The sequence below is a fragment of the Anomalospiza imberbis genome, chromosome 29, assembly GCF_031753505.1.
Source record: "Anomalospiza imberbis isolate Cuckoo-Finch-1a 21T00152 chromosome 29, ASM3175350v1, whole genome shotgun sequence".
Classification (NCBI taxonomy): Eukaryota; Metazoa; Chordata; class Aves; order Passeriformes; family Viduidae; genus Anomalospiza; species Anomalospiza imberbis.
The window spans coordinates 2300515-2430964 of record NC_089709.1 but is presented as its reverse complement, the minus strand read 5'-3'; the positions used below and the strand labels follow the sequence as shown (position 1 = coordinate 2430964).

At 60.3% G+C, this 130450-nt stretch overlaps 15 protein-coding genes across 25 annotated transcripts in view; 7 read left to right on the top strand and 8 right to left on the bottom strand.

Annotated features, from left to right (window-relative positions):
• The window catches only part of ADAM15 (ADAM metallopeptidase domain 15), a 7371-nt gene extending 1886 nt beyond the window's left edge, over positions 1 to 5485 (bottom strand). For 7 of the 8 annotated variants that reach the window (XM_068174697.1, XM_068174701.1, XM_068174700.1 and 4 more), the window contains exons 1-19: positions 5393 to 5469; positions 4468 to 4586; positions 3845 to 3921; positions 3482 to 3560; positions 3299 to 3375; positions 3044 to 3206; positions 2911 to 2973; positions 2762 to 2830; positions 2494 to 2663; positions 2335 to 2419; positions 2119 to 2267; positions 1862 to 2039; positions 1626 to 1718; positions 1330 to 1525; positions 1152 to 1260; positions 929 to 1079; positions 783 to 860; positions 589 to 700; positions 357 to 495 (exon numbers count right to left, since the gene is read on the bottom strand). In XM_068174697.1, coding sequence (XP_068030798.1) covers positions 357 to 495; positions 589 to 700; positions 783 to 860; positions 929 to 1079; positions 1152 to 1260; positions 1330 to 1525; positions 1626 to 1718; positions 1862 to 2039; positions 2119 to 2267; positions 2335 to 2419; positions 2494 to 2663; positions 2762 to 2830; positions 2911 to 2973; positions 3044 to 3206; positions 3299 to 3375; positions 3482 to 3560; positions 3845 to 3921; positions 4468 to 4586; positions 5393 to 5465 — 2180 coding nt within the window. In that variant the 5' untranslated portion in view covers positions 5466 to 5469. Of the gene's footprint in view, positions 1 to 356; positions 496 to 588; positions 701 to 782; positions 861 to 928; positions 1080 to 1151; positions 1261 to 1329; positions 1526 to 1625; positions 1719 to 1861; positions 2040 to 2118; positions 2268 to 2334; positions 2420 to 2493; positions 2664 to 2761; positions 2831 to 2910; positions 2974 to 3043; positions 3207 to 3298; positions 3376 to 3481; positions 3561 to 3844; positions 3922 to 4467; positions 4587 to 5392 lie in introns of all 8 variants that reach the window. The other variant, XM_068174698.1, reaches the window with a different exon arrangement.
• Positions 5486 to 9784: 4299 nt separating this feature from the next.
• DCST2 (DC-STAMP domain containing 2) lies at positions 9785 to 17959 on the top strand. The gene is made up of 15 exons (XM_068174777.1): positions 9785 to 10103; positions 12457 to 12627; positions 12747 to 12848; positions 12944 to 13141; positions 13242 to 13307; positions 13801 to 14014; positions 14089 to 14246; positions 14328 to 14492; positions 14573 to 14740; positions 14835 to 14935; positions 15020 to 15150; positions 15257 to 15372; positions 15448 to 15541; positions 15617 to 15805; positions 17656 to 17959. Exons 1-15 carry the CDS (start codon positions 9785 to 9787, stop codon positions 17957 to 17959), a joined length of 2496 nt encoding a protein of 831 aa, XP_068030878.1.
• On the top strand, positions 17885 to 22696 carry DCST1 (DC-STAMP domain containing 1). The gene is made up of 15 exons (XM_068175200.1): positions 17885 to 18015; positions 19446 to 19520; positions 19620 to 19748; positions 19829 to 19968; positions 20067 to 20244; positions 20389 to 20532; positions 20641 to 20762; positions 20841 to 20995; positions 21171 to 21270; positions 21365 to 21460; positions 21536 to 21662; positions 21778 to 21894; positions 21988 to 22130; positions 22214 to 22327; positions 22416 to 22696. Exons 1-15 carry the CDS (start codon positions 18000 to 18002, stop codon positions 22665 to 22667), a joined length of 1908 nt encoding a protein of 635 aa, XP_068031301.1. The 5' UTR covers positions 17885 to 17999; the 3' UTR covers positions 22668 to 22696.
• A 3481-nt stretch (positions 22697 to 26177) lies between these two features.
• On the bottom strand, positions 26178 to 36211 carry PEAR1 (platelet endothelial aggregation receptor 1). The gene is made up of 21 exons (XM_068174790.1): positions 35985 to 36211; positions 35792 to 35896; positions 35233 to 35333; positions 35038 to 35130; positions 33280 to 33526; positions 33082 to 33196; positions 32870 to 33006; positions 32160 to 32372; positions 31362 to 31536; positions 29972 to 30092; positions 29729 to 29892; positions 29537 to 29639; positions 29315 to 29461; positions 29104 to 29232; positions 28067 to 28195; positions 27774 to 27989; positions 27589 to 27698; positions 27384 to 27495; positions 27165 to 27224; positions 26598 to 26786; positions 26178 to 26356 (listed from the first exon to the last, which is right to left on the bottom strand). The coding sequence occupies exons 1-21, from the start codon at positions 36194 to 36196 to the stop codon at positions 26205 to 26207; spliced, it is 3030 nt and encodes a 1009-aa protein (XP_068030891.1). The 5' UTR covers positions 36197 to 36211; the 3' UTR covers positions 26178 to 26204.
• A 4773-nt stretch (positions 36212 to 40984) lies between these two features.
• On the bottom strand, positions 40985 to 50594 carry NTRK1 (neurotrophic receptor tyrosine kinase 1). The gene is made up of 17 exons (XM_068174784.1): positions 50369 to 50594; positions 48649 to 48723; positions 48408 to 48479; positions 47856 to 47924; positions 47419 to 47573; positions 47162 to 47313; positions 46881 to 47007; positions 46471 to 46800; positions 46237 to 46254; positions 46030 to 46088; positions 45666 to 45768; positions 45168 to 45314; positions 44946 to 45076; positions 44705 to 44877; positions 42328 to 42568; positions 41783 to 41941; positions 40985 to 41696 (listed from the first exon to the last, which is right to left on the bottom strand). Exons 1-17 carry the CDS (start codon positions 50554 to 50556, stop codon positions 41511 to 41513), a joined length of 2385 nt encoding a protein of 794 aa, XP_068030885.1. The 5' UTR covers positions 50557 to 50594; the 3' UTR covers positions 40985 to 41510.
• Positions 50595 to 52018: 1424 nt separating this feature from the next.
• Positions 52019 to 62184, bottom strand: INSRR (insulin receptor related receptor). The gene is made up of 21 exons (XM_068174910.1): positions 61210 to 62184; positions 59933 to 60245; positions 59705 to 59847; positions 59409 to 59553; positions 59111 to 59325; positions 58915 to 59041; positions 58564 to 58802; positions 58314 to 58481; positions 58018 to 58207; positions 57852 to 57893; positions 57478 to 57743; positions 57215 to 57351; positions 56720 to 56885; positions 55388 to 55496; positions 55207 to 55277; positions 54446 to 54675; positions 54257 to 54367; positions 53997 to 54156; positions 52824 to 52953; positions 52620 to 52754; positions 52019 to 52503 (listed from the first exon to the last, which is right to left on the bottom strand). The coding sequence occupies exons 1-21, from the start codon at positions 62018 to 62020 to the stop codon at positions 52233 to 52235; spliced, it is 4179 nt and encodes a 1392-aa protein (XP_068031011.1). The 5' UTR covers positions 62021 to 62184; the 3' UTR covers positions 52019 to 52232.
• A 1937-nt stretch (positions 62185 to 64121) lies between these two features.
• On the bottom strand, positions 64122 to 72230 carry LOC137463780 (death-associated protein kinase 2-like). 4 transcript variants are annotated; one of them, XM_068175182.1, is made up of 13 exons: positions 72164 to 72217; positions 68845 to 68909; positions 68284 to 68387; positions 66945 to 67166; positions 66722 to 66860; positions 66438 to 66567; positions 66248 to 66296; positions 66096 to 66122; positions 65840 to 65992; positions 65003 to 65048; positions 64829 to 64918; positions 64624 to 64707; positions 64122 to 64344 (listed from the first exon to the last, which is right to left on the bottom strand). In XM_068175182.1, the coding sequence occupies exons 2-13, from the start codon at positions 68905 to 68907 to the stop codon at positions 64264 to 64266; spliced, it is 1188 nt and encodes a 395-aa protein (XP_068031283.1). In that variant the 5' UTR covers positions 68908 to 68909; positions 72164 to 72217; the 3' UTR covers positions 64122 to 64263. The 4 variants fall into 4 exon arrangements, with proteins under 4 accessions (XP_068031283.1, XP_068031281.1, XP_068031280.1 ...); XM_068175180.1 differs by lacking the exon at positions 64122 to 64344 and having other exon boundaries at positions 64537 to 64707; positions 65854 to 65967; positions 72164 to 72230; XM_068175179.1 differs by lacking the exons at positions 64122 to 64344; positions 66096 to 66122 and having other exon boundaries at positions 64537 to 64707; positions 72164 to 72222.
• Positions 72231 to 76098: 3868 nt separating this feature from the next.
• SH2D2A (SH2 domain containing 2A) lies at positions 76099 to 79930 on the top strand. Its single transcript, XM_068175101.1, has 8 exons — positions 76099 to 76242; positions 76399 to 76574; positions 76704 to 76793; positions 76878 to 77049; positions 77263 to 77406; positions 77538 to 78071; positions 78526 to 78652; positions 78686 to 79930. Exons 1-7 carry the CDS (start codon positions 76099 to 76101, stop codon positions 78637 to 78639), a joined length of 1374 nt encoding a protein of 457 aa, XP_068031202.1. The 3' UTR covers positions 78640 to 78652; positions 78686 to 79930.
• PRCC (proline rich mitotic checkpoint control factor) lies at positions 79527 to 89727 on the bottom strand. Its single transcript, XM_068175099.1, has 7 exons — positions 89004 to 89727; positions 86949 to 86996; positions 85238 to 85816; positions 82915 to 83010; positions 81846 to 81989; positions 81471 to 81536; positions 79527 to 81026 (listed from the first exon to the last, which is right to left on the bottom strand). Exons 1-7 carry the CDS (start codon positions 89451 to 89453, stop codon positions 80940 to 80942), a joined length of 1470 nt encoding a protein of 489 aa, XP_068031200.1. The 5' UTR covers positions 89454 to 89727; the 3' UTR covers positions 79527 to 80939.
• Positions 89728 to 95519: 5792 nt separating this feature from the next.
• Positions 95520 to 101957, top strand: HDGF (heparin binding growth factor). The gene is made up of 6 exons (XM_068174783.1): positions 95520 to 95737; positions 100722 to 100798; positions 100889 to 101027; positions 101117 to 101293; positions 101369 to 101547; positions 101659 to 101957. Exons 1-6 carry the CDS (start codon positions 95651 to 95653, stop codon positions 101663 to 101665), a joined length of 666 nt encoding a protein of 221 aa, XP_068030884.1. The 5' UTR covers positions 95520 to 95650; the 3' UTR covers positions 101666 to 101957.
• Positions 101958 to 103299: 1342 nt separating this feature from the next.
• MRPL24 (mitochondrial ribosomal protein L24) lies at positions 103300 to 105017 on the top strand. The gene is made up of 6 exons (XM_068174714.1): positions 103300 to 103318; positions 103984 to 104174; positions 104254 to 104349; positions 104435 to 104538; positions 104610 to 104740; positions 104820 to 105017. Exons 2-6 carry the CDS (start codon positions 103995 to 103997, stop codon positions 104954 to 104956), a joined length of 648 nt encoding a protein of 215 aa, XP_068030815.1. The 5' UTR covers positions 103300 to 103318; positions 103984 to 103994; the 3' UTR covers positions 104957 to 105017.
• Positions 105018 to 105072: 55 nt separating this feature from the next.
• Positions 105073 to 109265, bottom strand: METTL25B (methyltransferase like 25B). Its single transcript, XM_068174712.1, has 7 exons — positions 109134 to 109265; positions 108811 to 108935; positions 106895 to 107182; positions 106758 to 106820; positions 105980 to 106683; positions 105390 to 105577; positions 105073 to 105287 (listed from the first exon to the last, which is right to left on the bottom strand). The coding sequence occupies exons 1-7, from the start codon at positions 109177 to 109179 to the stop codon at positions 105088 to 105090; spliced, it is 1614 nt and encodes a 537-aa protein (XP_068030813.1). The 5' UTR covers positions 109180 to 109265; the 3' UTR covers positions 105073 to 105087.
• Positions 109266 to 109367: 102 nt separating this feature from the next.
• ISG20L2 (interferon stimulated exonuclease gene 20 like 2) lies at positions 109368 to 113347 on the top strand. Its single transcript, XM_068174713.1, has 3 exons — positions 109368 to 110194; positions 112386 to 112586; positions 113208 to 113347. The coding sequence occupies exons 1-3, from the start codon at positions 109511 to 109513 to the stop codon at positions 113319 to 113321; spliced, it is 999 nt and encodes a 332-aa protein (XP_068030814.1). The 5' UTR covers positions 109368 to 109510; the 3' UTR covers positions 113322 to 113347.
• A 5454-nt stretch (positions 113348 to 118801) lies between these two features.
• CRABP2 (cellular retinoic acid binding protein 2) lies at positions 118802 to 124200 on the top strand. The gene is made up of 4 exons (XM_068174849.1): positions 118802 to 119013; positions 120789 to 120967; positions 123210 to 123326; positions 123451 to 124200. Exons 1-4 carry the CDS (start codon positions 118944 to 118946, stop codon positions 123499 to 123501), a joined length of 417 nt encoding a protein of 138 aa, XP_068030950.1. The 5' UTR covers positions 118802 to 118943; the 3' UTR covers positions 123502 to 124200.
• Positions 124201 to 128776: 4576 nt separating this feature from the next.
• The window catches only part of LOC137463549 (dnaJ homolog subfamily A member 1-like), a 4664-nt gene continuing 2990 nt past the window's right edge, over positions 128777 to 130450 (bottom strand). The window contains exons 5-8 of the mRNA XM_068174787.1: positions 130238 to 130450; positions 129929 to 130159; positions 129743 to 129843; positions 128777 to 129629 (exon numbers count right to left, since the gene is read on the bottom strand). The exon at positions 130238 to 130450 is cut by the window's right edge and continues 15 nt beyond it. Coding sequence (XP_068030888.1) covers positions 129402 to 129629; positions 129743 to 129843; positions 129929 to 130159; positions 130238 to 130450 — 773 coding nt within the window. The 3' untranslated portion in view covers positions 128777 to 129401. The remainder of the gene's footprint in view (positions 129630 to 129742; positions 129844 to 129928; positions 130160 to 130237) is intronic.

Below are 130450 nucleotides of genomic sequence, written 5' to 3'. Positions count from 1 at the left end.
GAGGTGCGCGTGCCACCTGTGTGTCGCAGCACGCGTGAGCAGAGTTGAGCAGGCCACTGATGTGCCGCGGCAGACGCATGCAGAGGTGTCGCGTGCCACCTGCGTGCCTTGGCACACACATGCCGAGGCGAGTGTGCCATCCGCACGGCACGCATGCAGAGGATTGTGTGCCGCCTGCGTGTCACAACACACATGTACAAGTGAGCGTGTCACGGCACACGCATGCAGAGGTGAGCGTGGCAGCCGTGTGCCACCCGTGTGCCTCGGCACGCGCATGCAGAGGCGAGCGTGCCAACACCCACGTGCCCCCCACATACCCCCGATGTGCCCCCCGCGTGCCCCCCTGTCCCCAGTACCTGTACTGGCAGGAGGTGCCTTTCCCAAGCTGGCAGAGGTGCTTGTGCAGGCCGGCACGGCGGGCACGGCACAGCCCCAGTGCCAGCGCCAGCCCCAGCAGCGCGCTCAGCAGCAGGGCCGTGGGCAGGGCGCTTCCCCCTGTGGGAGAGCAGCACGTCAGCCCCCGCCGTGCCCGTCTCCCCCCCGGCAGCCGCACAAAGCCCCATTCTCCGCGCTCGCCTTGTCCCTCACCTCGCTCAAGGCCGGCAGGGCCGCTGTCCTGGCTGCCCCCCACTCCGGGGCTGTCACAGCTTGGGGGGGCCCAGCCCCGCTCACAGTGGCAGTGCCCGTGGTTGTTGCACACCTGGGTGGGTGACACCGGTTCAGCTCAGCTCCTGAAGGGCAGGTCCCCACTGCTAGCGGCCACTCCCCAGCCCCGCACTCACCCCGTGCCCATGGCATTTGCTCTGGCACTGCTGGTCACCCAGCACGGAGACGTTCTGGCACCGGTGCTGGAGGCACATCTGTGGGGGATAGGGTGTCAGTACTGGGAGACTCTCCCCAGTCCCTTCCCTCTTGCCCCATTGCTCACCTTCCCGGGGCCACAGGTGGTGCCAGGCAGCACCATGGCTGCATCAGTCACATCCTCATCCCCAGGCAGGGTGGTCCCCTGGCAGAACCCTTCTGGGCTGTCCCCACGGGAGCTGCCACGCTGGCACTGCAGCATTCCACAGCTGGTGTCCCTGCAGGGACAGAGGGGTCAGGGCAGGGGGCATGGCAGGGGGGACATGGAGAAGGAGGAGGACCTCACTCACTGCTGGGTGCAAGTCACATAGGAGCCATTGGGGAGCTGCCCGCAGTGCCCACGTTCATCCCCTCTTGTGTTCAGGGCGGCCATGCAGGAGCTGGAGACAGGACTGGCACCTGCGGTGGGGGCAGAGACCCTCAGCACCCCTACTTAGCTGCCAGCACCCCACCCTGGCCCTGCTCTACCTGGCCCCAGCAGCTGCTGGCACTGCCCCTCGTAGGTGGCACAGGCCCCGCTGTAGCAGCGTGCCCGCCCGCCGGCACAGGGCTGCCCATCCTGCAGGAATGTGTCAGGGGGGCAGCGCGGTGAGACCCCGTCACAGAACTCGGGCAGGTCGCACTCGCCCAGCAGCTCCCGACACACGTGGCCAGCACGGCGCAGCTGTGGGGGCACATGGTCAGATAAACGGGGTGAGTGGGGGCCTGGCCCACCACCAGGAGTGGCTGGTGTGCCCATGGCATGGGTGCCCATCCCCACACACCTGGCAGTCCTCACAGCAGGCGTCCTCAGTGGCACACACGGCCCCTGGCATCAGCTGGCAGGAGCTGCTGTTGCAGCAAGGATCTGTGCACTCCTGCGGTGGGGGGGCTGCAGTCAGCAGGTGCCACCAGCACCCAGGACTGGAAACCACCCTGCCAGCCCCAGACACCCCTGAGCAGAGCCACGGAGAAATAGGGTGGCTTCAGGGCTTCAGGCCTACCCCAGAGCCCCCCGTACCACACTGAGGCCGCAGTCGCATTCCTCGCCCAGCTCTACGAAGTGGTTCCCGCAGGTGGGGCTCCCAGTCAGGAGCTGGGGCTCGGGGACGTTGGAGAGGCACCAGCCCTGGCCCTGCTGCAGGCTGCGCTCCAGGTCCTGCTGGCTGCAGTTGCTGAAGCTCAAGCCAGGTGTCAACCTGCAGAGGCAGGAAGGGGCCCGTGAGGTGAGGAAGGGGCTTGGCCCCAGCTCCCCGAAGGGCTGCCCGCTGCCCTCACCCTGTGGGCGGTGCCATGATGCAGCCGCGGTCGTGCCGGAGGTCGCCGCAGTCGCAGAGGCGCCCGGCGCTGTCGTGGCGCATGCCCAGGTTGTGCCCCAGCTGATGGGCCACAGTGGAGGCCACGACGAGGACACTGACAGAGTGGTCCTGTGGGACAGGAGGGTCAGAGAGGGCAGGTGGTGGGAGGACGGGGTGGGGGGACAGAGGTACTGACCATGCAGACCCCCCCGGAGCGTGTGGGAGAACACATGGAGGCTTGAGTCGACATCCCCACTGAGACATCATCAAAGTGGGCACCCCTGGGGAGAGAGCACAGGGGGTTGGGGGACTGCTGTGGCCTCGTCCCCCTGTCCCCACCCTGTCCCCCACTCACGTCAGGAGCTGGGCATTGTCGTGGGGCAGCCGGGGCAACAGCTCCTCTCGGCGCCAGCGCAGGAACCGCTCCAGCACGGCCCGGGCGCTGCTGCCCACCGCGATCTTATCACCCTCGCTCCAGACCTCCACTGCCAGCAGGGCCACCCGCACTCCCAGCGGGCGGAAGAACTGGGGGGGCACAGAGGGGTCAGAGCCCCCGCAGCACTGCAGCGGCAAGGGCACAGCCGGGCACCGGGCTGGGATGGACAGACACGACGGTGACTCACCACATCCACCTGGTTGGCAAGTTCCAGGGTCCGGGTGTGAACACGCTGAAGGTTGGGGTAATTCTGGAACTGGGGAAACAGGGAGAGGAGTCAGAGAGGTGGCTGTGGGAAGGGCAGCCCCTGTTGTGGGGACACTGCCCAGCACTCACCGCAGCGTGGTCCACCACCATCACCAGCTCCACAAAGCGCTGCTCTGCCGCTGCCCGCTTGTCCTGGGGACAGAGAGGGGTCAGAGTGCTGATACCCGGACACTCTGTGGGACAAGAGCCCTGTGTGACCTACCCTCTGTGGCCAGGGCGGCTCTGTTGCCTCTGGCCCAGGGTGGGGGCCCTGCCTGCAGCTCTGTGGGTCCAACCGAAGGTGGGATGCCATGTGCTGCCCTGGGGGGCTGCTGGTGTCCGGCTCCAGCGTGTAGCTCCTGGTGTCTGACAGCCAGAGGCGGCCGCTGGGGAAGGACAGAGGAGCTAGGATATAGAGCCCATCCCATCATCAGCACAGCTGGAGTGGCCTCACGGACCACTGGGCTTGGGGGCTCACCTGAGTCCAGCGCAGGCACAGAGGTTGGCCCAGGAACCGGGGAAGCCCTGCACTGTCCCCTGGTAGCAGCAATGCTCCTGCAGCAGAGAAGGGGGCTCAGGATCCAGCCCCAGGCTGGGGTCCCCCTGGGGAACAGGGACAGCTTGAGGACACCACAGGTGACAGCCATGCTGGAGGCCATACCTGCTGTTTGGGCTCCTGGATCACCTGTGTGCCGTCGGGCAGGTAATAGAGCAGCGCCCCAGTGCCCTGCACCAGCTCCCTGCCAGAGACTCGTGTCACCCACAGCAGGAACCCCCAGCTCACCCTGCCCTGAGCACGCTCCGGCAGGAAGGGAGGACTCAGCACCTCCCACCCTGCTGGGGGTGCACCCTGGGGCCCCCACCCAACCTGTGCCATGGATGGAGACAGGGAATAAGGGACCCCCGCTCTAAGTGCACCATGGATAGAGGCAGAGCCTCAGGGTCCTCGGAGGACCCCCACCCTTGCACGGGTCCGGGAGCCCCATCCCACACCCTGCTGTTGCCCCCAGAACCACAGACTCACCAGTTTTGCTCTAGCTCCAGCAGCAGCCGCATCCCCTCCAGCTCCAGCAGGACTGTCAGACGGGCGGGGAACCCCCCCTGGCACAGGCCGCGGTTAAGGGGGTACCCCCTGCCCCAAGCTGCCCCATCCCCACGCACCCTCAGAGGCAGCGCCCGGGCCCGGTGCGTGCCCAGAGGGAGATGTCGGAAGGGATGCCCTACCCACCCTGCAGGAAGCGTCCCTCCCTCCTGGGCTCATTGTGTCGGGGAAAGGGAGGTTGGACCGAGCGGGGCCCCCACCCCATTCCCCCCGCTCTTCCTGCCCGGTGCAGCGCTGCGGAAACATTGGAGAGAGTCCCTACGGCCGCGGGGTGGGCTGGGCCCTTCCGCCCCACCCGGGAGGGGCGCGGGGTGGGTACCCCGACCCAGAAAGGTCCCTCCCAGCATCAGGAGGGGAAGGAGGATTTGCTGAGGGGCCCCCTCCCCACTGCTTCTGGGACACCGGGAGTTCTGGGTGCTGGGAACACCGGGGATGTGGCGCCAGGACACGGCATGTCCTGCACTGCAAAGAGGGCAGGGGGAGGTGGCAGGGTGCAGGCACTGTCACAAGTGTGGGGGACCCCAGGGACGTGGGCGGGGGCTCACCTGGGTGGCTTCTGCCAAGCGCAGTGTCCGGTTATCCCACAGGACCCACGGGGTCACAGACCAGGAGTGTCCTAATTCCTCACTGTGCTGCTGCTGCGAGCTGTCACCTGCACAGGGCCCTCACCACTGTGTCACCCCCTACAGCCCAGACCCCCACGGTCACCCACCACAGCCCAGACCCTCCCAGTCACCCATCACACCCTGGACCCCCAGCCTGCACCCTGGACCCTCCTGGTCACCCATCAAAGCCTGGTCACCCGAGGCATTACAGCCCCCTGCCGTCACCTGCTGCAGCCCCCCAGGACAGGTGGGAAGCAGTGCCAGGGACCCCCACATTCACCTCACAGCAGCCACGGCACGGCTCCCAGCAGAGCCTGTGGGGAACCCCCCTGTTTGGGGGCTGCAGGAGGACGGGATGGGCTCCTCGGCCAAGCCTTGCATCACCTCGGCCGGCTGCCCAGTACAACCAGCACAGAGACTGGGCAGGGCTGGGAGCCCGCCTCGGCTGACTCAGACCCCCCCTCCCGCCAGCTTTTGGGGAACCCCTGCCTGCTCAGGGCGCGGGGATGCTGGGGGGGGTGGTTTGGAGGGAGCACCCAAACCCTGCTCTGCACGGCCCCACCAGCCCGGGGAGCGCCGGGGACAGAACTGCGGTACCGGGGGAACACCGCGCATCCCGGGGAGGGGGCACCGCGCATCCCGGGGAAGGGGCACCGCACGTCCCGGGAGGCGCACCGAGCGTACCGGGAGGACACACCGGACATCCTGAGGAGGTGGCAACGAGCTTCCAGATGGGCTACGACTCCCGATCCCATCCCGGTCCTCCCGGGCCGCTCCCTGGGTATCCCCGCGATGCCCAGACCGGGGGCGAGCCGCGCTCCCCACCGACCTCCCACCTCACTCGGGATCCCAGTTCCCCGCTCACCTGCAGCGCTGCCGGTGCCAGCGGCGAGCAGCAGCCCCGCGGCGAGCAGCAGCCGCGGCCCCATCGCCCCCATGGCCCCTCCGGGTCGCGCTGCCCCGCCGCGGCCGCCCTCGCCGGCTCCCGTCGCGCATGGCCCCGGCACCGGCACCGGCACCGACCCCGCCCGGCCCGGCCCGGGGGCGGAACTTCCCTGCCAGCCCCGTGGCCCCGTTCCGCTCCTCCGGCACCGCCCAGGCCGGGGCGGAGCGGGGGTGGTTCCCTGTGCGCCGGGAGGGGCTGGTGGTGGCTGCTGGGGAGCCCGTGGTGCTGCTGGGGTGGGACCCCTCCCCATCCCGAGACCCCTGCCCTCATCATGCCGTAGAGCGGAAACCCCCACCTTCACCTCCCAGGAGAGCAGAGGCACCCACCTTCACCACCTCATGCTCTGGAGACCCCTCCTTCATCATCCTGTACACTGAAGACCCCCACCTTCACCACCCCGGATGGCAGAGCCCCCTGCCGCCTTCCCCCAGGGCGGGAGAGACCCCTGAGACACATCACAGCAGAGACACCCCACCGTCACCAGCCCGTGCTTCACACACCCCTGCCTTTATCTCCTCGTGCAACGGAGACCCCCACCTTCATCATCCCAGGCAGCGGAGACCCCCACCCTCCTAACCCAGACACCACACAGCTTCACCTCCACATTTTTAAAACCAGATATAAGTAAGGAGACTAAGAGAAAGATTGTGTCAAGTCTTTTCTTTTTTTTTTTTTTTTCTTTTCTTCTTTGTGACTGGTCCTTGTTAAGGGAGGTTGCTTCCTTGAAAGCTCTCTTCCCCCTCTTTTTCCACACAGAAACCTTTGACTTTATTATGAAACACTACCCTCCACGAAAAGGACTATTTAAAGCAAAGAAACATATGGTAGTTCCCTTCCTCTATTTATCAGATTTCACCTGTTCCCACACAGAAGACCCCCCACTTCCATCCTTCCTATACCCTCTTTCAACCCTCTGGCAGATGCACCCCACAGACCCCACTTCATGCCATGCACGGGGGCTGCAGCCTGCATTGCTGCTCTCCTGGAGGAGGCTGGGGTCTGCAGGACCACGGGCAAGACACAAGCTCCCACCCCCTTCCGAGACACCACAGGAGTCCTGCTCCATCCCATTCTCCATTTCTGGGTGCAGGAAGATGATCCAAGCAAGGCTTTATGGCCATCCCATCTGGTCACCAAAATGTTCTCCTGAAATGAGTTCCTTCCCCCGGTGTGCGAGAGGCCAATCCCACCCAGAGCCAAGGGATTTGATTGATCTTCAGTTCTGTGCCAGGGGTCAATCCCCAATGAAACCCCCAACGAGCGAACTGTTCACTATTTCTATGTGGAAGAGGTTTACAGTGACTTCTGTGAGCAGAGAGAAGTTTGATGAGAGGATCCATGTTTACCCGGAAAGAATTTTCTACCAAGGTCGTTGACATAGAAACCAAGAAAGAAAGAAGGATAAATAAGAGAAACCTGCAACTGCCTATTGCAATGAGCACTTTGTTTGTCTCTTGTGACCAATGAGTAAAGTGTAAACTTATGAGTTCTGTAAGAATGTATAAAAAGCATGCATGCTGGAATAAAACCAGTTTGAAGCCTTCTGAAAATGGAGAGTGTTGATTTGTATTGTCTCTGTCTCAACAATGACATTTCTACTCTTTTGTAAACAAGTGTTAAACATTCACGGTCTGCAAGTAACATAGTTCCTCATTAATTAGTATTAGTATTTTCTTTTCTATTGGTTAAATGATTCTGTCTCTTCTCATGCTAATTAGGGTGCATGCCCAGTGTTCTCCTTTTGGGTCAGTGGGTTTCTTGACTCAGTGGTCGTGATCTTCCCTTGCTGCAGTTAGCCACTTTGCCCTTTTGGCTGGTGGCTGGCCTTGTTTGCTCCCCTCCATCTCGTGGCTGTGTGGCCAAATGTCCCTGCTCCATGTCTTCAGTGTCCCATGGGCTCTGGTCCCCACCGATTTATTGGCTGAAGTTTCGTCTCTCTACAACTGCTGAGACTTATTAAAGCTCCAGTTACTGACACGTAATTACACAAAATTTCTCTGTTTGGAAGGTGAACATCAGGGTGAGCAGCACCCATGTTGAGCTTTTACTGGGTCTGGGGTCTTCAAAAAGACACGAGCAGTTGTGGGTTGTTTATTGCATGAATACATCAGTCTGGAAGGCAAGAGTTCAGGGTGTTAAAATCCTTGTTAAAAGCTTTTCTAGCATAGAGTCCCAAGCTGGAGCAGCAGCTGCAAGGCTGCTCTCTGGTATAGAGTCCCAGGTTCCGTGCAGGATCAGCAGCAGCAGCAGTTGTTCCCTGGTGTAGAATCTGATGCCCAGGACCACAGCCTTCCTTTCTTCTTCCTTCCTCTTGTGTTGATGCTGTGGTGGTCGATGATGATGATGGTGATCCTTGTACCCCACTACGGGCCTTTTTATTTGTAAAACATACAATTAGCTAAAAGCACGATTCTGAAACATTCTACACCAATCTGAACTTGATTCTGATGTGCGAAGGTAGGATGAAAGTGATACAAAAGTAGTTTCAGTCCTTACCTAAAAAACTACACATATATTAATATCTACTTATGCAAATATACTGTCTGTTTTCTTACTTTAAATTTACCTGAATAAGTTTATCTATTTGTGTGTTCTATCTATTTAGGCATGTCATTTTATCCATTTTATGTGAGTAATTCCAATTGTTCTAGTGGCCAGGTTCTGCTATGTTTTGTTATGTCTAGGACTAAGTTGCTGAACTTTTAACTAGGCCTTAGGGCCTTTGTTAGTTAATACAGTTTCTTAAGCCACTTAAAATACATTTCTACTTACTTAAAACCTAAAACTTAAACTTACTTAAAACTATAACTTACTTCTAATTTATCTATAACTTACTTCTATTTATTTAAAACTTAAACCTACACTTCTACTTCATATCGATGTGGCTTAATATATCTTAATTTCTCTGAAGGCTTTAATTCAACCTGAGAGGAATAGCAGATTTGTGTTTACAAACAAGCTGTGGGTCTAATGGTAGATAAAACCAGCACTGAGAGATAAAAGGAATAATGGCAAGGATTCCACTGATTGATGAATGGAAAAAGATATTTGCTTTTACAAATAAACTGTAGGCTGACAAATGAAATTGGATATTGAAAGATGAAAGAAACAATGGGGGGAAAGCCTAAAATCCATAAGAATTAAAAATTAAAAAGGAGGGTTGTACATTAGAGGGGAATCTTTGGTAGCAGAAGTTTTTGGGAAGTCTGTTCCTCTCAAGTACCTCAGCCAATGGAGAAAGAGAGAAGGGAAATGCAGCCAGGAAATTAGGATAAAAAGGAGGCTGCATCCACCAAAAATTTGAGAGACCCCAGGGGAATGCCCCATGGCCTCTCCTTTTATTTTAATAAAGGAAAAAGGAATCCTCTGTCTCCTTTTTGGACATAAACCTCTGGTGTTTGTGGATTAATTTTCCTGACAAACCCCTGCATTTATTCCCCTCTCTGAGGAACTCAGAGAAGCTTGCATTCCAGCCCACCCACTGCAGCAGAGCGCAACTTGTGAAAAATGCATAGTTTATGATTGGCTTTTTTGCAAATATTACAATGAATATTATATGTGTAAAGTTAGAAAGCTGTGCTGTATTAACTCTCTTAAATAGTGTGTTAAATATAGTTTTAGGTTACAACACAATGTTAAAATAGAAACTCTGCAATGTAGGATTTTTTTTACTAGCTCATGTAATAGAAATGGATAAGATAATCAAGAAATAGAAATGGATAAGATAATCAAGAAACTCTTCGCACAGAGATGGCAGTGATGGGGGCCCATAAAGAATTACTGCCTCCTTACAGGAAAAGACAAACCTTCTTCCACCTTCTCTCCGTCTTTATGGAACCACCAGGATTAAGGGGAAGAAATTGACAAAACCCAGAAAAGTTCTTAATTTGCAAGGAATTTATGCATCATGTATGAGATATATGAATATGCAACAGGCTGTTGCTTTTAAGGGTTATCCCTTTGTTCACAAAACATGCTTATCGGGCTTAAGTGCCCGAGAGCATCCGGACGTCCATAATTGTTTGCTTTTTATTGTCTTGTGATTGTCCTAACTCTAAATTTTTATTACTCTAATTGTATTACTATTTTAATAACTATTTCATTATTATTAAACTTTTAAAATTTCAAAAACCAAGCGATTGGCCTTTTTCACTCAACTGAAACTGCCGAGCCGGTTCCGAAGGCAACGGAAACTGTCGCGCGGGGCCTGAGCACGGCGGGACCCCCGCGAGCGGCACGGTGGAAACGGCTCACTGGCTCTGCTGTTATCCCACGGAGACACAGCTTGGAGGGAGCAGCAGGAGCCTCGGCATGAGGCTGGTCTCGGGTTTGGGCAGAGCCCTGCAGGCCCTGCGGGCCCGGCGCAAGAACCGGGCCCAGCGGCCTGCAGCCGAGCGCGGGCCGGAGGATCCCAGCAAGGCCCAGGAGCTGGCCCGCAGCCTCGGTGGCCTCACCCTGGGCCTGCTTCTGGCCAGCATTTATGGGGCTCTGGTGCTGCTGGTGCAGGGCCACAGTGTCTGGTACTGCCTGAGCGTCACCGTCTTCCTGGGCGCGGGGCTGGGCCTGGGCATGGCCTTCTCCATGAAGACGCGGATGATCGTGCTGCTGGCACTGCCGCACTTCTTCACCAGTGAGCAGCCATGGGAGCTGGGGGTGCCGCGGGATGCCAGCTCCTGGCCGAGCACCAGGGCTGTGTTAGAACCCTAGACAGTAAAAATTGGAAACTTTCTGTGTTAAAAAAACACAGACCCTCAAGAGAACCTAAGGCCGTAAAAAAAGCTTCCAAAATTAATTAATAACGTGTTAATAATAAGATTATAAATTTTATATAGCAGATTAGTTATAGATAATATATCAATAATATTATAAATTATATACAACAGATTAATAATATTGTTAATTATATATAGCAGATTAGTTATATATAACAGATTAATAATATTGTTAATTATATATAGCAGATTAATGCTATATAACAGATTAATAATATTGTTAATTAGATATAGCAGATTAGTTCTATATAACAGATTAATAATATTGTTAATTAGATATAGCAGATTAGTTCTATATAACAGATTAATAATATTGTTAATTATATATAGCAGAGTAGTTCTATATAACAGATTAGATTATAAATTATATATAATTGATTAGTTCAATATAACAGATTAATAATAATATTATGAGTGTGTAGTTTAAGTAGAAGTGGGTAATATCACCTAGCAGAAAACGTAGAGTTTAAAGTTTTAAAATATAATAATATATATAAAACTAAGATAGAAATTTTAAGACAGTACCTAATCCTTCTTCTTTACCTTCTTCTTCATAAGTTTAAGTAGTATTTTATAATTATACAAAAAAGTCCACATTGCAAAACACAAGTGATTAGTTATTGAGTTAAAAATAAAAATAATTTTAGTGTCATTTCTTAATTAGATTATTTTTCCTTAAGACCTTGTAAAAATATATACAAAACCATTTTGTAACTTATTAGTAAAATACTGTAGAACTCACAGTTTATAAAACTGTCATATAGATAAAAAAATATCAAACATCTAAATCCAGACATGAAATGCCATCTTGAGCACTTTCAATCCCAGCCCTAACAGAAACAAAGAAGAAGTTAAATAACCAACTGTAGTGGTGCCCCCGTGTGAGGGTCAAATTCATGACCTTCAGATTATGAGACTGATTCTTTCCTGACAGATGATGAGACTGATTCCTCCCTGTCAGATTATGAGACTGATTCTTTCCTGTCAGATTATGAGACTGACTCTTGCCTGTCAGATTATGAGACTGATTCCTCCCTGTCAGATTATGAGACTGATTCTTTCCTGTCAGATTATGAGACTGACTCTTGCCTGTCAGATGATGAGACTGATTATTTCTTGTCATATTATGAGACTGATTCCTCCCTGTCAGATGATGAGACTGATTCTTTCCTGTCAGATTATGAGACTGATTCCTCCCTGTTAGATTATGAGACTGACTCTTTCCTGTCAGATTGTGAGACTGATTATTTCTTGTCAGATTATGAGACTGATTCCTCCTTGTCAGATTATGAGACTGATTCTTTCCTGTCAGATTATGAGACTGATTCCTCCCTGTTAGATTATGAGACTGACTCTTTCCTGTCAGATTGTGAGACTGATTATTTCTTGTCAGATTATGAGACTGATTCCTCCTTGTCAGATTATGAGACTGATTCTTTCCTGACAGATTATGAGACTGATTCCTCCCTGTCAGATTATGAGACTGATTCTTTCCTGTCAGATTGTGAGACTGATTATTTCTTGTCAGATTATGAGACTGATTCCTCCCTGTCAGATTATGAGACTGATTCTTTCCTGTCAGATTATGAGACTGACTCTTTCCTGTCAGATTATGAGACCTGATTATTTCTTGTCATATTATGAGACTGATTCCTCCCTGTCAGATTATGAGACTGATTCTTTCCTGTCAGATTATGAGACTGATTCCTCCCTGTCAGATTATGAGACTGATTCTTTCCTGTCAGATTATGAGACTGATTCCTCCCTGTCAGATTATGAGACTGATTCTTTCCTGTCAGATTATGAGATTGACTCTTTCCTGTCAGATTATGAGACCTGATTATTTCTTGTCATATTATGAGACTGATTCCTCCCTGTCAGATTATGAGACTGATTCTTTCCTGTCAGATTTTGAGACTGACTCTTTCCTGTCAGATTGTGAGACTGATTATTTCTTGTCAGATTACGAGACTGATTCCTCCCTGTCAGTGTACGAGACTGATTCTTTCCTGTCAGATTATGAGACTGATTCCTCCCTGTCAGATTATGAGACTGATTCTTTCCTGTCAGATTATGAGACTGATTCTTTCCTGACAGATTGTAAGACTGATTCTTTCCTGTCAGATTGTGAGACTGATTCTTTCCTGTCAGATTATGAGACTGATTCCTCCCTGTTAGATTATGAGACTGATTCTTGCCCTTTCTTCGCAGGGGAGGGGAAGATACTGATCATGATGCTGGCGCTGTGCCTGACCGTGCAAGGCCCTGGCACCAATCTCCTGCACAACGTCTCCCAGGTCGCCAAGGCGCTGTCATGTGGGGCTGAACTGGCCCAAAACCAGACGGCTGAGCGGCTGCAACGTGCCAAGGAGCCACTGCTGAGTGAGCAGGGGGCTGGGGGAAGGTGGAGGGATGGGAGGCGCCCTTCCTGGGGGAGCCACAGTCAGCCTCAGGCTACCCTCACTCTTTGGGGTATGCTCAGGTGTCCCCTCTCTCTGCAGACATGCAGAAGAAAATCAAGGAGATTGGCCAGAATGCCAAGGTGCTGGGTGACCGTGTCCGTAAGTTCGTCCGCTCCATCATAGACTCCACCAGACACGTTGGTGAGCGTTGGACCTCCGGGGGTGTCCCCAGCCCCATCACCCCTTACCCTCCCTTCAGACCACCCCTTTCTCCAATGCCCACTCCCTGCCCACAGCCCGGGCCCTGCGCAATGTTTGGCTGTGGCTGTCGAGGGCTGGTAACATCTGCAACCGTGAGCTGGGGGACCCCCAGAGCAGCTGCTTTCGCTACATGGACAAGACCAAGGACAGGTGTGAGCGCGCCCTCCCCCTCCTCTTCCACATCTGCTACGTCGTCCTCAGCTTCAAGGCCCTCTGCGGCATGATCAGTGCTCGTGAGTCCCTGTCCCTCTGCCACAGGGGGCTAATGGGGTGATGGGGCAGATCTGTCCCCATCATGGGGGCCCAGCCCTACAGAGATCCCCCTCACTGCAGTTGCTGTCATGTTCTGCACCATCCCTAAATACATCCAGACCTTCATCCGGACCAACGTCGCAGCCCGTGAGTATCCCAGTGCCATGTGGGGGTCGGGGGTTGTCATTGTTTTGCCTGAGGGACATCTGTGGAAGTGATACAAAGCTTTTAGCCACTCTCCCTAAATAAATGAAAAAAAGACTATTCTAAAAGCAGTAAACTAACTAAAATTTTATTTCTTTGCATTATTAGTAAGAAAAGTGATAATAAGAAAAGTATTCTAAAAGTTTTGTTCTAATTCTTATTATTACTCTTTCTTTAAGTTACTATTAATAAATTTTTCTTTATACCCTTTTAAAGTTTTAAACCTACTTTACCTTTCTCCTAATCCTACCTCACAACAAGAAATAATTAGTAATTAGCCAACACCAAACCCACCACACTCTTTAGTACATTAACCAAAAAATCTCAAAATTAACAAAATCTCAAATTAACAAACCCAAACCACTACACGGGTCGTTCTCTGTGCCCCTCTTCTGGTTCTGGCTGCAATGCACAGAACCTCTCGTCACCTCTGCAGCCCTCACAGATGCCCTGAACCGTGTCCGCGCCGAGTTTGAGTTCAACATCTCGGTCGTGCACCACTTCAGTGTCAACCTCAACGCCAGCAAGAGCCTGGGGGAGGTGTCTGCCGATATGATGGAGGCCGTGCAGCAGCACATGGAGCCCTATCACCATGCTCTGGAGCTCTTCTCCTACATCTCCTTCTTGGCCATCCTCTTCTTGTGCTACCAGTGAGTAGTGCTCTGGTGACCCGTGGGGACGGGGACCTGGCGTGCAGGTGCTCAGCTTCCCCCCTGTGCCCCAGAGCGATTCGCTACCGGCGCCGCTACCTGCGGGACGACACCTTTGACAACGTTTACATCACGCGGCGCTTCGTGGAGCTGGACCTGCGGTGTGCAGAGCAGGGCAAACCCACCGTGCTGCCCCTGTCGGCACTGGAGAGGGGCCGCTACATCCCCCCAGGTCAGCCCCACCCCCGAGGGTATCCCCCAGCCCAACCTGAGCCCCCTGACACGGCCTCATGGTGCTCCCGTGGCCATGCAGGCGCGCTGTGGCTGTCAAAGAGGGAGCGACGCCAGTATGGGCTGCAGCTCTTTGGCTTCCTGCGCCATACGCTGCTGGGGCTCAGCATCATCCTGGCTGACTACAGCATCTTCTGGCTACTTGACCTGTTCCGGCACCAGCTGAGCGCGGAGATCATTGCCAGGGGTGAGCAGCACCCTTGGGTGCTCCGCTGGCTGAGGGTCAGGGCTGTGGGATGGCCTCAGGTCTGAGCTGTTCACCCACAGCACCGTCGACAATGACCATCAGCGTCAACGGGACGGGCTACACCAGTGAGATCTACCAGGATCTGGTCTCTGCCTTCAACGCGCTGCAGGAGGGCGAGGTCTCGGTGCTGTCCCAGGTCTGCCTCATCGAGCCCGTGGAGCCCGACCACAGCACCTACATCACCATAGGTGTGCAGACTGAAGCCACTGCACCCTCAACGACCCAGGTGGATGAGGGGTGTAGGGGGTGGCCCCCCTACTTAACTCATTTTCTTCCCACCAGGAATCCTGTACGGTATCTGGCTCTTCATCTCCATCTTCGGTTCCTACATGGCACGCCTGCGCCGGGCAGTGTGTGCCGCCTACTTCCCATCCCGCGAGCAGGTGAGAACCCTCCTGTGCATGTGTGTGTGTCCCTCTACACTCCCTCAGCCACCAGCTGCCCTCACGCCATCTCCTCCATGCCAGGAGCGCCTTGCCTTCCTCCACAACATCATCCGGGCACGGCGGGAATGGGTGGTGTTTGCCCTGCGCCAAGTTGGCACGCGGCGCTTGGCCGATACTGGGAAAAGCAGGCTCTTCCTTATCCTCATCTCCAGGTAAGCTCTTCCAGGTGATGGAAAAGGGCAGCATCATCCATGGGGGTCTGTGGCAAGGACCTCTGGGACGGCATTGCCCCATGGATCATTTGCTCCATGCTTGCAGGTTCCCTCTCCTAGCTCGCTTAGCTCGCCGCTTGGGCATCCAGCGCAAACACTGCCTGACCTGTGGGATGGCAGAGCAGCCGGATTTCACTGCCTGCATCACACCCAACTGCAAAGGTAGGAGCCCCCACAGCTCGGGGAACCCCTCCCCAGGAAATTCCACATCCCCTCTGCCAGCCCCATTTTCCACAGGGCTGTACTGCAGCGAGTGCTACAGAGCCCTGAACAACACCTGCTCCGTCTGCACGGCCCCCCTGAGCTCCCCGGAGTCCGGCGACGAGGAGATGTGAGCAGAGGGGTGCTGGGGGCCCGCCCGAGCCTGGGGGGCTGCAGCTCAGCTCTGCCCTCTGTGCCCCCGCAGGGACTCCAGTGACGAGGAGACACCGGGGCTGTGGCTGGGCGCTGCGCGGGCGCTGCGGGGCCAGGAGCGAGGGCGGCGGCTGCTGCAGCGCATCAAGGCCATGCTCAGGGGCTGGAGGCTCCCCTCCAGAACGGCCACCCGGCTGCAAGAGCAGATGCAGGAGGAGGAAAGCGAGCGGCTGCTCTCCAGGTGAGGGCTTGTCCGCTTGTTGTTGGGCCTCTCCCCCTGGTTGGGGTGGCCCGGAAAGGTGGAAAAGTCTCTCCTCCAACCCGTGCCTCCACAGAAAGACTCAGTAGTCTTCTGTTGTCCGGTCTCAAGGTAGTTTATTGTGTGTTATCTAAAAGATTTCTCCCTGAGCTGCTGCGGTCCGTTCAGCAGTCAGGCAAGGGCACACTCCGACGCCCAGGGGGCTGGTGCCCTCTTTTATATCATACATTATGTATTAAATGTTTATAGTTTTTCCCCAATGCCCATCACCTATATTGAACGGTGACTTTCTACACTAAACCAATCTGTGAGTGCCAACATCACCAAGAACATGGAGGTTAGGAAGGAGAAGGAAAGCGGACAGGGCACACCCAAGTCCCTCCATCTTAGAACCTCTGACCCCCATGTACAAAACTCAGACCCCTCTGTACAAGGCCTAAAACCCCCCTGTACAGCACTCAAAAACTCTTCCTCTCACTTTGTGACTACTTCTACTATAATACCTAAACTTTTGTGATTTCTTGTTCTACCTGCAAAGTTGGTAAATTGTTCCATGGATCAGGTTCAAAGCCACAGGGGTCTGTGGCTGCATTCCAGAGTCTCAAATGCTTCTGACCTGGGCCCGGAACATCCAAGAGTGTCCAAGGGACATTCTGGGTTCCGACAAGGGCTGGCTGTGCGGATGGCAGTGTCCTCCTTCCCTTCCAGCAATGGTGTGGCATGACACATTTTTGTGGCTTAGAGACGGGGCAACTGAGAGGTGTTTTAAAAACTTATTTTCAGTCCCATGAGAAGGGTGAGGCAATACAGATGTTATAATTCACGCTATCACAATCAGAATTACAATATACTATAAGTGTTTCTTAGTTTATCAGCTTTAACCACACCACACTATAAATACCTTAAAAAGAATAATCTAAAATTACCCCTCGAGTCCCACTACAATTACCTTTTATAGTTTTATTTCTGTGATGTATCTCATCTTATTTGTAAAGCCATCCTTTAAAACTTGTTTCTAGTTCAATATCTCTCTCAACAATGTCTGTCCTAACCTATAATATTTCTAAATCAGCATTTATCTCAAAATGTACATTTGGTTCACACACAATGTGAACCTTCTGTCAAACTTTAAAAATTTTCAATAAATTTAAATTTTAAATATTTTCTATAAATTCTAAAGTTCTTCCCAACTTTATGAATTTTCTACATTTCAAATAAATATAGAAAATAAATTTTCTGTATTCATAAAATTTTATAATTTTTCTATAAATTTCTATAAAATTTTATATAATTAAAAATGTCAAAAATTTTCTATACATCATTTTCTATTAAAAATTTTCTATAAATTTCTGTAAATTTTTCTATAATTAAAAATATGCAAAAAATTTTCTATACATCATTTTTTATTAAAAATTTTCTATAATTTTCTATAATTTAAAAAACCCTAAAATTTTCTAGAAATAGTTTTCTAGAAATAATTTTCTATAAATGATTTTTTATTAAAAATTTATAATTTTAAATTTTATATTTCTATAAATAATTTTCTATTAAAAATTATACATTTTTCTATAAATTTCTACAAAATTTTCTATAAATAATTTTGTATTAAAAATCGCTACAAAATTTCCATAAAACTTTATATCATTTTTTAAAAATCCAAACATTTTCTGTCAAAAAAAAAAAACCTATAAATTTTCTATAAAATCTTCTATAATTAAAAAAAAAATCTAATTTTTTTTTTTTTTTTAATGAATCATTTTCTAGAAACAAACTGCGATACAATTTTCTAATCCATTTCCCACCCACCGCAACACTTGTCTCCCCACCTCCAGACGCGACTTTGACCACGAGGAGCAAGCTGAGAGGAGGGATGATGGAGAGCTCCAGGAGGTGCTGGTCTTGCAGACACCCAACCGTGTTCCCTCCTCACTGGGGCATCCCACCGACATCAATTCCGGGCCAGAACCGCACCGTGCTCAGAAACCTCCCAACTCAAGTGAGCTCCGCTGCCGTTCCTCTCCCCGTGGGAGCGGGCAGGGCTCACACCTCCCTCCTTCCCCACCCAGCCTTGAAGCGAGTGGTGGTCTCGGTCCTGCCCAGCCCGTGCAGCCGGTTCCTCTGGAGCCGGCCGGATGAATATCGCTGGAGAAAAACCTTCCTGGGAGCCGGCTTTGGGATGTTCCTTGGCCTCGGTGAGTGTTGGTGGGAATCAAGCAAAATCCTTGTTTTGAAGATTCCCTGGTTGTGGGAATCCTTAAAATCACAGGGTTTTGGGAAAGCTGCAAAAGGCAGGCCACGGAGACAGCAGGAGTGCAATTAGAGCGAAGCACTAGCCGTAAGATTTGTCAGCGGAAATGTTGTATGAGAAGTAGAAAGTAAGGAGAAATAGAACAATGGTCCTTAATTTGGAGATAATTTGGGGAAAACTTTGGGAGAAAATTGAGGGCAAAACAATAGAAAATGTAGGGCAAAAAATAGAAAAAGAATAAACAAATAAACAAGCATTTATATTATTAATATATATTAAACATATAATAGGCAAATAATAAATAAATAAGTAAATATTAGAATATCCCAAATTATCTCCAAAGTAAGGACAAATAAAACAAAGGTATTAACGCTCGCCTAGAATAACTCCCTAAGCCACAGAAAAATATATCTAGTGAGATATTAGGAAGTTCTAAGATTAAGAACGGAGCTCTTTGCATCGTGTTTGAAGGCTTACAAGCAGGTATTCTATTTGAAATAAGCAAGCATTGTTTTAACCAAAGGTACGAGTGCTTATAGTGGTTGGATAGAGCGACTGTCAGCATGCTTTTGCTTTGTATGATTGGTTAAAAAGCTTTTAAAGTGAGTTGTAACATTGAGTTCTTCATCTGCTGCCGAGGATGTGAGCTGCTGGCATCTTCCCATTGTCATAACTTTGTAATGAGAGTGATGCTGGAAAATAAACAGCTCGAGATGCATTCCTCAGCAGTCCCGTCCCGTTCCTGATTTTGTACATTAAAAAAAAAAAAATTGTACATTTTGTACATGTCGTGACATTGCACAATGATGTGCTTGTTTTTGTTGAATGGCTTTAGTAACTTTCTTAGGGGCTTTTTGGGCTTTAGGTGTGAGGTTTCTGGGAGATTTGATGTTGTAGTTGCTTCTTAATAAGTTGAAAAGTGGTGTGAGTTTATCATTGGTGATCTCTAAAATTGGCCTGATCTAATTGATTTCTTTTAAATCCTGTAAAGTGTTGACATTGGTTTTGAGTTGTATATTTTGTGGTTTGTTTGTTTTGTGATTTTTAATTTTAAGTATTTCTATGGTGAGATTTTTTGGACTTTTGATGTAGAGACTTCTAGTCTTTTGTTTTGAAGTTCTGTAATTATGCACTCACGAGTCTTTTGTATTTTTTTGTGTGTTGGTGCTGTAATGAGTAGATTATCTATGTCAGGTATGATTATTGTTTGTGGATGTCTCTTTTGAGCTGGAGATAAGGTTTCTGTTACAAACTATTGGTAAATTGTGGGTGACTTTTTAAGTCTTTGAGGAAGAATTAGGAACGCTGGAAGAATGGAAGAATTGGAGCATTAGGAACGTTAGGAAGAATGAGGAACATTGTTGGGTGTTCCAGGGCTCTGCCACCTCCTCATCATGCCTCTGGACCTGCCAGAGACACAGAAGGTGAAGCTTACCTGGGGGCTGACAGGTGAGGATGGGGCAGGGAGGGGACTGAGGTGATGGGGACCATCAGAAGCCCCAGGGGCTTCTCTGTGGGACCATGGGCTCAGCTCTCTGCTCTGCACAGGGGTGACTGCCCTGGGCTGGGCCACGTCCCCCCACTTCCGCTGTGCCAACCTGCTCATGGTCCCCAAGTTCCTGGGAAAGGAGGGTCGGCTCTACGTTCTCTCCTTTGTCTTCGCTGCCATCTACAACGGTAGGGTCCCCCCATATCCCTGTGTCCCCCAGTGGGTTCCTGGGAGCTGGAGGGCTCTGAGCCACCCCTGCTGCCACCAGGGCCCGGGGCTAACCTCTGGTACAACCTGATGGAGACGAAGCGCTCGATGGAGTGCGTGGTGGAGCTACAGGTCAACCACACGGGACATCTCTGGCACGCATCTACAGCCCCCCTGCGCCAAGTCATGGAGGAGCTGGTGGTGAGGAGGGCTCTGGGGCAGGGGGTACAGGGGGCACAGAGGGTACGGGGGGGAGTAGGACCAAGCCTCTGCCTGTGTCTGTGTGTGTGCCCTGGCAGAAGAGCGCAGAGACACTCAACACTGAGATGCAAAACGTCTCCCAAGCCTTCGTGGAGCTGAACGAGCAGGTGGCCAGCGAGGAGGGCTACGACCTGAGGCAACGCCCAGACACGGGCACGCAGCCAGCCCCCAGCACCCAGGAGCTCTATGAGACAAAGACCAAACTTCGCTGTGAAAGTGAGTGGGGTGGACAGGCACTGGCAGCACGTGGGGAGGGGTCTGCCCCAGATCCCAGTGCTGTCCCCACAGGGCACCCTGGTTGGGGGTAGGCCAGTGGGGCTGGGGCTGCACAGGCAGCTAAGGGCTCCTCCTGCCCCCCAGCTGTGATCCAGAGGGGCCTGCAGCGCTGCACAAACCACTTCCAGGAAATGTACAAGAAATGCATGAAACAAGTGACCATGCCCTTCGTCAGCCACCTCGTCTGCCTGCCCATGCAGTTTGGGTTCGTCTGCCACTCGGTCAAACGTAGGTGACCCTGACCCCGTGCTCCCTTGGAGGGGCAGATCCAGTTCTTCCCCCTCAGCCCCTGGCACGGCAGCCACAGCCGCCACCGTCCCTGTGCCATCTCTGCAGTCATGAGGCAGTGGTGTGAGGAGAGGATCCCCGTGGATGGGAACTTCGGGCACATGTATGACCGGGTGAACAGCACCATCAACAGCCTCAGCCAGGAGTTCAGCGCCAGCATTGCCTACCAGGTGGGTACCTGGGCACCCTCTGGGTGCCTGTCCCTTGTGCCCACGGTCCTGCCCTGCCCCATGGCCCCTCTGCCACAGGAGGAGCACCACAAGATGCTGGTGGGCACTGAGATAGTGGAGCAGCTGCGGGAGGAGGTGACCTCGCAGCTGCGGCAGGAAGGCACCCGCCTGGGCCTGGCCGTCTCCTTCTTCCGCCTGCTGCTGTCCTTCGCCTTCCTCTTCATCTTCTTCTCGTGAGCCTCGGGATGGTCAGGGGGTGGGGGTGACACCCCTGTGCCCGCTGCGGGGCACAGAGGGGTGGGGGCCTTCTTTGGCAGCAGGTCTGGGGGGGGACATGAAGACAATGGAGGGGGTCCTGGGGGCTTCAACCAGTGCCTCCTTCACCCCAGACCTATCCTCTCTCACCAGGGCTTTCCACTACACCTATCAATACTGTCACAACATCGGCTTTGACAACTGCTACATCACCACCTATTTCCGCCAAATCGATGCCCGGCGTAGAGAGCAGGTTGGGCAGGGGGGAAAGGGGTGCAGGGCAGCCCCGTCACCCCCAGTGGGGTGTCCCAGAGGCTGCACTGAGACACCCCCTGTCCCTCACTCAGAACAAACAGACACTGCTGCCCCTGCTCCGGGAGGAGACCTCGTCTTTCATCTTCCCATGCAAGCCAGCCGTGCAGCGGCCTGAGCTGCAGCACATGGTGAGGGGCTGGGGGTAATCTGGGGGGGTCAGAGCTGGGGACAGCAGGCTGTGACAGCTTCCCTGCTCCCTGCAGGTGATGGAGCTGCTCAGGTGCATCCCACTCCTGCTCTTCCTCCTCTTTGTCTGTGGCCTGGACCACTTCATCTTCAGCATTCTCAGCATCATCCAGCATCATTCCTTTATCGAGTATTCCTACCAAAGTGAGCTCACGGCCCTGGAGGCCCAGCCTACAGCCCCACCATGCCCCTCAGCAATGCAGGGACCCCCTCAGCCCTGCCACCCTCTCCTCAGCCTCCCTATCCTCCCACCCCACAGCCAGCCACCACTTGTCCGTGAACGTGATGGGCACATCCCTGATGGCACAGCTGCTGCGGACCACCATCGGGGCCCTCAACACCTCCTTCGACACCGAAGTGGAGACCTCCAACCTTGGTAAGCCCCTGCCAGGGATGGAACCCCACCCCCCCAGCCCCACGCCTGGCCAGGGGCTGCCGCAGGGGGCTCACAGCGGTGCCGTGTCCCCAGCCTGCCTGCCCCAGCCCACGGGGATGACGAGGCAGCAGTACCTGAACACCTGCCTGCCCCTGGGCGCGCTGGCCCTGCTCTGCCTGGCCCAGGTCTACCCGTTCCGCCTGCGCCGCGCCATCGCCGCCTTCTACTTCCCCAAGGTGAGCGGTCCGAGGGCTGGGCACAGCCTGGGGGTGCCTTCTGGGGTGGGTTTTGCTGACCCTCACGGTCTTTGCTGGCACAGAGGGAGAAGACTCGAGTGCTGTTCCTGTACAACAAATTGCTGCGGCAGCGGAAGAATTTCTTGCGCCTGCAGCGCGGGCACCTAGCCCGGCGAGCACGGCAGCCACCCGAGCTGGTGAGTGGGGACGGGGACACGGCGTGCCAGGTGGGGTTGCCACTGTCCCTCGACCCTGCAGCCCCACACGGGCCTGTCCTTGCCGCAGGGGACATTGCTGCTGCAGTGGTGCCGCCGGCGCTGGCCCTGGCTGCGCTGCTGCTTGCGCCGGAGATGCACCTTGTGTGGGACCCCCGAGACCCCCCGGCACCAGCCCTGCCCCAGTCCCGACTGCTTTGCCTTGTACTGCGAGTCCTGCTGGAGGGAGACGGGGGCCACCTGCCTCGCCTGCGGGCCTGCAGACCCCAACCTCGTCCAGGACAGCAGCGAGGACGAGGATGAGCAGGGATACGCGGGATGAAGGTACTTGGAAATAAATGTTTCAACCCCCCGTGCATGGTGTGAGGTGGGGTCTGGGGGTGTGTCTGCCAGGGGGATCCTGAAGGAGGGGGTCTCTGCTGCACCGGATGATGGAGGTGGGGAGCTTGAGATGGGGAGGATGGGGGTGCTGCCCCAACAGCACCACTGAGGTCTCTGTCATGCAGCAAACATGGAGCTGCCACTGCCCTGTCGTGCCTTCCCAGGGCTGGGGGCACAAGAGAAATAGAGATGGGGGTGTTGAGGGGCTGTGGGAACAGGGACAGGTTTGAGTGCTGGGGCTGTGCGTGGAGCTGTTCACCTGGAGCTGTAGTCCCCTGGGATCTTCTCCTTGCACCAGCAGTTCATGGCTGCAGGGATGGAGGGGGATGGTGGCAGCAGAGCTGGAATCCCCAGGCATCCCTGTGCCCCACGAGGGTCAGGGGATGGGTCCCACACATCACCCTTGACCACCCGTCAGACGAACCTGAACTGCATGGGCATGGGCAGGCAGGTGAGGTGGCTGATGAGGGGCATGGGCACTTTTTTCATGCAGGTGGCATATCCGGGTGCTGGAAATGGTCTCTCAGCCGTAGCTGGGGGGCAGAAGCCCTCAGCTGCCTGTGCAGCCCCAGCCCCACTGGTCCAGATCCTGCCTGGGGGGCCCTGTGGGGCTGGCATTGGGGCTGGGGCAGCCCCCTCCCGTGTCTGGCAGTCCCTGCCCACCCCACTCCCATCCAGGGGAAAAGGGAGGAGGTTGTTTTCAATCTCTGTGCAGTAATGAGAGGGATAATAATGGTTATCCAGAGGCCTTTGCAAATAGAACAGTAGTTATTGGCAACAACTGAGCTGACTTGGCACTGAGTGAAACTTCCAAACAACAATATTAAAGCAAGGAGAAAAGAAGGAAAGGAAAAGGAAAAGGAAAAGGGAAAGGGAAAGGGAAAGGGAAAGGGAAAGGGAAAGGGAAAGGGGAAGGGGAAGGGGAAGGGGAAAGGGAAGGAAAGGGGAAAAGGAAGGAAAGGGGAAAAGGAAGGAAAGGGGAATGAAGGGAAGGAGGGGGAAAGAGCGAGAGAAAGAGAGAGAAAGAGAGAGAAAGAGAGAGAAAGAGAGAGAAAGAGAGAGAAAGAGAGAGAAAGAGAGAAAGAGAGAGAAGGAAGGGAGGAAAGGAAGGAAAGGAAAGAAGGAAGATGGAAAGATGGAAAGAAAAAAGAAAAGAAAAGAAAAGAAAAGAAAAGAAAAGAAAAGAAAAGAAAAGAAAAGAAAAGAAAAGAAAAGAAAAGAAAAGAAAAGAAAAGAAAAGAAAAGAAAAGAAGAAAAAGAAAGCTCTGCCCACCCTTGGATCCAGAGGTGCGTTCACTCTCTCCTGGCTGTGCTCCACTGCTGGGATCACCCTTTCCCCCCGAAATGAGTCTTTTAGAGTCCCTGAGCTGTGGCCGGGCAGATCTGAGATTTCACCACCACACCCATGAGCTCCCCTTTCCCCTCGGGCAGAGATACGGACCCAGCCTCAGCGCAGCCCCTCCTGCCCTGCCCAGTGCCGAATGTTGGAGGCACTCGCATTTCATCTTCCAGTCCCACACTGTTGTCTCCAGACAGGTTGCCCAGCCCTGCTCTCTGCACAGAGCAGTAAATAAATCAAATACCTCGCCCTGTGGGTGGATCGGCCTCTTGGACACCGGCTGAAAGAACCTGTTCTGGGACAACACCACCCCCCCGTGGCTCAGAGCCCGTTCAATCTCCTTCCCGGGAATTCTTCCAGCTGGGTGATTGCTGTCGTGAACAGAAGGAAGAGAGGAGATAGAAGAGAGCAAATGAGGAATTCTACAATGAACAACGGCAACGCTGATCCTTAAGAATATAAATCCCACTGACAACATCACTCCTGTTTGCATCATTTCCCCACCCTGGGAACCCCAGAGGCCACAACAGCAGGACAACTCATGGCTCAGGACTCCATCCACCAAACCTGTCCATTAGCAGAACAGTCCCAAGGTTTGCTCAGCACTTTTGCTCACCTTGGCTTCGACTCCTTCCATGGAAGCAGCAGCATTGTGGACACAGCATTCCCCACTGGTGAAGTTTAACATCCCACACATCCCTCCTTCCTTTAATCACAACGTGTCTAACGCTGATGCGTTCTGCAGTGTCATCTTCACAGCCTGCCGAACCACGGGTTTGATTCTCCTAGAGCACACCTAGTCCTGTTACTCACAGTGTGTACTTGCCAAGCTGAATTTCCCAGAGCCCGTTGGTGTCTCCTTATTACACTTCTGGCAGAGAAACCTGCTTCAAGCCCAAGGGCCAAAGTCATTCTGAAGGTAGAGTCACAGAATCATGGAATCATGGAATGGTTTGGGTTGGAAGGCATCTTAAAGCTCATCTCATTCCACCCCCTGCCATGGGCAGGACATCTTCTGCTATCCCAGGTTGCTCCAAGCCCTGTCCAACCTCACCTTGGGCGCTGCCAGGGATCCAGGGGCAGCCACAGCTTCTCTGTGGAACCTGTGCCAGGGCCTCCCCACCCTCACAGGGAAGAATTTCTAACCTAATCCTTCTCTCTCTCAGCTTGAAGCCATTCCTCCTTGTCCTGTCACTCCAGTTCCCGATGAAGCCCTGTGGACCCTGTTGGGCTTGGTGTGGGACAATGCAGGTCCCTGCTCCCACTGCTGGTCCATGGCAGGCCCAGCTGGGCTGTGCAGGGATTGTTCTCCTTCCCATGGTGTGGGGCAGGCTTTGCTGAGCTTACTGGGACCCCTGCTCCCTCCCAAGGTGCCCTGGGGCTCTGCAGAACTTTCCATGGCATCACACGGACCCCTGCTTCTTCCCAGCGGCCACAGTGGGGTCTGATGGAGTTTCCACAGAGCAGCGTGGACTCTGCTCCCTCCCAGGAGCACCGTGGGTTCTGCTGGGCTTTGCCCATGTCCACACAAGCCCCTGCTCTATTCTGAGTCAGCTGCAGATCTCCCCATGCTCTGCCCAGCCCACAGGAGCACCTGCTCCCCCAAAAGGCTCAGTGGGCTCCGTCAGCACAGCTCTGGGGCCTCTGCTCCCTCCCACAGCTCTGCCAGCCTTTCTGCAGGCCAGATGGCCCCTTCTTCCTCCTGGGGCACTTTAGGGCTTCTCCCTTCCCTGGGCTTCATGCAGACCCACAGGTGAGCCCGCTCTGACTCCTGGCACACTGTGGGCTCCATCAGCCTTTCCCTGTTCAATGGGCACTGCTGTACTTTGAGTAGGACCCAAAAGCTTTTGTGTTCCCGCCTCATGCACACCCTGGAGGGAGCAGGGAGCTGGGGGAACCCACAGCAAGCCTGGGACCCCACCAGTCTCCCCCTTCCTCCCACCACGGTGCCAGAGCCATACGGTTCCCTGGCACAGACCCTCAGTGTCACGCTGAACATCAAACACAAACACCAAATCCACACCAAACACCCTTTATTCACCACCCTCTGGCCCGTGCTCAGGGACAGCAACAGTCCCAGGGTACTCCAGTCCCCGCAGGGACCCTCTGTCCCCTCGTGGCTGGTCCCTCCGTGGTCCCTCAGCGGTCCTTCCTGCGCAGTGGTGGGGACGGGGGGTAGTGGCGGGCAGGTGGCACGTCATAGTGGCTGGGGATGTGGCTGTTCTTGGGGGAGTCGTAGTGGCTGGGGGGCTCTCTGGTGGGGGGGCCTTCGGACCCTTCAGGACAGCTCTCTGTGGGGACAAGAGAAGGCTGCAAGGGGACACGTTACCCCCAGGGTCATGAAGGCCCCGTCACCAATGTCCCCCTGGGGAAAGACAGCTGCTGTCCCCAGGGTCGTGTCCCCCCCAGGGCTGTCACTAAGGCTGTTTCCTTCCTGGGGCTATGCACTCCCCATAACAGGGGTTGTGACCCCACTGACCAGGGCCAGCAGGGCCACCAGGGCCACCAGGGCCAGGGGATGCCCAGCCGTACCCTCCTGTGGTGGCTCCTCAAGGAGCCCGATCTCAGCGTAGGACATCTCCCTCTGCACAGGGGATTTCATCTCCATGTAGCTGCCCTCGTGGGCCTTGGCAGCGGCAGGGGGCAGCTCCTTGATGGTGGCGTAGGGGTTCTCGCTGGCCAGGGAGCTGGCGCTGGCCCTCAGCCCCTCCCAGGGGTGCTCTGGGGGAGAAGGAGTTGGGGGTCCCCCCATGGCAGGGAGCACAGGGGAGAAGGAGCAGCTGTGTCTCAGGCAATTCCCAGCCCCATCCCTTTCGTACCCCATCCCTGTCCCTTCCCCATCCCCACCCTAATCCAGTCCTGTTCCAACCCATCCCCAAACCATCCCTGCCTCTTCCCCATCCCCATCTCTTCCCCATCCCAACCCATCCCTGTCCTTTCCACATCCCAGCAAATTCTGTCACTTCCCCATCCCCATCCCATTCCTTCCCTAACCCAACCCCAATCTTTTTACCATGCCTGCCCCAGGCCCAGCTTATCCCTTCCCCACCCCATCCCCACCCCATCCCTGTCTCTTCCCTTTCTCCATCCCACTCCTACCTTTGCTGTCACCCTTCCTCAGGCCATGGCTGTAGGTGTAGCTCCTGTCCAGCTGCCTCCCTATTGAGGGTAGATTTGGGGTCCTCTCTGCTTCATCTTCCCCCCCAGCATGAAAGTTCTCCACCCACCACACCCCAGCCCCTTCCCAGGGGATCCTGAGCAGGGGGGGGACTCAGGTGCTCACCCCACTCTGGATCTGTCCCTCCACCTCCTCCTTACCCCTGGGGCCCAGGGCGGATGGCCCGAGGTGTTTCCAGTCAGGAGGCAGCGTGGCATTGCCTTCGGGGCTGTAGGTTCTCTCCATGCTAGGGAAGAGCTGGGTGCCAGGCACCTGGAGCCCAAAAAAGGGACAGGTTGACCTTGAAGGTGGTGGCAGTGGTGCCCCACACAACACCGTGCTGGCCTGTGCCACAGCTTGTCGTACCTTGAGGGAGCTGGCTCTGTCCTGGGGGCCGGGGGCTGGCAGCGGGCACTGCGACAGCGTGTGGTAGCTGGGGTTGGAGTAGTAGTGAGCATGGTGGCTCGGGGGCACATCTGGAGGGACAGGAGTCAGCCTGGTGCCAGAGGGCCACCGGGGCTGGGGCCACAGCTCCACCACACCGCGCTGACCTGGCACCATGTAGTCTGAAGTGTCCATCTGTCCTGCTCTGTAGGCCACGGCCAGGTGCCGCCGCTCCTTGCCCTTCTGCCAGCGGTGGTAGCACAGGGTTGTGACCACCACAGCCACCAGCAATACCACCAGGGCCACCAGGCTCAGCAGCATGCCCAGGTGGCTGTAGGCTGTAGGGGGGGCTGGCTCGATGGTGTAGGGCACGTCAGGATTCCCTAGTGGGGAGGGGAAGAGTGTCAGTGCTTAGGGTGGGGGAGGGAACCTGGGGACCCCCCGCCCTGTCCCCACTCACCAGCCTCACAGCGGGGCCCAGTCGTGCCTGGGGCGCAGGGACACGTCCCGTTGGTGGGGTCGCAGGTGGCATTGTGGGGACAATGGCAGAGCTGGTCACATTGGAGCCCAAAAGTCCCGGGGGCGCAGGCTGGGGACACAGCGGTACCGTACAGCTCCATACTGGGACCAGTCAGCCACAAGGTGGCCCAATAGCTCCATACTGGGACCAGTTAGCCACAAGCTGGTCCAGTAGCTCCATACTGGGACCAGTTAGCCACAAGCTGGTCCAGTAGCTCCATACTGGGACCAGTCAGCCACAAGCTGGTCCAGTAGCTCCATACTGGGACCAGTCAGCCACAAGCTGGTCCAGTAGCTCCATACTGGGACCAGTCAACCACAAGGTGGTCCAGTAGCTCCACACTGGGACCAGTTAGCCACAAGCTGGTCCAGTAGCTCCACACTGGGACCAGTTAGCCACAAGCTGGTCCAGTAGCTCCACACTGGGACCAGTTAGCCACAAGCTGGTCCAGTAGCTCCATACTGGGACCAGTTAGCCACAAGCTGGTCCAGTAGCTCCATACTGGGACCAGTCAGCCACAAGCTGGTCCAGTAGCTCCATACTGGGACCAGTCAGCCACAAGCTGGTCCAGTAGCTCCACACTGGGACCAGTCAGCCACAAGCTGGTCCAGTAGCTCCACACTGGGACCAGTCAGCCACAAGCTGGTCCAGTAGCTCCACACTGGGACCAGTCAGCCACAAGCTGGTCCAGTAGCTCCATACTGGGACCAGTTAGCCACAAGCTGGTCCAGTAGCTCCATACTGGGACCAGTCAGCCACAAGCTGGTCCAGTAGCTCCACACTGGGACCAGTCAGCCACAAGGTGGCCAGGACCACGGAGGTGCACAGGGGCCTGTATGGCTCCGTACTGCCCAGGTCAGAACCACACACGGTTGCCATGGTGGCCACGGGCAGCTCTGTCTCTTGCTCCCTCCATCTCAATCAAGGGCCCCTTGCTCCCCACTCCCCCTCACCGCTCCCCCTGACCCCCCACTCACGCTGGGAGCAGCGGGGGCCCCGCCAGCCCGGGCTGCAGAGGCAGGAGCCGTTGGTGGGGTGGCAGGAGGAGCCGTTGGCGCAGGAGCAGCTCAGGGAGCAGCGTTTGCCATAGCGGCCGGCGGGACAGGCTGGGGACAGAGGAACGAGCTTGGCCTTGATCCCTAAGGGTCAGGCTGGGAGCAGCCTGGACTTTTGGGGGTGCTCACTCACGGCGCTGGCAGCTGGGGCCGCGGTAGCCCGGGGTGCAGGTGCAGGATCCGTCCTGGGGGGAGCAGGAGGCTCCGTTGCGGCAGGAGCAGGACATGTGGCAGCCCCGGCCCCAGGAGCCGTGGGGACAGCCCTGCTTGCACTGCCGCCCTGCAGGGAGGGTGAGAGTGAAGCTCATGGCTGAGGGCACACTGGGGTCCTCCCAGTGCCTGGTGTCCCCTTTACCTGTCCAGCCAGGCAGGCAGTGGCACTCTCCTGTCACGGGGTCACAGCCATCCGCGTGGGCACAGACGCAGCGCTCCCCACAGCCCGCCCCAAACGTCCCGTTCTGGAGCACGGGCACAGGCTGGGAGTCAGCACAGGGCGGTGGCACCGAACCCCAGTGCCCGCAGCACCAGCACAGCCAGCAGGACTCACCGGGCAGGGCTGCAGGCAGCGAGGGCCCTGCCAGCCCGGGGGGCAGTGGCAGGTCCCGCTCTGGGGGTCGCAGGATGCCCCATGGGCACAGTCACAGCTCCGGTTGCAGCTGGGACCCCAAGTACCAGCAGGACACGGCATTGAGCAGTCAGGTCCGTGCCAGCCTGTGGGATGGGATGAGGGGACAGCGGGGTGGGTGTGGGGATGGGGACAGGGGCCCCCCAGGAGCCGGTGTGCACGCACCTTCCTTGCAGAAGCAGGAGCCGTCGAGCGGGGAGCAGGCGAGGGCGTGCTGGCAGGAGCAGCGCCCCGAGCAGTTCATCCCAAAGGTGTTGGAGGGACACAGGGAGGAGCAGTGCTCGTCCTGGGTGTGGGGACCAAGAATTCAGCACAGACGGGACCCCTGCCCAGGGCTGGGGAAAGCACCCCCGTGGCTGGGGGTAACCTGGTGCTGTAGGGAAAGGGGACAACCCCAAAACCCCCCATTCTCCCACAGGAACCCCAAGCTCTCTCCAGGGTTGCCCAGATCCCCAAGTTTCCCCCCGGAGATGCCCCCAAAGGATGCCCAGATCCTGAAACTGCCCTCAGAGATAACCAGACCCTCAACCCATCCCTGAGGATGCCCAGACTCCCCTGTTTCCCCCAGGGATGCCCAGACTCCCCTGTTTCCCCCAGGGATGCCCAGACTCCCCTGTTTTTCCCAGGGATGCCCAGACTCCCCTGTTTCCCCCAGGGATGCCCAGACTCCCCTGTTTCCCCCAGGGATGCCCAGACTCCCCTGTTTGTTTCCCCCAGGGATGCCCAGACTCCCCTGTTTCCCCCAGGGATGCCCAGACTCCCCTGTTTGTTTCCCCCAGGGATGCCCAGACTCCCCTGTTTCCCCCAGGGATGCCCAGACTCCCCTGTTTCCCCCAGGGATGCCCAGACTCCCCTGTTTGTTTCCCCCAGGGATGCCCAGACTCCCCTGTTTTTCCCAGGGATGCCCAGACTCCCCTGTTGTTCCCAGGGATGCCCAGACTCCCCTGTTGCCCCCAGGGATGCCCAGACTCCCCTGTTTGTTTCCCCCAGGGATGCCCAGACTCCCCTGTTTCCCCCAGGGATGCCCAGACTCCCCTGTTGTTCCCAGGGATGCCCAGACTCCCCTTTTTTTCCCAGGGATGCCCAGACTCCCCTGTTTCCCCCAGGGATGCCCAGACTCCCCTGTTTCCCCCAGGGATGCCCAGACTCCCCTGTTTGTTTCCCCCAGGGATGCCCAGACTCCCCTGTTTCCCCCAGGGATGCCCAGACTCCCCTGTTTCCCCCAGGGATGCCCAGACTCCCCTGTTTGTTTCCCCCAGGGATGCCCAGACTCCCCTGTTTCCCCCAGGGATGCCCAGACTCCCCTGTTTCCCCCAGGGATGCCCAGACTCCCCTGTTTGTTTCCCCCAGGGATGCCCAGACTCCCCTGTTTTTCCCAGGGATGCCCAGACTCCCCTGTTTCCCCCAGGGATGCCCAGACTCCCATGCTTGCCCAGCCTTCAAACCATCCAGACACCCCCATTCCCCCCAGAACTATCCAGAGCCCCCATGATCCCTCCAGCACCACCCAGACCCCCCCTCTCCCCCAGCACCACTGTGCCCCCATGCCCCTCACCGTGTAGCCGGGGGGGCAGTGGCAGTGGCCCGTGGTCCCATCACAGACCCCCCCGTGGAGGCAGAGGCAGCTCTGCAGGCACCCGGGCCCGAAGTAGCCAGGGGGGCAGCTCTCATTGCAGTAGAGCCCGGCCCAGCCCGGGAGGCAAACGCACTCCCCGAGCATCGGGTGGCAGCTGGGGGTGCACGCTCAGAACCCCAGTGCTCCCAGTACGGGGCACTGGCCGTGCTGGGAAGGGGCTTTGCAAACGGGGGAGCACAAAACACCTCCCCAGGTGGGGATTAAAGAGGTCCGGGTCATGCAGCCAGCACCTGGCTGGGTGGGGGAGGGTGTGGGGGCATCGTGGGGGGAAGGAAGGAGAGGAGGATGAGATTGGTGCAGAGGGAGGTGAGGGTGGTGGGGGAGGTGAGGATGGTGGGAGAGGGGAGGACGGTGGGAGGAGATGGGTGGGATGGGGATGTTGGGGTGGGATTGGGGTGCCAGGAAGGGATGGGGATGTTGGGGTGGGGTTGGGATGCTGGGGTGGGATGGGGATGTTGGGGTGGGATTGGGGTGCCAGGAAGGGATGGGGATGCTGGGATGGGATAGGGGTGTTGGGGTGGGATGAGGATGCTGGGGTGGGGTTGGGGTGCCAGGACAGGATGGGGGTGTTGGGGTGGGGATGCTGGGGTGGGATGGGGGTGTTGAGGTGTGATTGAGATGCCAGGATGGGATGGGGATGTGGCAGGATTGGGGTGCCAGGATGGGATGGGGATGCTGGGGTGGGCTGGGGATGCCGGGGAGGGCTGGGGGCCGTACCTCTGGCTGTGCTGGGGGTGGCAGAGGCAGCGGTTCTCGCAGTGCAGCCCGTAGAGGCCGGGCAGGCAGTGCCGCTCCTCGCAGCGGCTGCCCTGGAAGCCGGCCTCGCACAGGCAGCCCCCATGCACGTGGAAGCACTGGCCCCCGTTGGCACAGTCACAGCTCTCCTGGCAGTCCTGCCCGTACCGCCCCACTGGGCACCTCTCCTGGCACCTGCATGGGGGGCAGAGGTGGTGGCACAGCCCCACCAAGAGCTGGGGTGCCCCCGGGATCCCCCCTAGCCCCGAGCTGAGACCATCCAGCTCATTGCATGCCAGGCTGGGGGAGCTGGGGGTGGCTGGCCTGCATGGAGACCTGGTCCTGGAGGCAGGGGGTTGCGGTGGCCGCGTCCTCGTGTGCCACACGCCCTGTGCCTTGTCCCTGGATGTCCCCTCCCTGTGCACCTTCGACTCCACCTGCTCCCAGACCATGGACCCCCACTCCAAAAATGCCCTGTCCCTAAGTGTCCCCTCCCCCTTGCCCCCATCCCCTTGGCCATCCAATCCCCTGTATCCCCCTTCCCCCAGCCCCTCATTCCCCTCCCCACCATCCCTTTGTATCCCCAGCCCCCACAATCCAGGTGCTGCTCATGCCCCTCCCCTCCATCCCCCCATCACCTCAGACCCCCATCCCCATATTTTCCCCCAGCCCGTGCCCAGTTCCCCCCTCACTGCTCTCCGGTGAATCCGGGGGTACACCGGCACTGTCCCCCTTGGGGATCACAGTGGCCCCCGTTGTGGCAGCGACACTCGCCCTGGCAGCCAGGCCCAAAGCGCCCGGGGGGGCACGGCACGGAGCAGATCTCCCCCTGCAAAGGAGCACCAGGGTCAGCAGGGGAAACTGAGGCAGAGACCACGTTTGTAAGGGGGCACAGCCCACCTACCATCCATCCGTGAGGGCAGACGCAGGTGCTGCTGCTGGAGGGGTGGCAGATGCCCCCGTTCTGGCAGGGACAGGGCGTGGCACAGGACATCCCCTCAGGGCAGGGCACCTCGCAGCTGTGGGGGGGTGAGGGGTGAGCAGGACCCTGCCTGGGGCTGGCAGAGGAGGGGAGGGCACAGAGGGAGGGGTCCCTACTCACAGGGGGCCGCTCAGCCCCCGTGGGCAGAGGCAGGCACCAGTGGAGGCGTTGCAGGGGGCCTGGTGGTGGCAGGGGCAGGACAGGTGACAGCTCTGCCCGTAGGTGCCAGGTGGGCATGGCTGGCTGCACAGGGGGTCGGTGAAGCCAGGGGGACAGGAGCAGACCCCGGTCAGGGGGTTACAAGGTGCCCCATGGTGGCAGGGGCAGCGCTGTCCACAGTCCAGGCCCCAGAAATGCTCATCACACTCTGCAAGGGGGAGACAGCGGTGCTTCCCATCCCATCCCATCCCATCCCGTCCCATCCCATGTCATTGCCAACCCTCCATCCATGCCCATTCAGTCCCCCTCTTGTCACCATGCCATGCCATCCTATGTCCATTCCCATCATGTCCCTTTCCCATCTTCATCCACATTCCCATCCCATCTCTACCCCTACCCCATTCCCATCCATCCTATCCTTGTTCCCATCCCCATCCCATCCCAATTTCCATCCCCATTCCAACCCATCCCATTCTCCATCTCCTTTCTAGCCCATCCTAAATTCCATTCCCATTCCAACCCATCCCATTCTCCATCTCCTTTCTAGCCCATCCTAAATTCCATTCCCATTCCAACCCATCCCAATCTCCATTCCCTCTTCCTTTCCATCCCAATCTCCATCCCCATTCCAATCTCCATCTCCTTTCCAACCCATCCCATTCTCCATCCCCATTCCAGCCCATCCCCTTTCCAACCCATCCAATTTTCCATGCCCATCCCAAAACATCCCAACCTCCATCCCCTTTCCAGCCCAACCCAATCTCCATGCCCATCCCAACCCATCCCAATCTCCATCCCCATTCCAACCCATTCCATTCTCCATCTCCTTTCCAACCCATCCCATTCTCCATCCCCATTCCAGCCCATCCCCTTTCCAACCCATCCCATTTTCCATGCCCATCCCATTTTCCATGCCCATCCCAAACCATCCCAACCTCCATCCCCTTTCCAGCCCAACCCAATCTCCATGCCCATCCCAACCCATCCCAATCTCCATCCCCATTCCAACCCATTCCATTCTCCATCTCCTTTCCAACCCATCCCATTCTCCATTCCCTCTTCCTTTCCATCCCAATCTCCATCCCCATTCCAACCCATTCCATTCTCCATCTCCTTTCCAGCCCATCCTAAATTCCATTCCCATTCCAACCCATCCCAATCTCCGTTCCCTCTTCCTTTCCATCCCAATCTCCATCCCCATTCCATTCTCCATCTCCTTTCCAACCCATCCCATTCTCCATCCCCATTCCAGCCCATCCCCTTTCCAACCCATCCCATTTTCCATGCCCATCCCAAACCATCCCAACCTCCATCCCCTTTCCAGCCCAACCCAATCTCCATGCCCATCCCAACCCATCCCAATCTCCATCCCCATTCCAACCCATTCCATTCTCCATCTCCTTTCCAACCCATCCCAATCTCCATTCCCTCTTCCTCTCCATCCCAATCCCCATCCCAACCCATCCCAGTTTCCATCCCCATTCCAGCCCATCCCATTCTCCACGCCCATCCCGTTCTCTTCCCACCCAAGGCCATTCCCAGCCCACCCCATCCCCATCCCGTTTCCATTCCCATTCCATGCACTCCTCACCCATCCCCATTAACCCCTTGCGTGCCGCACCGTGGCCGCCCAGCCCTCCAGGGAAGCCCACTGCCCCATCTGCCACCCCTGGCTGGAGATCCCCAGCCCAGCTGTGCCCAGCTGCCCCCAGCCCTCACCGCTGGAGCAGCTGGGGCCGCGCCAGCCCGGCTCGCACTGGCACAGCTCGGGAGCCACGCAGCGGCCGTGGACGCACTCCTGGCTGCAGTGAGCTGGGGGGACATGGCCGAGCAGAGAGTGTCCTCAGGGAGCTCTGGGGACACCCTGCAGCGGGACACAGCCCCAGGGCCCCCCCGAGCCCCGGCCCCACTCACGGACACAGGAGTCCCGGCTCTCGTAGTAGCCCTGGCAGCACTGGTAGCGTCGCCGGTAGCTGGTGCGGACGGCCTGGCGGTACTCGGTGCGGTACACCACCCTGCGCCGCCAGGGAACACAGTGACCGTGCTGTCCCCCCTGCCCCTGGGGACACCCTGCACTGGGACAGCCCACCCAGTCCCCCTCCAGTCCTCCCAGGGCCCTGGGGACATGCTGTGCTGGGATAACCCCCCCTCAGCTCCCCATGCCCCCTTGGCACAGCCCTTCTCCAGCCCCCCAGCCTTGGGGACAGACCGTCTGCAGCCCCTCCATGAGCTTGGGGACACCTGGCATGGGGACAGCCCCCCTGACCTTGAGGCAACCCCCCTCCAGCCCCTCCCCCAGCCCCCCTGCAGCCCCCTCACTGTCCTTGTCCCACCCCGGGGTGGGACATTCCCCCTCCAGCCCCTCATAGCCTTGGGGATACCCTGGGGTGGCACAGTCCCCGTCCAGCCCCCCACGGCCCTGGGGACACCCTGCGGTCCCCGAGGGGCTCTGGGGAGCTGGGGCTGCTCCCACCTCTGCTTTGGGCAGGGCAGGGGGAGGCCCAGGACCCCGGGGCAGGGCTCGCTGGAGGACACGACGTGGGGTTTGGTGTACGACTCCTTCGCTGGCGCCGTCAAGCTGCGGGTGGGGGAAATTCGGGGTGACTGCAGATCCTGGGAGACCCCACTGCTGTCGCAGTCCCCCTCCCCTGTCCCTGCAGTCCTACCTCTCCCAGTAGCTGCAGACGTTGGGGTCTCCAGGCCGGAGGGCAGCCAGGAGCCCGGCATGCACGGCCAGCACCGCGGCCCGCAGCAGCATCCTGCACGGAGAGACCACGGCTTTAGCCTGTGCCTCCGCACATTCCCGCTCCCCACCCACCGCCCCCGGCCCCAGCTCCATATCTGACCTCCCTGCAGGGCTGGCTTTGCATTCCTCCATCCCGAAAAACAGCCCCGGCCCCGCTGCTCCCTGAGCGCTGGTCTGTGCCAAGGGGAAACTGAGGCACGGCCGCTCAGCAGCCTGGGTGGCCCCATGCAGCCTCATCCCAGCATGCTGAGACACCCCGGGACACACCGGGAGCATCACCCCGACCTGTCCTGGACACCCCATCCTAAGAGGGGGGATGCTGCCAGAGCTGGGAGCCCGGGGTGCCAGGGTGGGGCTGGGCACGGCGCCTCCAGCCGCTGGCACGGCGCCGCGTGGCCCCACTTCAACTCGCTCTGTGTTTATTCCCAGTTGTGTTTCCTGGATCCAGCAGCTTCTTGCTCAACCCAGAGAGGGTCCGGCTCTGCCGGGGCGGCTCTAGGAGCGTTTCCAGCCAGAGGCCGGGGTGGGAGGGCCCGCGACCCCCGAGCCCGCCGTGCCGGGCGTGCTGTTTACCGGGATGAGTGTCAGGGGCAGGACAGCCGTGTGCCAAGGAGGAAACAGAGGTTTCCTGGTCAGCACAGCTGGATTTACCGGGGCTTCCTTGCTGCTCCAGCCATGGGACACCCCAAAGGTGCTCCCTGGGTTCATCCTCCCCCTCACCAGAGCCCGCGCTGCGTTTTGGGGCCAGAGCATCCGGTTTTGGGTGGAAAAACTGTTAGTGGGAAAGTTTCCCCCCATTTCCCTTCAACTCCCGGCAGTGAGGAATTAATTGCTCATCCGCTGCCAAAATTCCCTCCCATGGACCCTGCCTAGGGGGGAGCCAGGGAAACCCCGAGCTCATTCCCAGCCTCATCCCCTCTTCCAGCAATGTGGGGGGACCAGGGGGGTCCCAGCATTGCTGGGAAAAACAGGAACCATGGGGAGAAACTGGCAGGAAAAGCAAGGAGTCATCAAAACGTGCCTGCACGTCCCATCTGCTCCTCACTGCGGGGCTCAGCCACGGGGAAGAGCCCCCCCAAAACGGCAAGAGACACCCCAAGAGCCGGCGCTCCTCTCCCCACTGGTGTCCCTAAGAGCCCCCCGGGTGGGATGAGAAGCATCCCACTGCTGATGGGGCTGAAAGGAGCGTGTGGGGTGAGGCCAGGGGAGCAGCCCTGCCCTGTCCGTGCGGGGGACACGGTGCTAACCCCCCCAGCCACTATCTCTGCCCGGCGCTTCCTCTGCCACAGCCCCGGGGTCTGACGCGTTTCCTCCGCGGACCCGCGGGGATGGGGCTGGGTGAGGGCGAGGGGGGCACGGGTGCAAGTCAGGGGCAGGGAAAGGGACAGGGGCAGAGTCAGGGTCAGCGCTGGGGTCACCGTGGGGTGTCGCAGCACTGTCCCACGCCCCACCCGCTGTCCCCCAGCCTCCAGCCTCCCCTCACCTTGGAACCTGCACCATCCCCTGCCCCCGAGGCGCTGGGGACCGTCCCCTCCGACAGCGCCCAACAGGGGACGGTGCCACCCGCCCATGCCAGCCCTGGCCCCAGGGTGCCCCGGGCGGGGACAGTGGCACTCACCTGGCCGCGGTGGCAGGCAGGGTCAGGGCGCAGCGGCCCCGACACGGGGCTGGGCCGGCCTGGCCGGCCGGGATGGCGCAGCGCGGCCGTCGGAAGCGGAGGGAGGGCTGGAGCTGCTCTCAGGAAGTTTGGACGTGGAGTCAACTACGGAAAAGGGAAAAAAATAAAAAAATCCACTTAATTTTTTTTTTTTCTTTTTTTTCCTCTTCTGTCCAGAAACCAGAGGGTTTTGGCACAGCAGCACAGCCGGGACTGCTCTCACAGAGCACTGGATGGGGAGGGGTCTGTGGGGACATCCAGGTGCAGCCCCTCAGTGGGGTGCTGGTGCTGGAGGGTGTCCCCTTCCCGAGGGCTCTTTGGCACCCATGGGTGCAGGGCCTGACCCGGGTTGTCCCGCGGGGCTGGGGCAAGCGAAGGGACCCCCTGAGCAAGGGACAGCTGCTCTGTGGTGAGGGGATGTGGGGACCAGGGTGTCCTGTGGCTTCAGGGCAGCAGCTGCTGGCAGCAGAGCAGAGCCTGGGGTCGGTGCCCAACACTCTGGGCACAGCATCCCTGCATCCCAGGGACACATCGTTCCTGCATCCCAACATCCTGAGCACATCATCCCTGTATCCCAGGACATCATCCCTGCATTCCAGGGACACATGGTCCCTGTGTTTCAACATCCCTGGCACATCATCTCTGCATCCCAGGACATCATCCCTGCATCCCAATATCTCTGGCACATCATCCCAGCATCCTGGGCACACATCATCCCTGCATCCCAACGTTCCAGGCACAGCATCCCTGCATCCCAGGACATCCTCCCTGCATCCCAGGGACACCTCATTCCTGCACCCCCAAATCTCAGGTGCACGTCCCCCCCACATCCTGGGCACACGGCATCTCCATGTCTCAGGATCCTGGGTACATCCCAGGACTGCAGGCACGAGTCACCCCCTTGCCCCAGACATCCCAGGATCCCTGGCCATGTGTTCCCCTGCATCCCAGGATCTCTGGCCATACATCTTCCCCATATCCTGGGGTCCCTGGCCTTACATCACCCCCATACCCCCGGATTCTCAACCTCTGCATCCCTGAATCCAGACCAAAAATCACAATTATATCCGGGGCTCCTGACCGTATCCCCTGATCCCGAGATCCCCGTGTCACCACGTGTTCCCCCGACCCCGGGACCCCCGGCCCGGCAGCTCAGCACCACGGGCCCCCTTGCCCAGCTGCCCCCCACCCCCAGCACACATTAGCGGCCTCGGCGGCTCCCGAGGCGCCGTTAATTGCTCTGCTCGTTACAGGAACAGCTCTAATCACTCAGAACGATTTTCACATCCCAGGGAGACTCAGCTGCCCGCCCCCCTCGCCGTTCCTCTCCCCGGGTCTCCATTAGGATCAAGCCCACCCGCAGCTGGGGCTCTGTGCGACCACCCCAAAACGGCGCTTCCCGGAGCAGGGGTGGGCATGGGGAACGTGGGGGCTGCGGTGCCCTGGAATAGGAAAGGATATTGGAGATGGGACGAGGTGGGGACATCCGGAGCCGAGGGTCTGCTGGGGAAGTGACCTCCCTTCCCTCCAATGCTTTTTAAGGTGTCCCCAGGGCGGGGGGAAATATTGCTCGGGGACATTGCAGCGGCACTTCAGTGCTGAGATGCCTTTGCAGCCCCCCCGGGAGCCTCAGAGCCGGAGAGGACGGAGACCCCCGAGTGCACTTTGGTGTGGTTGGGGCTGTGGACGGGCAGGGCTGTACCCTCAGCTCCCCTAAACACCACCCCATCAGCAGGGGAACCCCAAACACATCACTGATCCTCTTAGAAGGGACCTGGGGTCCCCTTAGGAGCTTTTGGGAGGGAGTGGGACCCTCTAAAGAGCAGACCCGACCCTGCCATGGTCAGAGCTTGTGGCACCAGGACGCGGGAGGGTGGCACAGCCGGGATGGGCTGGATGTGAGTGGCGACCACCAGCAGCTGTGTCGGCTGCACGAAGCAGAAGCGGGTCCGGGAACCCCCAGCCCCGATGAACCCGGGTGAGCAGGGCCAGGCCCCGGTGCCGCTGGGGCGGCAGCTTCACCAGGGAACGGAGCCGTTAATTACCTCATTGCCAGAGTCCATTACCGCTCCCCCCGGAGCGGTGAAATGGAGAAACTTCGGTAGGAGGGAGGCGCGGGGGGGATAAAATCGATCGCGGGGTGAACCTTAACTCTTCCCTGACCGCTCTAAGGGAGAAACTGAGGCACAGCCACGCCCACGAGGGAGATTGAGGCATTGCCGCCCCATGAAGGAATCTGAGGCACAGATGCAGGGAAGCCCACCCTGTTTGGAGAGGGGGTGTCACCACACATGGTCCTTTTGGGGCATTGGTCTGCGGCAATCTCCAGCACGGGGCTGGAAAAGCTCAAGGTTGTAATCTAGTTCCTTCCTCAAATTAGATAAGAGGGGGGAAAAAGGCCATAAATCAGCGTGGGCAGCGATTAGAGACCCCAAGGAGGCAGGTGCGGGGCTCTGCCAGCCAGGCTGAGCTCCAGCAGAGCTGGACCTGCCCATGCCAGCTCCCCATTTCCCGGGGCAGGACCCTCAGCAAAGATCCAGGGCGAGCTAGAGGGGCCTGACCCCGCTGCAGGGCTGTGGGGTGCATTACAGGCTGGGAGCCCCCATTTCCTCCAGCTCTCATTGTGCCACACCAGCCACTGGGCACAGCCAGGTGCCGTGGCAGCCCCAAACCCCTCAGCACCCACCGCAGACACCCGGACTGCTCCCACCTTGTGCCGTGCCTCAGTTTCCCCTGTGACCCCGCTTTCCTCCTGCTTATCTTGGGTCACAGGGGGTAACAAAGGAGCTGCCAGGGCTCTGCCTGTGCTGCCTAATTATCCAGATGAAATCAATTCAGCTCCATTATGGTCAAATCCAGGTCTCAACCATTACCAAGGCGGCTGGAGAGCCTGAGGAAGGATGATGGAGTGGCTGCTACAGGGCATGTGATAACCCCCTGGCTCCGATGAGAGGACACAGAGAAGGAGGGATGTCACTCTTTTGGGGGGATGGGTGTTGGCTTTGTGCTGCAAAGTCCCATCCTCCGCCTGGAGCCCTCTGCAAGGAGACTCCCCAGGCCAGGGTGTGGCACAAGAATCCTTGGAGCCCTGCCCAAGGTGGTCCTCATGGCACAGCCAAAACCATCCCTGTCTGGGCTGGGGATGGGGACACCATCCCAGCCCCGGGCCCTGGGTACAAAACCCAGCATGTGTGACCCCTGCAGTCCAGGCACAGTGTCCCCACATCCTGGGAGGATCCCTGGCACGGCACCTCCCCTCCAGCTGCTCTCCCCCAGACAGGGCAGCTTCCCTGATGTGAAAAGCCCCCTTTTCTCCCCAAAATGCCCCCATCCCACCTGCCCAGCTGACACCCCGGAGAACGCAGGGGCCAGTGCGGGGGAGACACAGTTTATTATTGACTGGTTTTGCTGCAGAGCGGGCGAGCATGGGGCAATCCCAACTCCCCTGGGAGAGCTGAGCCCCCCCAGCTCCTGCACTGGCACTGACCCCGTGCTGGGGTCTCCCAGCTCTGCCCCCCCTGAGCCAACCCACATCAGCCAAGAGCCTCCATCCTGGCCCTGTGGGAATGCCAAGGAGTCAGACAAGGGGGCCACAGCCCTGGGGGTCCCCCAGCCCAGCCCTTCAGCCCCCTTCCCAGGAATGGGCTGGCATTTTGCACTATAAATAAGGTTTCAGGCTTCTCCCGCCTCGGGGCATCAGTCCAGGGCTGTGTGGGGCAAAGCCGTGCCCCTGGGCAGCAGGGCGGGCAGGGGAACAGCAGGGAGCAGAGGGTGGGTGGGGGTCCCCACTCAGCCCAGGATGTCCAGATAGACAGGGGGTGTCTTGACGAGGGCCTGGAGGCGGCTGTGGATCTCCTTGATGGGCTGGCGCTGCTGGGGCTCCCGCTGCCAGCAGCTCTGCATGATGGCATAGACCTCGGAGGGACACGTGCGGGGCCGCTCCAGCTCCCGCCCCTGAGTGATGCATTCGATGGCCTGCAGGAACAGGGATGGAGATGGGATCCCCCGCTCTGGGTACCCCCAGGGGGGCTGGTACCATCCTCCTTCCCCCGCTCGCTCACCTCGGTGTTGGAGAGTTGGTACCAGGGCTGCTTCCCGTAGGTGAAGATCTCCCAGAGCACCACACCGAAGCTCCAGATGTCGCTCTCGGTGGTGAATTTACGATACAGGATGCTCTCAGGAGGCATCCAGCGGATGGGCAGCATGGTCCTGCCCCCCACCTGCCCACAGCAGGGCTGTCAGCAAGGCAGGGACCCTCCTGTTTCCCTTCCCCCATCCCTGGCCCCGCTCATTAAGCCCCAGGTTAGATGTAAGGAAGAAATTTTTTACTCTGAGGGTGGTGATGCCCTGGCATAGGTTGCCCAGAGAAGCTGTGGCTGCCCCATCCCTGGAGATATTCAAGATCAGGATTTGGAGCGAGCAACCTGCTCTATTGGAAAGCGTCCCTGCAGGTTGAGCTGGACGCCTTCCAAACATCCCTTCCAACCCAACCCATTCTGTGGTTAAATATGGATGGAGAAGGGGTGGGAGGCAGCAGCCATGAGGGAAAATTGAGTGTGGCCTCCCAGCCCATCCCAGAGCACAGAGGAGAGAGGGACCAGCTCACCCGGTAGTAGTCAGTGCTGTAGATGTCCCGGGACATGCCGAAATCGCCGATCTTCACCACCAGGTCATGGCCCACCAGGCAGTTGCGGGTGGCCAAGTCCCGGTGGACGAAGTGCAGGGAGGCGAGGTAGACCATGCCCGAGGCGATCTGCGTGGCGATGTGCAGCATGTGGCCCAGCGCCAGCGGCCCCCGCGGCTGCCCCGGGCCCTGCTCCAGGATCTTGGCATCTGGGCCGTGGGACCTGCGGGGCAGAGGGGCTGCTTGGAGCGCAGGACGTGTGGGAGAGGGTGGGCAGGGAGAGGCTGTGCTCGCTGGACGGGGGAGAGGGGTAAATCTAAAGGGTTTGCACGTGGGGAAAGGTGCTCACGTGTGTCCGTGCAGATACCAGGCACGGGAAAGCGCTGGTGTTCACACACACCAGAGAAGGGTGTGCAAGTGTGTGTGTGTGTGTGCACATGGGGGAAGAAGGCACCCACGCCTTGGCTGGGCCCTTGGAAGCAATAAATAATGCGGCGGAGGGTGGCCGGGGAAGGGCGTGGGGTGCAGAGTCCAGCGGGGGTCCGAGGACACCCCAGGGGGGTCAGAGCGTGCACACACACGTGTGCAGCCTCCCCTGGCACGCGGGCACACAAGGGACAGGCGTGGACGTGTGTGCCCACGCGTGCCAGGGAAGGGAGGGCACACACACACGTGCACGGAAGGGAAAGGTGCTCACGTGCGGGTGTGTGCACAGGGGAGTTACGCACTCACAGGGGAGACGTGTGTGGGTGTGCACATGGGAGGGCACACACATGGAGGTCACACACACCTGTGCGTGCACACGGGGCAGGGCACACACACTGTGCACATGCATGGAGGGCACACATGCATGTGTGCACACACACCTGTGCACATGCATGGAGGGCACACACACCTGCGCACACGCACAGGGAGGGAACACACACCTGTGCACACTCACAGGGAGGGCACACACGCCTGTGCACACTCACAGGGAGGGCACACACATGTGCACATTCACAGGGAGGGCACACACACCTGTGCACACACACAGGGAGGGAACACACACCTGTGAACACTCACAGGGAGGGCATACACACGTGCACATGCATGGAGGGCACACACACCTGTACACACAGGGAGGGCACACACACCTGTGCACACGCACAGGGAGGGCACACACACCTGTGCACACGCACAGGGAGGGCACACACACGTATGCATGCAGGGAGGGCACACACACCCTTGCACATGCACAGGGAGGGCACACACACCTGTGCACACACACAGGGAGGGCATACACACGTGCACATGCATGGAGGGTGCACACACCTGTGCACACACACAGGGAGGGCACACACACCTGTGCACACTCACAGGGAGGGCACACACACCTGTGCACACGCACAGGGAGGGCACACACGCCTGTGCACACTCACAGGGAGGGCACACACGCCTGTGCACACGCACAGGGAGGGCACACACACCTGTGCACACGCACAGGGAGGGAACACACACCTGTGCACACACACAGGGAGGGCATACACACGTGCACATGCATGGAGGGCGCACACACCTGTGCACACTCACAGGGAGGGCACACACACCTGTGCACACGCACAGGGAGGGCACACACACCTGTGCACACGCACAGGGAGGGCACACACACAGGGAGGGCGTACACACATATGCATGCAGGGAGGGCACACACACCTGTGCACACGTATGGAGGGCGCACACACCTGTGCACACTCACAGGGAGGGCACACACACATATGCATGCAGGGAGGGCACACACACCCTTGCACACACACAGGGAGGGCATGCACACCTGTGCACACGCAGGTGCAGCCATCCCCCTGCAGAAGGCAGCAGGTCAGGGTGCAAGGCAGCATGTCGGGGTGCAAGGCAGCGTGTCAGGGCGCGTGGGGAGGGTGTGAAAGCAGCAATGTGTGTGAAGTGGGGCGTGCGAGCCCGGCCGGGGGCCAGCGCGGCTCCGGCCGCCCGCAGCCCCTCGGTGCCTTTGATGCCGAGCGCGGCTGACAGCCCGGCCGGGGCGGCCGTGGCCGGGGGCTGGGGGAGCTCTGCTCGGCAGAACCATTAATGCCAACTCCCATAACAATAATCATAAAAGCCACGTCTCAGAGCTCCTCGCGCGGCCACTAAAGCGATGCCTCTGGCAGCCCCCCCCGTCTAGCAGCAATACCTGGGGGGGCAATCGAAAAGTCTCTGCTTATTCCAGCTGATGGCCAATCTCTCTCTATTTAAGCCTCTCAGACAGCTAATCTAATCAATATTGCAAGGAGGGCTGCATTAGCAGGGAGCAGGCTGGCTGCGCTGATGGAGAGGCAGATGGGGGGTCCTGTCCCCCCCGTCCCACCTGAGGAAGCGGTTGAGGTCGCCGTGTTTCATGTACTCGAAGACCATGATGAGGGGCTCGCCCTCCGTGCACACGCCGTAGAACTTGACGATGTGCTCGTGCTGCAGCACCGTCAGCAGCTCGGCTTCGCGTTGGAAATCCAGGCGGGCGCTTTCTGTCACCTCCTTCAGCGCCTGCCAGGACACGGCATCAGTGACGCCCCCACGGACCCCCTCACCCCCACATTGGACCCCCTCCTCACCTTCACGGCCACCAGCATCTTCTCCTGCTCTGGGAGGAGGTTGTAGCACTCGGCCAAGAAAACCTTCCCGAAGGCGCCCTCGCCCAGCTCCCACTTCAGCACGATGTCCCGCCGCTGCACGTGGTGCACGCCTGGGGGGACCCCCCCCCCGTCAGTGCCCCCCGGCTCGGGTGTGAGCATGGGGGGGTGCTCGGGGACCACAGTCCCCAACCCAAGCCTTACAGGCATTGCAGAAATACTGGGGGTTCTCGATGAAGTTGCTCTTCAGCCCCTCCAGCTTGCTCTCAGCCGAGGAGAGGGGGCTGCTGCCCAGGTTCATGAAGTGCAGGGACATGGCCAGGTCATCCTCTTGGGCCAGCACCGCTGAGCCTTGTGGGGACAAGGACAAGGCCATCAGGGGGTCCCCCAGCACCCCCCCCCCCCAGCCTGTGCAGCCAGTGCCAGGCTCTGCCGAGCAACCCCCTGCTCGTCCGGCCCCCGGGGGCCAGGCAGCCCGATCAAAACCATTTAGAGGCTGAATCCATTCCAGGAGTGAATTAGCAGCTGCTGCCTGCACTCCCAGGGGAGCCAGCACCTCTCCACGGGTGTCCCCCCACCCACAGTCCCTCTTCCCACACCTGTGACCCAACCCAGGTGCCCCAGGTGCCCCAGGGACGTGGGGACCGGGCTGTTCCCATGTCACAGCGCCAGTATCGAGTCACCAGGCTGGGGGGGACTCACGGTTAATGCCAAACTTGGAGCGGCGCCCGCACTTGTTGAGCAGGATGAGCATGACAGAGAGGGAGAGGCAGGCAAACACAGCCAGCGCCACCGCCACCGAGACCTGCTGGCAGCGAGGCCAGGGCTCAGGCCGAGGTCCCAGCAGGTCCTTTTTCTCAGCCCATGGGTTGGGAACAAACCCACGAGACGGTTACAAGCCCAGGAGATGCCACAGGGAAAACGGAAGCACTGAGAGTCTGTCCTTCATCCCCATCGTATGACCCACGTCCCACTCGGTGCTGGTTTGGCTGTCCCCATGGGATTTGTCCCACCCTCTCGCAGGTGTCCTGGTCCCCCTGTCCCAGACTGCAGAGCGGCTCCTCACCCCAAACGTGTGCTCATCTGTTGTCTCCACGGGCCCCTCCAGCGAGCTGTTCCTGGTGCCTGGGGCAGGGAGAAGGTGTATGGTGAGTGTGGAGTCCCCATCCCCCAAAATGGCCCTGGCAAGGACCTGGACACCCCAGGATCAGCCCTGGGGGGTGGGTGGAATGCCCAGTTTAGAGGGGTCAGGGCAACAATCCTGGCCACTCACCCAGTGGGGACAGAGACACTGGAGCAGCCCAAAGGAAGAGAAAGGAGAAACACATGTTATTCCTCAGGTGGGAGTAGCCCATCCTTCCCCCTCTCATCCCTGGGGAAACTGAGGCACACCAGGGCTTGTATAGACAACAGGCAGAGCCCAATACAACCCGTTCTGCGCACCAGGTGTGGCACAGCTCCTCTGTAAGACAGGGGACACCCCAGGCAGCCCCCACCTGGCACCTACCGGGGATGGGCTCCTCAGGGCTGAAGCTGAAGGGATTGTCCATGAAGCGCACCTGGACGCTGCGGGAGGCCGAGCCCAGGGCGTTGTGCACCACGAGGGTGTAGTTGCCGTTGTTGACGTGGGTGGGACGGTTGAGCTGGAGGCAGCCGTGGAGGACGGTGGAGTTGTGCTCGTACTCCATGATGAGGGTGTGGATGTAGAGTCCCTCCACCAGGGCCGTGCCGTTGAAGAGCCAGTGGATGCTGGGGATGGGGTTGCCATCCACGGAGAAGGGGATGCACCAGGAATGCCGGGGGATGGCTGTGTCTAGCAGCAGAATCACGGGGGGAACTGGGAGAGACAGAGCTGGGTGGGTTCCTGAGCCAGACCCCCTGCCCAGCCCCCAGCCCAGCCCCTTCTGCACTTCTCACAGGTGACGTTCAGCATCACAGTGTCCTCTGCCAGCCCCGCCGCGTTCTCTGCCCGGCACATCAAGTCCTTGTGGTTGAGGTGGGAGGAGACGTTGTTGATCTCCAGGACGATCTCCCAGTCTGAGAGCTGCAGGGAATACCGGGACGGGATGAGCAGATGCCACCCCTCCAAGCCTGGCCAGCTCCTGCATCCCCCACGCCCACCCCACCAGTGAGAGGATGCTGGGGGGGTCAGCGCTGCTGGGGCCATACCCCTGGAAGGCTGAGCTTGCCTTGGTGACAGCGAGCAGCTCGGGTCCCACCTCGGGGACCACCTCGGGGACCACCCACTCCGCGGTGGCCGGTGGGTTGGCACTGATGTGGCAGGTGAGGTTGGCACTGTCCCCTTGGCGCAGCACCGCCTCGAGGGGCTCGATGCGGACGATCGGGGGTTCTGCAGGGACAGGAAGGGTGAGCCACACGTGTCCCTGCTATCCCCAGCCAAACGGCTCAGGACAGGGGACAAAGCCAGGAGCCAAACCCATCCCCAGCCACGTACCACAGGCGTGGAGAACCTGGCTGCCCAGGGGCACCGGCATGCTGCCCTCCCAGCAGCGCAGGGCCTGGTTCCCCAGCTCGGCCCGGCTGCTGTTCTGCCACAGCTGCAGCCAGCGGAGGCCACAGGAGCAGTTGAAGGGATTTCCCACCAAGATGCTGAGATGGAGCAGGGAAGAGAACACGGGCTCAAGAGGACTCCAGGCGCCACATGTTTGTGTATGTCCCAGAAGAGTCAGCCAAAGCTGCACCTGGGCACCCCCAGCCTCCAGCTTTGTGTCACACATGCCCCATGTGCCACCCCCGTCCCTGTCCCCACACCCGAGGATGTGAGAGCCACCATCTCACTGCATCCCCAGCTCTGTCTCTGTGTCACTTGAGGGGTACATCCCCAGTGGGAGATACTCTGCACCCACCTCCCCCCTCTCTCTCATCACTCACAGCTCTTGCAGGGGCAGATGCCAGAAGGTTTTCCAGGAAAGGCTTTGCAGTGCATTGGAGGAGAGATTCCTGCTGGGACAGCTTCCATCAGCCACCCCTTCCCACTCGAACTCCCACCCAACACCCGCAGAGGGTCTGATGGTGGCACGGGGCAGCACCGGGGCTGTCACACCGTGACCAAGCAAAACCGGCTCTGCCAGGCGTGCCACCAGCCTTCAGGGGGGAGCCCCATGCACCCCTGGACAGGGTCCCCAGCCCCCCCCCCCCCGTTCTCGGGGGACTCCTCCCGCACCGGGGCAGCACAGGGCTCCCGGGGGGGCCGGCAGCTGCCCGCACTCCTGCCCAGATCGATGGTTTCCCACTCAGCAGCAGAGCCCCGCGTGGCCCCCCCGGCCGGGCTGATGTGCCCGTGGGCAGCGGGACACCATCGATCCCACCCGGGCACGGGGACCGGCCACCCTGCACCGGGGCCAGCGCCCCGGGGGACGGCGGGGCTCATCCCCGAACGGGGGGAGGCTGTTGAGGGAGCGAAGCGGGGAAGGGGGGACTCACACGTGGCTCAGCCTGGGGGTGTCCTGGAAGGCATCGGCAGAGATGCGCTGCAGCCCCGTCCTGGAGATGGTGCTGAAAGGAGGGAAGGGCTGAGCACCTGCACTGTGCATCCTGAATCTCCGTTCTGGGAGCGGCCCCTGCGACTTCTTGCAGTAGGATTGAGCTCTGGGGATTCCCCCCTCCACCAGCCCTTCTGTCCCCCTATTTCCCTGTGCAGGGACCCCACCCCCGGGGTGCTCACAGGTTCCTGAGGTCCCGCAGAATCCTGGTGTCAGCTCGGGTCAAGGTCGTGAGCGTCGGCTGGTTCTCAATGATGCTGCAAGGCAAAGGAGGGGGGTCAGGGTGGCAGCCCAGGACCCCTCATGCCCAGGGCTGTTGGCAAAGCGTGGGGCATGAGGGCCATGAGAGCTCTCCCACTTCCCAGGCTGTCCCCAAGGATGGGGACAAGGATGGAGCTGAGCTGCCCCAATGTGCCTCAGTTTCCCTTGGGATGAGCTGGGAAGAAGGGGGGATGGCAGCAGGTGATCCCAATGGTGCTGAGTCGCCAGTCAGTGCGAACTCTGTAGGGCCAGGGCTGAGCCACCACTGGGAGTTCCACACAGAATAAGTTTGCTGGGTCTCAGCCCCACTCACCCTTTGGGTCCCCACCTTTTCTCGCACCCCAGGGTGTCCTGCACTGTGACAGGGACACCGCTGTCACCGTCCCCCCATCGTTTTATTCAGGCAGGAGATGAAGAAAAGCCCCTTTGGGAGCAGGTGCAGGGTTTTTCCCTGCCCCACCCCACAGGCTGCTGCTGTGAGCCCCAGATCACAGGGGTTGGTTAATGGGGTTCAGATCCACACCAAGGGGGTTTTGGTCCCCCTGACCCCGGTGAGGATGGGACCAGAGCAGCTGGGGCAGTGGGATGGCTGGGGTTCTCTCAGGGACCACCATCCCCACCACCAGCCACCCCACCCCACCAGCCAGCGAACAAAGAGCTGGCAGCGCCTGTGGCGCAGCATCCCCTGGCACGTGGGGAAACTGAGGCACAGAGGCACTGCAGCCAGACCCCAGCAATGCGGCACAGGCAGGGCTGTGGGGTGGGGGGAAACTCCAAGAATTGGGGCACTTTGGTGTCCTGCAGCACCCTGTCCCCCCAGCACCCTCCTATCTCTGCTCGCGCCAGCCCTTGTCTCCCCGCCACACATCCTGCAGCAGGGGAAGGAGTGGAAGCAGAGTAGATGCCCCAAAGCAGCAAATTTGGGGTGTGTCCCCCCAGCATGCCAACCCACAGGCCCCAGGGCACAGCAACACCCCCAACAGGATGGGGACAAGCGGCTTCCCACAGCCCTGCCCTGCCCAGCACGGTATGGGTGCTCCCTGCCCGGGGTCCCTGCTGCACCCTCAGCGTTTTGCCTTGGTTGGCATCGCCGCAGGAGGGGGTGAAGAGCTGCCCCCAGCCCCTCGCTTGCTCCCTGGGGGGATGCTGCAGCCCCCCACCCCATTTTGCAGCCCTCAGTGCCTCCCAGCAAGCAGGCGCTCTCCCCACAGCGTTCCCAGCCCATCCAGCGACCCCAGCTCCAGCCCAGCCCCGCCATCCTGTCCCCGAGCTCATCACCTCCATCCCCATCACTGCCCAGTCCGTCGGCTCTGCTGCCCCCAGCCACAACCATCACCAGCCCCATCGCTCCCAGCCCTTCTGCCTGCTCCCCAAAATCCGTCACTCCCGACCCCATCATCTCCGTCCCCGAGCTCTGTCACTGCCAACTCCATCGCTGCACCAGCCCCACCACTTCATCCCCCAGCCCCGTCACCCCCAGCTCCTCTGCCTGCTCCCCGAGCTCTGTCCCCCCCAGGCCCGTCACCCCCAGCCCCGTCAGCCCCAGCTCCACCGCGCTGTCCCATCGCTCCCGGTGCCTCTGCCCGGTGGCTGAGCTCCATCACCCCGACCCCCGGCCCCATCGCCCCCGGCCCCACTCACACGTCGGTGAAGCTGCCGCTTCCCAGCAGCGGGGCCAGGCTGCCCACGGTGTCGGGCTCCCGGCAGAGCAAAATCCCGGCCCCGGGGCAGCGGCAGGGCCGGGGGCAGGCACCGGCAGCGCCCGGGGCTGGCAGGGATAGGGGCAGGAGCAGCGCGGCCAGGCAGAGCCAGGCGGGCAGCGGCGGCATCGCGGGGCCGGTCCCGGTCCTGGACCCGGTGCCGGTGCCGCTGCTCCGGTGCCGCCCTCCCTCGCACTTGCCCGGCAGCCCGAGCACGGGGCCGTGCGGGGCTTAAAAGCAACGCACGGACCGGCCTCCCGGGAGGGGCCGGCGGCTCCCCCCGCCCCGGCACCGCCCCCGGCCCGGCCCGAGACACCCCCGACCGTGATTCACCGGCAGCGGGAAGACTCCGACCCGGGAGAGGGGGAATCCGCACACGGGCACCGACCACGGAGCACGTCTGTGCCCTGCCCGTGCCCTGCCGCCACCCTCCCTGCAGGCTGGCACCCTACACCTGCACCCCCAGCTCCACCAAGTGGGTCCATCCCACCATGGAACCCCCAAAATTCCTGGGGCACGCCCGTGCACACGCATGTACACACAGACGCCACACCCGCTCCTGAACCTGGCTCGCGGCGGGCTGCAGTAGAAGGGACAGGACTGATCACCATCGCGGGGGCCACCTACAGTCCCCCAAGCTGTCACCCCCCCCCGACGGTGCCCCCAGATCTCGAGGCGTGATGGCCTCTCCTGGATCAAGCTCTTCCCCAGCACCCCATTTTGTCGGGGCGCAGAGATGCTGAAGACGGGGGGGCGTTTGGAGGCACAGTGGCCCTGTCCCCAGCTGTCACCTCCGACCAGGACCCACCTCGTCCTCCTCCCCGAGGTGGGGCAGGGCAGGACAGGGGTCCCCATCCCCACCCGGATGATGTTTTGTCGGAAGCACGTCGGGGGTGGCTCATCCGAGCGCTGATTTCTGCACGTTCTCAGCCCGCACCCTTCCCCCCGTGGCACATCTCCACCGCCAGCCCCCAGAGGCACCCACGGGGCCACGGTTCCTTTGGGGCCACCTCCCGTGGGGCCCCACTGGACACCCCAAGCACCCCCCCGGCAGAGCGGGCCAGTGGCTGTTGCCACATCCTCCTAAATTCCACTGCTTTGACGTTTTTCTCTAGAAACGCCCCCGGTTTGGGCACCGCAGGGCAAAGCCACAGGACGCAGATAGGGCTGGCGAGGTGGGGAGTGGGAAGCATCGTGTGCCGCCGCCCCCGCGACCCCCCCAAGCCAGGCACTGCCGCAGCTGAGCTTCATCCCCTTTATTCGCGCTCAGATTAGGCAGTGTTGCCCCTTCCAAGGACCAGCACGGCCTCGGCACAGGTCCCAGTGCAGTGGACTGGGGAGAGACATCAGGGCAACCCCAGGCTTCCCTGAGTCCCGTGACTCAGTTTCCCCACCTGTGAAAGGTGTGGGGATCACAGGGGTCGTTGACCTGTTTGCCAGGCGGCTAGGGAGCGACGACAGGGGCAGGTTGATGGGGGACCCAAATGCCAAACCCTCCTACCCATTCCCATACCCACATTATCCCACACCCCCACAAAAAAGTAAGGAAAGACTGGGGTGTTCTCCTCCCAGCCAGCAGCAGCCCCCCAACTCCCTCCCCTGGACTCAGAATACCCCCAATTTATTTTCAGGGGAACTGCATCCCACAGAACATCCTTGCCTTGCTGCCACCCTCTTCCCAAGGCACCCACTCCTTGGCTGAGCCCTTAGAAGCAATAAATAATGCAGGGGGGTCCCAGCAGTGGGGGGTGGCCGAGAAGGATGTGGGGTGCAGAGTCCAGCGGGGGTCCGAGGACACCCCGGGGTCAGAGCGAGGCTGTCCCGTTGGGGAGCTGGCCTGGCCTGTGGTCCTTGCGTGCGGGCAGGGGGGATGCGAGGGGCTCATCCTCCTCGGGGGACGGATCTGTCTCAGTGCTGGAGGGCTCTCCCGAGCCGTGATGGCCGTTCTCGGGGCTGTAGAAGAAGGAGAGGGTGCGGAAAGCAGGTGCCATGTGGTCCTTGATGCGCTCCAGGAGCTGGACGAAAGAGGGGCGCTGGCGTGGGTTCTGCTGCCAGCACAGGCACATCAGCTCGTGGCTGTGGAGAGAGGGCACCTGCTGGCTTTGGGGGGCTCCCAACAGCCCTCCCAGCACCGCAGAGAGCAGGATTTCCCCCAGCAGGGTGGGGTGGCGGGGGTGGGGGGGAGCACTCACAGCTTGTCGGGGCAGTTCTCGGGCCGCTCCAGGATGCCGTTGTCCATGACAAAGCGCAGGACCTGCTCGTTGGACATGCCCTGGTAGGGCTGCTCGGCCAGCGTGGCGATCTCCCACAGCACCACCCCGAAGGACCTGCCGGAGCACCGCTGCTCAGCCGGGGGATCCCCAAATCCCCCCGGCTCTGCCCATCCCAGCACCTACCAGACGTCAGACTGCGTGTTGAAGATGCCGTCCTTGAGCGCCTCGGGGGACATCCAGCGCACGGGGAGCAGCCCCTTGCCCCCTTTCCGGTAATAATCCGTCTCATAGATATCCCGGGTCATGCCGAAATCTGGCGGAGGAGGAAGAGGAGGAGGAAGGTGTGAGCAGCGGGAGACACAGGGCTGGCACAGCCTGCCCGCCGCTGCCCACCCACTGTTGGATGATGCCCTTTACTGACCCAGAGATGGGGTAACTGAGAGGTGTTTTAAAAACTTTTATTCTATTTTCAGTCTCATGCAAAGGGTGAGACAATACAGGTGTTATAATTCATGCCATTACAATCAGAAGCTAATGATTTCTTAATTACAATACTCTCTAAGTGTTTTTTGGCCTATCAGCTTTAGATACATTATGTTGTAAATGCCTTACAGCTAATCATCTAAAATTACTCTTCGTGGGTCCTACTACAATGCACGTTCATAATTCTATTTCTTCTCTAAAGTATCTAGTCTTTTATGTAAGGCTATCTTTTGAAACTTGTTTCTAGTTCAATTTTTCTCTCAACAATGTCTGTCTTATTCTATGGTATTCCTAAATTAGTTTCTTATCTCAAGGTTTGCATACAGATACATGCTATGTGAGTCTTCTCACAGAATTCACAGAATCACTGGGTTGGAAGAGACCTTAAAGATCATCGAGTTCCACCCCTGCCCTAACACCTCAACTAAACCATGGCACTGAGTGCCACATCCAGTCTTAAACACATCCAGGGATGGTGACTCCTCCATCTCCCTGGACAGGCAATTCCAGAACCTCATCACTCTTTCCATGAAAAGTTTCTCCTAATATCTGACCCTTGGTGCAGCTTGAGACTGTGTCCTCTGGTTCTGTCAGTTCCTGGAGAAAGAGACCAACCCCACCTGGCTACAACCACCTTTCAGGGAGCTGTAGAGAGTGATAAGTTCACCTCTGAGTCCTTTTCTCCAGGCTAAACACCCCCAGCTCCCTCAGTCCTTGCTCACAGGGCTTGTGTTCCAAGCCCCTCACCAGCCTCGTTGCCTCCTCTGGACGCACTCAAGCATCTCAACGTCCTTCCCAAACTGAGAGGCCCAGAACGGGACACAGTTTTGTCAGGTTTTGAGAATTTTCTATGCATCTATTTCTCACACCCACCTCCAATCTTGACGGTGAAGTCCTCGGACACCATGCAGTTGCGGGCAGCCAGGTCCCGGTGCACGAACTTGTTGGCGCTGAGGTAGGCCATGCCATCGGCGATCTCCCCCGCCATCTGGATCATGTCCTTGAGCGACGGCGGTGGCAGCCCGGGGTTGTTCTGCACCGTGCACAGAGTCAGGGCTGAGGCAGGGCCACGCCAAGACCCCCATGGACATGGGGTGAGTGTCCCTTCTCCTGGCACCTGACCAGCCCCTCACCTCGGCTTCAGGCCTGAGTGAACGCAGGTAGCTCTTCAGATCCCCACGTGTCATCAGCTCCATGATGACCAACGCTGGCTGGCCCTGGGATACCACGCCGAGCAGACGGACCTGCAGGGACAAAGAGGGCTGGCATGTGAGCGCCCAGACCCGCCATGTCCCCTCCCTCCCCCTCAGCTGCCCACCTACCACGTGGTGGCACTTGAAGGCTTTCATGACGGAGGCCTCGTTGAGGAACTCGATGCGCTCCCGCATGGTGGCCAACTCGTTGACTGTCTTCAGGGCCACCTTGGTCTCCTCTCCCTCCGTGACCAGCCCCAGCGCCACCCCCTCATACACCATCCCAAAGGAGCCCTGTCCCAGCTCCCGGATCACTGTGATCTTCTCCCGGGACACCTCCCACTCATCAGGCATGTACACTGTGGGGTGAGTGGGGATCACCCCATCCCCATCACTGTGACTAACCCCATCTGCATCCCTATCCTCATCTCCATGTCATCACCATCCTAGTCCCTGTCCCCATTCCCATCTCCATCCCATTCCCATCCTCGTCTCCATCCCATCCTCATCTCCACCCCTTTCTCATTCCCATCTCCAGCTCATCACCATCCTCCTCCCTGTCCCCACCCCATCCCCATCTTGATCTTCATCCCATTCTCATTCCCGTCTCCATCCCATCACCATCCTCCTCCCTGTCCCCATCCCCTGCCATTCCCATTCCCATCTCCATCCCATCATCTCCATTCCATCCCCATCCCCATCCCTGTCCCCATCCCCATCCCATTCCCACCTCCATTCCCATCATCTCCATCTCCATCCCCACCCCCATACTCATCTCCACCCCATCCCACTCCCATCACATCCCCATCCCCATCCAGCATGACCCCAGCATAGAAAGGGCTCGGTGGCCCTTTGGGGTGGCCCCTGCCTGTCCCCACGTGCCCACGTACTGTCCGAGGCGCTGAAGTACTCGGGGTTGACGGAGGCGTAGAGCGTCCCGCTGGGGTACCCGTCATGGCTCCTGTCGGGGAGGGCAGTGCTCGGAGCTGCTGCCTCCCCCCAGTCCTTCCCAGGCCTGGTTTGGCCAGACCCCGCCCCAGCCCAGCCCCGGGGGTGCAGGGGGGTCGTTACCTCTTCTTGTTGTAGAAGAAGACAAAGACGGCCAGGCAGGAGATGAGCACCATGAGCACCACAGGCGTGACGGTGAGCAGCACGTAGAAGCTGCTGGACTCCTCCTCGGCTGCCGGGAGCAGGCGGCCATGGATCAGGGTGTGGGCACTCATCCCACCTCACATGGGACAGCTGTCCCACCAGCACCCCTGGGCCGGAGAGGGGGAGCCTCCTGCTCCCCAGCCCAGCAGCACCCTCTGATCCCTGTGTGCCCCTGCCCCAGAGCATCCCTCAATCCTCCAGATCCCCAGTTTATCGGCAGACCCTTCTGTCCCAGTGTCCAACTCCAGCAGCATCCCCCACTCTCCCAACTCCTCAATCCAGCAGCATCCTTTGATGAAGGATGGGAAGAAGACCAGCCTGGCTGAGCAAAGGTCTTTGGCTGGAACTCAGGGAGAAAGGAGAGGCTCTGATTTTTGGAAGAGGGGGCAGGAAATTCAGGAGGATCTGAGGGAAGTTCAGGACAAGGATGAAAATTAGAAGGGCCAAAACCCAACTAGAACTGAATCTGCCATAAGAGACAATAAAAAATGTTTCTATCAATCCATTAGTACCCAAGGGAGAGCTGAGAAGAAAGTGAGTGCTGTGCACTGCTGAGGGACATGAAATCCTGGGGTCAGTTTTGGACCCCACATGACAAGAAAGGGGGGCTGGAATGTGACCAGAGAAGGGATCAGAACTGGGGAGGGGTGTGGAACACCAGGAGCACCTGAGGGGTGGAGGGCTCAGCCTGGAGAAAAGGAGGCTCAGGGGGGACCCTGTGGCTCTGCACAACTCCCTGACAGGAGGGGACAGCCAGGAGGAGGTAGGCTCTGCTCCCAGGGAACAGGGACAGGACCAGAGGAAGTGGGCTCAAGTTGCACCAGGGATTGGATATTGGGGAAAACTGGAAAGCATTGGAGCAGGCTGCCCAAGGCACTGGTGAAGTCTTTGTCCCTGGAAGGATTTAACAGATGTGCAGATGTGGCACTTGGGGATATCGGTTAGAGACAGCCTTGGCAGTGCTGAGAGAACAGTCGGACTCGCTGGTCTTGGAGGCCTTTTCCAACCCTCTGTGATGACCCTGTGATGCTCCAGTGTCTCAGGCCAAGATCATCCCTCAATCCCTCAGCTTCCCAGTCCAGCAACAACTCCCACCTTCAGCAGCCAGGCCCAGCAGCATCCCCTGACCCCACAGGTCCCATCCCAGCAGCACAGCCCAATTCCCCAGTATGCCCCAGCTCCCCGACCCCACAGCAGCCCCCTCCCTGCCCACCATGTCCCTGTTGATGTCCCCCTGTCCCCCACAGGTACCTGGCCCCAGGATGTAAAACTTGACCAGCCCCGTCCACGAGCCATTGCCAGCCAGCGAGGTGGCCCGGACCTTGGCTGAGTAGTTCCCTGGCTGGAGCAGAGCCAGGTGGACGCCCCCATACTTGGAGTAGCGGTGGCGTGAGACACACACAACAGTGGTGACCTCCTGGAGGGGACAACATGGGGGTGGCAAAGGGGCTTCATCCCCCCCAGCCATGTGTAGGCCCTGGGAGAGGGATGGGATGGGATGGGATGGGATGGGATGGGATGGAATGGAGATGGAGATGGAGATGGAGATGGAGATGGAGATGGAGATGGAGATGGAGATGGAGATGGAGATGGAGATGGAGATGGAGATGGAGATGGAGATGGAGATGGAGATGGAGATGGAGATGGAGATGGAGATGGAGATGGAGATGGAGATGGAGATGGGTGCTGTGCCCCTGTAACCAGATCTGGCAGGTCTGGGCAGGGGATGCCACAGGTTGTTCTCACCTCGCTCTCCCGGCTGTACTTAATCTCATACTTGAGGATGAGCCCGTTGGGGTTCCTGGGCTCTTCCCAGCGCAGCAGGACACTGTTCTTGCCAGCCGGCACCCACGTGACATTGCCAGGAATGTTGTCAGCTTGCACTGGGGAGAGGCACAGAGGGAGTCAGCTCCTGGGGGCATCACCTGCACCCCAACCCGCTGCCAAGCCCCCATCTCAACAACATCCCAGCACGGCCAGGGTGGGGCTTGGAAGGGCTGGGGACGCACGCTCGGGCATGGTCCTGGCGAAGACGAAGGTGGCGGCGCTGCAGCCCACGGTGTGCGCGGCGTGGTTGCAGGCGTGGATGTCGATGCGGTACTCGGTGAAGTGGCGCAGCCGCGACAGCACCGCCCGGTCACGCACCACCTTGTCCTCAAAGATCTGGAAGTCAGGCTTGGGCTCGCCTCCGGGGCGGCTCGGGGCCAGCGGCTCTGCTGAGGAGGTGTTGGCCGGGGACGTGACGGCCACCACATCCCTGCGCTGCTTTGGGGTCCTGCAGGACATGGGGACAGGAGGTGGTGGGGAGTCGAGGCGCCGGGATTGTCCCCCAAAATTGATCAGGGGAGGGGAGATCCCCCAGGCTGGTGTGGTCCCAGCTCACCTCTGTGGGTTCTTATTGATGGATGTCACCTTCCAGGGTGGCCTGAGAGAGCAGGAAATCAGTTAAAGGGTCTGCCAGGAGCAGCCGCTGGGCCCCCCCCACCCAGGCAGACCCACGCACCCAGCTTGAGGGAGCCCCCCAAAGCAGGGACCCCCCCAGATGGCACCTGGGGATGGTGATGGAATTGTGAAGGAAGTTCTCAAACTTCTTCTGGAAGGACTCGGCCTCGCCCTCCATGCGGAGCTGCCCGTCAGTGGGGCGGCAGGGGCAGCACCTCTCCTCCGCATCCTGCTCCCCCTCGGGACCATCCCCAAACCCGAAACGCGTGTCTGCGCTGCTGGTGGGCAGCTTCAGGCCTGTGGGCAGCAACGGGCAGAGCTGGCAGAGCCTGGCTCAGCAGCACCATCCTTGTTCTGCTGGTGTCCTTGGCTGCTGTGCTGCCCCTGCCCAGCCTGGCCTCACCTTTGTGGCAGTAGTCGTTGATGTAGAGCTCCATGTCCTCGGCCAGCTGCTGCCACAGCACCAGGTAGTAGATGATGTTGCCGTTGCGTTGCGTGGGCGGCTTCCAACGCACCACAATGTGGGAGGAAGAGTTGGACATGGAGATGACGTCCCGGGGCACCGTCGGGGCTGGGATGACATGGGGATGGTCAGTTTTCCTGGGTGGGGGGGGTCCACCACGGGCATGGCCAGCCCCCTGCCAGCCCCTTACCCGCTGGCATGGTGCGGATGTAAACCACCTCGCTCTGTGCCCCGTAGTTGCGTCCTTCCTCGGCCGTGGTGAGGGTGATGGCGCGCACGAAGATGGCGTATTGGGTCCAGGGACGGAGGTTGAGCAGAGTCACCCCTGGCTCCTGCTCGCTGCTCAGGGGCAGATCCACGTCCAGCACGTTCCAGCTCTGGGCCCCACAGGCGTCCTGCCCCACATACTCTGACACGTTCTGGAAGGGTCTGTCCCACACCAGGCATCAGGGAGGGTCCCGGGAGCATCCAGCAGGGACAAAGGACACCGCAGGCTGGCATTCCCAAGCCCTCCACAAAGGGGACAAGAGGGAGCACTTACGACTCCTTGTAGTAGACAATGAAGCTGAGGAGGTCCCGGTACTCGGGGGGCCGGTACCGCTCCCACTTGAGGAAGATGCGATCGGACTCGGTGACGTTGGAGATGAAGCGCAGGGTCTGGGTCTTGCCTGTGGGGAGGAGGCAGGGCTCAGGCAGAGGGTCATGGCACTGCTGGTTGTCCCTGTCCCCGTACTCACAGGACGCCCGGTCCCCATTGGTGCGGGGGTTGATCTCTGCCTTGTTCTGCCGGCCCTTGGTGCCTGTCACCTCCTCCATGCGATAGATCTCGGCCAGGCACAGCTTGGGATTGAATGCAAAGTACATCTTGCCCACAGGGATGGAGAGGATGTGGTGGCTCCAGTCCCAGAGCTGCTGCAGGTTCTGGTTGTCCAGGACATACAAGGTGTAATTCCTGGGGGAGGAGATGTGGATGGAGGCAGTGGGCAAGGGCACTTTCAGGGCCACATGTCCCCCCCAAACCCACACCATCCTCACCCATCCACCATGGAGTCACCACGGATCAGTTTGAGGTTCTTGAAGAAGGACAAGGAGACGAGGGCGAAGGAGTGTTTGATCTTCAGGAAGCCCGTGATGGTCTCAATGAGCCCCAGGCTGCTCTGCAGCTCTGAGGCCAGGTTATCTGGGAATGACACACTGTGTGAGCTCAGGGAGAGGGGCACCTCCCCATTAATTCTCTCTGCAAGGTAAAACACCCCCTTCCTCCAGCCCCTGCCCTTCGCAGCAGCTCTCCCACCCGGGGTGGCTTTGGCAGGGCCAGCTCTGGCACTCACAGCCCCGGCGGATGTTGAGGATGAGGTTTCCCTCGATGAGGGTGCAGCCCCCCAGCTCCTGCGCCGCCTGCATCGAGTCGATGGTCTTGGTGCCCACCTTGCACTCCTTGGGACACAGCCCCTCGCACTTGTGGCAGAACATGCTGTGGGCAGGGTGACAGTGACAGGACGTGAGCCGGCCAGCGTGCCACCACCGTGCCTGTGCTGGGGCACTGGGGACACCCCCACCTGCTCTCGTTCCTGGTGTATCCCGAGGGACACTCGGACAGGCACTGCCGCTGGTGGATGACGAACTTGGAGGCGTCGCGGGGGTTGTCGGAGACCTTGCGGAGGCTGGCGCAGTACTCGGCGGTGACGCAGCGCCAGCCCTCGTACTCGTAGGTGCGGGGCGGGCACGAGGGCAGGCAGTGCCCGTTGAAGTGGAAGTGGCGGCAGGCGATGCAGGCCCGTCTGTCGTGGGGGCGGCCGCAGCCCCCCAGGCACTCGGTGTGGCAGCACTCGCCCGCTGCCGTGCACGCCGAGCCCGCACCGCACGGGCACACTGAGAGGGGAGACATGGCACGTGGGCACAGAGCCCAGCCTCGGGCTGCACAGCTCGGGATTGGGGTCGGGAGGGAGAGGAGAGAGGTGGGAAGGGCTCAGGGGGCTGCTGGCATCCTCCAGGGCTGGGGGAAAACAGGAGTGAGGGTGGGGTAGAGGGATAGATGGAGGGATGGATGGTGGGATGAAGGGATGCAGGGAGGGAGGGACGTGGGGATGGATTCAGTGATGGAGGAATGCAGGGATGGAGGGAGGGACGGATGGTGGGATGAAGGGAGGAATGTGCTGCAGGGACAGAAGCGGGGATGCTGGGATGTGGGGATGCAAGAATGGAGGGAGGATGGGGAGGATGCAGGTATGCAGTGAGGGATACAGGGATGGGTTGATGGAGGAGTGGATGGAGGCACGGCAGCGCTGATGGAGGGGTGCCCAAAGGGATGGAGGAACGGATGGACAGCCAGTAGCTGGCCAGGCAGGTGGGTTGATGAGTGGCTGAGTGAGCAGGTGGATGAGGGGCTGCATGGTGGGACAACAGGATAGATGGATGGACAAGATGGGGCTCGGCCCATGCTGAACCCCATCTGCCCAGTGCAGCCAGGCCGGGGCCACAGCGGAGGTTGCAGCCCTGATAAGGATCTCTGTTTATAGTACATATTTCATTACCAGCTCTCCTGTTTACAGAAAACGAGCTCAGGAGGAGCCTGTATTTACCTCGCCGCTGGGAAAACACAGCAGCCAGGAGCTGGCCTCTCCACGGAGGATGATACAGCACGGATCTGGTTACCCCACCGTGCTGCCTGCACAGCACACTCCCAGCAGCAGGGGAGCCACAGCCACTCGCCGGGCCTGCCATTCTCAGGTGGCTCCACCAGCCTCCTCCAGTGCCCTCCCAGTTTGCCCCACAGTGCAAACCAGCACCATCCCAGAAAAGCAGCACAACCAGGCCCCGTGCCACCGGCACCCACCTTTCTGGCAGTAGCTGGAGGTCCAGCAGCGATAATCCATCTGTCCGTTGACGCTGGTCTGCACACACGGCTTCTCCACATCCAGGATGCCCGGGCAGACGTCGGCACACTCTTCAGCCAACTTATTGCCCACAATGTAGGTGCTGTCCCCGGTGTCGGGCAGCAGCAGCCCCCAGTCGATGGTGGAGAGGTGGCAGAGCTCCTGGTTGCGCTCAATGCGCACTGAACCGCGCAGGATGTGGCCCAGGCTGTGAAGCCCCACGTCCCGCAGGTGCGGCATCTCGAAGATGACCAAGGCGTAGCTGAAGAAGAGGTTGGTGCCGCGGATGACGGAGAGGTTGGGGAAGAGATCCCGCAGGCTCTCCAGCCCGTAGACACGGAAAAGGAGCAGGTACTCTGTGATCATGAGCAGGCGAGGGAAGCTGAGCCCCCGAAAGTCCTCAGCGCCCGTGGTGAACATCAGCAGGATCTGCAGGTTGCCTTCAATGATGGAGCAGTTCTCCAGCTTCCGCAGCTGGGAGACGTCATTGCGGATGTCCATGCTGCCGCAGACTGGGGTGGCGAGAGGGGGACCCCATGGGCAGCAGCAGGGACAGGGCAGCTGCCCCCCACCCCTGCCCAGGGATCCCCCAAGTGATGCTCGGGGGGGTTTAATATCCTGGTGCTGCCTGTCAAGCGTGGCTGGAATTGGTTTGGGCGGCTGGGGAGACGCGAGCGGCTCTGGCAGCAGCCGGCGCGCCGCGGCTCTCCGGGGCACGGCGCGTCCGTCAGCAGTGATGCTAAAGAGGCCTGGCAGGCTGCCCTGCCCCATGTCAGCTCCAGAATCACGTCCCAGCCCTGGGGGAAGCTGTCTGGGGGTGCTTTTCCCCTTCCCCAAGTTGTGGGGCAGCTGTGGGTGCTCACAGATCTCCCCACTCACGGTTACCCAGGGAGTGGCAGCTGCAGCAAGGTTGTCCCCATCAACTCCCCCTCGTGCCCAGACGGTAATGGGGCACACAAGGCTACCACAGGTGTCCGTGTGGCACTGCCCCAGCCCCACATTGGCTGTCCTGAGGCTTTTAAACCCAGCAATGGGCAGCATGAGCCCCAGCACCTCCTGCTTCCTGATCCTGGCAGGGATGCAAGAGCCAGACTAAGCAAAGAGCTTCCCACTGACAGCATTCCCAGCCAGAAACCAGGTCCAGGTCCTGGAGGGGATCAGGTGTGTGGTTCACCCCTCATCTGTCCCCTGCCAGCCTGAGCTAGTGGCTCCTGGCCATGTCTTTGTGACCTCATGATGCCAGGTGGCGATTTTCCCCTCTTGGTGTCACCCATAAACCGTAGGCACTGTGGCCCGTGGGCACTGTGGCCCCGTGGGCTCTCTGGCTCTGGCAGCTGCCCATAGCCCCTCACCCCAGGTTCAGCCCCTCACTGGGAGCCCTGTCCCCTCCCTCTGTCCCCCTGCAGGACCGGCCGTGAGCGCAGCACCAACCCCGAGGGTTGCAGCCCCTGCTGCCACCATCACCTCCCTGACCTTGCCAAGTCCCCCGGTAAGGGGAGGGGGTCCCCCGTGCCCCTGGCAGCACAGACAGAGGACAGGGGTGCCAGGTGGGAGCAGGCACAGTGACGTGTGTCCCTTGGGCACCTCTCGGGTGTTTCATCCTCTTCCTCCATTGCTCCCATCCCCCAGCACAGCCCCTCGGTGACTGGGGAAACTGAGGCACGGGCGGCAGGGAGAGGGGAAGGCAGGACACATGACAGACTCTCCTCGTACCCCCAGCTGTTCCCTGTTGTGGCCATGAGACCCAGGACCCACAGCTGCCCCCTGCCCACCATGGCAGCCCCTCTCCTGCCTTTCCCACCCCAGCAGCTGTGCAGGGAGCAGCTCTCCTGACTCCTGTGACAATTTTCCACCATCCCACTGGGGCTGAGGGACCCATCTCTGGCCAAGCCCCCTACTCCACTCCCCTCATCCCATCCCAGCAACAGGGGGCTCCCACTCTCTGCCCCTTCTGCCCAAAACGGGGGGGGGTCTGCAGCACTGGGGGTACTGCCATGGGGGCAAACTGAGACTTTGCCTCGGGGTTTGTCTCTTGCAGACCCCCTAGCACAGGCAGCCCCCACCCCAAAACTGCCCCCCCAAAGCAAGCACCCCCCACCCCGCTCCCGACCTCCCCATCCCAAGCACTTACTTTCGGAGGGAGCCCACACGGGGGGCACTGGGAGGTGGCCAAGGACCAGCAACATCACCCCCAGCCGCGGGGCACGCAGCGCCCTCGGCCCCATCCTCGAGCGGGACCCCCAGGGCCCCGTCCCCGTCCCAGCTCGGGCTCTGCCGCTCCGTGTCGGGTCCCGCTCGCCGTGTCCGGCCGCTACCCGGGGAGCGCCGGGATAGCGGGGGGGCCCACGGACCCTGCCCGGAGCCTGCGGCCCCTTCACTTTTGTTTTCGGCTGCCGCACACAAAATATTTAGCCTGACAACTGTCAGGGCCAGGGCCAGGGCATGTTTGGGAAATAGAGAGGGGGAAAACAGGGCGGCCCCCCCGCGTCGGCGTGGGTGGGAAGGGAGAACTGCCTCTTGCCTCAGTTTCCCCAGCCAGAGCAGGAGGTTCCAAGTTTCTCTGGCAGGGGGACACCAGGAAAGCAGCCAGCAACCCATGGAACAGCACAGAAGGGACAACTTAAGGGTGGGTCACTCTGCCTCGCAGGGTGAATCTGGGGTGCCAGGAGCCCACGGCTTTGGGGTCCCCACAGAAGAGCAGCCCTGCAGTGAGGGAGGAAACTGTGGGCACTCAGCACTGCCTGGCTGTGATGATCCATCCTTAGGAGGAAGGGGAAGCAGGAGAAGAGGATAGATGAGGAGGAGGTGACATTTATTTTTCTCATTAGGACAAAGCAGGGAGGAGGGTCCCAGCCTTGGGCAAAACCTGGGGGCAGGAGTGGGGTGCTGATGCCCCAGTGACCCTCCAACACATGGAACTAGGAGCTGGACAGTGCCCCTGCCCCCTGGGATGGGGCGATGTGGGGACCCCCAAGGCTCCTCTCACAGAGGTCCTGTCTTTTTTTGGGAGGAGCTCAGGAGCAGCTGTTTCTCCGCCGGCGCAGCAGAGCGGTCTGGGGGCTCCTCTCCTCCTCTTGGTCGCTCTCACAGCAGCGCTGGGGGCACAGGGGGGCTGCAGGGCAGGGACAGGACTTCCCCCAGAGCAGAGGGTACCCCTCACTGCACAGCACCCCACCCTGTTCGATGCCCCCATCTCTGGCCAAGCCTCCCACCACACTTCCCTCATCCCATCCCAGCAATTGGGGGTCCCACGCTCTGCCCCTCCTGCCCAAAACAGAGGGTCTGCAGCACAGAGGGTACTGTCATAGAGAGAAACCCCCCAGATCCCTTCTCCCCCCTCCCCAGCCCATGCTGGGTGGGATCTGGGGGCTCACCAGCTCCTCGTCCTCCCTCCCGAGGCGGCAGAGCAGCCGCGTGCGGCACAGGCGGTTGCAGGCGGACACGGTGTTGTAGGAGAGCTACAGGGGGACAGGAAGGGAGGGGGTCCGAGGTGGGGGTCCCTCCCCAGATTTACCCCCCACCACCGCAGCAGGGGCTTCCCAGGGGACTCAGGGGTGCTGGGACCCCACGGCTGGGCACCTTCCACTTCCTCCGGGCGTTGAACTTGCGGAAGTTTCTCATGTTGATGGAGGAACGGCTCCGGCTCAGTGCCTGCTTCCTGCTCAGGGGCTGCGGGGGCAAGGACACGGCACTGTCACCGTGTCCCCACCCCGCTCCCAGGGGGTCTGGGCAGTCCCCACTTGTGCCTCTCACCTTGATCCAGGGGTGCACCAGGCACTCAGCTGCGGTCATGCGGCACCTGCGGCACAAAGGGAGGCGTTGGGGTCGGGAGTCCCGGCCCCACACGTCCTCCATGGGGATGGGGAGGTGGGGATGGTGCTGGTGGGGACAGAGAAGGAAACCAGATGGAAGTGGAGATGGTGGGGATGGAGATGTGGATGAGATGGAGATGGAAATAGAGAAGGGATGGGATGGAGGTGGAGGTGGAGATTGGGATGGGGATGGGGATGGGGATGGGGATGGGGATGGGGATGGGATGGGATGGGATGGGATGGGATGGGATGGGATGGGATGGGATGGGATGGGATGGGATGGGATGGAGATGGGGATGGAGATGGGGATGGGGATGGGGATGATGGAGATGGAGATGATGGAGATGGGGATGATGGAGATGGGGATGATGGAGATGGGGATGATGGAGATGGGGATGATGGAGATGGGGATGATGGAGATGGGGATGATGGAGATGGGGATGATGGAGATGGGGATGATGGAGATGGGGATGATGGAGATGGGGATGGGGATGGGGATGGGGATGGGGATGGGGATGGGGATGGGGATGGGGATGGGATGGGATGGGATGGGGATGGTGATGATGGAGATGGAGATGATGGGGATGGGGATGGGGATGGAACAGGATGGAGATGGGGATGGGGATGGGGATAGAGCTGGGAATGGGGACAGGAATGGGATGGAGATGGAAAGAGAGATGGGGATGATGGAGGTGGGGATGGGGATGCTGGAGGTGGAGGTAACAGAGGTGGAGGTGGGGGCAGGGATGGGAAGGAGATGGAAGGGATGGGGCCTCACTCTGGCTCCTTCACCAGCAGCTGGCGGATGAAGTCCTTGGCCATCTCAGAGGTCTGGCTGAAGCAGCGCTCCTCAAACTCGTAGGCACCAGCCACAACGTTGGAGAGGGTCTCAGCATCCGTCTCACCCTGGAAGGGGGACAGGCCACTGAGCCTGTGGGGACACAACAGAGCTACTGAGTGCCAGGACAGCACTGGCTCGGCCGCCCCAGCATCCACAGCGTCCCCGTGCCTCAGTTTCCCTCAGCCATACTCACAGAATGTAGGTGATGACTCCAATGCTCCTGAAATGCAGAGGTGGGGGTCAGGTGCTGCCCTCCCTGGGGCCCCCCATGCCCTGTGACATCCAGGGGGATCCCTCCCCACCCACCAGCTCAGCCTGTTGCCCCCCCAGGTCCTGACTCCTCACCACATGTCTGTCGCGGGGCTCAGCGGCTCATAATTGATCACTTCAGGAGCTGGGGGCAAACACAGGGCCAGGGTGGGACATTAGAGGACAGGGGGACAGGAGCATGTCTTCATGCCTGGGGGTCCCATCCCCACCCCTGGCTGAGCAGCCCAGCAGTGCAGGGACCCCCAGGGATGTGCCAGCCCCGTACCGATGTACTGGGGGGTCCCACAGAGGCTCTTGAAGGTGATGCCATCCTCCAGCTGCTGGGCTAGCCCGAAGTCGATGATCTTGATCAAGGGCTTGGGGACATCCTTGTCCTGCAGCATGATGTTCTCGGGCTGTGGGAACAGGGCCGGGCACAGAGGATGATGGAGGGATGATGGAGGTCACAGCAGCACCCTGGGAAGCTGAGAAGAGTGGGACCAGGGCTCTGGAGAGGCCTGGCAGTCCTTGGATCCTCAGGGAGTGAGGATGGGGGTTCCCCATGGGCACCTTGAGGTCGAAGTGAGCGATGAGGCGGGTGTGCAGATATTCCACCCCACACAGGATCTGCCCGAGGAACTCGATGGCCTCCTCCTCTGACAGCATCTCCTTCTCCGCAATGAAGTCGAAGAGCTCCCCACCACTGATCCTGCACAGGGTGGGGACAGCAGAGCTCAGCCACCTTCAACACATGGCACAAAAAAGGGGTCCCCCCCACCAGAACCCCACTCACAGCTCCAGGACAAGCACCACCTCGGCTGCGCTGGCGAAGAGCTCGTGGAGCTGGATGATGTTGGGATGGTGGAGCTGGCGGAGGATGGCGACTTCCCGTTCCACCTGTGCCCGCTCCAGCCCCGGGCGGCCGCCCCGGCCCCGCCGCATCTTCACAAACTTGGCGGCGTAGAAGGAGCCGGTGCTGCGCTCGCGGCAGAGCCTCACCACGCCGAAGTGGCCACTGCAGCAAGAGCTGGGCTGGGGCATGGCTGCGCTGACCCCAGGCCGGGGGAAGAACCCAGAAATCTGGGCACCCCTGGGGCTCTGGTGGAGCTGGGATCCCTGCCTGTGTCCCACTGAACCTGCCTGCCCTGTGTTCACCTGCCTGTGACCTGCTCGCCTGGCGTGGGTCCTGCTCACCTGCCCAGATCCCACTCCTCTGCTCAGATCCCCCTCACCTGCCCGGATCCCACTCACCTGCCCAGATCCCCCTCACCTGCCCAGATCCCACTCCCCTGCTCAGATCCCACTCCCCTGCTCAGATCCTGCTCACCTGCCCAGATCCCCCTCACCTGCCCAGATCCTCCTCACCTGCCCAGATCCCACTCCCCTGCTCAGATCCTCCTCACCTGCCCAGATCCCCCTCCCCTGCATGGATCCCCCTCACCTGCCCAGATCCCACTCACCTGCCTAGATCACACTCCCCTGCCCAGATCCTGCTCACCTGCCCAGATCCCCCTCACCTGCCCAGATCCCCCTCACCTGTTCCGATACCACTCACCTGCCCAGATCCTGCGCACCTGCCTGGATCCCCCTCACCTGCCCGGATCCCCCTCACCTGTTCTGGTCCCACTCACCTGCCCAGATCCTGCGCACCTGCCTGGATCCCCCTCACCTGCCCGGATCCCCCTCACCTGTTCCGGTCCCACTCACCTGCCCAGATCCTGCGCACCTGCCTGGATCCCCCTCACCTGCCTGGATCCCACTCACCTGCCCAGATCACACTCCCCTGCCCAGATCCCCCTCACCTGCCCAGATCCCCCTCACCTGTCCGGATCCCCCTCACCTGCCCGGATCCCCCTCACCTGCCCGGATCCCCCTGCCCAGATCCCCCTCACCTGCCTGGATCCCCCTCACCTGCCTGGATCCCACTCACCTGCCCAGATCCCTGCTCACCTGTTCAGATCCCACTCACCTGCCCGGATCCCACTCACCTGCCTGGATTCCTGCTCACCTGTGGTGGGTCCCCCTCACCTGCCCAGACCCCACTGCCCAGATCCTGCTCACCTGCCCAGATCCCACTCACCTGCCTGGATCCCACTCACCTGCCCAGACCCCACTGCCCAGATCCTGCTCACCTGCCCAGCTTCTCCAGCAGCTCATACGTGTCCTCCACGTTGCCTGGGCTTGGGGTGGCTGCCAGGCCCTCGCTCCCCTCGTCCTCCCTGGGCTCAGCCACGTCCTGTGAGGCAGCACCGGGACCTGGCTCAGCCCCTGCCCAGGGCTGTGCCACACCTGGGGGTGCAGGGAGCCCCTGGAGCACCAGAACCCCCCAGGACCCTCCAAGGGGAATTCCCCAGTGCGGCATCAGAGCTCAGGCCCTGCCCACTTCTTCCAGTTTCCACTAAATTCCTCAGCACGTGCAAACTTGGAGACTTTCACCCCTTGAGAAGGACCTGCAGGAGCTGCTCAGGGGGCTTGGAAACGGGGCAGGAGCAGGAAGAGAGGGGCTCACAGCATCCTCCCTCTCCCTCACTGCGCTAGGGGTGCAAAATGCAGAGAAAACACAACATCGGGGTTTGTTTTTGAAGCGGATTAATAGGAGATGAAAGCACCGTGAGCTCAGCCACGAGAGCCCTGCCCAGTCGCTCCCAGCCCCCTGGCAGTGCCACCCACACCCCCCCACAGCCGTGGCTCACCTGGGTGCTGCCAGGGGCACCCCTCGGCCCCTCCTCAGCCGGGACCTGGCTGCTCTCGGCCATCCCTGCAAGACAAGAAGGGTGAGGGATGCCCTGGCTCTGCAGGGCAGCTCCTGGCAGCGGGGGGACAAGGGTGGCTGCTGTGGGAAGCTGCCAGGAGCCTCCCCCGTGCCCAGGAGAGCCAATGCCACCGCTCTGGGATGGACCTGCTGCTGGCCAAGGCCGAGCCCGGCGGTGACGGTGGCAGCGCCATGGGATAACAGAGTCAGGAAGGGGAAAAATGGAGAAAAATGGGAAGGGAAGGGAAGGGAAGGGAAGGGAAGGGAAGGGAAGGGAAGGGAAGGGAAGGGAAGGGAAGGGAAGGGAAGGGAAGGGAAGGGAAGGGAAGGGAAGGGAAGGGAAGGGAAGGGAAGGGAAGGGAAGGGAAGGGAAGGGAAGGGAAGGGAAGGGAAGGGAAGGGAAGGGAAGGGAAGAGAAGAGAAGAGAAGAGAAGAGAAGAGAAGAGAAGAGAAGAGAAGAGAAGAGAAGAGAAGAGAAGAGAAGAGAAGAGAAGAGAAGAGAAGAGAAGAGAAGAGAAGAGAAGAGAAGAGAAGAGAAGAGAAGAGAAGAGAAATGTGTGAGAGCAGCAGCCCTGACCAAAGTCAGGGAGGAAGGAGGGGCACGAGGGGCTCCAGAGATTCCCCTGCAGCCCATGGGGGTCCCCGGGGAGCAGAGACCCCCCCTTGCAGCCCTGCAGGAGCCTCCAGCTGAGCAGGGAATGCCTGAAGGGGGCTGTGAGCCCGGGGGAAGCCCCCGCTGGAGCAGTTCCCAAGACACTGAGCCCGTGCAAGGAAGGGCCCCAGCCAGGAGCAGCTGGGGCAGAGCTGCAACCCACGGGAAGGTCTCCCACTGGAGAAATCCCTGGAGAAGGATCTCCCATGGAAGGCAGGGACCCCACCTTGTTAGAGCAGGGCAGAAACAACCTGTGCTGAACTGCCTGGAGCCCCCATTCCCATTTCTCTGCACCACTGGAGGGAGGAGGGAGAGCCTGAGGAGGGAGGGATGGTGGGGAAAGATGTTGCTAAGGTTTTACTTTTCATTATCCTGCTCTGATTCGATTAGTAATAAACGCAATTAATTTCCCCAAGCTGAGTCTATTTTGCCCATGACGTTGAGAGGAATGAGGATTTGTGTTTACCAACAAGCTGTGGGTCTGCTGGTGGATAAAACAAGCACTGAGAGAGAAAAGAAACAACGAGAACGATTCCACTGATTGATGAATGGAAAAAGATATTTGCTTTTACAAACAAACTGTAGGTTTGCTGATAAATGAAATTGGGTATTGAAAGATGAAAGAAACAATGGGGGAAAACCTTAAATTCCATAAGAATTAAAATTTTAAAAGCAGGGGAATTCTTTAGTATCCATAAGAGGGGAATCTTTGGTATCGGGCATTTCAGGAAGTCTGAACCTCTCAAATACCTCAGAAATGGGGAAAGAGAGAAGGGAAATGCAGCCAGGAAAGTAGGATAAAAATTGGAGAGACCCCAGGGGAACGCCCCAAGGCCTCTCCCTTTATTCAAATAAAGAAAACGTTCTCCTCTGTCTCCTCTTTGGACATAAACCTCTGATGTCTGTGGATTCATTTTCCTGACAACATTAACGGGTGAGCGACCCCTCCCTGCCCCTGACCCCCCCCCAGGAGCACTTTGATGTAAAAAAATGAAGTACACAGAGATTAGGTAGAAAAATTGTAAACTTGTGTTTCTATAATTGTAAGAATATGCCTTAAGTAAGTGAGAAACTGTGTTTGATAAGCTGGTGAAGAGTCTATAGCACAGTAATGTGATTTTATAAAGTTGAGGTAAAAATTAAATTACAAGTTAAAAATGGATGTTAAAGTACACAGAAATTAAGTAGAAAAATCATAGGCTTATGTTTCTATAATTATAAGTAAGAATATGCCTTAAGTGAGTGAGAAACTGTTAGAAAAGATGGTGGAGTCTATAGTATAGTAATGTGATTATATAGAGTTAAAAGTTGATGTGAAAATTAAATTAAAAGTTAAAAATTGATGTAAAAATAAAGTGCACAGACATTAAGTAGAAAAATCATAAACTTATGTTTCTATAATTGTAAGTAAGAATATGCCTTAAGTGAGTGAGAAACTGTGTTAGAAAAGATTGTGGAGTCCATAGTAATGTGATTATATAGAGTTAAAATTTTAAAAGTTATACGAGAAGCATATGTGTATACGTGCAACAGCAGTCTATTAAGTAAAAATAACCACAGTGCACTAAAAGTGAATAAAGGTGATAAGTTAGAAAAGCAAAATAAACCTTGTAGCGACTCGCCATTGTAAAATGTAGGTGAACTTAATGGGAAGAATGATGATGTTTAATTTTATTTCAGAAGGCTGAATGGTTTCTTTATTATAACTATGCTGTAATTAATATACTATATAAAGGAGGATATTAAAAACTACATGCTACTTTTTCTAACTACCATATTTAACTACCCACAACTCGTGACCTTGTTCTTCAGAGCCCACAGGTGGATCTGATTGGCCACTAGACTCAGACAATCCTCACTAGAATCTAATTAAGTAATTACCCCAGGTAAACAATTCTCCAAGCACATTCCACATGAGAAAAACAAGGAGCAGAATTAGAAATTGTTTTCTTTTTCTTTCTCTCTGTGCACTTCTATGAAAAATCCTGAGAGAGAGAGAAATGTGCTTGCCACAGGTGGCCATTAAATTAGAAAGTTATATATTGTCTTGGAACAAAGAACTTGTGACTGCTTCGTGCTATGGCTGAATGTTTATTCCTCTAAAATCTCACAGCCCCTGAGACTAATGCTTATCCAAGCAATAAATCGTTCTTAGCCCGATGACAGCCCCGTGCCTTCCCTACAAGGGGGATGCAGGGGCAGCGGGACCAGCGGGGATGCACAGAATGCGACATTCTGCTCCGAGCCCCGGCGCTGGGGCCACCTCAACGTCCCCACTTCTGTGTCCCCGGGAGCAGAAAGTGTCCTGGGCTGCGGGGTTCAGCAGGAAAGAGATGAGGATGGCGCTGCTGGCGCTTCTGCAGGAAAAACCGGGGGCATTCCGGAGGGATTTGAGCCCCACAGGGCCAGGACCAGGGCCAGTCCTGCCCAGAGGACAGAGACTCATCGCGCTGCTGGACACCGTTCCCAGCCCCATGGGCTGTGCTGCACCAAACGGGGCCTGGGACCCTTTCTGTCCCCCCCCCGGGGCCCTAAAGGACAGTCAGTGGTCCCCAAGCCCAGTTCCCCTCCAGCCTCTCCCACTCCCAGCCCAGCTGTGCCCCCTTACCCTCCCCGAGCCTTCCTCCACATCCAGCAGCGCTTCTTCCTCACTCCCCAGCCTGCCGGCCAGCACAGGGGACAGTCCCTGCCCACTCTGACTGTCCCCTGGCCTCCGGGGCACCCGGCCAGGCTCCGCTGGCCCCTGGCACGGCGCGGAGCTCGCCCGTCCCCGGGCGGGTACGTGCCCGGGGGCGGCTGCAGCTGAAGCCGGGCCAACCTCCCCGGCCATGTGACGTGTCCGTGGGGGGACAGTGTGTCTGTTTGTCCCCTGGGGATGGACACAAGCAGCTGATTCCCCCGTGCCTTGCCAGACACGCCCTGGCATTGTGCTGCTTTTGAAAGGAGGGAAACTGAGGCACGGGTGGCCACAGGCCCCGGTGGAAACCGCTGAGCTCCTGTGCAGAACGGGACCCACGGGGGCTGCGGGGGCAGAGTGTCCTGTCCCACCACGTCCTGCTGCCACTCACCAGGAAAACCAGCCCGGCCTCGGCACTGGCTGCCCAAAAATGAGCTCCCAGCTCAGCATCCAGCTTCCAAAAAGCCCCAAACCCCCCCAGCCAAGACCGCCCCCAAAGCTGGTGTGTCATGGGGACCTGGGACCCCTCACCTCCAGCTCCAGCCTTCCTCCAGCAGCCCTGGCAGCGCCAGGATCTTCCTCACAGCCGCGGCATTGCCGGGGAGCTGGGGCAGGATCCGGCCACAGCGGCTCAGGACGAGAAAAGCTCTTTGCGTTCCTCCTCCCGCGGGCTCTTGACAACACCCGCAGGTGTGAAGAGGAGCCAAAAAAAGGCCTTTTAGCAACAGCTCCTGCTGGTTGCAGCCTCAGCTGCTGGAGGAGCGGCCGGGACACGGCGGGATGAGCCGCGGGCAGGCGATGTCCCCTCTCACCGCCTCCCCCCGTGCCCTGGTGCCGGTGAGCATCGCCAACAGGAAGCCTGGCTGACACCGCCACGGGAAACGTGTGACACCGTGGAGGTTTTGGGGAGGGACGGGTTTCTTTAGGTGGAGGCAGCCGGGGCTGCTGGGGGGCACCGGGCACCGGCAGCACCCCGGGTTTGCGGAGCCACCGCACGGCGCAGCCATCCCTGCTCCCGGCGCGATGGATGAGCCACACCCAGCACTAGTCCTTGCCCTAATTCCCAACCCACGGGACGCAGCGGGGTTGGCACTGCTCTCCCTGGGTCCAGCTGGAGCCTGGCACCACCCGGGCCGAGCGTGGCAGCGGGCACATGGCACAGCCGCGGCGCTGGCAGCTCGGCTGCTGCTCCCCACAAGAACGGCCCAGGCAGCCCAGCTCTGGCACCCAGGGGCTGAGGAAGGGGAATGGAGCTGGATTACACCGTGCCAGGACTGAATCTGGGCTCACGGGGTGAGCCTGGGCCCAGCAAGCCTGCTGTCCCCACGGATCTCTGCTGTCCCCACGGATCTCTGCTGTCCCCACAGATCTCTGCTGTCCCCACTGATTTCTCCTGTCCCCACTCAGCTCTGCTGTCCCCACAGATTTCTGCTCTCCCCACTCAGCTCTGCTGTCCCCACAGATTTCTGCTCTCCCCACTCAGCTCTCCTGTCCCCACTGATCTCTGCTGTCCCCACTGATTTCTCCTGTCCTCACTGATTTCTCCTGTCCCCACGGATCTCTGCTGTCCCCACTGATCTCTGCTGTCCCCACAGAGCCTTCTGTCCCCACTGATTTCTCCTGTCCCCACTCAGCTCTCCTGTCCTCACTGATATCTCCTGTCCCCACAGATCTCTGCTGTCCCCACGGATCTCTGCTGTCCCCACTGATTTCTCCTGTCCCCACTCAGCTCTGCTGTCCCCACAGATTTCTGCTCTTCCCACTCAGCTCTCCTGTCCTCACTGATATCTCCTGTCCCCACTGATTTCTCCTGTCCCCAGTGATCTCTGCTGTCCCCACTGATTTCTCCTGTCCCCACAGAGCCTTCTGTCCCCATCCTGCTCTGCTGTCCCCACTGATCTCTGCTGTCCCCACTGATTTCTCCTGTCCCCACTGATTTCTCCTGTCCCCAGTGATCTCTGCTGTCCCCACTGATCTCTGCTGTCCCCACAGAGCCTTCTGTCTCCACTGATCTGCTGTCCCCACTCAGCTCTGCTGTCCCCACTGATTTCTCCTGTCCCCACTCAGCTCTGCTGTCCCCACAGATTTCTGCTCTCCCCACTCAGCTCTCCTGTCCTCACTGATATCTCCTGTCCCCACTGATCTCTCCTGTCCTCACTGATATCTCCTGTCCCCACGGATCTCTGCTGTCCCCACTGATTTCTCCTGTCCTCACGGATCTCTGCTGTCCCCACTGATTTCTCCTGTCCCCTCTGATCTCTGCTGTCCCCTCTGCTGTCCCCACTGAGCTCTGCTCTCCAGTGCCCAGCACTGGCAGGTCCCAGGATGCAGACAGGAGGGACAATGACACCTTTGCAAGTTTGGATGTGCTGGTGGCCAGCTGGCCACAGTCCTCTCCTCGCCACAGCCCAGCCTGTTCCAAGGCTGCCAGTGTCACCTGGCTGTCACCCCAGGGCCACCAGGCCACCTTCCTGTGACGTTTCCCCATCACATTCTTGCAGCTTTGGTCGCTGCTTCCTTCCTGTGGCGGGCAGCAGAGGCAGAGCACAGCAGGGCAGCGGTGCTGCCCCGCTCTGCCCATCCCCTGCCCGTCCCCTGCCCCTGCATCGCCGGCCACGGACACCCAGGGCCCCGCGGGGCCGAGCAGAGGTAGGAGCCTGGGCTGGGGGCTGGGGTTGGGGACTGGGGTTGGGTTTGCAGCGAGGCCAAGGAGTGAACCCTGAGCAGGGGCCGCTGGACAGGTGGTGCAGGGATGCTCCCCCTGCCCAAAGGCTGGACAAAAGGCACGATAATAGGGTGAAAAGAGAGGGATTGGGGTCCCCTGCCCACAGCAGCCCTTCCAGACAGATCTTACCCTCTCCAAAGGGGGAAGTTCAGCCCGGAAATGTCTCACCGAGCAAAGCTTTCGGCCCGTTTCAGGACTGACCTGACTCGTTCCCACCTGAGGAGTGCAGGGTTTCAGAGGCACATCCTGCCCCAGGGAGCAAATCCCCCTGAGCTGCCCCACCGAGGCCAAGGCGCTGGGATGGGGAGTAGGGATGAGCCCAGCACCCCTGCCCACCACCCCCACCCAGCTGGGGGACGCACGGTGAGCTCGGGATAGTGGCATTGTCCCCAGCAGCCTGGCCATGCCTGGGCAGGACCTGACCTGGGCAGGACCTGACCCAAATTCTCCTTCCCAGCACTCCCCGAGCTGGGTATCTGCAGTTTGGGACGTTTCGTTTCTCTTTGTCAACACCTTCCTCACCTTCCCCTGCCTGCAGGGGTGCAGGGCCGGGCTGGGCACTGCCGTGGGTTAAAGCTGGAGCTGGGGTGCCTTTGCTGGATCCCCTTGCTCTCAGACAAGCCTCGACCCACTCCTCTGACTCAGCTTTGCCTCCCAGATCCAACCAGCCCCAGCATCTTCCACCCCCTCAAGCCTCTGCTGGGGATTAAGGTTGTTTTGCTGGGTGTTGGCAGCTCAGGGTCAAGCTCAAGGTCCCTCAGGAGCTGCTCAGCCTCTCCCTCCCCTACCCAGGGCTGACCTGACACACTGGGGACTTCAGGGGGGCTGGAGGATTCACATGCTCTCTCCTCAGCTCCTCCCCACCTACATCACTGTCCCCAGGGTTTTTCTCCTCTGGGGTCCCAAGGTCACTGTCCCTCCCCATCATTCAGGCACAGGGTGGTCTCCCTGGGGAGGATCAGGCTGCTGAGCCTGAGCTTGGGGAGCACAAGGTGAAGGTGAAGCTTCCCCAGGTTGTTGGTGAGAGCAGGGCCTGCTCTCAGGGGGTGTCTCGGAGCCCCCAGACTCGCCAGTGCTCCCCCCAAAGGAGGCCCCCCTGCCCTGAGCCTTTTCCTCCCCACTCCCTGGGACAGGGCCCTCCATGGATGACGACCGTCCCCTCTTCATCACCTTCAAGCCCTTTGGTGAGGACAGCACAGCCAGAGCCAAGCCAGCACCCAACACACCCCCCAGCCAGCCCCAGGGGGCAGAGCAGTCGCCGGGACACCACAGCAGGCATGGCAGGGTAGGACATGGGGACACCAGGGGGGACACGAGCCCAGCTCACCCTCCCAGTGCTCCCACACCCTCAGGGGCCGTGTCCTCACGGGCTGCACTGGGAGCAGAACATCCTCAGTGCGTGTCCTCACCTGAGCTCCCGCTGCTGTCCCCTTCCCTCCAGGTGCCTCCAGGCTTCTGGTCACCTCCACCAGCCCAGTCCCTGCCTGAGGGGGACCTGTGGCCAGAGCGGGTGGCCCTGCGTGCCCTCACCAAGCTGTGGTTTGAGCAGACACAAGCCCAGAGGTTGGGGCCCGAGGGAGAGCTCCCCTCGTGGTTCCACGGCTTCATCAGCCGGAGGTGAGCGAGGGGGAGGCCAGGGCGGGGAACAGGGCCAGTATCCCCACCCCTGGGCTCCTAAACAGGGAGCTGGGCTCCTGGATCACACAAAGGGCATGAGGTTGAACGGCTCAGCGTCCCTTCCCACAGGGAGGCAGAGGAGCTGCTGCAGGATCAGCCCCTGGGCTGCTTCCTGGTCCGCTTCAGCGAGAGCACCGTGGGCTTCGTCCTCTCCTACAGGTGAGGGACCCCGCCCTGTCCCCTCCCGAGCTCAGTGCCCTCCCGGCCGCTGTGCCCATGCCGTGCCATGCCGTCTCCCGCCAGGGGCAGGGCTCGCTGCCGGCACTTCGTCCTGGACCAGCTGCCGGACGGGCGCTACGTGATCCTGGGGGAGCGCAGCGCCCACGCCGAGCTGGCCGAGCTGCTGCAGCACCACGCCACGGCCCCCGTCGCGCCCTACCGCGAGTTCCTCACCGTGCCCCTGCCGTGCGGACGGGTGAGTCCCGGCCCCCGAGAACCCCCGAGAGCCCCAGTCCGGCTGCACGGACAGGGGGATTTGCCCATACTGGGGAATACAGCCAAGACAAGTCCAAGCATCACGAAAGCCGGGGTTGGAAGCCACCCTGGCTAGCAGGAGCAAGGAGGCAGCACCCGGCTGGGTGTGCCCTGACCACGCACCCATGCCGACATCTATCTGCTCTCCCTGCAGAAAGATGAGCCCCGAGGACGGATCCAGCCCCCGGCTGGCAGTGATGCTGCACATTCCCCACCGAGCCAAGCGCCAGCGAAGCTCCCGGAGTACAGCTCCGTGTCCCTGCAGTCCCCCAGGGCCGAGGGCAGCTCCGCCAGGGAGGTAATAGGGCAGAGGGGATGGAGGCACTTCCCAAGGATGTGGCTCTCAAGGACAGGAGCCACACGAGGCGGGGGGATGCAGTGACACCCACTCCCAGCCCTCACCTCCGTCCCGCCCCATCTCTCCGCCAGGCTCCCGGTGCCCCGCCGCCGGCGCTCCCTGCCAAGACCAGCTCCCGGGGCGCGGCTCGGGGGCTGCACAGCCCCTCCAGCAGCGCGGCAGCACCCGAGGCTTCCTACGCCCAGGTGCACAAAGAATCCGCCCGGCCCGAGCCCCCCGAGGCCAAGTACCAGCAGCTCATGTGTTTCCACGTCTACGCCGAGCCCCGCGAGGAGATCGCCCCCAGCCGCTGCAAGCCCCAGGAGCCCAGCCCCGAGGGACCCAGCCCCGAGGGACCCATCCCCTTCTATGCCATGGCCCGCGGCTGGAGCCCCCGCGCCGGCCCCGAGGAGAACGTCTACTCCGAGGTGGCAGTGGCCCGGCAGGATGTGCCTGCTCGGCTCCCCACGGCACCCCAAAACTCCTTCTCCACGCTGCCCCACAAAGCCCGGCCCCACCGCCGGCTCTTCCGCAGCATTTCCAGCCAGGACTGCAAGCGGAGGCAGCTCTCAGCAGTTGCCAGCACGGAGAGGAAGGACACAGGAGCTTCCAGCACAGGCACACAGGTGGGTCCCCAGGGCAGGTCATTGCTCTAGAGCTCAGCCCCAACACGAGTGAAGGCTCCTGGAGTCTGAGGGATCAGGGTTTGCTCCACAGCAGGAGCACGGGGAACCTGGAATGGTTTGGGTTGGAAAGAAGCCCATCCCATTCCAACACATCTTCCTTGATGCTCCAAGCCCTGACCAACCTAGCCTGGAACACTTCCAGGGATGGGGCAAGCACAGCTTCTCTGGGCAACTTGTGCCAGGGCCTCACCACCCTGACAGAGAATTCCTTCCCCAGTATCCCACTGATCCCTGCCCTCTGGCAGTGGGAAGCCATTCCCCCTGTCCTGTCACTCCAGGTCCTTGCAAAAACTGGGTCCCTGTCCCGAGCAAAGCCAAGGGCTGGGAGGGTGAAAGACCGACCTTGTGCTGTTTCCTACCTCTCAAATCCACCCTCTCCCTGAGAATCCCCTAGGTTGTTGTGAACCCTGAGCTGGAGCTGGATGACCCCGTGTACAGCCGGAGCACGCCCAGGGACCCGGCCGTGGCTGAGAACGTGTACGAGCAGCTGCCTGGGGACTGCCCCTAAGCCACCTGCACAGGTGGGCTCAGGACAGCACCTGGCTCCCAGGCAGGAGGAACCTCAGCCTCCATCTCACTGCACGAAGCCCTTGGCCCTGGGAGGAGAGGTCCAAAGCTGCTGTTGGCCCCAGCTGGTGATGCCAATCTGCTCCATGGGGAGCTCTTCCAGCTTCCCAACCCTGTTGGACAGTGCAGGGGGGAGCAGGGTTACCTTACCCATGAAGGCATTCCAAGAGACTTCTGTTAATAAAACGAGGGAAAAGGGCTGTTACAGGAAAAACAGGAGTGAGTTTGGCACAGTTGGTGCTTGCAGTTGGATATTAAATTGGCTAGGAATTGGAGTGATGCTATACTGAACCTCCCCAGCCTGGAGCCAACACTCCAAGCCCTGCCTGCTTCCTCAGGCACAAAACCTGGGGTGACACCACTGTCCCAGGGCTGTCCCGTGGGGCACAAACCCTGGCAAGCCACAGTGGACCTGGCAGTGTTGATGCCAGCTCAACAGAACAGGGAGCCAGGATGGCCAAAGCCCTGGCTTGGAGGGAAAAGGAGGGTTGTGGGACTGTAGCTGTTTTATCTCTGGGAAAATTCACTTCTGACTGTTCACAAACCTGAATTTTGTTGCTTTTAGAGGGCTGAAAGTGGAACACGAGCCCTTGGAAGTTCCCTTGGTGCTAAACCCAAGCCATTATCCCAATGAGAAATGGAAAGGGGAACCTGGGAGTTTCAGCCCCCACACAGGCTGTGCTCCACACTGCAAACTCCCCGGGCCAAGAGGGTACCTGGATGAGGATCTGAGCCCCATGTGATGGAAACAGGGCTGGGTGGGTTCATTTAGAAGAGATTTTACCAAATCTCTTCTGGGTGGATTTCACTGTACATACAAGATATGAATAAATTACTCAACAGTAACTTTATTCTGATCATTCAAATACTCAAAACAGGCTCTGCAAAGTACTAAACATACAGGGAGCTAAACTAAAAATAGGATTAGTTTAAAATGTTCTAAGAAAAGACTTCAGTCATGGGGGTTTGCCTGTTTTTAAGAGGTAACATGGGAGAAAAACCACCTCTTGGGAGTTCTTCTTACCAGAATAACAAATATTGGCCATTTGAGCTGTGGTTACAACAAATAAAACCTGGAGTGGTGGGAATATAAGTTAAATAACCAGACCAGCTCTCTGCTCCCTTCAGCATCACATGCTTTGGTCAACAACAACGTGATGCCACAGATTTGGATCCATGGATTGGGCCAGCAGAGCTGCACACGATTTGCAGTCATATCACCTCGACAGAATTCCTTAAATTAAAAAAAATAAAAGGTTTGATTTGAAGAAATTAGGGCTGGGCAGTCTCCTCTTCCCAGCCAGGAGGGTAAAGTCAACACTTAATTGAAACAGAATTCCTACAAACAAGCTGAGAAAAAAAAAAATTACAGTTGTCAGCTCTCCTCTGTGTCTGCCCAGAGGAAAGTGCAGAGCTCAGTCCCAGCCAGCCACACTGGGATACTCTGATGAGTCTGAGAACAGCCTGGGGCAGGACTGTAGGCCTTGGGATGGGGGAGAAGGAAAGAGGAGGAAAAAGGAAGGACAATATACATGCACACATGGCTCAGGGTAACCCGAAGCCCTGAGCATGCCGGGCAGGAGAACCTCTCCTCCACGGGTGGTGCTTCCTCTGGCACAGGCTCTGGCCTGCACTGGGGTGTCCCCTCAGTGAGGCTCAGCCTGTGGAGCCCAGAGCAAAAACATCCACTTAAAAACCAGGATATCAAAATTATTCAAAATCATTGGCATGAGAGGAGTGCTGGAGCAGCCTGGACACGAGGAAACAGCTGTGAGGACATCTTAAAGGTAAGGACAAAATAAAAATTCCAAAGCCAGGCTTGCTCTTGGAACTCACCGAGTTTTAGAAAGGAAAATGACACTCTCGATGCACAGCAAGTCCAAGAGAGGAGCAAAGTGGGAACTGGGAGTTTATTGAGCCTCTGCTGAAGGGTCTGGTGTCAGGAGGCACAGCCTGTTCCCTCAGGACAGGAGCTGCAGCCTCACACCCAGCACGCTCCCCGCGGTGCCTCGGGACCGTCCTTGGCTGATGGGAACCTTGCACGTTATCGTTTACAAGGAGGGAGGGGAAGGATTACAGGTGGAGTTTCAGGACCTGCTTGCAATGACCCTTCTTCCTGCCAGGCCAGGGAGTGCAGTGTCCTCCCAGCCCATGCGGGGGCCTGGCTGATCTCCCGGAGGCCAGCAGACCCCGGACACAGCAGGTCACCCGGGACGCCAGCCAAAAAGCAGGACAGATGTGTCAGAATCCGTACTTGGCTTGAGTCTGCCGTCTGCTGAGTTTGTTCTCAGACCATGTGTTTTTCAGTTCCAGTTCCCTCTCCTTGGCCTGCAGAGATGGAGAGGATGCTGTTACCCTCTGTGTTTCAGTGACTCAGCAGCATTCCAGCCTCCTCTGGCCCTGCTCATGTGGATTAGGGAGCCCTTCAACCAGAAGCCTCGTTACAGGGGTTTGCACAATCATCCTGACAGAGGCCTGCATTAACTGGGATGCACAGGCATTTCATTCATGCTGAAAAGCAGCTTCTCGTGGGGACGGGCTCTGCAGCCAACCCCGGGGCAGAATCCAGGACAGGGGCCTCAGAACGTGCAGGAAGGGCAAAGCAAAGCTGAAAGCTCGGGACTGGGACACCCTCAGGGCCAGGACTCACCTCTGGCACCCCTGGGTCTCACCAGGACTCTGGGGGTTCTCAGCTGGTCCCCAGCACTCCAGCCTTGTGCTGCCCTGCAATTCTGCCAGGATCAGCTCACACACCACAGGGAGGCCACTCACCTGATGGATCAGGTACGTGATCTGGTGTTTTCTCCTTTGCTGTCCTGTGGGCTGATCTCCTTTTTTCTGGAAAGCAGAAAGAGGTGAAGTGTTCAGCCTGGAGAGGTGCTTCCCTGGACATCAAACCAAGACAAGGGCCTGCACACAGCCATCCCAAGCAGCATTTGTTCCCTATTAAACTGCAGATTCCATGGGCTGGAGCACTTCCTGGCTGGCCCTCCCCACCCACATGCTGCGTTCTGAGGAACTCTACTGGTCTCTCACATGTCATTATTTACCCTCCCTGGTGACTGCCCAGCACCCAACACAGCTCCAGCTGGGGCTAATTTGGGCACTGAGCAGAGGCTCCAACCACAGCCCTCGCCCTCCACCCACCTTGCTGAATGACTTCATGGTCTTCTCCTCTGTCAAGGACTTGGTCAGCCACTGCTGGGCCCCGCTCAGCTGGTCGTCACCTTTGATGTCCACGAAGTTGATCTCTTCCCTCCCACGATTCCGCTTGCCCTGCAGACGCTTGAACTGAAGGAGGAACAGAAGAGCTGGAATGACACCCAACACTGACCTGACACAAGGCACAGCAAACAGTTTTCCAGCCAGGGTTTCGATCTTTTGGAGAATTTCAGTGTGCTGTATATTGGAATTTTAGCAGGAAGGGTATAATTTCATTTTCCTATGCAGAAAACAGCATTTACTCCTGCTTCCAGGCAGTGCCCATCCCCTGTGCTAGCACTGCTGAGGCACCACCAATCCCAGGGTCAGTTTGGGGCCCTTCATGACAAGAAAGAGATTGAGGAGCTGGAGCGTGTCCCGAGAAGCAAACCAAGCTGGGGAAGGGCCTGGAGCGCCAGAGGAGGCTGAGGGAGCTCAGCCTGGAGAAAAGGAGGCTCAGGGGGGGACCTTTTGGCTCTGCACAACTCCCTGACAGGAGGGGACAGCCAGTGAGCTCTGCTCCCAGGGAACAAGGGACAGGACAAGAGAAAACGGCCTCAAGTTGTGCCAGGGGAAGAGGAGGTTGGATATAGGGAAAATTCCTACACCCAGAGGGTCGTCCAGCCCTGGCACAGGCTGCCCAGCACAGTGGTGAAGTCCCCACCCCCAGAAGGATTGAAAAGCCATGTGGATGTGGCACTTGGGGCCGTGGTTTAGTGGTGGCCCTGGCAGTGCTGGGTGATGCTCTTGGAGGCCTTTTCCAACCTCAACAATTGATTCTATTCTGTACTTATCAGGCCTGCAGACCCCGCTGGAGCAGGAGCCCAGCAGACTGCGGGAAGGACTCCACACATGTCCACAATACAGCACGAGGCCCCTCAGAAAAAACACCCAGCCCAAGCCCCTGGAAACCCAGGCTGTGCTGGGGGGCAGGAGCGTGGCTGCCAAGAGGGTCCTGTGTTCTGGCAGAGCTCAAATCCCAATTCCACAGAGGGACAGAAAATCAAGTGCCAACCGCTTCGTCGTCGATGAAGGAGGAGTCGGTGCTGCTCTCCTGTGGTGAGGCCTGGGCTGGTTCCACCTCTGGGTAGTACCCGCTGCTGTAGTAATCCTGGCAGGGAAATGGAAACCAGTTTGGCATGAGAGCAATCCTGAGTGGCACCGAGCCACAGACTGCCCGGGGGCTGATCCCATCAGAGGGACAAACCAACAAATGCTTTGAGGGGCTTTTCACGAGGGGCTAGAGTGACAAGACAAGGCAGAATGGCTTCCCACTGCCAGAGGGCAGGGATTGGTGGGATATTGGGAAGGAATTCTTCCTTGTGATGGCAATGAGGCCCTTCTCAGGGTGCCCAGAGATGCTGTTGGCTGCCCCATCCCTGGAAGAGTTCAAGGCCAGGTTGAACAGGGCTTAGAGCAATGTGGGACAGTGGAAGGTGACCCTGCCCATGGCAGGGCTGGGACTTGATGGGCTTTAAGGTCCCTTCCAACCCAAACCAGTCTGGGATTCTATTTATTAGAATTCTATTTATTAGAATTTTATGTATTAGAATTCTATTTATCAGAATCATTAGAAACAACCTGGGCTCATACACCAGCTCCAGTGAGCCCTGACCTTGCACCCTCACATCCAGGGCAATTTCACAGGAGTGCAGCTGTCAAACATCTGTCCAGCAAAGAACATCTGCAGCTCTCACGCTGTAGGAATCCCCTTGTGTCCGGTGCTGTGGCTCCCTGTGCCAGATAGCTCGGGCTGGATCCCTTCCTTGTGTCCCAGGTACCTCACACAGGCTGGATTCCCTGCCCTGTGTTTCAGGTATCTCACACAGGCTGGATTTCCTGCTCCATGTCCCAGGTACCTCACACAGGCTGGATTACATGCCCAGGTATTTCACACAGGCTGGATTTCCTGCCTCATGTCCCAGCTATGTTACACAGGCTGCATTCCCTGCCCAGGTACCTCACACAGGCTGGATTTCCTGCTTCATGTCCCAGCTATCTCACACAGGCTGGATTCCCTGCCCCATGTCCCAGGTATTTCACACAGACTGGATTCCCTGCTCCATGTCCCAGGTATTTCACACAGACTGGATTCCCTGCTCCATGTCCCATGTACCTCACACAGGCTGGATTCCCTGCCCCATGTCCCAGGTATCTCACACAGGCTGGATTTCCTGCCCTGTATCCCAGGTATCTCACACAGGCTGGATTTCCTGCCCTGTATCCCAGGTACCTCACACAGGCTGGATTTCCTGCCCTGTATCCCAGGTATCTCACACAGGCTGGATTTCCTGCCCAGGTACCTCACACAGGCTGGATTTCCTGCCCTGTGTCCCAGGTATCTCACACAGACTGGATTCCCTGCTCCATGTCCCATGTACCTCACACAGGCTGGATTCCCTGCTCCATGTCCCATGTACCTCACACAGGCTGGATTTCCTGCCCTGTGTCCCAGGTACCTCACACAGGCTGGATTACCTCTCCTGTGCCCCAGGTACCTCACACAGGCTGGATTCCCTGCCCAGATATCTCACACAGGCTGAATTCCCTGCCCAGGTACCTCACACAGGCTGAATTCCCTGCCCAGGTATCTCACACAGGCTGGATTCCCTGCCCAGGTACCTCACACCGGTTGGATTCCCTGCCCAGGTACCTCACACAGGCTGAATTCCCTGCCCAGGTACCTCACACCAGCTGGATTCCCTGCCCAGATATCTCACACAGACTGAATTCCCTGCCCAGGTATCTCACACAGGCTGGATTCCCTGCCCAGGTACCTCACACCGGTTGGATTCCCTGCCCAGGTACCTCACACAGGCTGAATTCCGTGCCCAGGTATCTCACACAGGCTGGATTCCCTGCCCAGGTACCTCACACAGACTGGATTCCCTGCCCAGGTATCTCCCACAGGCTGAATTCCCTGCCCAGGTACCTCACACCGGTTGGATTCCCTGCCCAGGTACCTCACACAGGCTGGATTCCCTGCCCAGGTACCTCACACCGGTTGGATTCCCTGCCCAGGTATCTCACACAGGCTGGATTCCCTGCCCAGGTACCTAACACCGGTTGGATTCCCTGCCCAGGTACCTCACACCGGTTGGATTCCCTGCCCAGGTACCTCCCACAGACTGGATTCCCTGCCCTGTGTCCCAGGTACCTCACACAGGCTGGATTCCCTGCCCCATGTCCCGTGTACCTCACACAGGCTGGATTACCTCTCCTGTGCCCCAGGTACATCACACAGGCTGCATTCTCAGGAGCAGCCAGTAACCAACTTGAGCCACTCACTCAAGTACCTGCTCAGAGCCCCTCCCTTCACCTCTGGCCAGTGAACCCACCTGGTAGTAGCCCCCTGGCTCGCTGTAGGCAGGGGGGAACTGGCCATAGGGCTGGCTGCCGTAGTCCTCGCCGGGTTTGGGTGCCCAGCTGTGCTGAACTCCACTGGAGCCCACACCTGTCTTGAACTCCAGAGGGGCGTTAGCAGCCGCGTCCTGGAACTGGGGCTCCGGCTCTGTCCCGGGAGGAGGGTCCTCCGACCCCGCCGTGCCCGGGTACAGGTAGGGCTCGGTGCCCGCGGCGCCGGGCTCGCTCCTGTCGGACAAGGAGAAGTAGTTCTCTGGCTGCACCTCCTCGTCGCTGTCCTCCTCCTCCTGGGTGATCTGTTTGGTTACCTGCAGCGCCGCGCTCTTGGCCGCAGCTTTGATGGCCGACGGGGACGGAGTTGTGGGCACGGCCGGCTTGGGCACGGGTTTGGATTTGGAGGAGGAGCTCGGGGCCTTGGCAGGCTTGGAGTCGGAGGAGTTTTCTCCTGCTTTCCTCGAGAAGGCGTAGGGCAGCAGTAACCGATTGGTCTCTTTCACTGTCATGTTTTTGGGCTGAGGAAGCAAAGCGGACAAGCCGGAGCCCTCGCTGCGTCCCTGGTGGTGTCCACGCAGGACAAATGGATCACAGAAAGAAAAGAGGGAGGTTATTCACTTTTCCTGACTTCCTGCCAATTATCCCCCCAATTCTAACACTCCTTGTGGGTTTCCTGCTGCTTGGCCACTCTGAATACACTGCAGAAAAAGCCAGGGGGGTTTTGAGGGAAAATGTGAATGTTGCAAATATCTGCCTAATTCCCAAATTAATGCCTCTTTAGTCAGGATTTAAATTGGTGAAAGTGCCCAAAAGAAAGGATTTGAAGGCCCACGGAATTTCAGGAATATCCCTAAAGCCACGAGGTGATCAGAGTGGATAATTTACACAAGGTGATCATGCAGGACAAATGGATCACAGAAAAAAAGAGGGAGATTATTCACTTTTCCTGACTTCCTGCCAATCATCCCCCCAATTCTAACACTCCTTGTGGGTTTCCTGCTGCTTGGCCACTCTGAATACACTGCAGAAAAAGCCAGGGGGGTTTTGAGGGAAAATGTGAATGTTGCAAATATCTGCCCAATTCCCAAATTAATGCCTCTTTAGCCAGGATTTAAATTGGTGAAAGTGCCCAAAAGAAAGGATTTGAAGGCCCACGGGATTTCAGGAATATCCCTAAAGCCACGAGGTGATCAGAGTGGATAATTTACACAAGGTGATCATGCAGGACAAATGGATCACAGAAAAAAAGAGGGAGATTATTCACTTTTCCTGACTTCCTGCCAATTATCCCCCCAGTTCTAACACTCCTTGTGGGTTTCCTGCTGCTTGGCCACTCTGAATACACTGCAGAAAAAGCCAGGGGGGTTTTGAGGGAAAATGTGAATGTTGCAAATATCTGCCCAATTCCCAAATTAATGCCTCTTTAGCCAGGATTTAAATTGGTGAAAAAGCCCAAAAGAAAGGGTGGGAATTCTTAAAATCAGAGGGTTTTAGGAAAGGTGTAAAAGGTAGCGCAATATTTTTATGTTTTATTCCTGGGGGGCAATAAAAAGGACTTGAAAACCCATGGGATTTTAGGAATATGCTTAAAGCCACGAGGTGATCAGAGTGGATGATTTACACAAGTGAAAGCCCAAGAGTCAAACACTTTTTCCTGTGAAAACTGTTTAACCAAGTGCCCTTGTTATTTACCTGAAGAGTATTTTTTTTCTTTGCTGGTTCATCTTCCTCTGAATCTGACTGAGAGAGAAAACCAGAGCTCAGCACAACTTGAGACGCTAAACTAAAAAAGTTATGTTAATAAATCCCAGGAAAATAAACCCAAAGGGAGGGAAGAACTGCAGGTGCACAGCTACAGGTCAGGGCTCTCCTTCAGAGGGACAGACAGCAACAGAGTTACTGGAGGGGAAGCACAAACCACACAAAGGATGCAAAGTTCACTGCAAGGATACAGAGCATTGCTCCCAATAATGCTGAAATTGCTAAAAATACAGTTAAAACTTGTGTGGAAAGCCTGGGTGGCATCAGAAGAGGTATCTTTATAATTTCATGGCTCCTCAGAGAACTTGGAAGAGGCAACAGGGATTGAGGGCTTGTGCCAGTTTACCTCCAAATCATAAACCAGGGAAAGACAAGGAATGTGCATAAATAAAGAGTTGGGAGTGACTGTAAATCCACGTGTTGGTTTAGGAGAGAGCAGACACTGCAACTGCCCTGGAGCATCTCCAGGGGATGGACTACAGCCATGGGAGGGATTTTAAGGAGAAACAGGGAACAATTGAGGATGTCAGCCACAGGCCAAGGGCCCTCCAGGAATGCCAAGTGGGAACTGCTCACACCAGCTCCAGTTTAAGGTACTTTTTGTACCTTCCAAATTCATTAGCTCAACTCTGAGAACGTGCAGATTGTGTGGTCAAAGGCCACACAGCAGAGCACAGAGAGGGGTGAAGCAGGAACAGATCCCTGCTGATGCCAGCTGCCTGGAATCCCACCACACTGCTGCCAGGAGCTGAACAAAAAGTGGCTGTGAGGGACTGGGATATCCCTCATCCCTCTGTCCCAAAGGCTGAACCTCCAGAGCTCTGGGTCTGGGATGGTTACTGGGAGCAGGAAGGGATGGGGAACCTGCATCGTCCTGTGACCCCCCCAGACACAGCAGTGACTTCATCTGGGCTCCCCCAAAGTGCTGCCAGGCCACTATTAATGGACACTGTTTATAAATCCTTCCTGGAGCCACCTGTCCCCATGGAAATAACCCCAAGCTTCCAGTTCAGCTCTTCCCACAGCCACAGGCACTCCTGTCACACCAAAACCAGTGCCATGACAATCACCTCCACATGGCAACAGGCCAGGCTGGGACAAGCTGGTCTAGTGGAAGGTGTCCCTGCCTGTGGGCACTGTAGAACAGGATGAGTTTTAAGGGTCTCTTCCAACCCAAACCACTCCAGGACTCCAGGTGCTGGTTTAGATAAGGTATTAGGAAAAAATTCCTCTGTGAGGGTGCTGAGGCCCTGGCACAGGGTGCCTAGAGAAGCTGTGGCTGCCCCATCCCTGGAAGTGTTCCAGGCCAGGCTGGATGGGGCTTGGAGCAACCTGGGATAGTGGAAGGTGTCCCTGCCCATGGCAAGGGAGTGGAACTGGATGGGCATTAAGGTCCCTTCCAACCCAAACCAGTCTGTGATTCTGTGACAGTGCTATCCCAGAGGAAATGAGCAGTGGGGAGAGGATGAAACCCCATCAGTAGGGATGCCGACTTAAAAACCAGACAGAAAGGGACCTGCCTTTCCCTGCTCTCACTGTCTGTGTTCACAAGCCCTGCAAGGCATTGTAATTACAAAAAAAGAAAAAAAAGTTAGAGGGAAACGGTCACCTAAAGTTTGAAAGATACCTGAAGACTTTAGACAAATAAGCAATAAACTCACTGAAAAATCTATCACCTGCACAGGAAACAAAAGATGGTTTTGGGCTACAACACCCTGCAGCTCCACATCATCAACTCGTTGACTCCAGGAATAAGAAAGATGCAGATAATCTGGGTTTGGCTGCATTATGATTATAAATAAGGTTTCTACATCAGTTTAATTCTGCAAAGCGCTTTAGCATTAGGGCAGGCAGCCAGGACAAATCTCCCCGTGGATGACACAACAATAGATCCCGGTACCTCGGTGTGGGAGAGCGAGGGAAGGGACCCGCGGGGGGAAGCTTCACCCGCGAAGGGCTCGAGCAGGGCGTTCGTTCCATACTCACATCCCCTTTGTGCAGCTCGGGCGCCGCGATCCGCACCGGCTCCGTCCTCTTCTTTGGCTTGGGGAGGCCCAAACCCGCCCCGGGGGAGGCAGCGGGGGGCGGGCTGAGGGGGGAGGCGGCGGTGGCCGCATTCCTGGGGGGCGGCAGGAGGAGCCCCCTCGGCCGGGGGGACTCCGCGGCCCCGTCCCCGCTGGCGGCCGGCTCCAGGGGGCTCTCAGCGCCAGCCTGGCCCGGCGGGGCGCTGCCGAAGCCGCTCACGGTGGGCAGGGGGCCCATGAGGAACGACGGGGGCACCGCGGGGGCTCTGGGCGGGGGCAGCGCGGCGAAAAGCCCCCGGGATGAGGGCTGCTCAGCTGCGGCTGGGGGAGAGTCGGCGGCTTCCTCCTCCTCGCCCGCAGGCTCCTCCGCATCGCTGTCCTCCTCGCTGCTGGCGTAGGCCACGAGGGACATGGCCCCGGGGAGGGCGGCCCTTCGCGGGCAGCAGCCGCTACGCGAGGCCGGGGATCCACCCTCCGCGCTAGGCCGCACCGCCGCCGCGCCCTCAGCGCCCGCAGCGGGGAAGAAGGGGCGGGCGGGGGCGAGGCTACGCCGCCATGGCGGCCCCTCCCCGTGCGGCGGCGGGGCCGCGGAGCGAAGCTAGGCGACGGCGGCGGCTCCGCGCTCCCGGTAATGGCTGCCGGCAGCGCCCCGCTGCCTGCGCTGCGGCCGCGCAGGACTACAACTCCCGGCGTACACCGCGAGCGGCGCTGTGCCCGCCTTCGTCTGTGCCCCGCCGCGAGGCACCACGGGAAATGTAGTCTGTGGTGCCACGCGGCGGGAGCCCCGGGCGGGACAGGGACAAGGCCCCGGCACAGCGGGGACGCGGGAAGGCCGCTGGGGACGGAGCGGGACGGGGACAGGGACAAGGACAAGGATGGAGACGAGGACGAGGAGGCAGAAGGGCCCAACCCACCCCCTCCAGACCACTCGATTCATTGCCAAACAGAGCCCTGAGCCTGGACCGCGGCTCCCGGCGTGTCCCCGGTGCAGCGTCACTGTGGGGCACGGACTGGGGGCTGCGGGGGCTCTCCTTGCCTTCCATCCTTTCCTCCTCGGATAGTTTGGGGTAGGATCAGCGCTGCGAGCACCAGCAGAAGCTGCTGGACTGGAACGCAGGAGGCCTGGCCAGGAGCTGGTTTATCCCTCTGGCACTTTGCTGATTTTTGGTTTGACGCCTTTGACCTCCTTCTGGCTCGTTCTGGCCTTAATAAGCGGTGAGCTGGGCTCGAATTTGGGTCCCCAGCACCCAGGGAAGCGATTTGCAGAGCTGCTGTGAGGTACCAGCACAAGTAATTAAAGCAAAATGGAGATAAAGGAGGAGCGTATCCTGAACCCTGTGTCATTTGGAACGGTGTGAAATCCAGCCCTGTCCCACCCCTCCTGGCCCGTTCTGGAGGGCTGAGGAGTGTTAAAAATACAGGATTAAAAATAGGCATTGAGGCCTTGGGGAGCCGGAGGGACAGGCACGGGAGGATTCCAGGAGCTGGGACGCACGAGTTACGATTTCCCCCGCTCCTTACACAGCGGTGACCCGTGAGGGCAAAGCAATCCCAGCACAAGGACACTGAGGAGGACAACGAGGAGAAGGAAGGTGTCCCTTTCCCATCTGTACCAGGAACCCCTTTCCCTGAGATTCTGGGTTCCATATCCACCAGGAACAGCAAGATTTTGTCTTCGTTGTGACACGCACGAGTTACGATTTCCCCCGCTCCTTACACAGCGGTGACCCGTGAGGGCAAAGCAATCCCAGCACAAGGACACTGAGGAGGACAACGAGGAGAAGGAAGGTGTCCCTTTCCCATCTGTACCAGGAACCCCTTTCCCTGAGATTCTGGGTTCCATATCCACCGGGAACAGCAAGATTTTGTCTTCGTTGTGACACGCACGAGTTACGATTTCCCCCGCTCCTTACACAGCGGTGACCCGTGAGGGCAAAGCAATCCCAGCACAAGGACACTGAGGAGGACAACGAGGAGAAGGAAGGTGTCCCTTTCCCATCTGTACCAGGAGCCCCTTTCCCTGAGATTCTGGGTTCCATATCCACCGGGAACAGCAAGATTTTGTCTTCGTTGTGACACGCACGAGTTACGATTTCCCCCGCTCCTTACACAGCGGTGACCCGTGAGGGCAAAGCAATCCCAGCACAAGGACACTGAGGAGGACAACGAGGAGAAGGAAGGTGTCCCTTTCCCATCTGTACCAGGAACCCCTTTCCCTGAGATTCTGGGTTCCATATCCACCGGGAACAGCAAGATTTTGTCTTCGTTGTGACACGCACGAGTGCGGCCACTGGAAGAGTGTTATAAACGCCAATCGCTTGGTTTTTAAAATTTTCAAAGTTTAATAATAATAAAATAGTTATAAAAATAGTAATACAATTAGAGTAATGAAAATTTAGAGTTAGGACAATCACAAGACAATAAAAAGCAAAGAATTACGGACGTCCGGATGCTCTCGGGCACTTAAGCCCAATAAGCATGCCTTGTGAACAAAGGAATAATCTTTAAAAGCAATAGCCTGTTGCATATTCATACATCTCATACATGATGCATAAATTCCTTGCAAATTAAGAACTTTTCTGGTTTTTGTCAACTTCTTCCCCTTAATCCTGGTGGTTCCATAAAGACGGAGAGAAGGTGGAAGAATGTTTGTCTTTTCCGATAAGGAGGCAGTAATTCTTTATGGGCCCCCATCATTGTCATCTCTGTGTGAAGAGTTTCTTCATTATCTCATCTCTTGCTTGAGCCAGTACAAAAACCCCCACATACATAGGCTCTATTTTAACTACAAAACTACATATACCATACTAATAAAATGTTAATACAGCACTTCTAATCAATATAACATAATACATATAGTATTCAATTTAATATTTGCGAAAAGCCAATCATAAAATATGCATTTTTCACAATAGCAAACCCCCATCGCAGGGGCTGAACCCCAAAAAGCCTTCTCCTCAAAGCCCTCTCCTTTCACAGCTCCACCAAACCGCTCTACAAATCCAAAGGAAACCCAAAATGGAGATGGGAATTTTTATGGATCAGGCCTAGCGTTGCTGTCACTTCCCCAGCAAAACACCCCTTGCGCTCAGAGCCGTCTTTTGGGCTGGAAGCGAGCATAAACATCATCCTGGGGGTCGGTTGGGATCTTCCTGGCAGATTTTTTTCCACTCCATCCTAAGTGTCCTTCCTAAGTGTAAATTTTTAGGATTTAGGAAAGGGAAATGGGTGATTCCCTGAGAAGCACAGAGGGGTTCAACCACTCCAAGCTCTAATACGAGGCAGCCCTCATCCTCTGCCGAGGAAAATCAACAAGAACTCAGGCAGGGAGAGGAGGGACCCAGCTTAAATAAGGTTTGGCTCCTGCTGTGGAGAAAGAGGGAGGAATCCTTGTTTCCCTCGGCCTTTGTCCATTTTTCCATAGCAGGTGGAGATTCCTTGAGTCTGGTCTCACCCCCAGAACATCAGTAGGATCCCGCTGTCAGCCCTGACCCCGTGGATTATTTATTTGTGTTACTTTGCAGCTTGTTAGGAGAAATTAAGCCAAGGAAAACACAGGGGGATGGAAAGAAAAGAGCCCGGCCCAGGAACCCCGAGTGCCAGGTCAGGGTGGAGGTTCTGGTTTTACAAACGATTTAATCTGTGTTTAATCCCAGGTTTGGTTGGGCACAACAGGGACAGCAGCACCCAGGTTTGGTCTGAAGCGAGGACTAAGGTGACAATTTATTTAATCCCCTGGGGGCTTTGTCACCCTGAGGTTGGCAAGGGCCCAAACCTCCTCCCCAGGCATCCAGAGATTTTCCAGGGATTTTCATGTGCCCTGAGCAATCCCAGCAGCTCCAGCCCAGGTTCTGCAGTTTCTAATGAAAAATTCTTTTTTTTTTTTTTTCTGCTGGGGGTGAACAGGGCAGCTTGCCCGAGGGGACCCTGTGTGGGCACCAAGTGCTCACAATCCTTGATTTTCTCTCTTTTCAAAGGCTCTTCTATCACGTATTCAGCTGCAGCCAGGATGTGGGGTTTTAGGGATGCTGCTACACCGGGTTTGCATCATTTTATGCTGGGTTTAGACTGGTTTTGCACTATTTTGCACTGTTTGACATGGTTTCACCGTGTATGTTGTCTTACAGCAAATTTGACATAGCCTTACACTGGTTTTGGACTGTCTCACATAGCTTTTGCACTGTTTTGCATTGGTTTAAAACGAGTTTTGCACTGCTTTACATGATTTTATGCCAGTTTTGCACTGTTTTACAGGGGTTTGCACCATTTTGGTGCTGTTTTACACTGGTTATGAAATGTTTTACACCTGTTTTTCATGGTTTCACATTATAGTTTTCCACTGATTTACGTTTTTACATATCTTTATGCCAATTGTGCACTGTTTTACACAATGTTATGCCAGTTTTACACTGTTTTACATGGTTTTTACACTGTTTTGGTGTTGTTTTACATCGGTTATGCACTGTTTTACACCTGTTTCTCACATTACAGTTTTGCACAGCTTTACATGTTTCTCACACCATTTTTGGTGCTATTTTACTCTGGTTATGCACTGCTTTACACCTGTTTTACACTGTTTTTACACTGGTTATGCACTGTTTTACACCTGTTTTTCACATTACAGTTTTGCACAGCTTTACATGTTTCTCACACCATTTTTGGTGCTGTTTTACACTGGTTATGCACTGGTTTACACCTGGTTTTCACATTATAGTTTTGCACTGTTTGACATGTTCTTTACACCAATTTTGGTGCTATTTTACACTGGTTATGCACTGTTTTACACCTGTTTTTCACATTATAGCTCTACATGTTTCTCACACCATTTTTGGTGCTATTTTACACTGGTTATGCACTGGTTTACACCTGGTTTTCACATTATAGTTTTGCACTGTTTGACATGTTCTTTACACAATTTTTGGTGCTGTTTTACACTGCTTTACACCTGTTTTACACTGTTTTTACACTGTTTTTCACCTGTTTCTCACATTATAGTTTTGCACAGCTTTACATGTTTCTCACACCATTTTTGGTGCTGTTTTACATGGTTTATGCACTGTTCTACACCTGTTTCTCACATTATAGTTTTGCACTGCTTTACATGTTTCTCACACCATTTTTGGTGCTGTTTTACACTGTTTTTACACTGTTCTACACCTGTTTCTCACATTATAGTTTTGCACAGGTTTACATGTTTCTCACACCATTTTTGGTGCTGTTTTACATGGGTTATGCACTGTTCTACACCTGTTTCTCACATTATAGTTTTGCACTGCTTTATATGTTTCTCACACCATTTTTGGTGCTGTTTAACACTGCTTTAGACCTGTTTTACACTGTTTTTCACCTGTTTCTCACATTATATTTTTGCACTGCTTTACATGTTTCTCACACCATTTTTGGTGCTGTTTTACACTGTTTTTACACTGTTCTACACCTGTTTCTCACATTATAGTTTTGCACAGGTTTACATGTTTCTCACACCATTTTTGGTGCTGTTTTACATGGGTTATGCACTGTTCTACACCTGTTTCTCACATTATAGTTTTGCACTGCTTTATATGTTTCTCACACCATTTTTGGTGCTGTTTTACACTGCTTTACACCTGTTTTACACTGTTTTTCACCTGTTTCTCACATTATAGTTTTGCACTGCTTTACATGTTTCTCACACCATTTTTGGTGCTGTTTTACATGGGTTATGCACTGTTCTACACCTGCTTCTCACATTATAGTTTTGCACTGTTCGACACGTTTCTCACACCTTTTTCGGTGCTGTTTTGCACTGGTTGTGCATGGCTTTCCACCCCTTTTCCGCTGTTTTTGCACCAATTTTGCCCGCTGTATCACCCTGTTCGCACCGTTTCTACGCCGAGCACACGGCCGGGCGTCCCTCTGGTGTCACTCCCTGTCCCCTCGTGGCTGGAAGCATCCACACCCCCACCAGGGCCACCTGAAGCCGGGTACATTTTGGGGGTATTTTTTTTGGGTTATTTTTTTTTTTGGGGGGGGGGACCCGGGTGCGCGCACGGCGCGCGCGGCCCCGTGGGCGTGCGCGCCCAGGCAGCGCCCGCGAGCTCCGAGCGCATCCACCGGCAGCGGCGGCAGGAGGAGGAGGAGGAGGAGAAGAGGAGGAGGAGGAGGAGGAGGAGGAAGGGGAAGGGTGGTTGGGGGGGGGTGGGGGGGGGGGGCTGGCGGAGGGAGGGAGCAATTGAATTTCAAACACAAACAACCGCATGGGGCTCGGGCCCTCCGCCGCTGCGCCGCGCCGCCGCTGACCCCGGCGCCGCCGCCGCCGCCGCCGCCCCCCGCCCGGGCTCCGCGCCGGGGGGGGCAGAGCAGCCGCTGCCTCCGCGCCTCCCCCTTCGGATTAGGGAGGTGGTTTTTATTTTGTTGTTTGCTGGATTTTTGGGGTGGTTTGTGTTTTTTGGGGTTTTTTTGGATTTTTTTTTTTTTTTTTTTTTTTGGCTAGTCCCTGCCTCGCCGGGTTTTGCCTCCCAAACTTCATCCCTAACCCCCCTCCTCCCCTCCCCCATCCCCTCCCCCCTTCCCCCCCCCCCCCCTCCCCGCCGCTCGCTCCCCCGGTCCCGGGAGGAGCTGCCAGCCAAGATGTCCCGGTCCAACCGGCAGAAGGAATACAAATGCGGGGACCTGGTTTTCGCCAAGATGAAGGGTTACCCGCACTGGCCTGCCCGGGTAAGGAGCTGGGCAAGGGGTGGGGGGGCGATGGGACCCACCGGTGCCGCCCCGGTGCTCTCTCCGGTGCTCCCCGTTGCATAACGCGGGCGGCCGAGGTGCCCCGGGGATGGGGGGAGGGGGCGCACCGGGGTCAGGCTGCCCCCGTGTACCGGCGGGGGGGTGTGTCCGCACTGGGGTCAGGCTTCAATCCCCCTCGGTACCCTTCCACCGGGGCCGGGGTCCAACTTTGCCGGCACCTTATGTAAGGCCGGGCCCGGCGGACTCGGGGGTTGTTCGGTACCGAGGCTTGCGGAGGCGCTTTCGGGACATTTCCTTGGGCTTGGATTGGATTTTATGTGTTGGAAACAACGTCCCGGGCTCCCCCGGGCCCTTTTTGTGCTGTTTATTCATTTCTCTCCCGGGGTGGGGTGGGGGGGGTCACGGGTGGAGACCGCGTGGCTTCTGCCACCGCGTGGGAGTGGGGACCCCCCTTGTGCCGGCCGGTGACCACGGCGGAGCACGAGGCTGGCCCAGCCCGGGGCGAGCCCCTCCCCGGGGTGACCCCCGCCCCACCCGGTACCGGGGGGGGTCTCTTTTCCACGTGGGGCCACACCGGGACGCCTTTCCCGTTCCATTGCGAGACCCCGCGGAGGGGCCGGGCCGCTCCCCCTCCGCTTCACTGATGATCTGGGGGAGCCCGGGGCAGGGGGGGGGGGGGGGGGTTCAACCAAACCCCCCCGCCCCAGCCCTGACCTCGCCGGCAGGTCCCCGAGCGTGTCCCCCGGCTCTTGGTGGCCTTACCTCTCGCCACGGGTGCCAGAGAGGTGGCAGCGCTCGCCGGGAGTTTGGCTTTAGAAAATCGATAGAATTATTGAGGACTTAGGACGGGGGGAAGGGGGGGCCGTGCATACGGCGAGGGAGGGGGGGTGGTCGAGGCCCCACCATGTGCCGGCCCCGCCGCTGCCCCCCGGAGGGTCCCGGGCTGCTGGGGGGGGGGGGAGCTGTGCCATGAGCCCGGGACCCCCGGGATGAACCCAAAGCCATCAGGGCCGGTACCCGGGCCGGGGGGCCGTGGGCAGCTCTGGCTACACAACACGGCGCTGGTTATTTTTAAGCGGTTGATGATGCAGTTTAAAATTTCCTTGGAGTGTTCCCCCCCCCCCCCACCACGCACACACACACACACACCTCTCCCCTCCCGGCCTTGCTGCAAAAGGGCACTGGGGCTGCCTGGAAACCCCAAATTGAGCGGAAAAAGGGAGGAATGGGGCGATGGGCTTTGAAGGCCGAGGATCCCCCCCCCGTCCCCCCCATCCCCTCCCCCTTCCCCTCCCGGATTTGAATAACTTTTGTTTGGTTTGTCGGGTTCTGGCGGGGAGGCCGGGAGGGGGTTGGGAGCCGCTCGGATTTGGCACTGGCCTCCCAACGCGCATTTGAAAGCGGCTTTGCGAGGAGGAGCCAGAGGGATCCCTGGGAGCCCGGCGCCTGCTTCCACCACCGCCTGCCTTTCCACCGCAGCTTCCCTCCGGGGGACAGCGATGCTCCCCCGGCCCCCAGCACAGGCCCGCTGCCCCATCCTCCTCCAGCCATCCATCCGTCGCAGCGGGGTCCCGAAAAGCCGCTGCCTCGGGTGCCGTTCCGGGGTGATGCCAGGTCGGGGCTCGCAAAGCCTCGTGTCGGGCTCAGCTCCCTGGGACCGAATTAGCGCCAGGCCCGCTCGGGTTTCACGCCCCACTCGTCTCCTGGCGCCTGGTTTCGCCACCACCATCGCGGCAGGAGCGTTTTGGGGTGCTGGGGCGGGCAGGGAATAGGTTTTCCCCCGTCTGGAAGCAGCAGGGGGTTGGGCTCCCAAAGCCCAGGGGTGCTGGTTGATCGGGGGGGGGGTTGGAGCGCAGCCCTCCCCACCGTGACTAATCAGGCAGGACTTGCCCGTGACTAATCAGGTGCTGTGATGAAACGTTACCCGGCCACGCGTGGCGTTTGCTGGGATATTTGTTTCCAGCCAGGTGTGGCTGGAGCGGGGAGATACGGGAAGAAATGGATGTGGGAGCTGGCGGCACTGCGGGGGAGGGGTTGTTGCCCTGACCCATTCCCTGGGGATGGCACCTGGGAATGTGCCATCAACACATTCCCCAGCACCAGCAGCTCAGTGGAAACCTCTCCCTGAGAGGGGCAGCGTTAAACAGAGGGGAAACTGAGGCACAAGAGTGGGGAGATGAGTCGCTGGCACGTGGAGGATGATGCTTGCCTCCCTTTTCCCCCTCACCCCTTCTCTGCAGGGTCCCTCATGCCGGACCCTCGTTGTCACCTGCCCCTTGGTGCTTCCCTGTGCTGTGGCCAGATCTGCAGCCCCTCTTCCGTACAGAGCTCTGGGACAGCACGGGGGCACGGCAGGGGATGCAGCACCAGCACCCACGGGATCCTGGCACCACTGACATCCCCCTTCCCGAGCATCTCCTGTTGCCGTGGCTGTGCCGTGGGGTCAGGATCCTGCTGGCCGTTCCCTCTGGAGCAGACTCCGGGTAATTTGGTGCTGGGATGGGGCCCAGTGATGGCCCCAGGGCTGGGGAGAGCCCTGGGGAGTGCGTGGGGGCACCCACGGGCCTCAAGGGTGCCACAGGACCCCCACCCAAGTGCGTGTGCCCCCGCCATGTACTTCATCGACCGTGTGCAACCCACATGAGTTAATTCCATTAATTAATTCCTCTTCCCGACAGCCAGGTCCTCGCTGCCAGCCTTGTCCTGCAGCGGGAAACTGAGGCAGCGAGGGGGCTGCTCCCAGCCCCCATGGCCAGTGCAGGGCAGGCTGCATCAGCCATGCTCCGTGGAGCAGTTGCAAAGGTGAAGAGCAGAGGTTGGGGGCAGAGTCCAGAGCGGGGGTACGTGCCCGTCCCTCCCCTGCCACGCTCCAGAGCTTCCCCTCCCGGGGGACCTGTCCCAGCCCATTTTCAGACCCCCCCCAGCCCCCGGGTGCAGATCCCTGGGCAAGGCCGGGCTGTGACACCAGTGCCATTCGCAGGAGCTGGCGGGGGGACAGAAATGGGCACCGTGGACTTTACCCTGGCACTACAGCCCTCTGTCCCTCCACTGCCACCGTCCAGCGAGCGACAGGGACGGACAGACAGACACGGGCCGTGACGGTGCTACTGGGCCCCCATCGCGGGGCAGTTTGGGCAGCACAGCAGGGTTTTTGGGTGGGTTTGCAGCTGTCTGCACTATCGGTGTCACCCCAGCGGAGTGTCACCCGCCTGCCCCGTGTCCCCACACCCCGGTCCCCGCCTGGCCCTGCCGATAGAGCCACTGCGTCCCCTTGGGCTGCAGGAGGGGGTGATAAAGGGCTGGTGCTGGCAGGAGTGGGCTGTGCCGGGAATCCCACTGGCAGGGGGATCCCAGCTGTCCCCTGTAGCCCCTCAGTTCCTGGGCTGGGGACATCGCTGGAGCTGCTGCCCATGCCTCTTCGCCCTTTCCTTGGGGAAGGAGATTTGGAAACTTGCTGGGGGATCTCCATCAGGGTCCTGGCACTGCCGGGGGCTGTGGGGTACCTGCCCAAGCCTGGCGGGGGAGAGTCTGGGTTCCATGTCCTTGCCTGAGGGGCCCTAGGGCTGCTGGGGCCTTTGGCACATTGTCCCAGGAGTGACCTGCAGGAACGTGGCCTGGGAGAAGCGCCATCCCCGGGAGGGTTGGGCTGGGCTGGGCTGGGCTGGGCTGGGCTGGTGGCCGCCCCTCTGAGTCACATCATCCCCTCCTCCACCTTCGGTGCCACGCAGGGATGGGGCTGCTGCTCCCAGCTGCCACCATGGGCCAGGGTCCCGGTGCGAGGGCCAGGCTGACCTTTGCTCTGCTGGGGACTGTCCCTGCTCCTGAATGTCCCCGTGCCTGAGAGGAACAGTGGCACTGGGGCATGACAGTGCCAGTAGCCCCAGGGCACGGGGTGGGAGCACTTCAATCCTGAAACACCCCCCTGGATCCTGATCCAGGATGGCCTGGATGCCCCAAACCACATTTGGGCAGTGGGGATGGCACAAAGGCACATCCCACCCAGGAGAGGGACATCACACCGACCCTCCACCACATCCTGCTGCCCCTCCCAGTGCCCCATCCCCTCCATCTGCCCCTGGGGCTGTGCCAGCATTGCCCCTCAGCACAGGGACAAGTGTTGGTCCCATTCCCAGCTCTGTGAAGGAAATCCGGAGAAACTCTTTGCCAGGTCCACCCTGTCACAGCACCCCGGCCCTGCTGGCTGGGGAAACTGAGGCTGAGCAAGCTGTGGGGGTCATGGTGACTGAGGAAAGGTTGTGCCATGAGTCAGCAGAGTGCTGGGAACAGGACCTGGCATCCGACCGTCCCCGCTGGCACCTTCCAGCCCGGTGACGTGCTGGCGCCTGCCCCGAGACCCCCACCCGCATCCTCCTTCAGCTCCTTCCACCTCCCTTTGAGGTTTTCTCAGGGAATTTATGGCTGCTGGCTGCAGGGGGGGTTATTTTTAGATGCTATAAAAAGCAGCCGGAGTTGCTTTCGCTCCGTTCCCGCTTGGCGCCTCGGGATTATTCACGCTCAGTGGAGCAGCACCTGCCTGTGGGCTTGGCACCGGCTGCTGCTTGACCCCACAGCCCTCGCCAGGCTGTCCCCTTGTCTGGTGACCCCGTTTTGGCCAGGGTGTCCCCCCAGGCACCCCGACCCCATTGCTGGCCCAGGCTGGGGGCGCCGCCTGTGGGACCGCTGGCAGCGCCTGAATTTGCTGAGTGTGTCTGAGCTGGTCTAGACTAGAGCTTAAGTGGGGAGGGGCTGGGAGAAGGGGAGCCCTGCTGGCCCCCAGACCAGTGGGGGCACAAGCACTTGTTCTGCTGACCACTTCTTGCCAGCGCTGTCTCCAGACAGTGGGGGAATTCCCAAGGACTTTTCCTTCCCTGAGCCGTGCCCATCGATAGGACACTGGAGGGGGTGGGGGGATGTCCTGGGGGTCTCTGCCCTCTCCTGTCACCCCGTCCTTTTTGTCACACAGATTGATGAGATGCCAGAAGCTGCAGTCAAATCCGCCTCCAATAAGTACCAAGTCTTCTTCTTCGGGACCCACGAAACGTGAGTGGGAGCCCGACGGGTGGTACCAGTGAGTTTGGGAGAGGCGAGATCCCCCCTGCTCCCACCCCTCACTGTTTTCCCCCGGCACAGGGCATTCCTGGGGCCCAAAGACCTCTTCCCCTACGAGGAGTGCAAGGAGAAGTTTGGAAAACCCAACAAGCGGAAAGGGTTCAGCGAAGGTTTGTGGGAGATCGAGAACAACCCCACGGTCAAAGCCTCCGGTTACCAGGTGGGTCACGAGCTGGGGGGGCTCCATCCCACCTCCCCCTGCCATTCCTCCTTCCTGGGGGCCCGCTGTGAACTCCCCCGTGCCCTCAGCCCACCCAGAAGAAGAGCTGCCCCGAGGCGGCCGAGCGGGAGCCGGAGGGGGACGGGGAGAAGAAGGGCAACGCTGAAGGCAGCAGCGACGAGGAGGGCAAGCTGGTGATCGACGAGCAGTCCAAGGAGAAGAACGAGAAAGGCGGCATCAAGAGGAAAGCGGAGGATGCTTTGGAGGTACTGGGTGGGCTGGGCAGGGGATGGGGGTGTTGGGGGACAGGGGCTGGGCTGAGCTGAGCTTCCCCCGGCCAGGATTCCCCCAAACGCCCCAAGGATGCGGAGGGGCAGGAAGGGGACAAGAAGGTGGACAACGAAGAGGCCCCCAAGGAGGAGCCCAAAGCCAACCCGGGCGAAGGGGAGAAGAACAGTGACGCCGCTGACACACCGGACACCAACGAGGGCAAGGAGGAGGTCAGAGACCACAAGGAGAGGTGAGGGTGGTGCGGTGGCCCCTGTCCCCACAGCCTGCAGGTTTTGGGGGCATCCCTGGCACCACAGGGGTCTCACCAAGAACCTGCCTCTCTTCTTGGCCCCCCCCACAGCCTGTAGTGGCTTCTCTGGCGAGCTGATCCTTCCCCTCTGGCTCCTGGGTGCTGCCCCACGCCGGCTCGTCGCGTCCGGAGCTCCGGACAAGAGAAACCAACCCAAAAGGAAATTTCCAAAAGAAAGAAAGAAAAAAAAAACCTACAAAAAAAAAAAAAAAAAGAGAGGAATGCAGAGCAGCCCGGTACTGACCCCGAGCGCTCCGTGCCTGCCCTGCCGTGGGCGCACGCTTTGTATTAGTGATTCCTCGGGGCTGAGCAGTTGATTTGAAATAAAAGCGAATCTTGCCTTTTTAAAAGCGCTTGTGGGCCCTGGGTTAGCGCCTGGACCGCCCTGCATGGGTGGCTTTGGGACCCTTTGGGCTGCCACAGCCCCTCTGGCAGCTCTGGGGTGGGGAGAGTGAGCACATGGACCAGGGGGAGAGATGGGGCTGGGGCAGGGAAGGGTTTTGGAGGGGAGCTAAAATAGGAACTAGAGAATCATAGAATGCCCTGAGCTGGACGGGACACAGGAGAGTGAACTCTTAATCCTGGCCCTGCACGTGACACCTCAAAATCCCAGCATCCAAGAGCATTGTCTGAACACTCCTTGACCTTTAGGATCATGGAATGATGGAGTATCCTGAGCTGGAAGGGACCCATGGGGATCAGCGAGCTCTGGGCTTGCACAGGACACCCCAAAATGCTCCCAATCTCAACATCCTAAAGTGTTGTACAAGCGCTCAGCTTCTGTGCTGGAATAGTGGAATATCCTGAGCAGGAAGGGACCTGTCAGGATAATCGAGTCCAATTCTGGGGCTTGCACAGGACACCCCAAAATGCTCCCAATCTCAACATCCTAAAGTGTTGTACAAGCGCTCAGCTTCTGTGCTGCAATAGTGGAATATCCTGAGCAGGAAGGGACCTGTCAGGATAATCGAGTCCAGTTCTGGGGCCTGCACAGGACACCCCAAAATGCTCCCCAACCCAGAGTCCTAGAGCATTGTCCAAGCACTCCCCTTCTCTGCTGGAATAGTGGAATATCCTGAGCAGGAAGGGACCTGTCAGGATAATCGAGTCCAGTTCTGGGGCCTGCACAGGACACCCCAAAATGCTCCCCAACCCAGAGTCCTAGAGCATTGTCCAAGCACTCCCCTTCTCTGCTGGAATAGTGGAATATCCTGAGCAGGAAGGGGCCTGTCAGGATAATCGAGTCCTGCTCAGGACACCCCAAAATCACATCCTGTGCCCGAGGGCCATGTCCAAACGCTCCTTGAGCTGTGGCAGCCTCGGGGCTGTGACCGTTCCTGGCCGCTCTGTCCCACACAGGGACAGACAGGAGAGGCCAAACCAGGCCAATTTGGCCGAGCCCGGCTCCCTGCAGAGGGCACGGCTGAGACCGTCCCCCGCCCCTGGACCAGCCCCGGGGACAGGGAGGGCAGCAGCAGAAGATGGAGCCGCGGCCGGACTACAGCTCCCGGCAGCCGCTCACCGTGGGCCGGGGCTGCGGCGGTGCTGGGGGGCCGGAGGGGCGGTGGAACTACGGCTCCCGGCGTGCCCCGCGCCAGGACCACAACTCCCGGCGTGCCCCGCGCCGGGCACCACCCCCCCGCGGCGCCGCGTCTTGGCCACGCCCATCCCGCGCTTGGCCACGCCCCCCCGGAGCGCGGGAGCGGCGCGGGTCCCGCAGGTGAGCGGGGCCGGGGGCCGGGACCCCGGGCGGGCTCTGCGGGCCCTTTCCGGGCTACCGGGGGCGTTTGCCGGGGCTTGGGGCCCTTTGGGGGCGGCCGGGGCTCTGCGGGACGCCTGGGAGTCGTTCCCGGCGGGGGGGAAGGGGTGCGGGTTCTCTTTGGGGTATCCGTGGGGGCCGGAGGAGGCTCTGCCCGCGGCCGTGCGCCCTTTGGGGGAACGAGCTCTGTGGGACCCCTGGGTGCTGTTTGGCGGGGTGCTCTCCCCGTCTGTGGGACGCCCGTGTTCCCCCGTGGGGGAAGGGGAAGGTGTCCGTGTGACTCGTCGTTCCCTTCGTGGGGAGAGGGTGCTTTGCAGGACACCTGCGTCCCCTTCTGGGGGGGTGCCCTGTGGGATGCCTGGGTCCCTTCATGGGTGAGGGGTGGCTCTGCCAGTACCTGGATGCCCTTCGTGGGTGTGGGGGGTGAGAATCTCTGGGATCCCTTCTGTGGGGGGCTACTCTGCCAGACGCTTCCATGCCCTTCATGGGGGGCTCTGGGTGGGTGGGGGTGACTCCCCTTGGGTGGTGGGTGGGCTCTGCCGGACCCTGCACCTGGCCAGCCCCGGACACACATGACCCTGGGGAGGTGTGACCCCAGGGGCCCCCTGACCTCCCAGCCCGCAGCACCATGCGGCTCTCGGCCCTGCTGAGTGCGGCAAAGCCGCGGTTGCCCCCGGGCTACCGGCACGGCATGTGGCCCCCCGACTCCATGGCCGCCCGGCTCCGCAACCCCCCGGGGCAGCGCCGCCGCAAGGTCTTCGTGGAGCCCATCGCCAAGGACGACTGGAAGGTGTTTAAGGGTGACACGGTGAGGCTCCCCCTCCCTGGGCTCCCCCCTGGCTGGCAGCTGGGCTGGGGTCCCACCTCTGCCCCTCTCTCCACCGCAGGTCCAGGTGCTGGCCGGGAAGGACGCGGGGAAGCAGGGCTTGGTCACCCAGGTGGTGCAAGCCCGCAACTGGGTGGTGGTGGAAGGACTGAACACGGTGAGGCCGGAGCATGGAGGGCTGCGGGAGGCCGTGGGGAGGCTGGGGAGCCCACGGGCCGTGGGTGACCCCCGTGCCCTCGCAGCACTATCGCTACATCAACCGCACGGCCAAGTACTCGGGGACCTACATCGCCAGCGAGGCACCGCTGCTGCTCAACCAGATCTGCCTGGTGGACCCCGAGGACAGGTAAGGGCTTGGGGGTGCTGAGGGGACCCCCCACCTCAGTCCTGCCCCCCGCCAACGCCGCGTGCCCGCAGGAAGCCGACAGAGGTGGAGTGGAGGTACACGGAGGAGGGCGAGCGCGTCCGCGTGTCGCTGCGCAGCGGCCGCATCCTGCCCGTGCCCCCGCAGCCGCGCCAGGATGGCGTCATCCCCGAGCAGTGGATCGGTGAGTGGGGTGGCAGCGCGGGCTGGGGGCACGTGGCAGGGGACACGGGGGGGTCAGCGCTGTCCCCTCGCCCGCACAGATGGCCCCAAGGACACGGCGAAGGAGGACGCGTTGGCCAAGACGTACCGGCCGTCGCTGAAGACCTTCGAGGAGGAGATCATGGACGCCATGGGGATCGTGGAGACGCGCCGGGCCAAGAAATCCTACTGGTATTAACTGGGGGAGCTGGAAGCCCCCCGGGCCAGGCTCTGCAATAAACCCACCCTCGATTTTCTGTGTTTGTGGCGTGCAGTGCTTTTGGTGCGGCACTGACTCACACCCAGCCCTGGAGCGTACAAATCCTGGGTTTATTGTGGGCTGTGGCGGCTCTGCTCCTCCTGGGGGGACTCTCCTTCCCCCAGATCCTCATCCTCGCTGCTGTCCCCGTCCTCACCGTCCTTGTCCAGCCCGGCCAGCACCGCGGCCAGCGGGGTCCGTGCGGCCACCAGCACCAGGTTCCTCGGGGAGAACCGGGGGTTGAAGAGAGGCACGAGGGCACAGTGAAAACCTGGGAAAAAGGCAAAGGAGAGTTGGGAGAATGGAGAGAGGGGTCCAGGGAGAGAGGAAACAGGAGGGGGAGGATCGCCCTGGCAGCTGTGCCCGTGCCCACCTTGCTCCCGCAGGTAGAGCAGCCGGTCGAGCAGGATGAGGGTCTCCACGGCGGGTGCCAGAAGCTGCCCCAGGGTGCAGAATGCCACCACCTTGTGCTGCTGCTCCAGCATGGCCCCCACAGCCCCCGAGTCCAGCGGGATCCCTGCTGGGTCCAGTCCCGCAAGGGGCAGCCCCAGCTGGGCATATCTGTCATAAAAGAGGGCAGGGGAGTCCCGGGCAGGACCCCCCCATTCCCAAAGTCAGGAGGAGGGTCCCAGAAGGGAGTTCTCCCCCTCCCCAATCTCACTGCGGGGCCAGGAAGGGACACAGGAGGTTGACCCCATTCCCCACACTCGTGAAGGGGGTCCCAAAAGGGGGTTCCTCCTCCCCAAAATCACTGCAGGGCCAGGAGGGTGTCCCCACTCCCCAAATTCACAAGGAGAATTCCAGAAAAGGGTCCTCCCTTCCCAAACTCATGAGGGGCTAGGAGACATCCCAGAAAGATGTCTCCTCCATCCCCAAACTTGGGGAGGGCCAGCAGATCTCCCAGAAGGGGCTCACTGGGGGCCACCAGGGGATGCAGAAGGGGCTCCCCCTGCCCAAACTCACTGGGGGAAGCCGAGGGCGTGTGCCTTCCTGCCGGGCTGCAGGCCCAGGTGCCTCTTGCCGGGGTCGGCGGCGCGGATCAGGCTCTCGAGCGCGGCGCGGTAGCAGTGGGCACGCAGGTGGGCGCTGCCCCCGCGCAGCCGCCCCTCGTACTCTTCCAGCGCGTGGCACGCGGCCTCCCGTGCCCGGTAGGACAGCTGGTGGCCCGGCAATGCCGCCACCGAGGCGCTCAGGGGGTAGCCTGGGGGGTAGCCAGGGGGCTGCTGCGGGGCGGCCGACAGCTTCATGTAGCAGCAGCCCACCAAGGCCACGGCAGCCACGGCAGGGCTGCGGGCAAAGTGGCACAGCAGGGCCGGGCTGAGGTCCCCGCAGGCGTGCAGCCCCGTCACCAGCACCCGCCCCCCGTCCTCAGAGCCCCCCGGGCCCCCCAGCGGGTTCCGGGCAGCGGGGCCGGCTCCCGGGGGGTCGGGGGGCAGCAGGAACTCCCCCCAGGGAGCTGCGGGGTCCAGGCGGCCGGCCACGTGCTGGGGGGCCCGGGGGGTGAGGGGGCGCAGGGGAGGCCCCCTGTGTGCCAGCCCCCGGGTTTTGGCCAGCTCCCGCAGCAGCTCCTGGTCAAAGCGCTCGGCCAGGCCCACCAGGCGGCCGTCACTCTCCACGGCAGTGACCCGCAGGCCCAGGCCGAAGGCCAGGAACCGGGACAGGTGGCCCTGGGGGGGGACACGAGCTCAGCTGGGCTGGGGGGGGGATGCCCTGGGACCCCTCCGTGGCCCCCTGCTCTTACCTGCCCCGCTCCGACATCCAGCACGCGCTCGCAGCCGGTGGCCCGGCTCAGCCGCCGCAGCAGCTGTGGGGAAGGGGAGCTCTTAGGGGGCTCATAGGGGGCTGGGGGGTTCTCAGGGGACAGGGAGGGGCACCCACCTTGCCCAGGCGCTGGATCTCGTGCTGCTTTTTGGGCTTGACGTGGCGGCGGAGCAGCGGGTGCAGCTGGGAGCTCTGGCACGGGGGGCGCGGGGACCCTCCCGGGCACCCCCGAGGGAAGGCGAGGGCCCGGGCAGCGGCGGCAAAGGCCAGCAGGGACAGGGGCCAGGCAGCCCCCGTGCCCCCGCGGCCCCCCAGGAGCCCGGCCAGCTGCACCGGGGTGGCACTGGCCAGGGCGGGCTGCCAGGCTGGGGGCAGCTGTGCCCACAGATCCTCGGTGAAGAAATCCTGCGGGGAGCGGGGTCAGCGTGGGGAACACAGCCCGAGGGGGGGACAGCTTGTGGGGCACAGCTCAGGGGGCACAGCCCGAGAGACACAGCTTGTGGGGCACAGTTTGGGGGGCACAGCCCGAGGGGCACAGCTTGTGGGGCACAGATCAGGGGACAGAGCTTGTGGGGCACAGCTCAGGGGGCACAGTCCGGGAGGGGCACAGCTTGTGGGGCACAGTTTGGGGGGCACAGCCCAAGGGGCACAGATCGGGGGACAGAGCTTGTGGGGCACAGATCAGGGGACAGAGCTTGTGGGGCACAGCTCAGGGGGCACAGTCCGGGAGGGGCACAGCTTTTGGGGCGCAGTTTGGGGGGCACAGCCCAAGGGGCACAGATCGGGGGACAGAGCTTGTGGGGCACAGCTCAGGGGGCACAGTCCGGGAGGGGCACAGCTTGTGGGGCACAGCCCAAGGGGCACAGATCGGGGGACAGAGCTTGTGGGGCACAGCTCGGGGGACACAGCTCGGGGGGCACAGCTTGGGGGACACAGCTCGGGGGGCACAGCTCGGGGGGCACAGCCCGAGAGACACAGCTTGTGGGGCACAGCTTGTGGGGCACAGCCCAAGGGGCACAGATCGGGGGACAGAGCTTGTGGGGCTCCCAGCTCAGGGGACACAGCCTGTGGGGCACAGCTTGGGGGGCACAGCTCAGGGGACATAGCTCAGGGGACACAGCCCGAGGGGCACAGCCCGAGGGGCACAGCCCGAGGGGCACAGCTCGGGGGGCACAGCTAAGGGGGCACAGCCCGGGGGGCACAGCTCGGGGGGCACAGCCCGAGGGGCACAGCTCGGGGGTCACAGCCCGAGGGGCACAGCTCGGGGGGGCACAGCCCGAGGGGCACAGCCCGAGGGGCACAGCTCGGGGGTCACAGCCCGAGGGGCACAGCTCGGGGGGCACAGCCCGAGGGGCACAGCTCGGGGGGCACAGCTCAGGGGGCACAGCCCGAGGGGCACAGCTCGGGGGGCACAGCTTGTGGGGCACAGCTTGTGGGGCACAGCTCAGGGGTCACAGCCTGAGGGGCACAGCTTGTGGGGTGCAGTCTGGGGGGCACAGCCCAAGGGGCACAGCTCGGGGGGCACAGCTAAGGGGGCACAGCTCGGGGGGCACAGCTCGGGGGGCACAGCCCGAGGGGCACAGCTCGGGGGGCACAGCTCAGGGGGCACAGCCCGAGGGGCACAGCTCAGGGGGCACAGCTTGGGGGTCACAGCCCGAGGGGCACAGCTCGGGGGGCACAGCTCGGGGGGCACAGCCCGAGTGGCACAGCTCAGGGGGCACAGCTTGTGGGGCACAGCCCGAGGGGCACAGCTCGGGGGGCACAGCCCGAGGGGCACAGCCCGAGGGGCACAGCTCAGGGGGCACAGCTCAGGGGGCACAGCCCGAGGGGCACAGCTCAGGGGGCACAGCCTGTGGGGCACAGCTCAGGGGGCACAGCTCAGGGGGCACAGCTCGGGGGGCACAGCTCAGGGGGCACAGCCCGAGAGGCACAGCTCAGGGGGAACAGCTCGGGGGGCACAGCTCGGGGGGCACAGCCCGAGGGGCACAGCTCGGGGGGCACAGCCCCCGGGGCACAGCCTGTGGGACACTCACAATGATGAAGGCGTCGAGCAGGGGCCGGTAGAGCGTCAGGAGGCGGATGATGTCGGCGGCTCGCCGCTGCTCCGGGCCCTGCTGCGGGTGTGGGGTGCCATGGGGGGCGGCCGCCATGGCGGCTCCTGGGGCGGCGGGGGGGCGTCAGCCCTGGCTCTCTGACGTCACCCCGGCACTCTCACCCCCTCCCCGGCTCTGCCCGTGCCATTCAGCACCCATGTGACGTCACTGGACAGTGACGTCACGCTGTTGTTACACCACCACCCCCCCCCCACACCGAGACGCCCCCAGGAGCCACCACATCACGGAGGGGCACGACTCACCCCCGGGCACCCGTGACGTCACCGGGCCGGCCGGGACACCGGGCATCTCGCCGATGCCCCGTGACGTCGACCTGACGTCATCAGATGCGTCACGGAGCCGCCGCGGCCGCGCGCGTGCCCCTCAGCGCCCGGCGCCGCCGAGTTCCCGCCGCGGCGCGCGTGGGTGACGTCACTGCCGGTACCGGGCCGGCCGCGTGTTTCCCGGGAATTTCCGGTTCCGGGGCGTGAAGGTGCGGGCGGGCCCGGGGGGTCTCCGGTACCGGGAGTCCCGGGGGGTCGGGGATTGCCGAGGCCGGGAGTCCCGGGGGCTCCCGGTGCCGAGGGCCCCGCCGCTGAGCCGCCTCTCCGCCCCGCAGCGGCCCCGACCTGCCCCCGCCATGGACGATTTGATCCTCAACGTGGAGTTCGCCGCCCCCGAGCGCCGCCCCAAGAAGGAGCCGGGGAACCGAAAGCACCAGAGCTTCGTGCGGCGGCGGCGAGAGCTGGAGCGCCGCGGCGTCCTGCGGCAGAAGCAGCTCCCGGCGGCACCGGGCGGGCCCCGGCGGGCCCCGGGACGGCGGGCGGGGGCGAAGCCGCGCTCGGGCCGGCCCAGGCCGTGCCCCAAAGAGAACGGCCCCGCCGCCGCCTCGCGGTGCCCGCCGGTGTCCCAGAACGGCCCCGCCGGGAGCGACGCTGCCGCTAAGACCAAGGCCAAGGCTCGGGGGGCGGCTCGGGGCTCCGCCAGCGCTGCCGGAGCGTCCCCGGCATCCCAGAACGGCCCCGGCGGAACCGGTGCCGCCGCTCAGAAGGGTCGGGGGGCGGCTCGGGGCACCCCCAAGAGCGGCGGTGCCCCCCCGGCGCCCCCCAAGCTGGTGGCCATGGACTGTGAGATGGTGGGCACGGGGCCCGGCGGGCGCACCAGCGCCCTGGCCCGCTGCAGCATCGTCACCTACGAGGGGGACGTCGTGTACGACCGCTACGTGCGGCCCGAGGCGCCCATCGTGGACTACCGGACCCGCTGGAGCGGCATCCGCCGGCAGCACATGGACAAAGCCGTGCCCTTCCGCAGGGCACAGCAGGAGGTGAGGGCCAGCCGGCCTGGCACCCGCGGGGCTGGGCCCCGGGGACACGGATATGGGCTGGGGGCTGCGGGGATAGGGGATATGGGGTGGGGGCTGCGGGGATCAGGGATATGGGGTGCGGGCTGTGGGGATAGGGGTTATGGGGTGGGGGCTGCGGGGATCAGGGATATGGGGTGCAGGCTGTGGGGATAGGGGTTATGGGGTGGGGGCTGCGGGGATCAGGGGATATGGGCTGGGGGCTGCGGGGATAGGGGATATGGGGTGGGGGCTGCGGGGATCAGGGGTTACGGGGTGGGGGCTGTGGGGATAGGGGTTATGGGGTGGGGGCTGCGGGGATCAGGGGATATGGGCTGGGGGCTGCGGGGATCAGGGCATATGGGGTGGGGGCTGTGGGGATCAAGGATATGGGATGGGGGCTGCGGGGATCAGGGGATATCGGCTGGGGGCTGCGGGGATCAGGGCATATGGGGTGGGGGCTGTGGGGATAGGGGATATGGGGTGGGGGCTGTGGGGATCAGGGGTTATGGGGTGGGGGCTGCGGGGGATCAGGGATATGGGGTGGGGGCTGCGGGGATAGGGGATATGGGGTACGGGGCTGTGGGGATCAGGGGTTACGGGGTGGGGGCTGTGGGGACAGGGGATAAGGGGTGGGGGGCACTGGGGATAGGGGATATGGGGTGGGGGCTGTGGGGATCAGGGCATATGGGGTGGGGGCTGTGGGGACAGGGGATATGGGGTATGGGGCTGTGGGGATAAGGGATATGGGGTGGGGGCTGTGGGGATAGGGAATATGGGGTGGGGGCTGTGGGGATGGGGGATATGGGGTGGGGGCTGTGGGGATCAGGGATATGGGGTGGGGGCTGTGGGGATGGGGGATATGGGGTGGGGGCTGTGAGGATCAGGGGTTATGGGGTACAGAGCTGTGGGGATAGGGGATATGGGGTGGGGGGCGCTGGGGACAGGGGATATGGGGTGCGGGCTGTGGGGACAGAGGTTATGGGGTGGGGGCTGTGGGGATCAGGGGTTATGGGGTACGGGGCTGTGGGGACAGGGGATATGGGTGGGGGGCTGTGGGGATCGGGGGTTATGGGGTGGGGGGCTGTGAGGACAGGGGATATGGGGTGGGGGCTGTGGGAACAGGGGATATGGGGTGGGGGCTGTGGGGATCAGGGGTTATATGGTGGGGGGCTGTGAGGACAGGGGATATGGGGTGGGGGTTGTGGGGATCAGGGATATGGGGTGGGGGCTGTGGGGATAGGGGACATGGGGTACAGAGCTGTGGGGATAGGGGATATGGGGTGGGGTGCACTGGGGACAGGGGATATGGGGTGGGGGGCTGTGGGGATAAGGGGTATGGGGTGGGGGGCTGTGGGGATAAGGGATATGGGGTGGGGTGCACTGGGGACAGAGGATATGGAGTGGGGGGCTGTGGGGATAGGGGATATGGGGCGCTGGGGACGGGGGTTATGGGGGAAGGGGGCTGTGGGGCCGAGGGTGGGAGTGCAGGGGTGAGAGGGGGTGGCTGCAGGGTGAGGAGATGGGTGGGGGGCTTCAGGGCTGGGGGGCCGAGGGTGTGAGCTGGGGATTGAGGGGTTGCAGGGCCAGGGGTGGGGGGCACCAGGCCGAGAGCTGCAGCTCAGGGGCTTTGTGCGGGTCCAGGGGCTGCCCTGTGGGGCAAAGGGATTGTCCCTGCCCTGCCCTGTGGGGCACACGGATTGTCCCCAGGGCATCCCTGCCCTGCCCTGGGGAGCACAGGGATTGTTCCCCCTGCCCCATGGGGCACAGGAACTGTGGGGCAAAGGGATTGTCCCTGCCCTGTGGGGCACAGGAGTTGTCCCCAGGGCACAGGGATTGTGCTCTCCTGTGCTGTGGGGCACAGGAACTGTCCCTGGGGCTCAAGGACTGTCCCCTGCTGCCCTGTGGGGCACAGGGATTGTCCCCACTCTTCCCTGTGGGGCAAAGGGACTGTCCCCAGAGCATAGGGGTTGTCCCTGGGGCTCAGGGACTGTCTCTACTCTGCCCTGTGGGGCACAGGGATTGTCCCCAGGGCACAGGGATTGTCCCTGGGGCACAGGGACTGTCCCCACTCTGTGCCACTCCCGCTCAGCCCCACAGCTCTGCCCCACGGGGCCGCCCCTATTCCTGGCGGGGGTGGCACTGCTGGGGGTCTCAACCCCCTCCTGTCCTGCAGGTTCTGAGGATCCTTGCTGGGAAGGTGGTGGTGGGCCACGCCATCCACAACGACTTCAAGGCGCTGCGGTACTGCCACCCCAAGGCTCTGACGCGGGACACGTCGCAGATCCCGCTGCTGAACCGCCGCGCCGGCTTCCCGGAGAACATGGCCATCTCCCTGAAGCGCCTCACCAAGGCCCTGCTGAACCAGGACATCCAGGTGCCCTGGGGAGCCCCACACCATGCCAGGAGACAGTGGGGAGGGAAGGGGGGGAGATCCCAGGCACCCCGAGTGCAGCCATTGCTGTCAGTCCTGGAGCAAGGCAGCCCTGTGCCTCAGTTTCCCTTTCCCTTCCCTCAGCTCAACCCCTGCAGCCTCAGGGTTTTTTTTCCCTTTATGCACACCCCACAGCGTTGCCTGCACCTGCCCAGTTTTCTCTGTATCCCTAAATTTCCCTATACTCCCCTAAGCTCCCTGCATCCCCCCAGAGCTTCCTGTACCCCCAAATCTGCCTGTATCCCCCAAATCTGCCTGCACCCCTCCCACAGTTACTTGCACCCCCTCATCTCCCTGCATCTGCCCACCCAAGCTGCCTGCACCCCACCAGAGCTGCTTGCATCCCCTCATCTGCCTGCAGCCTCCTGGAGCTGCCTATGTGCCCTAATCCACCCCAAATCATGCACCCCAAATCTTCCTGCACACCCTCATCTCCCTGCTTCCCCCATCCTTGCTGTGTGTATTGCCCCACAACTGCCTCACTCCCTAATCTCTGTATCTTCCTCCTAATTCTGGCTGCCCCCCCAAAATGGGAGGAGTGGCAACTTGTGTCTGTGCCCACAGGTGGGGAGAAGTGGCCACTCCTCCGTGGAAGATGCCCAAGCCACCATGGAGCTCTACAAGGTGGTGGAGGCGGAGTGGGAGCAGCACCTGCAGCAGAACCCGGAGCAGAATTGACACCCTGGGGGGCTCTGAATGACACCCCCAGCCTGGTCCTGCCTTTGGAGGGGCTCACAGTGACACCCCCAGCCTGGTCCTGCCTTTGGAGGGGGCTCACAGTGACACCCCCAGCCTGGTCCTGCCTTTGGAGGGAGCTCACAGTGACACCCCCAGCCTGGTCCTGCCTTTGGAGGGACCCAAAGTGATGCTCCCAACCTGGTCCTGCCTCTGGGGGGTCCCACAGTGACACCCCCAGCCTGGTCCTGCCTTTGGAGGGACCCAAAGTGATGCTCCCAACCTGGTCCTGCCTCTGGGGGGGTCCCACAGTGACACCCCCAGCCTGGTCCTGCCTTTGGAGGGACCCAAAGTGATGCTCCCAACCTGGTCCTGCCTCTGGGGGGTCCCACAGTGACACCCCCAGCCCGGTCCTGCCCCTCGAGGGTCCCGTGAGCGCCGAGGGGCTGCCCTGTCCGTGGCTGAGGAGGAGCCAGGTGTGATGTTCCTCCCTGGAAGGACGCTGCCGTTCCGCCCTGCTGCCCCCAGGACGTGCGGAGGGCCTGGGCCGGTGCCGTGCCCCAGAGGGGTCTCTGGGATTCTGCACCCCCCGATCCCTTCGGGGCTGCTGCTGCTCCTGCTCCGGGGGTGACCTTGGGTCATCCTGAGCACAGTCCCCATCCCTGGGGCTCTGGGAATGGAGCGGGCTCCTTCCTCTTCCCAAAACTACCTCTCAGCGCCGGGAGCTGCCCATGTGCCCTGGGACTACGAGTGGGATTCAGATCCCTCTGCAAAGTCCCCATTCCGCTCTGGGAGCTGCTTTACTCGGTGGTCAAGTCCCACCTTCCTCACTGTGCAAGGGGCGGGATAAAGCCGGGCATGGCGAGCAGCATCGCCCCATCCGCCTGCCCGAGCCCCCCGTGCTGCCCCGGGGACCACCCTGGGGGTCCCGCGGGCGAGTCCCCCCCGCGCTGGCCCGGGGACACCCCCGGAGGGCAACCGTACCCTGAAGGTGCCCGAGCCTTGATGGGAACTGCTTTGAACTGAAAGGTTTATGTGCAAAATCCTAATTAAAAAGAAATTATTAAAGAGCTTTTCCCTTCGGTGGGGGTGGGGAGGAGCCCCCGGCCCCGGAGGGCGGGAGCGGGGACCCCTTACCGGGCCGTCACCCAGCACCCTCCGACATCTGCATCCCGCGGGCTCTTCCTCCTCCTCCTCCTCCTCTTCCTGCCAGGGATGAGCTGGCCCCTTCCCCGACCCCCCCGTACCCCATTTTCTGCCTGAACCGCCGGCGGCTCCCCGCTGTTGCTGTGACCGCGGCAGCTCCGGGAGCGGTGCCGGTGCCGGTGCCGGTGCCGAGCGCGGAGCCGCCTTGGGGGATCCCCCCGCCCCCGCCGGGCTGGCCGCGGCCCCGAGCCCCCGACGTGCGTCACTTTTTCCAGCGTTTCCTCGCGTTTGCGTGGCTGCGCTTGGCTCGGGGCGCTGGAGCCCGAGGGAGGGTTTTGGGGGTACAACCCCGCAGTAGGAGGGGCCGTTCCTCCTTGTTTTTTGGGATAAACTCGCGGATCTGGGTTCCCCCCGCAGTGCTGGAGAGCAGACGGCCGAGCATCCCACGGGCCGGGAGCTTGGGGGGTCCATCCCTCCTGCTCCTGCAGCACTCCCGTCCCTATGGCCAGGGTGGGGGTGGGAAAAGCTGTCAGAGCCCCAAAATGCAGAGGAAGGAGGGAGGGCGGAGGAGCAGGCGGGAGCCTTTGTGTCTGGGCTGGGTCTGGCGGTGATTAGGGGCTTTACAGCGGTTATAAATGGCCGGTCGTTAAAGGGGTTTATGGCCCTGGAAATGAGAAGCAGCCGGCCGGGCCCCAGCCCTCGGCGGCTGCGGGATGCGGGTCAGGGTCCCGGGGGATCGCCTGAATCTCACCCCGGGGTCCCTCCGGATGGGGCTGGGCACAGGGCGCGGGCTGCAACAGGGGTTGGGTTCCTGTGGCTGAGGAAGGGTCCCGGGGCTGGGGCAAAGTCCTGGTAGTGGGGCAGAGTCCCGGGACTGAGGAAAGGTCCCAGGGTTGGGCTGGATCAAGGTCCGGAACCAGGGCAGGGTCCTGGAGCTGAATAGGGGTCCAGAACCAGAGCAGGGTTCTGGAGCTGAGTCCCGGGTCAGGGCAGGGTTCTGGAGCTGAGTAGGGGTCCAGAATCAGGGCAGGGTCCTGGAGCTGAGTAGGGGTCCAGAATCAGGGCCAGGGCAGGGTCCTGGAGCTGAGTAGGGGTCCAGAATCAGGGCCAGGGCAGGGTCCTGGAGCTGAGTAGGGGTCCAGAATCAGGGCCAGGGTCCTGGAGCTGAGTAGGGGTCCAGAATCAGGGCCAGGGCAGGGTCCTGGAGCTGAGTAGGGGTCCACAATCAGGGCAGGGTCCTGGAGCTGAGTAGGGGTCCAGAATCAGGGCCAGGGCAGTGTCCTGGAGCTGAGTAGGGGTCCAGAATCAGGGCCAGGGCAGGGTCCTGGAGCTGAGTAGGGGTCCAGAATCAGGGCCAGGGCAGTGTCCTGGAGCTGAGTAGGGGTCCAGAATCAGGGCAGGGTCCTGGAGCTGAGTAGGGGTCCAGAATCAGGGCAGGGTCCTGGAGCTGAGTAGGGGTCCACAATCAGGGCAGGGTCCTGGAGCTGAGTAGGGGTCCAGAATCAGGGCCAGGGCAGGGTCCTGGAGCTGAGCAGGGGTCCAGAATCAGGGCCAGGGCAGGGTCCTGGAGCTGAGTAGGGGTCCACAATCAGGGCAGGGTCCTGGAGCTGAGTAGGGGTCCAGAATCAGGGCAGGGTCCTGGAGCTGAGTAGGGGTCCACAATCAGGGCAGGGTCCTGGAGCTGAGTAGGGGTCCAGAATCAGGGCCAGGGCAGGGTCCTGGAGCTGAGCAGGGGTCCAGAATCAGGGCAGGGTCCTGGAGCTGAGTAGGGGTCCAGAATCAGGGCAGGGTCCTGGAGCTGAGTAGGGGTCCAGAATCAGGGCAGGGTCCTGGAGCTGAGTAGGGGTCCAGAATCAGGGCCAGGGCAGGGTCCTGGAGCTGAGCAGGGGTCCAGAATCAGGGCTAGGGCAGGGTCCTGGAGCTGAGTAGGGGTCTAGAATCAGGGCAGGGTCCTGGAGCTGAGTAGGGGTCCACAATCAGGGCCAGGGCAGGGTCCTGGAGCTGAGCAGGGGTCCAGAATCAGGGCAGGGTCCTGGAGCTGAGCAGGGGTCCAGAATCAGGGCAGGGTCCTGGAGCTGAGTAGGGGTCCAGAATCAGGGCAGGGTCCTGGAGCTGAGTAGGGGTCCACAATCAGGGCCAGGGTCCTGGAGCTGAGTAGGGGTCCAGAATCAGGGCCAGGGCAGGGTCCCGCTGTGGCGGCACAGCAGAGCTCTCGGGGCACGTGGGCTCTCTCCCGCCCCACAGCCGGGGGTCCCATCGGCCACGGGGCCGGGGCCGGGCTCGGTCGCGCCGTCCAGCTGTGTTTCATTTCCGCAGCGGCCGTGGCCGTGGCCAGAGGCGGGGGGTGGGGGCTGCGTCCCGCCAGCTGGGAAGGATTTGTGGGGACATGGGGCTGAGATGACGGGTGACCTGCCCTTGCTCAGGCCTCACCCCCCAGCCCCCCACAGTGGAGCTCCCCCTTCTTCTCTCCCAAATTGGGATGACCCCCAACAGCTTTGGCTCCTGGACGGGGTGAGGGTACCCGACACGGGGAACATCCCCAAGCAGCTCCATCCTCCCAGGAGGGGCTCTGGGGCACGACAGTATTATTGGGGGTCCCCACGGGGGTACCGGGGCAGCGATGGAGCCCTGCCTGGGCTGGGGGAGCCCCCCAGAGTTTGCGCTCAGGATTTCTGCGGTTTGTGAGGATTTCTGCCGGGAAGGGGGGTGCGGGCGGTGGATGGTGCCGGATGTTTCCGGAGGCTGAGCCAGCTGCTGCTGCCCTGGCACCGGCATGCGGGTCCCCACCCGCCTCCCAGAGAGAATCTGTGCCCTTCCCAGGGGTGACCGGCGCTCCGGGGGGGTTATTTAGGGCCAGTGGTTCGCCTGCTCGCCCCAGGGCTTCACCGGGATGGGAGGGAGAGGAGGGTGGGGTGCAAAGGCTTTATCCGCCCTTCCCTGCAGAATCCCTTCCAGATGTGGGGCTGCCGGTGCTGGCGTTCACGCCCCACTGGGTCATGGTACCCAGCACGGGACGAGGGGGACGGGGGTGCCCCTAGGTGTTTGCAGGCAGATCCCACCCCAGACCCCTCCTCCCACTTATCCTGGAACGGAGATGCTTTTTTTTTTTTTTTCCCCATTTTCCCCAGATTTGGAGCAAACCCACAGCACCGCCCCTCCTGTGACTCCGGGATGGGGGGAGGCAGCTCCTGCGTCCCTGGGGTGAAGGGGTTGGAGTGACCCTTCACCAGCACCCCCTCCCCGAGCCCCTGCAGCTCTGCCTGTCCCTGTCCCTGTCCCCTGGGCACGGCCCCGGCGCTGCTGTAGGTGAGGTTGTGTCAGTGCTTGGTGAGAAATCCTGTTCTTCAGGGGATTAGGGATGCGGCAAGCCGGGACTTGGCTCGCCGGCCCGAGCCGGAGGTTCTGGGGGCACGGAGGGGGATGTGGCCAGGAGGAGGGGGGCGACGGGGGCCTCTGTGGAGCCTTTTCACCCCAAATCGGAGAAGAAGCCTCTCGCCTTCCATTCCAGAGCTCCTGCTGAACCAGAAACGCCATTTCTTGCTTTTCTTGCCCAGAACCGGCCCCGCGGCACAACCTGCCCTTCCCGCGGCGGTTCCCAGGGCTGAGAAACCTCGGGAAATCCCTCGGCTCTCGTTACCTGGCTGGGAGTGGGGTTTCACCTGCCCCTGGCAGCTCACCCCCAGGCCGGCTGCAGCCCCACGAGCGTGCACAGACACGGGTGTGAGTCTGTGTGTACGGGTGTGAGTCTGTGTGTGCGTGTGTGAGTTTGTGTGCGATTTTTTGAGTGAGTTTCTGAGTGATGGTGTGGCTGGGAAAGTCGTGGATCAAATCCACGTGTGTACAAGCGAGCACAGGCACCTGCACACGCCCGTGCCAGCATCTCACCTGTGCAAACACGCGTGTGCTGTGCACACTCGGGGGGTGCGGGGGTGCAGGCGGCTGTGGGGGGACGCGGGGAGATTTGGGGGTGCAGGCGGCTGTGGGGGGACGCGGGGAGATTTGGGGGTGCAGGCGGCTTGGGGGGGGTACAGACAGATTTGGGGGGTGCAGCAGCTCCTGGGGGCGCAGCACATGTGGGGTGCAGGCAATTTCGGGGGGATGCTGGAGATTAGGGGGAACCAGGGAGATGCCGCAGCCTGGGGAGTGCAGGGAGGTCAGCAGGGTACGGGTCTCGGGGGGATGGGAGGAGTTGGGGGGGGACAGGCAGACCAGGTGGTGCCTCCAGCCTGCGCCCCCACGGCAAATGGGGGCGGGGGGCTCCCCCTGGGCTCTCAGTCCGCAGGTGAGCGCGGTGCCCCCGTGCCGGGGCCGGGGCCGGGGGGTGGGACCAGCCCGGCGATAAAACGGCGGCGCGGGCGGGACGGGACGGACGGACGGAGGGAGCAAGCGGCGGGGCCGGTGCCGAGGGAGCGGCGGATCCCTCGAACCGCTTATTCCTCCCTCGGTTCCCTCCCTGCGCCCCCCAGGCCGGCAGCCGCGATGCCCAACTTCTCCGGGAACTGGAAGATGAAGAGCTCGGAAAACTTCGAGGAGCTGCTGAAGGCGCTGGGTGAGTGGATCCCCGCTCTCCCTCCGCGTCCCTGCGGGGCTCCCTCGGGCTGGGGGCGGAGGGGTTCCCCCCATCTCCCCATATCTCCCCATGTCCCCTCCAAATCCTCTTCCAGCCCGGCAGTCCCGGTGCCCGGAACCGCCGTGTGCCGGGGGATCCCTCTGCACCCCCTTTAAGCAAAGCTCTCGTGCTCGGTGCCCCACTGAGGAGCCGGAGGCACGAGGGGGCCGGGCAGCGTGTCCCGCTCCCGAGGGATCCCACGCGGCCCCTGCGGGTCCCCCTCTTTCCTGCCTCAGTTTCCCCACTCTGGTGCTCCCCCAAGCATGGACCCGCACCACCCCGGTCCCCTCCACCCCCCATCCCAAAAGCTCCCGCGGGCTCACCTGCCCCAGGGACCCTGGGTACAGCCGGTGTCCCCAAAACCAGCCCGGGTAGGACCCCGCTGGTTTGGGGTCCCATTCTCCCAGGCCTCACCTCGGGCCCCTTTGCCCCCCACGGCGGAGCTGGGTCTCGGCTGAGCGGGGGTGGGGAGGGCCAGGACTCGTGGCGGGGGCTGGACCTGGGGGGGCACAGGCCGGGGGGTCCCCGGGGCTTTGGGCAGGATCAAATCCAGCTCCCCCACTGCTCCCCTCCGCCTGACCCGCTCCTCGCCAGCCGGGGAGCTGCCGGAGCAGAATATTTTCCAGGTTAGGGGATACGTAACGAATATTTCAGGATAATTATCACTTTCTTGGGTTTCACTCCCGATCCCCCGTCGCCCCTTCTCCCCGCCCTGGCCCCGCTGATGGAACCGGCTCGGGGAAACCTCAGCAGGAAAATAAATCTGCCAGCCCCCCCGGAGCCCTCTTCCTTTCCCACGGCGCAAGTGGGGGCTCCCCCGGCTGGTCCCTCCGGGGGCTGGGGGCTTTATGAGCTCCAGCCCCCCAGCCTGACCTCACCAGACCGCCCGAGCCTCAGTTTCGCTCCCTTTGGGGGCTGTTTCTTCTCCCCCACCCCCGTCAGCATCATGTGGGGGGCTGTGTCTGCCCCGGTTTCGGGCGTCCCCCCGGTGTGAATCAGGCCTGGGGGTGTTCGTGGCCATCGAGGGGACCCCTCAGGGACGTGGCCCTTCCCACTGCAGGGGGGTTCGGCTCCCGGAGCCCCCCCCCGGCCACCCGCGGCCCCTCCGTGTCCCCCCCGTCCTGTGCCGGGGGCACCTCCTTTGTGCGGGGACCCTCTCGGGGGGTCAGTTCACACCCCGAGGGTGACACGGGAACAATGTCCCCAAAGAGCAGCTCCCCCTGTGACAGCCGGGGGCTCCAGGACATGATGGATGAGCCGCCTCTGGAGCGGGGACAAAGCCCCAGCTGCCCCGCGGTGGGCGAGGGGGCTGCGGGGGGAGACCCGGGACCCCTCGGGGGGGTCACGCAGGTCACCTAACACAGAGCTCGGACTGGGGCCCTTGTCCCCGCTGTCACCCCGCTCTGGGCGAGCCCTTGCCCCCGTCACCCCCGTCCCTTCCCCCGGGCGCATCCGGCGCCAAGCCCGGCATCCCCCCCGCCTCCCGCCCCCTCCAGCAGGTAACGAGAGCCAGATGTGGCCCAGCGGTGGCCGGGGGGGCTCGTCCGTCCCCTCTCGGGTTGCCTGGAGCCACCTGCAGCACTCGCTGGACCCTGGGATGTGTCACTGCCAAGTGCGGGGCTGCGGCCGCGCCCCCCCCCCCCCGCGCTCCCCCCGGTTCACCGGGGACGCCCCGGGTGCGGAGCGGAGCTCGGTGCCACCGTGCCCCTCTCCAGGCGTGAACATGATGCTGCGGAAGATCGCGGTGGCGGCGGCGGCGAAGCCGGCGGTGGAGATCCGGCAGGACGGGGAGAGCTTCTACATCCGCACCTCCACCCCCGTGCGCACCACCGAGATCCGCTTCAGGGTGGGCGAGGAGTTCGAGGAGCAGACGGTGGACGGGCGGCCCTGCAAGGTGTGCGCAGGGGCACGCACGGCATCACGCCAGTGTGAGCGTGGGTGTGAGAGTGAGAGTGTGAGACTGTGGGTGTGAGTGTGTGAGAGTGAGTGTGACACTGTGGGTGTGAGTGTGTGAGAGTGACACTGTGGGTGTGAGTGTGAGTGTGTGAGACTGTGAGACTGTGGGTGTGAGACTGTGGGTGTGAGACTGTGGGTGTGAGACTGTGTGAGTGTGAGACTGTGGGTGTGAGACTGGGTGTGAGTGTGTGAGACTGTGGGTGTGAGACTGTGGGTGTGAGACTGTGTGAGTGTGAGACTGTGGGTGTGAGACTGGGTGTGAGTGTGTGAGAGTGAGTGTGAGACTGTGGGTGTGAGTGTGAGTGTGTGAGAGTGTGAGACTGTGGGTGTGAGTGTATGAGTGTGAGACTGTGGGTGTGAGTGTGTGAGAGTGAGTGTGAGACTGTGGGTGTCAGTGTGTGAGAGTGAGTGTGACACTGTGGGTGTGAATGTGTGTGAGTGTGAGACTGGGTGTGAGTGTGTGAGTGTGAGACTGGGTGTGAGTGTGAGTGAGACTGTGGGTGTGAGTGTGAGTGTGTGAGATTGTGTGTGTGAGAGTGAGTGAGAGTGAGTGTGTGAGTGTAAGACTGTGGTTGTGAGTGTGTGAGTGTGAGAGCGAGTGTGGGTGTGAGCATGGGTGTGTATGAGTGTGTATGAGTGTGTGTGAGACTGGGTGTGAGTGTGTGAGAGTGAGACTGGGTGTGAGTGTGTGTGAGTGTGAGTGTGAGACTGAGAGTGTGGGAGTGAGTGTGAGACTGTGGGTGTGTGAGTGCGTGTGTGTGACTATGTCAGTGTGACTGTCAGTGTGGGTGTGTCTGTGAGTGTGGATGTGAGTGTGAGACTGTGAGTGAGTGTGTGTGTAGGTGTGTCTGTGAGTGTGAGAGTGTGACTGTGCGTCTGAGTGTGACTGTGTGAGTGTGACAGTGTGACTCTGTGTGTCTGTGTGTGAGTGTGAGAGAGTTTGTGAGTGTGACTGTGTCAGTTGGTGTGTCTATGCATGTGAGTGTGTGTGAGTGTGGGTGTGATTGTGTTTCTGTGTGTGTGAGAGTGTGAGTCTGTGTGACTGTGATAGTGTGTGTCAGTGTGTGGGTGTGACGATGAGTGTGAGAGTTTGTGAGTGTGGCTGTGTGTGTCAGTGTGTATATGTGAGTCTGTGTGAGTGTGTAACTGTGTGTGACTGTGTATCTGTGTGTGTGTGTGTGTGTGTGTGTGTGCACACTTTGCACGGGGGCAGCCGCTCTCCCTGGCCTGTGTCACACGTCCCTGCGCACACCCATGCCTGCACACACGTGGCACGGGGCACACACAGCACTCCTGTGCACACAGCTGTGCGCACAAAGGTGTGTGCGCGTGCAGGGACACGTGTCTGTGCACACACGTGAGTTTGCAACACGTTTGGCACGAGGGCAGGAGCTCTCACGTGTGTGTGTGTGTGTGTGTGTGTGTGTGTGTGTGTGCACAGCCACCTTCTCCCCGCAGCTGCTTCCCCTCCTCCTGAACCCCAACCTTTCCTTGTGCCCCCCAAGCCTTTCCTGAGATCCCCATCCCCTCCTGCATCCCTCGTCCCTTCCCAGTGCCCCCAACCCCTTCCCAGTACCCCCACCCCAACCCTTCCCGGTGCCCCCAACTCCTTCCCGGTGCCCCCAAACCCCTTCCCTGTGCCCCCAAACCCCTTCCCTGTGCCCCCATCCCTTCTCAGTGCCTCCACCCCAACCCTTCCCAGTGCCCCTGACCCTTTCCCTGTGCCCCTAAACCCCTTTCCTTCTGCCTCAATCTCTTTCCTGTGCCATCATCCCCTCGTGGTACCCTCATCCCCTCGTTGTGCCATTCAGCCCCTTCCCTGTGCCATCAACCTCTCCCCGTGCCCCTCAACCCCTTCCCTGTGCCATCATCCCCTCCTTATGCCCCTCAACTTCTCCCTGTGCCCCCAAACCCCTTCCGTGTGCCATCATCCCCTTGTGGTGCCCCTCATCCCCTCATTGTGCCCCCCATCCCTTCCCTGTGCCTCCAACCCCTCCCTGTGCCCCCCATCCCCTCCCCGTGCCCCCCAGGTGCCAGATGAGCCCGCACACCCACCTGGCACAGGGACAAACGGCCCCGTTCCGCTGCCGGGGGTGGTGACAGATGCCCCGGGGTGGGCAGGGGGTGCCCCGGGGGTGCCCACATGCCCACCCAGCGCTGCCCTCGGTCCCCCCCCGCAGAGCTTGGCCAGGTGGGAGAGCGAGAACAAGATGGTGTGCGAGCAGCGGCTGCTCAAGGGCGACGGGCCCAAGACGGGCTGGTCCCGGGAGATGACCAACGACGGGGAGCTCATCCTGGTGAGGGGGGGATGCGGGGCCCGGGGGGCAGCGCTGCCCGCTGGGAAACTCCCGCGGAGCGCGGTGGGGTGGGGGCGGGAGCGGGCACGGCCGCGCCGGTCACCGACCCTGCTTCTCCTTGCAGACCATGACGGCCGACGACGTGGTGTGCACCAGGGTCTACATTCGGGAGTGACCCCCCCCGCCGCTCAGCTGATCCCCTCCCCCCATATCCCCCCTCCTCCACCCCGTGTCCCCTCAGTCCCCTGCACTCATCCCCCGGCCACAGGGGGGGTGCTGCATCCCCCCGCGGGGGTACAGCAGCGAACCCACTTTTTTTTGGGGGACACACACACACACACACACGGCTTTCCCTCCCTCTGCAGGGCGGGGTCCTCCGGGGGCAGCAGAATCTCCGGCTCCGGCCCCGCTCTGCCGCGCTCGGGGCCTGGCGAGGTGCCGGGGTGCGGCGGGGGGTAACGCGGCCCCTCCCTGCCTTTTGGGCTGGTTTGAGCTGGTTTGGGTTCGGGCTGCTGTTGGTTCCCGCAGCCCCCAGCCCTGCTCCGCGACCCCTCCCCAGTATTTATTTGTGAATATGGTACCAGACGGGAACACCAAACCCCCCAGCCTGGGGCAGTGCCAGGTCCCAGCCCCCTCCTCCGGGTCCAACTTCCCTCTGTTACCTCCCTCCTTTTTCAATAAATGTCCTATGAAGCCCCGTGGTGTCCCTGTCTCTCCTGCTGGCCCCACTGGCACACAGATCCCACACACTGGGACTCTGGATCCCAACATCCCAGATTCTGCACTCTAGATCCTGCACTCCGGATCCCACACCCTGCATCCTGCACCCCAGATCCTACAGTCTGAATCCCACACCCCGGATCCCACACCCCAAATCCTGCACCCCAAATCCCACACCCTGAATTCCACACCCTGCATCCTGCACCCCAAATCCCACACTCCAGATCCCACAGTGGGTATTCTGCACCCCATATCCCACACCCCGGATTCCACACCCCAAATCCCGCACTCCAGATCCCACACCCTGAATTCCATACCCTGGATCCTGCACCCCAAATCCCACACTCCAGATCCCACACTGGGTATTCTGCACCCCATATCCTACACCCCGGATTCCACACCCCAAACCCCACACTTCAGATTCCCCCACCCTGGATTCTGTGCCCCAAATCCCACACTCCAGATCCCACACCCTGGATCCTGCACCCCAAATCCCACACTCCAGATCCCACACCCTGGATCCTGTGCCCCAAATCCCACACTCCAGATCCCACACCCTGGATTCTGCACCCCAAATCTCACACTCCAGATCCCACACCCCAAATCCCACACTCTAGATCCCACACGCTGGATCCCACACCCCGGATCCTGCACCCCAAATCCCACACTCCAGATCCCACACCCTGCATCCTGCACCCCAAATCTCACACTCCAGATCCCACACCCTGGATCCTGCACCCCAAATCTCACACTCCATATCCCACACCCTGGATCCTGCACCCCAAATTGCACACTCCAGATCCCACACCCCAAATCCCACACTCCAGATCCCACACCCTGGATCCTGTGCCCCAAATCCCACACTCCAGATCCCACACCCTGGATCCTGCACCCCAAATCCCACACTCCAGATCCCACACCCTGGATCCTGTGCCCCAAATCCCACACTCCATATCCCACACCCTGCATCCTGCACCCCAAATCCCACACTCCAGATCCCACACCCTGCATCCTGTGCCCCAAATCGCACACTCCAGATCCCACACCCCAAATCCCACACTCCAGATCCCACACCCCGGATTCTGTGCCCCAAATCCCACACTCCAAATCCCACACTCCAGATCCCACACCCCGGATCCTGTGCCCCAAATCCCACACCCTGGATCCTGTGCCCCAAATCCCACACCCTGCATCCTGCACCCCAAATCTCACACTCCAGATCCCACACCCTGGATCCTGTGCCCCAAATCCCACACCCCAAGTCCCACATTCCAGATCCCACACCCCGGATCCTGTGCCCCAAATCCCACACCCTGGATCCTGTGCCCCAAATCCCACACCCTGCATCCTGCACCCCAAATCTCACACTCCAGATCCCACACCCTGGATCCTGTGCTCCAAATCCCACACCCCAAATCCCACACTCCAGATCCCACACCCCGGATCCTGTGCCCCAAATCCCACACCCTGGATCCTGTGCCCCAAATCCCACACCCTGGATCCTGTGCCCCACATCCGCTCCCCGGCCGTTGCGCAAGGGGCCGGGGGCGAGGGCGGCAACCGGGCTGGCACATCCCGGCGTGGGAAGCGGGTGGTGGCTCTGAGGTGACCGTGGGGTGACTGTGGGGTGACTGTGGGGCAGGGAGGGCAGCGTGGGGCTGGGACATGTGGCTGTGCCTCAGCTCTCAGCGTGAGACCCCATCCCGGCTGGGGCCGGGGGAGTCGGAGGCACCTGTGGGTTTATTATGTGGGTTGATTAATTATCGGGCTGCCCGATAATTGCCCTGCATGGGATGGCATTAATTAGCCCAGGATACCGGGGCTGAGCTGGGGGAGGTGCAGGGAGGGTTGGGGTGCAGGACTGCTCTGCCTCGAGGTTTGGGGTGCTCCTGCCCCCCGTTCCCTGCCCAGCTCGGCTCTCCCAGAAGGGGCCGGGACCCCTCGGGGGCAGTGCCCCCCACCCGAGCCGCTGTGGGGCAGGTGGGGGGCACCGCCCCACCGAGCGGTGATGGGGGGGCCCTGAGTGGGGGATGGAGAAGGGAGCCAGGGCTCAGGGTTGGCTTCGCCCCCACGCCCGGGGTGTGATCCTGCACCCCGGGAGCTCGTCCAGGAGCAGCGAGGGTGGAATTACACCTTCCCTGGGGAGGAGGAGGAGGAGAAGGAGTAGGGGAGGAAGGCTCCGGTATCTCCAGGTGGACACTTGGCAGGCGCCCATCACCCCTGGCGCCATTCCCAAAGCGCTGCCAGGGCCGTGTCCTGGCTCTCCCGAGGGTGGGCGCAGGACCCGGCCCCCTCCCCACTTCACCCAAGCGATCCCGGAGACCCCGGGAGCGCCGCGGCCGGGCGGGAGCAGCCGGTAATGGAATCCAGCCGCCCCCCCGGCTCCGACGGCTTCCCCTCGCTGGAGGAATATCCGCTTTCCCCGCGAGCCCTGGGGACGGCTCCAGTTTGCCTCCGGCTGGGGGGATCACTGGGGGGGCTCCGGGACCCCGAGAGCTGAGGGGGCACGTCTGGATGGGGAGGGGTCTGTGGCTGCCTGCGCTCCCCCCCCCAGCGGCCCGGGGGTCCCGTTCGGCTGCTCCGGGGGGCTGGGGGGCTCCGGGAGGGGCAGCAGCGGGAGTTGCCCCCTCCCCGCAGCACGGCCGCGGCTCGGCTGCTCTCGGAACAAAAGCAAATTCCTCTGTGCGGAGCTGGGGAGGGGGGGCTGGGATGGAGGGGCCGCGAGTAACCCCAAAACTGCTCTGCAGGCTGTGCCCCCCTCCCATGGCTCCGCGTGGGTGGTGTCGAGGTCCCCGGCGCCTCTAATCCGGCACTAATCCTCCCCGGTGACCCCGCTGGCCCCCGGGCGGCCCCGCTGGCCCCCCCGGGCTGGGGAGGGGGCCGGGCTGGCCCCTCGCCTTTCATCTCCGGAGACAAAGCGGGGCCTGGCCCCCTCCCCGTTCTGTGCGCGGGGAATGAATGCCCGACCCTGGGGGGCCCTGGCCCCTCACCCCGGAATTTTTTTCCACGCATTCTCTGGAAGCAGAGCTTGGGCTGGGTGTGGGGGAACTGCATCTCATCCCCCCTGCCCCGGAGCCCTCGGGAGGGAGCGGGGGGGCTCCGATCTGCCTGAGGCCAGGGGGGTGCGCTGGCTCCTGCCCTGCCGGGGATGTCCCTGCAGGGGACAGGGGGACAGGACTCCTCGGGCTGCCTTGGGGAGCCACCCCGCTCCGGTGACGCTGGGGATGGGGTACAGGAGGGAGGCTGAGCTGGAGGAACAACACCCCCACACACAGCCCCTGCGAAAGGACCCAGCATGACCCCAGCCAAAGCGTGCCCCCCAAGGGCTGGGGTCACCCCCCGGTCACCCCCAGACCCTCCGGGCCGGCCGCTGCCCAGCTCGGAGCCCACCCTGGATGGTCCAGGCTGGCTGCTAGGCATCCTCCCCCCGAGAACGTCCTGACTGAGGAGCTGGGCACAGGGAGGTGCCAGCCCCAGGGGGGCTCGGCCCTCACCTGCCCTGCTCTCCGGAGGGGTCTCTGGGTGTGTGACAAGCCTGGGGACCCTGCTCAGTGCCCGGCAGGGCTGGGGCATCACGCAGCCATCGGGCCACGGGCCCAGGTGGGCTCTGGCACGTGGCACAGAGTCCCTGAGCACCCAGCGTGGCAGGAGGGGACCCTGGTCTCGGGGGTGCCCCCATGGAACTGGGGTGACACGCGTGTGCCCGGGGGTGTCCCCACGGCTCAGGGCAGCAGGGACGCTGACGCCTGGGTGGCTCAGCAAGGCGTGGTGAGCCCCGGGGGACAGTGACTGTCACCTCCCGCGCGGGTTCAGCCCTCCTTGAGCCCGGCAGGCCGGGGGCTGTGCAGGAGCTCCCCCCTTCCCCCCCACTCCCCTCGGCTGGCGGCAGGCCAGCATTGTTCTCCTGCCTCCTCCTCCTCCTCCTCCTCCTCCTCCTCTCCTCCAGCTGCAGCTGGCGCCGGAGCTTTCCTGGGCTCCAGTGGAGGGGGAGCCTCTAACCCCAGCCTCACAGAGCCCCCCGGGCTGGTCTCCCCTGGGGGGGATTTCACCCCCATCCCACTGTGGAAGGGAGTCTGGTCCAGCAGCTGCATGTGGAGGGGGCACGGGGGGGGTTATGGGATGCAGCTTGGCCCCCCCCCCCCCCCGTAGGGTATTTTATGGGGGTTCCCCCTTAACAGCTCAGCAGCCCAGCTCTGTGCCACGGCTGGAACCTCCCATGGGGTGAGTGCAGGGCTGAGAAAGGGGGGCTGAAGCTGTCTGGGGGGAGTCTGCCCCCATTGTGGGGTCCCCAGGGACGCTGAGATGATGCAGAGGCTCCAGGAGGGTTAACTGGGGATGGGTTCTGGAAGTGACAAGGACCTGGGTGTACCCACGGGGTCAAGACTGTGTCAAGGACAGAGGGACGAGGAGGGGTTGCAGGGCTGGCAAAGGGGGGAAAGGAAGTGGGACAGACCCTACCCAGGCCTGGGGTCCGTGTGCTCCCCTGCTGGAGCAGGAGGAGCTGGGAGCAGCCAGGGGCAGGGGAAGGCAGGATCCGGCACCTCCCGGTTGTGTAAGGATGGGGAAACTGAGGCACACCCGAGATCAAAGCGGGGCAGTCAATGCCCCCGGGCTCCTGCTGCCCCACGCTCAACCCCACACCCTGCCCCACACTCAACCCCACACATGGAGTTGGGATTCGCGTTTAATGCCAAGTACAAAGTCGACACCCCCCCGCCCCCCCCCCGAAAAAAAAAAAAAAAAAAAAAAACAACAAACCCCTTTTAAAATTCTTCCAAAAATAAATTAAAGGGAAGGGACAGGTCCCCCCCAACCCCTCCTGTCCTGTGCAAAGAGAAAAGAGCCACCCCCTCTGCATCCCAGGCCCGAGCCAGGCTCCAGTAAGGAAAGAAATGGGCAAAGCAAGGAGCTGGGGGCCCGGGCAGCAGGCCCCCGCAGTGTGGGGTTGGGAGAGGGGCATCCCCAAAGGGCTGGGCAGTTCCCCTCCTCCCCACGCTGGCTCCAGCACAAGCTTGGCCCCACCACAACAGGTGGGGAAACTGAGGCAGGGGCATAGAGTACCCTCTCCTCCTCTCCGGCCAGGGCTGGGATGTGCCCACCGGCAGCTGGAGCCCACCCCACGCCCCCCAAGCACCCTGCCCACGGCACCCCGGGGCTGGAGGCGAGGCAGGGCAGGGCAGGCCCCGGGGCTCACCCGGCAGGGCTGGGGGGCTCTGCCAGCTCCCGGGGGGTCGGTGCTGTCGGAAAGGCGACCTATGTACATCCCTGAACGTGGTGGCTCCGCCAGCCCCTCCCCACCGCGCGGCCCCGGCCCTGCCCCTGCCCCGCCTGCGCCCGGGGGGCTCCGGAGCCCCGCTATGAGGTCTGGCACTGGACGTGCTGGCGCATCCCGTCCTCGAAGTCGTCCTCGTGATAGGCTTCTCCGGTGTAGGGCCGCCGGCCCGGCCCGCCGTGCGCCGTGTAATCGCTGAGCTCCACCTCCTCCGTGTCCTCCGTGGCCATCACCTCCTCCTGCGGCGGGAAGAAGGCCTGCAGCTGGCGCAGGCGGTCACTGGGGAGCCAGCCCGGCTCGGGGAACTTCACCTGAGACCAGAGAGTGGATGTGAGGCCGTGTGAGTGACCAGAGAGTGGATGGCAGCAACTCGGGAAGGCCAGAGGTGGGAGATGTCAGCTCCCACAGCCCTGCTCTAGCTCACCTCGAACTGCAGGATGAGCTTTCCTTTCTGGAAGGGGCTCCTGTAGACAGGCATCCCCTCGTTGGGGATACACTTCAGGTCCCCAGGCCGGATCACGTCACCTGAGAGAGAGAGAGAGAGATGAGGGTCACCCCGCTGCGCTGGCAGCTCCTGGTGTGTCACTCACAGCATCACAGTCCCCCTCACCTGGCGGGGAGGACACGAGCAGGGTGCGGTTGTCCAGGGTGCGGATCACCTGCCGGCACCCACACAGGGCGTCTGCCAGGCTGATCTCCCTCCTGACAATGAGGTCGTCGCCACTGCGCCGGAAAACAGGATGTTCCTTCTGATCCAGGACGATGATGATGTCCCCGGGCTCCAGGCCGGGCACCTGGTCCCCTTCCTCGTGGAAGGTGATTTTCTGCCCATCCTTCATGCCTGTGAGGAGCGTGGAGGAAGCTCAGCGCCTGAGGGGCACTTTGGGGTGACCCCGCTCCGCGCTCAGCCCTGGCTCACCTTTATCCAGGTGCACGCTGAGGATCTTCTTCTCCCGCACGACCTTGCGGCCGTTGCAGGTGAGGCAGCAGTCCCGGGGCCGGATCCACTCGCCCTGGCCCTGGCACTGGGAACACACGGTCTGGATCTGCTGGATCATGCTGGGCCCCAGCTGGTGGATGCGAACCTCCATGCCCGAGCCGTGGCACTTGGGGCACCTTCTCTGGGCGCCCT

Excerpts from the sequence above, each read along its gene's own strand:
- INSRR (XM_068174910.1), bottom strand. The coding sequence starts at position 62,020 with ATGGGGCAGGGCAGCCTGCCAGGCCTCTTTAGCATCACTGCTGACGGA. Across the intron at positions 55,497-56,719 it reads GTTTTACATCCTGGGGCCAG|CCGAGGAGGAGTCCAGCAGC; the intron begins GTACCTGTGGGG and ends TGCTCCCGGCAG. Across the intron at positions 52,755-52,823 it reads AACACGCAGTCTGACGTCTG|GTCCTTCGGGGTGGTGCTGT; the intron begins GTAGGTGCTGGG and ends GTGCTCCGGCAG.
- ISG20L2 (XM_068174713.1), top strand. The coding sequence starts at position 109,511 with ATGGACGATTTGATCCTCAACGTGGAGTTCGCCGCCCCCGAGCGCCGC. Across the intron at positions 110,195-112,385 it reads TCCGCAGGGCACAGCAGGAG|GTTCTGAGGATCCTTGCTGG; the intron begins GTGAGGGCCAGC and ends CCTGTCCTGCAG. Across the intron at positions 112,587-113,207 it reads TGCTGAACCAGGACATCCAG|GTGGGGAGAAGTGGCCACTC; the intron begins GTGCCCTGGGGA and ends CTGTGCCCACAG.
- PRCC (XM_068175099.1), bottom strand. The coding sequence starts at position 89,453 with ATGTCCCTCGTGGCCTACGCCAGCAGCGAGGAGGACAGCGATGCGGAG. Across the intron at positions 86,997-89,003 it reads CCGAGCTGCACAAAGGGGAT|TCAGATTCAGAGGAAGATGA; the intron begins GTGAGTATGGAA and ends TTTCTCTCTCAG. Across the intron at positions 81,537-81,845 it reads CCATGAAGTCATTCAGCAAG|AAAAAAGGAGATCAGCCCAC; the intron begins GTGGGTGGAGGG and ends TCTGCTTTCCAG.
- MRPL24 (XM_068174714.1), top strand. The coding sequence starts at position 103,995 with ATGCGGCTCTCGGCCCTGCTGAGTGCGGCAAAGCCGCGGTTGCCCCCG. Across the intron at positions 104,539-104,609 it reads CTGGTGGACCCCGAGGACAG|GAAGCCGACAGAGGTGGAGT; the intron begins GTAAGGGCTTGG and ends GCGTGCCCGCAG. Across the intron at positions 104,741-104,819 it reads CATCCCCGAGCAGTGGATCG|ATGGCCCCAAGGACACGGCG; the intron begins GTGAGTGGGGTG and ends TCGCCCGCACAG.
- HDGF (XM_068174783.1), top strand. The coding sequence starts at position 95,651 with ATGTCCCGGTCCAACCGGCAGAAGGAATACAAATGCGGGGACCTGGTT. Across the intron at positions 100,799-100,888 it reads TTCTTCGGGACCCACGAAAC|GGCATTCCTGGGGCCCAAAG; the intron begins GTGAGTGGGAGC and ends CCCCCGGCACAG. Across the intron at positions 101,028-101,116 it reads TCAAAGCCTCCGGTTACCAG|CCCACCCAGAAGAAGAGCTG; the intron begins GTGGGTCACGAG and ends CCGTGCCCTCAG.
- LOC137463780 (XM_068175182.1), bottom strand. The coding sequence starts at position 68,907 with ATGGCCGAGAGCAGCCAGGTCCCGGCTGAGGAGGGGCCGAGGGGTGCC. Across the intron at positions 66,861-66,944 it reads GTGGTGCTTGTCCTGGAGCT|GATCAGTGGTGGGGAGCTCT; the intron begins GTGAGTGGGGTT and ends CACCCTGTGCAG. Across the intron at positions 66,297-66,437 it reads TGGGACCCCCCAGTACATCG|CTCCTGAAGTGATCAATTAT; the intron begins GTACGGGGCTGG and ends GTTTGCCCCCAG.
- METTL25B (XM_068174712.1), bottom strand. The coding sequence starts at position 109,179 with ATGCCCGGTGTCCCGGCCGGCCCGGTGACGTCACGGGTGCCCGGGG. Across the intron at positions 107,183-108,810 it reads TGCTCGACGCCTTCATCATT|GATTTCTTCACCGAGGATCT; the intron begins GTGAGTGTCCCA and ends CGCTCCCCGCAG. Across the intron at positions 106,821-106,894 it reads AGATCCAGCGCCTGGGCAAG|CTGCTGCGGCGGCTGAGCCG; the intron begins GTGGGTGCCCCT and ends CCTTCCCCACAG.
- DCST1 (XM_068175200.1), top strand. Across the intron at positions 20,245-20,388 it reads GACCAAACTTCGCTGTGAAA|CTGTGATCCAGAGGGGCCTG; the intron begins GTGAGTGGGGTG and ends CCTGCCCCCCAG. Across the intron at positions 20,533-20,640 it reads CGTCTGCCACTCGGTCAAAC|TCATGAGGCAGTGGTGTGAG; the intron begins GTAGGTGACCCT and ends CCATCTCTGCAG.
- DCST2 (XM_068174777.1), top strand. The coding sequence starts at position 9,785 with ATGAGGCTGGTCTCGGGTTTGGGCAGAGCCCTGCAGGCCCTGCGGGCC. Across the intron at positions 10,104-12,456 it reads ACTGCCGCACTTCTTCACCA|GGGAGGGGAAGATACTGATC; the intron begins GTGAGCAGCCAT and ends CTTTCTTCGCAG. Across the intron at positions 14,247-14,327 it reads GGGCCGCTACATCCCCCCAG|GCGCGCTGTGGCTGTCAAAG; the intron begins GTCAGCCCCACC and ends GTGGCCATGCAG.
- CRABP2 (XM_068174849.1), top strand. The coding sequence starts at position 118,944 with ATGCCCAACTTCTCCGGGAACTGGAAGATGAAGAGCTCGGAAAACTTC. Across the intron at positions 120,968-123,209 it reads TGGACGGGCGGCCCTGCAAG|AGCTTGGCCAGGTGGGAGAG; the intron begins GTGTGCGCAGGG and ends CCCCCCCCGCAG. Across the intron at positions 123,327-123,450 it reads ACGACGGGGAGCTCATCCTG|ACCATGACGGCCGACGACGT; the intron begins GTGAGGGGGGGA and ends TTCTCCTTGCAG.
- SH2D2A (XM_068175101.1), top strand. The coding sequence starts at position 76,099 with ATGGATGACGACCGTCCCCTCTTCATCACCTTCAAGCCCTTTGGTGAG. Across the intron at positions 76,243-76,398 it reads ACCACAGCAGGCATGGCAGG|GTGCCTCCAGGCTTCTGGTC; the intron begins GTAGGACATGGG and ends CCTTCCCTCCAG. Across the intron at positions 76,575-76,703 it reads CACGGCTTCATCAGCCGGAG|GGAGGCAGAGGAGCTGCTGC; the intron begins GTGAGCGAGGGG and ends CCCTTCCCACAG.
- NTRK1 (XM_068174784.1), bottom strand. The coding sequence starts at position 50,556 with ATGCCGCCGCTGCCCGCCTGGCTCTGCCTGGCCGCGCTGCTCCTGCCC. Across the intron at positions 47,008-47,161 it reads TGGGACCCGAGCTGCTCGCT|CTCTCAGACTGGGAGATCGT; the intron begins GTCACCAAGGCA and ends TATTCCCTGCAG. Across the intron at positions 45,769-46,029 it reads CAGATGAGCACACGTTTGGG|GTCTCGGTGGCGGTGGCGCT; the intron begins GTGAGGAGCCGC and ends CGCTGCCAGCAG.
- PEAR1 (XM_068174790.1), bottom strand. The coding sequence starts at position 36,196 with ATGGAGGAATGCAAAGCCAGCCCTGCAGGGAGGTCAGATATGGAGCTG. Across the intron at positions 28,196-29,103 it reads GGGCCCCCGCTGCTCCCAGC|CCTGCGCCCCCGGGACTTTT; the intron begins GTGAGTGGGGGG and ends CTGTGTCCCCAG. Across the intron at positions 27,699-27,773 it reads TTCAGACTACATGGTGCCAG|ATGTGCCCCCGAGCCACCAT; the intron begins GTCAGCGCGGTG and ends CTGTCCCTCCAG.